Here is a 121,896-nt window from a genome sequence, read left to right as displayed (position 1 = left end):
GGGCAGGGAGGCTAGGGATAACACCACGAGGACCATCAACCTGATTCATAGGGCCAGGACAGATGGTGGATCTCTTATGTTGTTGTCGACGGATGCCGAGAAGGCGTTCGACCGGGTTGGTTGGATGTTTCTTGATGGGGTCCTCGCTTTCCTGGGTCTGGGGGGAAACATGCTAAGTTGGATAGGATCTCTATACAGTGCACCGTCGGCACACATTCGGGTTAATGGAGTGCTTTCAGAAAGATTTCCGATCGCCAATGGCACCCGGCAGGGCTGCCCGCTTTCCCCAATGATATTCATACTCACATTAGAGCCCCTGCTGCGTCACATACGGAAGAACACGAGCATTAAGGGACCGGAGATCGGGGGCGTGACACACAAATTAGTAGCCTTTGCGGATGATTTATTATTTTTTATCACTGACCCTGTCAATTCGCTCCCAGCGCTAATGCAGGAATTTAATCGTTACTCCCTACTCTTTAACTTCAAGATCAACTTGTCTAAATCGGAGGCACTAGGCGTCAACCTCCCCACAGAGGTAGTTTCGCAGCTACGGGGAGCCTCTGATATTCAGTGGGCTCCTCAGTACTTGCGAGACTTGGGACTCAAATTGTCGGCCGATGTGAGCTCCTTATTCCAGTTGAACTTTACCCCTCTTCTCCAAAAAATGAAAGAAGACTGCAAAACTTGGTCAAAAGGCACATTCACATGGTTCGGACGGTCCGCAATTTTTAAGATGAACATCTTCCCGAGACTGTTATACCTCCTTCAGACCCTGCCCATCGGGATCCCAAAGACCTTCTTTAAAGAAGTTGCCTCTATACAAACGAAGTTCCTGTGGGCAAACAAGCCAGCGAGATTGGCGCGGTCGCTGTTATGTAGACCTAGAGCCCGGGGGGGTCTGGGTCTTCTGGACCTCAGGACTTACTATATTGACACTCACGTAGCCAGGGTGGTTGACTGGTGTCGGCACTCCAAGGCCAAACCATGGGTGCAGGTGGAGCAGAGCTTCACTGAAATGCCATTGGCAGGGCTTCCCTGGGCGCTTTCCCCTGTTGGCACAGAACTCAAATCCCATCCTACGATTGGCACCACGTTATCTTGCTGTTCCCAGGAGGCGGTCCGGAGAGCCCTAATGCCTTTACCCTCTCCCCATTCCCCGGTTATCGGCGCCCCGGGCTTCTCGCCAGGTCTTTCCGACCCGGTGTTTCGTCTTTGGATCTCCCAAAACAGATTTTGCGCCCACCACATCGGAGTCGGGGGGCATTGGCCAACAATAGAGGAACTTCGGAACTTCCGGGTCCCCGGACCTCTGGGCCTGTGGAGTTCTTTGCAGCTCCGACACTTTCTTTGTTCTTTACTGGTCCATAGCCAATTTGCTAGACCCCTCACCGACTTTGAGAAGCTGTGTATGGAGAAGTTGACTCTCCGACACTCACTAGCCATCTCACACACCATGCTATGTAAATCTGCAGACCTGTTTCCGCCTAGGTTCCTCTTGCATTGGGAGTCAGACATAGGCCTCACCCTCTCGACTTCACAGAGAAACAAGGTGCTGTCACTTGCTCACAAAACATCAGTCAGCTCCAAACTCCAAGAGGCCAACTTTTTTATGTATCTCTCGTTGGTATAGGGTCCCAACAAAACTCCACAGGATGTTCCCAGGAGTGGACTCTAGCTGTTGGAGATGCGGGGCTGGGGAAGGAAACTTCCTACACATATTTTGGGAATGCCCGGTGTTGCAGCGGTTTTGGGAGGGGGTACGGGGAGTGATCGGGCATGTGACTGGACACACGCAGACCCTGGGTCCGGAACTCTTCTCACTCCAATTGACTGATTCCTCTGTTCGTGCCTATAAAGGGTCTCTGTTAAGCTTCCTGGTGATGGCTGCCAGGACGTGCATCGCCCTGAGATGGAGATCCCCCGTTCCGCCGACATTATCAATGTGGGCAAACAGGGTGAATGAACTGTTGTACATGGAGGACCTGATGTCGTCTCTCCATGACAGACAAGAGGCTTTTCACAAGACGTGGTTTTCCTGGATTGAGTTTAAATTCTCCACGGAATACGGTACCTGGATTCCCCCTGACTGAGGGGGCCCTACTGTTGCCGTGAGACAGAGGTGCCCTGAGATGATGGATGGCTTTGTGGCTGTTTGTTCCCTATTGTCTTACTCCCTCCCCTTCACCCTTTCCTTTTGTGTGCTCCACCCTACTCATTTCTGGTCTAATCTCTCCTGCCCTTCTTGTTTCTCTCTTTTCTTTTTCTTAACTCACCACAGTATCTTTATATTTGAAAACTCCCGGGTAAACATGGAGGAGTCAAAGTGTTGTATTTATCATATGTTACAGGTTGCGAGATAGGTGATAACATACAATGGATGCGAAATGTAATGCTACTGAATTTGATTGATGTTTCCATGTTTTTCTGTTAAATAAAGAATTTAAAAAAAAAAAAAAAAAGAACATATCTGTGCCGCCCCAGTGTTAATCGGGCTGCTGGGATCCGGGATCGTCGTGGCTCGAGGAGTCTGGACCCGGTTTGGCTGACACTCTGATCCGTAAAAGGGGTTATTACCAGGGGAAAAGTTCGTGACGCCATCTACGGGTTGCGGTAATGGGAGTACCGCCACTGCTGGAGAGAGGACCGGGGCAGATTATTATTATTATTTATTATTATAGCGCCATTTATTCCATGACACTTTACAAGTGAGAGAGGGTATACGTACAACAATCATTAACAGTACAAGACAGACTGGTATAGGAGGAGAGAGGACCCTGCCCGCGAGGGCTCACAGTCTACAGGGAATGGGTGATGGTACAATAGGTGAGGATAGAGCTGGTTGCACAGTGGTCTACTGGACTGAGGGCTATTGTAGGTTGTAGGCTTGTTGGAAGAGGTGGATCTTGAGGTTCCTCTTGAAGCTTTCCACGGTAGTGGAGAGTCTGATGTGCTGAGGTAGAGCGTTCCAGAGTATGGGGGATGCACGGGAGAAATCTTGTATGCGATTGTGGGAAGAGGAGATAAGAGAGGAGCAGAGAAGGCAGATGGTGTGAAGCAGCAAGGTGTCAGTCCCTCCACAGGTAGGGAAGGCCCCGGGCTCAGGGGTTGGTAGATTTGGGAGGACAGGGTGCAGGGACCAGGGTACTCACTGCGGGTAGTCGTGGTATTGGATGAGGTGGAGAAAGGAGACACACACACTGTAGGTAATCAAAGTCTCTGAGTACAGCTGCCCCTGCCGGGAGCCCGTCCAAGTACCCGGTCCCACAGGTGTCACTTAGTGATTCAGAGCCTGCCTCCGTGCACAATTTGCTGTCCGTTGATGGTCCCCGTGGCTTGAAGCTGTTGGGGGCCCTGCTCACTGGGCTGGCACTTGGGACCTCAGTGGGTGGCTGTGTCTGGAAAAACCCTGTCCCCCTCGTTGTGCTGATGCCCTCAGTCTTTGAGCATTTAGGGAAGTCCTTGAAAAATCCTCTCCCTCTCAGGTGAATTGTTAGGACGTTGAATCGGCTCCTGACCTAGGGTCCTGTACCCCGTCGTGCTCGGTACCAGTCAGTTCTGTTGGGCCCTTCCCTGTCCATCGTACCTGTAACCAGTCCCTGACTCCTCTGGACCCGGATCACTGCGTACGACCCAATCAGTTTTTCTTAGCTCCCCAGGAGCTATCTTTCCCAGCTCCTTACTCTCTGGAGCTTACTTCTTCACTCTCTCCTTTCAGTCTGCCCAGTTCCCAAGTGGCTGGCCCATTTTCCAGCTAGTCCAACCCCCCTGGTGTGTCTGGCAGTGACTGATGTGAGGTGATTGGGTTTTGTGGTGCAGATGGGAGTGACACCAGTTTCCTTGCTACCTTGAACCAAGGGGGGATAGGCCCTGCACCCTGGGTAAAAGATGCAGTTCCGAGTAGCACCCTGATGTATTCAGAGGCGCTACATATCTATTCTGCTGTAGAAGTTATGGCCTCTCGAATAGTATGTATAATCACGGGCTTTAGGGTGGAGAAGTCTCCAAACATCCACCAGCTGAATGACCAATAGTTTAGACTTTAGTGAGGACAATTGAGAGGATGGTACGGGGGTACCTACCTGAGGAGGTGTCGGTAACATGATCCCACACAAAGTTCATGTTATTTTTGAGTGTGGGAATGTGATCTGACTTAAAATGAGTTTCCTGGAGTAATAATATGCGTACACGTTTCTTATGCATGTGGTATAGGATTTATGATCTTTTTTAGGGAGGTATTAAATCCCCCCCGACATTGATGGAGTACAGAGTTAGGGCCAACAACCCAGCCTGGAGGGGGCAAGAGGATCAGTGGAAAAAATGGATATGTCTCTATGTGTACATCCTTTCATTCATCTGACGGATCTAAGAACTATAGCATTAAACAATACATCACATGTAGCACTACATACGTGGTGCATTTTGCCACATGCACTTGCCCCTTGACCTATGTGGGTCTCACCTCTCATGAGCTCCGCATTAGGGTCAGGGAGCATGTGAGGTACATTGCTGCAGCCAAACTTGACGTGGATGTTACGCTTCTTAAGACACTTTCCAGGCACTTCAGGTCCCACCACTCTTGTGACCCCTCCAAACTGAGGGTCAGAGGTATTGATGTTATAGAAGGGGGATCAGGGGTGATCTCAAGAAGCGCCTGGCACAGAGTGAGGCTAAGTGGATTATGACACTCGACACCTTAGTCCCCAAAGGACTCAATGAGTCCCTAAGTTTTGCCTCATTTCTATAAGACAGGGGTTCTATAATGCTGACCTCTCTTTGTACCTTTTGTATATAACATTTTAAAAAAGATACATGTGGTTCTCGTCTGCTTTTTATGATGCTGTCTTCTCCGTGTTTCCTGTATCCTCTTTTTAATCTTTTATTTTAAATTATCTTGGTCCGTTGTTAACGCTGGGTCTGTTTATTCCAGGTTAAGATGCAGGGTTCGGACAGAATCACACACATGGAGAAAGCCAAACACTGCATTTTTGAACTATGTCTGTCCCTTTTGCTCCTCGATATGATGGTTGGGACTGTTAAAATGCACATTTTTTATGTCTAAAACCTGGTAGTCTTTGTGCGCATGCGCCGACTCCCCTGCTGTCCCACCTGTATGTGACCGGTCATTACATCGGACGCATGCGCGGGAGCCATAGTGACACTTCCTTGCTCCCGCGCATGCTGTAGCTCCGGTTACAGCATGCTCTTGGGGGGCTCCTCTGCGGATTTTACTGGGAACCATGTACTTTCTGTTGTCTTGGATATACTGGGGCTTACTGGTATATATCTCTTCAGCCCAGTTTTCCCTGGCAGCCCCCACCCAAGAGAAATAGCAGAAACCCACAGAAGTTGTACTGTTTATGAAAGTCTAAGAGCGCAGCATGTGTCAGGAGCGAGATACTTTTGTGGACATCTACCAGGAGTATCCTGACGAGGTGGAGTTCATCTTCAAGCCTTAGTTTCCCTAATGTACAACACCTACCGCATTCTTGTTTTGATGAGAAATCGTAGTAGTGAACAGAATAATATTATAGGTAAAGTTTCAGTAACTGCAGCAGTGTGTTATTCTGATCTGTATGAGTCACTTTAAGCGTAGTCAGCTGACCAGAGACGCGTACCACACAACTATACAATGAGAAGGCTGAACTAAGTCCTGGATTGAAAGCTTACTTTAGTTCACTTAGGCGGAAACGCAATATATGTTTGGTCATGAAGAATGATATGTCAGAATCCTAAACACAGCCAAAATGTACACGTTATTCACTTTTCATGGATGGATTTGGGACTTAAAAGCATTTTTGCAACATTTGATGTTTATGCTCTTTTTTTTTTTTATAACCTACTCTCTGCGGGCTGCAAAATAGCCAAGAATCCTTCTGACAGGGAATTTGCAACTTATCTGTCGAAGATGATTTATGACATCAAAATTCAGCTATAAGATGGCACCGGCGGTATAGTTTTGACTTTATACCACATTTCTTTTGCCTCTGCAGACGTGTCACAGTCCAAGTACGAACCACGATGGAAAAACTCTCTGCGGGTTTCCTGACCTCAATGCAACAATCACAGGCATATACAGGACAGTCAAGTTCGGGTTGGGAGACGTGTGGCAGACCCAACAGAAAGATGTGTGAAAAGCAATACATAAATGATCTGCACACCTTTTATTTCAAGTTAGATGTCTTTACTGATGTATCACCCTTGTTATAAACTACTCACAAAAAATTAGGGGTTATTTGGCTTTTGGGTGAAAATACAGGATGCTCCTGAAATGCACTCTAACCTTTTCATGTGAAGTTATTGTGACCTTCTCTAAACTTTTTGAATGCACATGTCCAACTTTTACATGTTTCAGTACTTTCTTGATAACTTGCTGTTCTCTAACAAGTTGCTTAATGGCAAAATTCACAACAGGTGATTGATCCATGAAACACCCAATGAATTTCAGAGTTCAATTAGAATCCATATTTAAAGGGAATTGGTCAGCAGATTTTTGCAATTTCATTTAACAGCAACATAATGTAGGCAGGAGATTCTGAATCTAATGGTGTATCACAGATTACTGGCTGAAACAGTTCTGAAACAAAAATTAATATTCAGGAACACAGCAGAACTGTCATGCCCACCCTAAGCTCTCAATAGCGATTATACATTGACTGTGAGGTGTTAATCACAGCAGGGGGAGTGTCTGTAGGACGAGAAACTCACATCATGGCAGTCAATGTTAATTTCAGGGTAATAAACCCTTTCGTTTACATAAACAATTGCACACACAATGATGATAGAAGTACAGTTGCTTTTTCTTTTAAGCTTTTGCAGCATTTACTCCTCTGCTTACATAGCATAAACCTGCTGACAGAGTCTCTTTAAACAGTCCTCCTCCTAATGCTGTTCACACTTTGACATCATGAGACCAAGATGACATCTAACAGCACCTCGCCATTGTGAGTCTTTATGCAGGATATTCTTAAGATAGAAGTGCCAGTGAGCTTAGAGTGTCAGCAGCAGGTTGCAACAGAAATACAGAGATACTGGCAGCATCAAAGAAAGACAGACGTGGACATCTTTTTGCCACATCCCACACTGATGACCACTTTGTGAACAATGCTCTTCAGAACTGGATGATGAATGCTACACAGCTCCAAGCACATTTGAGGGAGGTGAGAGGCATCAAAGTGTCATGTGAGGCCATTTGAAACAATTTATATCAGTATGGCCTGCGTGCTAGACGACATGCAAGGGTACCTGACTACACCATCAGGGATCATCTATGCTGCTCACTAATGATAGTTGATTTACACCGGGCAGAAATGATGGCCGCCAATGATGTTTGAGATGTCAAGGAGAGACTATGCGTCAACCACTGATGTCACCAGATGAGTCTTTGGTGGTGTTACAGTGTAGGCAGGTGTGTCTAGACAATACAGAACTGCTCTGCACTTTGTGAATGGTACAGTGACAAGCCCCTACTACTTTCATACCAACATTAATTCAGTCATTGTGCCTCTACATGGGCAGCACGGTGGCTCAGTGGTTAGCACTGCAGTCTTGCAGCGCTGGGGTCCTTGGTTCAAATCCCACCAAGGACACTATCTGCAAGGAGTTTGTATGTTCTCTCCGTGTTTGCGTGGGTTTCCTCCGGGTACTTCGGTTTCCTCCCACAATTCAAAAATATACTGATAGGGACCTTAGATTGTGAGCCCCAGTGGGGACAGTATTGCTGATGTATGTAAAGCACTGTGGAATTAATAGCGCTATATAAATGAATAAATTATTATTATATTATTATTCTTTACATGGACAACACAGTTAACACAAACCTAATTTTATCTTCATGGATGACAATGCTCCATCTCATTGAGGTCACATCATTAGGGAAGGGCTGCTGGAGACTGGGGTAGCTCAAATGGAGTGGCCTGGACTTTCTTCAGACCTGATTCCCATAGAAAACCTATGGGTTCATGTAGTGTTGAGGGCTCATAACTCTTAACCCCAGAACCTCAATGACCTGAGAGCATCCTTTCAATAAGAGTGGAATGCCATGCCTCAGCAGACAATAAGACACATTATTGTCAAGCTATAATTGATGCTCAAGACCACCTGAAGTTATTGAGGCAGACGCACTTTTTTGGGGGGTAAACACACCGCTGTTGGCCTTTGTTTCAATAGATTGAGATGTTCATTGCATACTTATTTTATTAAAAAAAGTAGGACATTTATCACTGTATCATGACATTTTTACATTTTCCATAAATTTCACCCGAACGCCAAATATCAATAACTTTCTGTGAGTAGTGTACATTACATATACCTTGGCTGTACAAGTGTCCAATTTATATGCTATAGCAGGAGGTGTCAATGTGACATAGGACATAAGGAACAGAGCTGCAACCTCGCTGACAGCAGAACACAGGCCATTAGGTATAGCGACTCTACAGTAGAAATGTAATAAAGTGTGGGTTGCGTTCCAAACCTTATAATTTACATTATGAGCATTGAGTATTTTGCTATATTTTCGATATGTACCTGGTTTGTATTTATTCACAAAAATGAAAATGTAAACCACAGTCACGTTACATGTCACAAACACGCACTTGTTCAAAAAAATAAAATCGGAACTCTTATTTTATTCACTTACAAATGATTACTATTTTCATTTGCGCTATACAGTTCACTCTTGACTGGAGGATAGACTACACTTTATACACACTAAATACATCAGTCTGTCCAGCACCCACCTACCCCTCCTACAGAAGACTTTTTTTTTAAATTAGTTTTGGGGGTTTTAACTCCATAATAAAAATGTTTCATTTTTAATATTAATTCTCCAGTATTAGAAAGCAGATTTTTTCATGGCGTTATTTTCTCTTTCCAGTGGTTGGAGAAAAGAAAAAAAAAAACCTCTTCTAGAGCCATCAGGGGAGAATTAGATTATCAATGTACCACCTATGTAGTGGAATTAAGTGTGTAGAAAATGAAAACCAGACCACCATTAAGTTTAAACACATTTCTATTTTCAAATACATAAATACTGTTACTAATTTATGAGTAGCAGTGGAAAGTTTAGTGTAGCCACACAAGGGTGTATAGCACTCATCTTCATTTGTGCTTAAACAGTAGAGTGCTTCACTCAAAGTTTACGACAACCCTGATTTCTCAGATAACATGATATAAATAAGACACAATGGTTTTGTTTTTTTGTACCTTTGGCCTCTTCAATACCTGGATAACCTTAGACCCAAAACAGTGGAGGATTACGTAAACATTACTGCACATGGTAGAAATATCAGCCATATTGGCCTCCACTATTCGTATTCCAATAACTTTCGTAATCAGGTTTGGTATTGTCCAGAAGAATTATGGTCATTCAGGTCCAAATCATCACAGAATTTACATAGATTTATTCATGGATACTAATTATCCACATTTTACCCAAAAAAAGTATCAAAGAAATCCAGCAAAAACAACAAGGAAACAATACAAATAACTTAAAGGGGTTGTCTGGTCTAAGCACCAAAATCTGCAATCACGCTGACTGTAAACTGCTGAATTGCAACAGTGTGTGATGTGCACACTGTCACAATTCCCCTGTATGCCCTGTGCAAGCATGTGGACAATTTGCATATTTGCAGTCACACGCTAACTAGTCTAAATCAAGCGTCTCTATTCTATATTGGGAGAAACCAGATGAGATTAACTTGCATGTGATCGCAAGTCGTATACATGCAATCAAGTGACAGCCCACTCAAAAGAGGCATGCAGGTGAATTGTAACTGTGTATCCCGCATATAGTCGTGATTTCACAGTCTGCAGTCACACCGTGCGACTGCAGAGTTTGCTTGTTAGACCAGTTATCCCCTTTAAGGTGAGGAGAAAAAAAAAATTACAGTTTGTGGGAATAAAAACCTCTCCTGCTTATGTTGTCATAAGACGCGTAAGGCCTGCCTGCCCAAACACAAAGCTTATTGGGGTTTTTATCTACTAAAAGCAAAAACACATTGCTCCCAATACCAGCATCGGCAACTCCTAGAACTTTTGCCTTTTATTTATATTATTTTTATTTGTAACGATTTTCCTACACAGAAACTGTTGCCAGTGTTTAGGCCTACTGATAGTTCATAGTGATGGCCGAGCCTTGCACAGTGCTCCTGCCAGTGTTCTTCCAAGTATCTTTTCTAGCCACTTGGAAATATTAAGAATTATGGGGAGTTTGGAAACTGTCTATTAAATGAAGCTACTGGCCACTCTTTTGTGATGGTTTGCAGTTTCCTCTCCCAGTACATTTTCTTTTTGTTCAGGATCTCCATTTTTATTCGGTGTTCGACCTCAGCCATTTCACATTCACGCTCTATCTGTTGTACTTTAGCCACATGCACCTCATTCATCTGAATTAACTGCAGCTGGAGGATAGACATCTGCTGATGGTGCTCCTCCTCATGCATCTTCATCAGAATGCCGTTCTGTGTTGGTTTGCTCCTATAGGTCCTGTTCGTTATTCTTGCACTGGAGCAGGAGGGTGATGCCAGACCTCCTTGGCGATTCTGCATGTTGACTATATTAGACTTTTCAGGTGAATACAGGTCTCGTTCAGGGACGACAAAGGATTCTAGGTAAGAAACAAACACATAAAACGTATGTATTTTTAGTTGCTGAGGAATGAGCTTCATTTTTAACAATAAAAACACAGATTCTGAATAAACGTAAAACACTTGCATGAACATTTGAATGCATAAGATTTTTGTTTTGGAGTTAATTTATTTGTGATAACTGATAAATCCATCTTAAAAACCACCACTCCAGCATGGGAGGTTTCAGCACTGGACTGGTGCTTTAAACCTAATTCTATGCCCCCTGTCTTATATGCACCCTAAGGAGTTTTCATCCTTTATTTGGTGTCGCGCTGGTCCCGCGGTGCTATCTTATGTCTAACTTCTAATTGCCCAGAAGTTAGATCACAAGCTGTCAACGCAAGTCTTGGAGGGCCAGAACAAGGCTCTCAAAATTGCATTGATATGTGACCTCCAGAACACTCCATGTAATACTGGAGCTACCAGCAGTTCACAAATTGCTGGAGACCAAACAAAGATGCTGGAAACAGGTTAAGACAGCAGGAGTCAGTATAAGAGAGGGCAGTGGCCTTAAAAGTTAAAGCACTACTCCAGCGGTGAAAGGAAAAACTCGCTTTAAAGAGAATCTGTAAGTCAATTCATACGGTCCACAAACAACATGTATCAGAACCTGCAGCCAGGTATGTTTTTCTGTGAACGCTTCAGTATTTCAGACAGAACAGTTTAACATTCAGATCAGAGACCAAAGGGAGAGATGAGAATATTTACAACATTTGAATACATTTTTCTCCCTTAATATCTGATTTTACTTGTAATTGGATATTTACCCCCGTCATGGAGCAAATTCAGCATCCTGGCAGCACACCAAAGTCAAACTGGTCTGTTAGGCTATGTGCCCATGCTGCGGAAAATTTGCCGCGATTTTATCGCAGAAATTCCGTGGATTTTTCAAAAATTCGCAGTACAGTGAGTCCCCAGCCATTTCTATGGCATTTTGGAACTGCTGTGCCAATGCTGCGTTTTTTTCCGCAGCAGAAATAATGCGAATTTCCCAGCGAAAAAATCTGCAGCATGTCAATTATTCCTGCAGATTTCTCCACAGGGTCCCATACTTACCTGCCTTGATAGCAGACACTGGTGCAGAGGACGCCAGTGAAGCCAGAAGCAGGAAGGAGGAGATGGGCGGGGCATGCACGAGCTCCGGTCATGTGACAGCCAGAGCTAGTTCAGGCCCGCCCACCTTCTCCTGCACAGTGCAGACGCTGACAGACACAGCCGGAGAGTGTAGTGCTGCGTGATGGAGGTAAGCATGAACTCCACGATCACTGCAGCACTTGTTCTGTATTGAGAATGCAGTGCCGAAGCCATGGTACTGTATCCTCAATGCAGAATACCGCAGCATATCCGCAGGACATTCCGCTGTACATCCGCAGCATGTAAAACAGACAAAAGTTGTGCTGCGGATTTCTGGGAGCTCCTGCGGAATGTCCTGTGGATATATCCGCAGGACACTTTCCCCGTGGGCACACAGCCTTAGGGTATGTGCACATGGGGTCTTTTAGACACCTAGTACCCACATCTCTTTTGTTACTATAGCATGATTTAAAAAAGCACCCGTGGTGTTTTTCCTAAAGCATCTCCTGTGATGTCTTTTGTATGGTTTTCATAACATGGTGGTGGCTTCCAAGCAGAAGCCTCCAGAAGAGCGGTCACTTTTAGCCTTTTTCCAAACCTGAACCTATTTTATAGAGAACATTTGTACATCAAGTCACTTTAATGTTGCTGTGCATGTTTATTCTGTTCGCCATTTTTTGTGCTTTTTTTAGGCCGCTTCCAGGCAAGTTACAACTGAAAAAGATATGCAGGTATCCTTAATATATATCAGCCATGTCTCCTGACAATCACATTATTGTCTGGAGAAGGAAGTACAGTCAGCACTTTCTAATTTGAAAACACAGCGCTCCTTCAGGGTGTTGTACATAGAGATCAGGATCTATATTTTCTCTATTGAAGTCTGTGTCTGACGTGTTTCCAGCTCCTGCATGATATCGTACAGCTGCTTACTATACAGTGATATTTTAGAGCATTATTGCATAATACATGGATAACCCAGATGTTTAGTCTAAGTGGTGAACAAGTCATTAAAGGTGCCCCAAATGCACTCTATCTATATTGTCCAATTCTTACACATTAGACTAAGGTAAACTGAACCCAGAGATCTCATCTGACAGTCAGGTGTGTGGAGTACTCTCCCCTGACAGTTGGCATTGAGGGACAGAAGTATCTGATGTCTAATTTTGGACTGCCGATCGTTTTCATCTTGTTAGGATACGCTGCTGCCAGAGGAGGCTGGCAGCGACTCCTTCTCCACAGGAGTGCTTGGTGCAGAGTGCATTCCTGTTTAAGCAGAAATGAGGAGAGATATTTGAGCTGAGCAATGGTCCAACAGATATTTGAACAGCAGTTATCTATTGTATATGGGACCTCAGATTGTCAAGTCTTAGCTTAAAATGTGTCAGGTTTACTTTAGTGGTTCCTGCCATTTGCTAAATCTGTTATATTTTAATGTCAGGGGTGAGCATGCACATAACTAACTCTCATGGTCACCACTCATACAAACTGGTCTTTTCTAGATTTTGCATCAATATGTAAACAAAACAAAAAATATATGTTTTAATTGAATGGCCCATTTGTAGTTTTGCTGCATATTTTTAGTTATTTCGGTCAGTGGAAAAACTGACATTACAAAAAAAAAAAAAAAAGTAAATAAAAAAAAAAAATACACAACACTTCACTAATTCTTGCTGGAAATAAAAAAATGCAGATTATAAAATGGAGATGGTGGGTGAAGCACCCGTGCTGACATGAAAAGATGAATCAAAAGGTCCCAATATGTGATTTATTCAACACATTTCGGAGACTGGCCCTTCTCTCTCCTCGTCTTGGGACCAAATGAATTAATCAACAGCAAGTGATGCTTCGCTGTAATTAATTTCTCACTTTGTCTGAAGGCGTGGAGATAGAAGTCGGCACTGATTGGATGCAGGCTTGCATGACAGTACGTGAACCTTAAATCAGGAATACCAACAGCGCTGGAACAGAGCCAGAATGGTAAGCAAGTACAGGGATTTTTATTTTAACTGGGGTAAACAAGTGAAATAAGAAGAAGAGGTTGTCCAAGTAGTGGACAACCCCTTTAAAAAAAGGGCAAACCATGGAATTACAGCCAATGTAGAGTCAAGCATTGATTAACGTAGGACAGATTTATATTGAAATCATAATATTCTTACAAAAGAAATTTGAAAAATTAAATTACTAATAAAATTGAATGATACTTGACTATAGATTACAGTACTATTGAGTAGGTAAAGGGAAATTGATTTTCAACTTATCTGATTCTTTGATTTAATTTGTTTGCTTGTTGCTGCAACAGCCTCCATATTTTTTTGCAGTTTCTACATATAGAGTTAAAATACAATTTAAGATGTATTGATCGGTAGCACTCAACATTATAATTGGAACGTTCAGGAAGGAAAAGTCATGCAGTTTTGGAAACCACATGATCAATAGTCATGTTAATGATGTGGAAATAATAAAAACAACATTTTCAAAAAACATCTTGATTTATTCAGTGTCAAATATAAATGTCAAGTGCATAAATACATAAACCTAGAAGTCCATCAATGAGGTTAGGTCAACGTATTAATGGTTGTGTGAGAGATGTCCTGTTACGTGGAATATAATTGGGCACACACACCATCAAGATCCTCTATGGACAGTTCCTTTGCAATTGCAAACCACCGACACAGGTCCGGAGATACTGCAGGACATTGTTTAACAAGCAACTTGGCATGGCATTGTTGAGAGAAAAAACAAAACAAAAACCAAAACCTAGGAGTGGGACCAGTGTGACATTTCCTCATGAATGCCATTTATGGTGTTGCCCATATGGTCTCCTGATGGAGGACATTCTGAATAAATTAAGATGCTTTGAAAATTTGTTTTCCATTTGTCAATATTATGTCTGACTATCCTTTGATTTCCATAATTCCACGAGCATTTCCTTTTTGCTGTTTCAGCAAACTGCATAATATGTATATTTGCAAAATTCAACTGACACATCTGTCAGATTTGGATATAGTTTTTATTCTGTCCCATAATAGGTTTAACAAACAAATGAAGGAAACCAATCATTTTTGCCACATCCATACATACATTTCTGAAAATATTACCCTTTTTTATGCTGTTGGGGGAAGGTCCATCTGCACACACTGAGTCAGTCACAGACACATTCCTTATTGGTTCTGTCTTGATCTTTCCCTGTTCATCAATGAGTATTTCTAGGTCTCCTTTGTGGAAAGCTATAGAATAGTAAATACATGGAAAAATAACTAAAATATTATATGTGCTATCCTAATAATACATGTTCATTATAAATATACATTTTGTTTTTATATTCAGTATACAATTATGAATGTTACAGAAGAAACCTGGGATTTATTGTATAGTCTTTGCCAAAAAATTGTACACATTTTTTCACAAAAAAGGTTGCTGCTCAAGTGGCAAGAGATTGTTAGGGTATGTGCGCACGTTGCTTTTTACCTGCTTTTTACCTGCTTTTTTGCTGCTTTTTCTTCTGCGCTGTTTAATGTCAAAATGGATGTGTTCTTCTATTCAAGCAAAGTCTATGGGAATTTGGGTTTCTTGTTCACACTATGTTGTTCAAAATGCTGCCTTTTTGTGGCAGAACTTTGGTCAAAAACTCAGCTTTGCAGTGCAAAACCCAAATCGCAAAAACAATTGACATGTTGCTTCTTTGAAAAGCTGAGTTTTTGACCAAAGTTCTGCCACAAAAAGGCAGCATTTTGAACAACATAGTGTGAACAAGAAACCCAAATTCCCATAGACTTTGCTTGAATAGAAGAACACATCCATTTTGGCATTAAACAGCGCAGAAGAAAAAGCAGGTAAAAAGCAGGTAAAAAGCAACGTGCGCACATACCCTTAGAGTGATCAAAATTACAAAAAAAAAATTGCAAAGTCACTCCTTGCCATGAAAGTTTACTTAATTACAAAAACTCCACTTCCACTGAATTTCACCCCTTTCACAAAATGGTCCGCTTATATTTCAGTGATCTTTTCGTTAGCTCACAAGAAACCTAACGAGAATAAGAAAGCTCATAGTTCAATAAGCATGACAAAGTGATAAGACCACACTGATTGCTTGAAGTCAATGTCTTCTGGGAACCATGGTTGTATGCAGGGAGTATATATAGAGTGGACTGTAAAGCATTAGGGTTAAGTTAATTTCTCTGATCAACTCCTCCTTCAGATTATCTGGGATATCTAGAAGAATGATTGTCTTAAGAAAAAGGTTTGCACTACTATGAGTCTTGTGTCATGTCAACAGTAAAGCATCCTGAAACAGCAACCGATCATTTGTGGGGGCTTTTTATCCAAAGTAGTAAGCTCATTCAACATTTTGCTCAAGACCATGAATGAAGAACAGTATCTAATTATGCTTCAAGTGAAACTTCTGACCAGGATCCAAGTGCATTTTGGTGAAGAACAATGCTTTTTCCTGCAACATGGAGCACCATGTCACAAGACAAGTGATAACCAAGTGGCTCAAAAGAATAAAATTAAGATGTTGCGTCCACGGCCAAAAGAACTCCACAGATCTCAAATCAGTTTGTGAATATGTGGTCAGTTGTCAAAAAATGGGTGAAAAAGCAAAAAAAAAAAGTTGTGATAAACGCCAAGCACCGATTAGGTAGGAATGGGTTGTCAGTCAAAATTTGGGCTAGAAGCACATAGCCGGCATACCAGGGTGAATTGCAGAAGTCTTGAAAATAAAAAAGGCCAACACTGTAAATATAGAACCTTTTACATAAAACTTGATGTATTTGTCAATAAATGTATTAGAAACCGTAATCGTAGAATTATTTAACTAAAAGATCTAAAAACACTAAAGCAGCAAACTTTGTGAAAACTGAAATTTGTCAGTCTGAAATGTTTTGGTCATGATTTGTACAAATGTACTGGAAAAGCAATTTAGTACAACTTCATTATATATCTATGTACATGAAGTTTGTATGAAAATGCAGTATACACACATACTCCAAAATTCCCCAAATGCTGTCAACTTTCGAGACCAGAGAGTGTACTTTAAAAGTAGCCTTCTGTAATTAATATGAAAAAGGCATACAATAAGCATTAACTGTAGAAGATTGTACGGTGGCATATGGCGTGTGTCCACAGGTCTATAAATTGGATTTTTAGGCTACTCCATACACCATCTTATAAGTCCATGCATACTACATTACAGATAGCATCAACAGAATAACAAAATATACCTTTATTATCAAATACTCTACATTTCGAAAATATATATATATTTTTTTTTTTTTAAATGGTTATGGTTTGTTTTGGCTGGATGTAAAGCTGCACCATACTTGGAGGAGACATTTTAGGCTCAACTAGGTCAATGAACTTTATGGCTTATTTCTATAAGGTCTTTTTTTTTTTTTGGGATACTAAAAAGCAAATAACACAAAACCAAAACAAATACACAGTACCCTCAGTGGCTGTAGTGTGAGGTTATGCGCAAAAGTTGGCATTTGAGACATTCAATAATAATAATTATAATTTTATTCATTTACCGTATTTTTCGGACCATAAGACGCACTTTTTTCCCCCCAAATGTTGGGGGAAAGTGGGGGGTGCGTCTTATGGTCTGACTATAAGGCTGCGGGGAATGAGGGTCATCGGCGGCACGAGCAGGCTGTAACAGCCTGCCGTGACCACGTGGGCTCGCTCATTACATATGCACGCCCATCCTCCCGCCCATCATCTCTCAGCGAAACCGGCGCTGACAGGTGGGCGGGGTGATAGGCGGGGGGAGGGGGTGCGTGCATAATTAGCAGCCGGCCGTGATCACCCCTGGCAACTACAGCCTGGAGTGATCATGTGCGGCTGTATTCACTGCCCCCCGTGCATCATTATCAGCGCGGGGTGCAGTGAATCAGTGTACTCACCCGTCACCGTGTGTGGAGCCGCCCCCCTGCAGCATCGAGTCTTCCTGTCTGTGCCGGCAGTCAGCTGATCTGGACACTAGCGGCGCGCACCGCGATGACGTCATCGCGGTGCGCGCCGCTAGTATCCACCAGAATCGATCAGCTTACCGCCGGCACAGACAGGAAGACGCGATGCTGCAGACACCGGTGACGGCTCCACACAGCGGCGCTGCAGCTGAGACAGAGATCGGTGTTTCAGGGAGTGAGGAAGGGTAAGTATAAACGTTTATTTTTTTTTTTCCTGTGCCACAGGATACACGCCATTTACCAGGATGGATGGGGGCATTTCATGAGCAGGATGGATGGGGGCATTTCATGAGCAGGATGGATGGGGGCATTTCATGAGCAGGATGGATGGGGGCATATCATGAGCAGGATGGATGGGGGCATAACATGAGCAGGATTGATGGGGGTATATCATGAGCAGGATGGATGGGGGGTATATTATTAGCAGGATGGGGGGTATATGAGCAGGATCATATACAAGGCAGGAGGATCCTTATCAGAATGGGGTACCTTAGTAGAGAATTTAGGGACATTACCCCCATAACAGTGTCAGCAGCAGATCCTCGCCCCATAACAGTGTGTCATGACCATATTTTTTGGTTAAAATTTTATTTTCCTATTTTCCTCCTCTAAAACCAGGGTGCGTCTTATGGTCAGGTGCGTCTTATAGTCCGAAAAATACGGTATATAGCGCTATGAATTCCACAGCGCGTTACATACATTGGCAATACTGTCCCCATTGGGGCTCACAATCTAGAGTCCCTATCTGTAGGTCTTTGGAGTGTGGGAGGAAACCGGAGAAACTGGGAGGAAACCCACGCAAGCACAGAGAGAACATACTATCTGCAATGAGTTTGTGTCCTTGGTGGGATTTGAACCCAGGACCATAGTGGTGCAAGACTGCAGTGCTAACCACTGAGCTACCATATCTGCAATGGTGATTATTTGCTGGTATAATTATTTAAGGAAATTTCTATTAAAAGCAGCTTATTACACTAGTAAAACAGCAAAATTGGTTCAGACATGAAAACAGTTGGACTTAACTAATTTTGGGGTGCTGAAAATGTAAATGATGCTTACATTTTGAAATTGGCTCTAGTTTTTATGATACAGGGGAGGTGCGTCAATATTTCTCACAGCCTTTGATACAACGCTAGGCAAGGAATACATCAGTTTTGCACCATCCAACTGACTAATGGATTGCTTCAACCATATTGCATCATCTCCAAATGACTAATGAATTGAGGCATCAGTATTTCATTATCTCTAAATGACCAGTGGTAGATGCCAAAAAAAGATAAATTGTTGCAATCCTAATTACACTTGCATCACACAACGCTATAAAAGGCGCATGTTCTCCCTCCATCACACAGCATTCTCAGCGGTCGACTAATATCGTTCAGCTATTCAGTGAGGCCTCAGACTTGCATTAATAAAGCAGATAATTTCTTCTATATCTGTGGTGAGGTAACTTGAGTCACAAAAGCGAAGCTTGACTCATATGGTTAAGAAAGCATACAACCTTTATTTTGGTTGAAAAATAGGAGATCAGGACAAGGATCAGGATCAGTGCCTCTGTGGTGACTTAAAGGTGGTTGCCCTTGTGCTTGGTCTCCAGGTTGATTACACAAAGTACTGTTTCCTATGTGAATAGGACAGTCGAGCAAGACAAGAACACTACAAGAAAAGAGACTGGCCCCTCAGAAATGCACTGCAGCCGGGAAACTAAAAATGTTCATCCAGCACTTGTCGAACCACACAAAATTCTGTTACCTCCATTGCATATCAAGTTGGGTCTCATGAAGAACTTCGTACAGGCAATAGACAAAAATGCAGAAGCATTCAAGTATTTCATTAGTACATTTTCAAATTTGAGTGAAGCAAAATAAAGGTGGTCCTCAGATTCGTGCGCTTTTGCAAGATGAGGAGTTTCATAGTTTAATGCATGGCAAGGAAAAGGCTACATGGGTAGCATTCCAGTTAGTGGTAACAAATTTCCTTGGAAACACCAAGTGAAACAACTATAAAGAGCTGGTGGAAACTCTTCAGGGGTATCAATCTTGGTTGAAAGATGTCATTAAAGATTGATAGTTTGCATTCGCATCTAGACTTCTTTGCACCAAACTGCGGAGCAGTGAGTGACGAGCAGAGTGAGCGATTTCACCAGGAAATTGCAACTATGGAAAAAGATATCGGGGTAGTTGGACCCCTTCGATGCTTGCAGACTACAGTTGGACAGAGATATAATGCAATGCTTGAATACAAGAGACAAGTAAAAAGGAGCAGAGTATCCAGTGACTAAGGACATATTTTGTACTGTGCAATAATATATATTAATAGTTAAAATTATAAATTGTTCAAAGTGCTTAGACATGTGAATTAATTATATAGTAGGATTTAAATACACTTGAGTTTCCTCTGAATACATCTAATAAAATTTGTTTGACAATACATGTGCAGTTTTATATTTGTAGAAGTAATAACCACGTTATTAACCCCTTCACGACCTTTGACTGATTCATCCGTCATGGTGCCCTGGTACTTAACCCCCTAACGACCCATGACGTACTGAGTACGTCATGGATCGTGTGCCAGTAAGCCCCGCCCCCTGCCGCCGGCAGGCGGCGGCGAGACGCGCACATGTCAGCTGTTATCAACAGCTGACATGTGTGCCTGCTAGCCGCGGGTGGAATCGCTTCCACCCGCAGCCATTAACCCCTTACATTTCACTGCCAAAATCTTGGCAGCGATATGTATATGGGCGCCGCCATGACAGTCACTTACCCCGCCCCCACCGGAAGTCACATGACGTGATCACGTGACTTTCGTCGGTTGCCATGGTAGCACAGGGTCATGTGATGACGCCTGTAGCTAACATGACTCACTTCCTCTCAATGCCGGAATACAGCCGGCATTGAAAGTGAAGCAGCAAATCTGCAGTTCTCAGCTCTGTAGCTGAGATCTGCAGATAGTGCAGAGCGATCGGATTGCTGATCGCTATAGCCCCCTAGAGGGTCTAGTAAAATAAAAAAAAAAAAAGTAAAAAAAAGTAAAAAAAAAAGTTTTAAAAAATAAAAAAAAACAAAAAAACCTAAGTTCAAATCACCCCCCTTTCACCCCATTGAAAATTAAAGGGTTAAAAAAAAAAAAAAAAAAAAAAAAAAAAAAACACACATATTTGGTATCGCCACGTTCAGAAATGCCCGATCTATCAAAATATAAAATCAATGAATCTGATCAGTAAACGGCGTAGCGGCAAAAAAATTCCAAACGCCAAAATTAAGTTTTTTGGTCACCGCAAATTTTGAGCAAAATGCAATAACAGGCGATCAAAACGTAGCATCTGCGCAAAAAATGGTACCGTTAAAAACGTCAGGTTGAGGCGCAAAAAATAAGCCATCACTGAGCCTCAGATCCTGAAAAATGAGAACGCTACGGGTTTTGGAAAATGGCGCAAAACGTGCGCCACGTTTTTTGGACAAGCTTGTGAATTTTTTTAACCCCTTAGATACAAGGAAACCTATACATGTTTGGTGTCTGCAAACTCGCACCGACCTGAGGCATCACATAGATACCTCAGTTTTACCATATAGTGAACACAGTGAATAAAATATCCCAAAAACTATTGCACGATCACACATTTTTTGCAATTTTTCCGCACTTGGAATTTTTTTGCAGTTTTCCAGTACACTATATGGTAAAACTTATGGTTTCATTTAAAAGTACAACTCGTCCCGCAAAAAACAAGCCCTCATATGGCAAGATTGATGGAAAAATAAAAAAAAGTTTCGCCTCTCGGAAGAAGGGGAGCAAAAAACAAAAACGGAAAGTGCCCGGGGGCTGAAGGGGTTAAAGACCCATGACGAATGAATCAGTCATGGCGAAATCGCGGCACCAGAGCCCCGGTGACTGCGATCGGTTCACACAAACCCGCAGATTCGGGAAGGAGGGGGGGGACCTGGGCCTGACCTCAGGAGGGGGGGACCTGGGCCTGACCTCAGGAGGGGGGGGACCTGGGCCTGACCTCAGGAGGGGGGGACCTGGGCCTGACCTCAGGAGGGGGGGACCTGGGCCTGACCTCAGGAGGGGGGGACCTGGGCCTGACCTCAGGAGGGGGGGACCTGGGCCTGACCTCAGGAGGGGGGGACCTGGGCCTGACCTCAGGAGGGGGGGACCTGGGCCTGACCTCAGGAGGGGGGGACCTGGGCCTGACCTCAGGAGGGGGGGACCTGGGCCTGACCTCAGGAGGGGGGGACCTGGGCCTGACCTCAGGAGGGGGGGACCTGGGCCTGACCTCAGGAGGGGGGGACCTGGGCCTGACCTCAGGAGGGGGGGACCTGGGCCTGACCTCAGGAGGGGGGGGACCTGGGCCTGACCTCAGGAGGGGGGGACCTGGGCCTGACCTCAGGAGGGGGGGACCTGGGCCTGACCTCAGGAGGGGGGGACCTGGGCCTGACCTCAGGAGGGGGGGACCTGGGCCTGACCTCAGGAGGGGGGGACCTGGGCCTGACCTCAGGAGGGGGGGACCTGGGCCTGACCTCAGGAGGGGGGGACCTGGGCCTCCTTCCCGGACCTACAAAGGCTGTAATTGGCTGAACGGCGTTCATTAGCCAATCACAGCCACTATGTTTCAGCCATTGAAAATGGTTGGAACATTGAAATCCAGCCATGATCAGTGCAGCTGTAGCACTGGCCATTGGCTGGAGCTGGGTGACCTCACTGGACGCAACAAGAAAAGAAAAGCAACCACACATGTATCAGATGCACACCAGAATGTAGGATAAAAAATTGCCTTTATTGTATACCAATCTTAAAAACATTTAAAAATTGCAAACTTACAAGCCACCAGAGGTGGGGGCAAGTATGCCCTGGGCAAAACAAATCACAACAGCATAACAATAATAATCACATGCATGAATACAACAATCAAAAAAATGCTGTGAAAGAAAGTGCCAATATATAATATTGAATGCCCAACAGTGTTGGATCTGGACAACCAGGGGTAATGGAAGTAACGATTATACGCAGTATTCTGAGAGAGCAATAATGAATATAATAATTCAAAAACCGGGTCACAGAAGCATAAATTACGCAAGTGATGAAAGGATGCAATAATCCAAAGTATACATCATAAGTACGTAAAGAAGGGTAAATCTAAATGGAAGATTACCATGCCGAGTGACCTGATTATACTCCCTAAACCTGTATGAAAAAGTACAGTGCATGTAACCTATATATGTACCAAGGGGTTAGTACTAACAGGAATCTGCACAAAAATCTGGTTAGAAAATACAATACCCCAAATGGTCGATAAAGGTTATGCAGAAAGGCACAGAGATGGCACAAGGGGATGCCCAGGGCAGGCAGGACGACGCGTGTTGCCGCCTAAGCGGCTTCCTCAGGGCAAGTGTGCATCTGATACATGTGCGGTTGCTTTTCTTTTCTTGTTGCGTCCATTTACTCTACCGCACCAGGTAGCACCCTTTTTGCTATCATCCTTTCCTTAGTTCAGAATATTGGTGCGCTCCTACTAAAATTTATACTGGGTGACCTCACTGGATCACCCTCCCCCAGCTCCAGGAGCTCTGATTGGAGAGACCGGCCTTGTGACCGATCTCTCTAATTACCGTGGACCTGTTGCCAGTGACCGCCCCCCTCAGCTCACTTGTCGGTCCTGAGCACGCCAGTACAGTGTATACAGTACAACGGCAGGGCGACAAGCTCCGGTCCCATGCGGTCATGAGACCAGAGCATGGGACCCGGAAGTTGCCACACTGCCATTGTACTGTATCAAACCGGCGAAAAGCCTCCCGATCCGCCGAAGCCCTCCATCTGCCACCGCTCTCCCCGATCTGCTGTCCGCTCTCTCCTCACCTCTCACCCCTGTGATCTGCTGTCCGCTCTCTCCTCACCTCTCACCCCTGTGATCTGCTGTCTGCTCCCTCCTCACCTCTAACCCCTGTGATCTGCTGTCTGCTCTCTCCTCACCTCTAACCCCTGTGATCTGCTGTCTGCTCTCTCCTCACCTCTAACCCCTGTGATCTGTTGTCTGCTCTCTCCTCACCTCTAACCCCTGTGATCCGCTCTCCCACCTTCCCCAATCTGCTGCCTCCATCTTCTCCCTAGATTCATCCTGTAAAAGTTAACTATCCCCAATCTCACCTACCCTTCCCCCCTGTCCCCCCATCCATCCCATTCTCTGCCGCTCCTGCATCCACTGTGCCCTCTCCCATCCGCAGCCACCCTCTCCCAGCCACCGTCATCTCACATCCACCGATGCTCCCTTTATCTGCTACTGCTCCCCCATCTGCTGCCATGTCTCCTGTGATCCTGCTGCTGTTCTGATCCATCCTGCAAGTATTGTTCGTGGTTCTTTTCTAACTATCCCCAATCCCAACTCCCTATTTACACCCAACCCCGCACCACCCACCCGCTTGCCGCCGAGCGCTGATCAGCTACGTGATTGGATGATCAGGTACGTAATTGTTGCTTTTCTTGGGCACCCCAAATAAAAAAAAAAAAAAAAAAAAAGACAAAACTTGAACAATTCGGTACCTGATCAGCAAGCGTCCTACAGCCGTACTCAACTTTGGACAGAACTTTTCCATCCCACCTAGTCCCCCCCTTTTTGCAGCACATCCGTGCGTGCGCCCTGATATTTTTTTATGCCATGAGGGGGGAGCTCGACTGTTTCGGCACCTCAGGGGGTCTCCAAACACAACATGGAATACGCTAATTATTCCAGACATTTTGCGTTTGAAAAGTCAAATGACGCTCCTTGTCTTCCGAGCCCTGCTGTGCGCCCAAACATTTGATTTCCACCACATATGAGGTATCGGTGTACTCAGGAGAAATTGCACAATATGTTTTAATGGTGCATTTTTTCCTGATACCCTTGTGAAAAGAAAAAAAAACAAAACCTGGTCGAAGTAATAATTTCGTGGTAAAGTTTTTTTATTTTATTTTCAAGGCTCAACTTTATTAACTTTTGTGAAGCCCCTAGAGGTTCAAAGTGCTCAAATAACATCTAGATAAATTCCATGCGGGGTCTAGTTTCCAAAATGGGGTCACAAGTGGGGGAGCTCCACTGTTTCAGCACATCAGGGGCTCTCCAAACGCAACATGGTGCGGCTAACGATTCCAGCTAATTTTCTGTTCAAAAAGTCAAATGACGCTCCTTCCAAGTCCTGCCAGTGGTTTTTCGCCACATATGGAGGTATCTGCTTGCTCAGAAGAAATTGCCCAACAAATTTTGGGGGTACATTTAATCCTTAAAATTTTGTTTTAAAAATGAGAAATTGCTCATAAACTTTGATGCCGCACGGCAAGTCGCATGGCAATTTTGGATGATTTGTGACCCTTTTCTTTATTTTTAAACTTTTCAAATAAAGCATGAAGATTTTTATTCATCCATATTGGTGCTGAGTCCCACTCATTTTCTATTATCATAAACTTTGAACCCCTCTAACTTCCTTAATTTTTTTTTTTCCCAAAATTGTGCTGATGTTGGAAATGTTATTAATTATTTTGTGTCATATGTCTCGTTGGTTTCAGAACATAACAATTCAAAGTTTGAAAGTTACAAAATTTTCACGAAATTTCCGTTTTTTCACAAACAACCGCAAAAAATATCGGCCTAAATTTACCACTAATATGAAGCCCAATAGGTCACGAAAAAATCTCAGAATCACCGGGATCCGTTGAAGCGTTCGAGTTATAACCTCATAAAGTGACACTGGTCAAATTGCAAAAAATGGCCTGGTCTTTAGGGTCATAATAGGCTTGGGGCTGAAGGGGTTAATTTAGGTAATAGTTAAACGCAAACTTTTATATTTCATGGAAACTAGCAAAATAACAGTTTTCCTTGTCATATTTGAATTTAGCACATCAAAATCATTAAGAAATGGCTAATTTGATTTCTGAACCAGACAACGTTTGAAATTGTGTTGCCTGGTGTTATTTAACCCCGTAATGCTGAAGTCTGATTTCACCTCCCTGAAAAAGCCCAACTTTTCATATCTGACATGTCACTTTACGTGTAAATATCTTTGGAAAGTTTCTTCCAAACTTAAGGATTCTCAGACTTTTATTTTTTAAATGACATTTTACACTTCACGGTAGTGGCAAATTTAGGTTAAGATTTTGCGCTTATGAAAATATCGGAAATTAGCAATTTTGAAGCTTTGACATTTTTTTTTGAGCTTAAACCTGATATTTGTGTGACATGAGTAACAGGTCTCAAATCCAGTTTATGGTGGCATAATTTAAGCATTCTTTTAATAACTTGACTGGTTCAGGTGATGTTTAGCAAACTGCAGATTGGCAGCAGTGGCTTTCTTCTAATCCTGTCATACCTCATTATTGTGCAGTATCTACATGATGGTGGACTCATGAACATTAGATCATCTTTGGTTCCATTCGGACCTCAAGGACTATTTTACACCTTATTCTTAGATCGATCTTTGTTGATTGACCACTCCTGGGAAGGGTGCAATGGTCTTGAATTTCCTTCATTTGTACAGAAACCCATCTGTGGATTGGAATAGTCCAAGCTGTTTGGAGATGATGTTTATGCTCCTTAGGCTGGAAAAGGGTACAGCAATTCTTTAAAAAGGGGTCAGAACTCTCATGTTGTTCACCCACACCTGTCATCCCAATGTGTAAAAACACAGGAGTCCAATTTAATCTTCAAATTATCTACTAATTACGAGGGGCTGCTGATAAGTCTTTGGCTTTGTGACTTTTTGTTTCTATGGTAATGAATGTTACATCACATGAAAGCGCACTAGGGTCTTAGGGTCACACTTTAGCGATACAGCAGCGATTCCACCAGCGATCTGACCTGGTCAGGATCGCTGCTGCATCGCTACATGGTCGCTGGTGAGCTGTCAAACAGGCAGATCTCACCAGCGACCAGTGACCAGCCCCCAGCCAGCAGCGATGTGGAAGCGACGCTGCGCTTGCACGGAGCCGGTGTCTGGAAGCTGCGGACACTGGTAACTAAGGTAAACATCGGGTATGGTTACCCGATGTTTACCTTAGTTACCAGTGCACACCGCTTAGCGCTGGCTCCCTGCACTCGTAGCCACAGCACACATCGGGTTAATAAGCAAACCTTTGCTTATTTACCCGATGTGTCCTGCCGGCTCGTGTGCAGGGAGCAGGGAGCCGGCACTGGCAGCGTGAGAGCTGCAGATGCTGGTAACGAAGGTAAATATCGGGTAACCACCTTGGTTACCCGATGTTTACAGCTTAGCGCAGGCTGTCAGACGCCGGCTCCTGCACATTCAGGATTGCTGCTCTCTCGCTGCCACACACAGCGATGTGTGCTTATCAGCGGGAGAGCAACAATAAAAAAACGAACCAGGGCTGTGTGTAACGAGCAGCGATCTCACAGCAGGGGCCAGATCGCTGCTCAGTGTCACACACAGCGAGATCGCTAATGAGGTCACTGCTGAGTCACAAAAAACGTGACTCAGCAGCGATCTCGCTGTGTGTGAAGCACCCCTTACCTGGTATGAGGGTAGAAAGAAATAAAGAATATTACACTCACCTGATGAGGTTGTGCCAGTCACAACCCCTTATGATCATTTGAGAGTGTCCGGGTGGTTCACCAGCGGCCCCGTAGAAGTATATAGTTAAAAAAGGAAAAACAGGTTTCATGCCGCGCTAAAAACCAGATGCTGAGTATATTAAAAATTTCTCTTTTATTTCACAGTTCTACGCGTTTCAGAGACATGTCAGTCTCCTTCAAGAAAAAAAAATCTTATGTGTTGACATCGGTGGAGAGTATGTGGAATAAATGTAAAGTTTCATCATCCTATCTGGTTTCTTTCTGGATAAAGCCAAAGACTTATCAGCAGCCCCTTGTATAAGGCCACGTACACACTTTGATTATGTGGTGAGTTCTTACCTCAGTATTTGTAGCCAAAACCAGGAGTGGGACAGAGGAAAAGTATAATAGAAACACAGGCACCACTTCTGTATTTATTACCCATTCCTGCTTTTGGCTACAACTACTGACGTAATAAAACTCAAAACACTCAATGTGTGCACGTGGCCTTTGATCACTTTTTTTTGCCACTTGGACATGTTATATTAAAAATAAAAATGACAGCCTAATATTTTTTACTTTATCTACTTAAGACCAAATCATTTAGTTTTAGGTCAGAATTTTCTAAATTGCCCCATAATTTTTTTTTTTTTTTTGCCACTACTGTACAAATGTATGTTACCTTAAAACTGAACAGGTCTGTAAAAATTAACTAAAAAGAGATATGCATGTAAAAATTCCCGCAAACAATATTTTAAACTGCACCCCACACAATATTAAAAACTGCATTCAGTAAGTTTTTTACCCTTACCTCATTGTGACCAATGAAAAATGTAATTGGGGAAAATGCACTTGAAAATTGACTTGAATACTCACTGGTTCTGATAAGTATTGCCAGAACAGATTAAGGGTATTTTAACATTGCATCTTTTTCTGATGTTTTTGAACGCCTCCGCTCCTAGAAACACCAGAAAGCGCCCACAAAACGCTCAAAAGATTCAACCAATTACTATGAAGAAATGATTTCCTGTTCATATATTTCAGGCTTTTGAGCTCCTTTTAAACACTATGGGCTTTAAAAAAAATGCAAATAAAAGTTTCCTGAATAAGTGTCCACTGGAAAACTAGAAGTTTCTGACTATCCAAGAAAAACTCAGTGTGAACATACCCTTAAACTAACATCAGTTCTGATACATGTGCTGCAGACCCAGTTGTCATTGTTTGATCTCTGCTAACTGCTTTATAGATGTCATGTCAACCGATCAGGTCACAGGGGGTGGGGGCTGATTATGTAAGTGGGACGTTTAGTGGTCAACCATCTACATGCTGCAGTTGATAGAGATCACAGCATATAAAAAGAACTTAACAGCCAAGATCAGTGCTAGCACCAATTTCAGCCTTCCAGAAGGGCATCTGTTATATACACATTGCTGATGGCACTGGTAGAGATTGTGAGCCAGCTCCATCACTGCATTGTACATGTATGGTGCTTTGCTGACCTGGTTCCCCCACTCTGCACTGGCACTGTCGATTTCTAGAAAATATTGGGAATGGCGTCAGTAGCTAAAGCTTTCCTTACACGAGATAGCCATTTGCTACCACCAACTCCACCAGAACTATGAAATGCTTATTTCAATAGAGATAGGAGGAAATTGAGCTCACCGTTCATAATTGTATTTTTAGTTAATTCAATAAATTCATACATACATGCACCTTGGGAAAGTATTCACCCCTTTGCCATTTTTGTTTCAATACCCTAAGAGGGTTTGCATCAGTTCATGTAAAAGAACATGACTACAACTGTGAACATTTGGTTCTTTTTATTGTAAAGCAAACAAATAAGACAAAATATCTGAAAACTTCAGTGTGCATAACTTTTCACCCCCCAAAAGTCAGTACTTTATAGAGCCTCCTTTTGCAACAAATACAGTTGCAAGTGGTTTTGGATAAGTCTCTATGAGCTTTCCACATCTTGCCCCTGGGATTTTTGCCCATTCCTCAAGGCAAAACTGCTTCAGCTCCTTCAAGTTAGATGGTTTCCTCTAGTGAACAGCAATCTTTAAGTCTGACCACAGATTCTCAATTGGATTAAAAAGTCTAGGCCTTGACTAGACTGTTCCAATACAGTTACAAATTCCACCTAAACCACGAGTGTTGCTTAGCAGTATGCTTTGGACCATGGTCTTGTCTGAAGGTGAACATCAGTCCCAGTCTCAAATCACTGACTGAAAAACAACTTTTGCTCAAGAAAAAAAGCTGCATCTCACACCATCCATCTTCCCCTCGAATAGGACCAATTTTCCCTGCTGCTAGAAAACATCCCCACCACCACGTTTCACTGTGAGGATTGTGTTCTTGGTAGTGATGAGCTATGTTGGTTTGGCGTCAGACACAGTTTACTTTGGTGGCTAAAGTTTATTTTTGATCTCATCTGACCACAGAACCTTCCTCCATATATTTGGGGAATCTCCCACATGTCTTGTCAAACTCAAGATGAACCTTCCAATTTTTGGCTCCAAGTAAAGGCTTTGTTCTGCTCACTCTTCCATAAAGACCAGAGCTATGGAGTGTATGGCTTATTGTAGTCATAAGGACATATACTCCAGTCTCTGCTTAGGTATTCTGCAGCTAAATCAGGTTTAACTTTGGTCTGTGTGCTGCCTCTCTGATTAATACACTCCCTGCTTGGGCTGAGGATTTTTGTGGGTGGCCCTCGCTGCAGGTTTGTTGTGGTACCATGTTCTTTCCATTTGATAATGCTCTGAGGGTAAGGAGGGGTGGAATCATCGGAGATTGGAATATATTTTTAGAACCCAACCTTGACTCTTACGGCTCTCCACCTTGGTCTCTGACTTGTTTGGAGATCTCCTTGGTCTTCATGGTGTTGTTTAGTTAGAGGTTCCTCTTGCTTAATTGTGTTACAGCCTCTGTGGCCTTTCAGAAAAAGGTGTGTACCGACTGTCTGTGACACAGTGAAAGGAAGTCCTCGGGTATGCAATCTAAGCATGTAACTGAAGGTAACTGCTTGCAGCAGAAACGTTTAGGCGCTGCATAGCAGAAGGGGTGAATACATGTGCTCATGGAACTTTATTTTATCCATTAAAATTTAGCCTATATAATATATCTCATTTCACCTCACCAACTTAGCCTATTTAGTACTGATGCATCGCACACAAATCTGATTTCAAATTTTTTTTTAAAAAAAAGTTATAATGTAAACAGATAAGAAAAACAAGGGGGTGAAGACTTCTGTAAGGCACAGTCCATCAATTGCCAGAAGAATAGTAAAAGATGAATCATATACAGCCAGTACAATACCATAACATCCCTTCTTCCCCTACAATCTCTGCCCATAAAGTTTTATACAATATTTTCAAACACTCCATTTGTAAAAATATTAAGGTCCAAGTTTCTGTCTCTTGAGCAGCATCTCATTTGCATGTATTTGTAGAAATCTGACTGCTGGAGGCAGAAATGTAACTTCAGTTGTTCAAAGGTTCAAAATAGTCCATCCAAATAAAGATGGTACAGATACTCCTACCTGTGTTCATTAATCTCACTGCCTCGAATTGGTGGATCTCCCATAAAAACAGGAATTATGCCAAATAGGCATACCAGGATGCTCAAAGTATATGCCCATCAGTCTACTGCATAAACAGCTAAGTGGTTTACTGCCGTGAGTCCGCCTTGAATCTTTGAGCCTCTAGTACAATCAACAGGTGCTCTTCTCCACTTCAGTATTGCCACAGCCTATTTTACCCTTCTTGTGACTCATGCAATGCCCATCCCTTAAAACTTGGGAACTCAGGTAGGTGGCAAAGCCAGCCCACCTTGTTCCTTGACCAATTGTATTCTATGCACTATATTTTATGTTCTACAGCCCTGTGCATCCTTTCAAACCAGTATTTGGGCAGCCATATTGATACAATCTGCTGCAGATATAAAAGACATAGCATCAGTTGCTTAGTTACCGGGAAGGGGGGCAGCAGATAAGGATATCAGCAACTCCGGGTGCCCTAACTGTACATACTTAAGCTGTGTGGTAGAGTAGGGAGATATGATCTCTCTGCACAACCGCTCTCCTTTCAATATAGACTGCAGGTCACTTTATGCCTGCGTTCTACAGCATGACAGTGACTCACAACAGAAGGGCTGCCACTGTGACACCTTGCCAGGCATCTAAGCTCAAGCATGTGCACCAGCCAATTTGCAGATTAGGTGAGTGAGTGGTGGTTTTTTTATTTTTACTTATACATGGTGTGACTGAGGGTGCATCATGAAGTAAATAGACACTTAAAGAAGCCTCTGTGGGCATGCTAACATACTAAGAGGGCGAACTAGTCAGGGGAACGAACACCCTTGCAACTAGTCCCTGCGCTCATTACCATATCATAAAGGATCATTAGGAATACATAAAGAGATCTTTAGAAAAAAGTATGCTAGTGTATACAGGGAGTCTTGGGCAGGGATTAGCAATATGCACCCAGAGCTGCTCGTGGTTCTGGGTGCATAGTGCACCTGACAGGTTCCCTTTAATGTGTTTTTGACTATTGCTTTGCTTTTCCTAACCATTCATTTTTTTTGTTGTTGGTTTTCTTTTCTTTCAATATAAAAAAAATAAAATAAAAATAAAAGCCATAATCAGACATTTCAGACTGCCTGATAAACCCAATAAATAAATTATGTTGGAGGAAGAGTCAGGAGCCCCCATACACAGCTATTAATCTGATACTGACAAGGTCAGAAGAACCAGCCAACTGGGGGTCTTTAGACGCACTTTTATGACAGTTACAAGTACATAAAGATAAAAATGCTTTCAGTCTTCATATTACCTTTTTCTACTGAACTGGATGGTGAACCGTCTTCACACAATGAATCTGTTTCAACTACTTTGTTATATGGTTTGGTCTGGATTTTCCCTTGTTCATCAATAAGAAGCTCCAAATCTAAGAGATTCACTCTCTTGCACTCCATGTCTAGATCATATGAAAAATAATTGTATATCAATTAAACTTACAGCCATAAACCTATGTACACCTGCAAAAGGATATAGGGGAAAATCGGCAACATAACTAGTGACAATATTAGCACAGACCTTTCAAAAAAGGAAATGCCCACTTTAAAAGATCTCTGGAATAAAACAATGGCAGATTCTCAGAGATAAACACTATTTGATTAAAAGTCACATTTTTATGTTATTTACATAGATGCTCATCCATAATTCACACAGATAGCTCTGCCTCACAATGCTGCCTGTCCCGTACACCATCAGAACTGAATGGGACAAGCTGCAGCGTCAGTCACATCTACCCTTACATCTGAGGTGCTATGCCTGTGTAAAGAAGGGGCCTAAAGCTGGGGTCACACTAAACGACAGCGACCACGACGTCGCTGTTACGTCACCATTTTCTGTGACGTAGCAGCGACCTTGTAAGTCGCTGTTATGATCGCTGCTTAGCTGTCAAACACAGCAGCCGAAGCAGCGATCATAACGACACGCGTCGCTGTGCTGCAACATCTGCAGGGAGCCGCGCACACTGAGCGCTGGCTCCCTGCTCTCCTAGCTACAGTACACATCGGGTTAATTACACGATGCGTACTGCAGCTACATGTGCAGAGAGCAGGAGCCGGCGCTGGCAGCGTGAGAGCGGCGGAGGCTGGTAAAGAAGGTAAATATCGGGTAACCACCTAGGTTACCCGATGTTTACCTTGGTTACAGCTTACCGCAGCTGCCAGACGCCGGCTCCTGCTCCCTGCTCGCTTCATTTCGTCGCTCTCTCGCTGTCACACACAGCGATCTGTGCGTCACAGCGGGAGAGCGAAGACCAAAAAATGAAGCTGGACATTCAGCAACGAGCGGCGACCTCACAGCAGGGGCCAGCTCGTTGCTGGATGTCACAACACAGCGACGGGACGTCACTGCAACGTCACAGAAAATGGTGACGTAGCAGCGACGTCGTTGTCGCTGTGTGTGACACCACCTTAAGTCATTGTGCTGCTTGGGGAGGAGGACACACACACACACACACACACAGAGCGGTCTTTTGGTTGCAGTAAAGGACAGTAGTTTGGGAAGGGTTTCGTGATGACAGATTCTACATAATACAATATTATACATTCCATATCAATATCCTGCCTTCATTTCTCCTGGCACTGGAGTCTTAGAAGCCTTTACCTGGATTGGAAGAGTCATGATTGTATTGAGATTCCTCCTCAGATGGAGTCTGTACATAGTAGATCTGCTCTGGAATCATACTCGCTACCTTTTCTTTTAGGCTGTTTGAGGCAAGCCCACATCGCATCAATTTTTCTCTTCTTTCGTGGGCCATTATCTTTCTGGTCCTTGCTTTTATATTCTCCCAGCACTTTTTTAGCTGTTTAAAATCTCTCAAAGATACACTAGGTTGAGAGTTGTACTCATGAGCTAATGCTTGCCATGTGCGCTGCTTGAGAGCAATAGTCCGTGCATCACTTTTCTTGCACTCCAATACATATTTATATTTTTCTACCAGAGCCAAGAGGACATTCTTCTCCAGTTCAGAAAAGTACTTGGCCGGTTTCAATACTTCGTTGTTTTGCATTTTCCACGGTACTGTAAACATCTTAAAGAGGAAATACAATTAGTACCAGAATAATGGCAATTAATATTAGTAAGCTTTATAAAATATTGTAAATTAAAATAACTGATAAACTATAGTACACATTTTACATAATAAGCCCCAACGATCTTTCGCAATGTGAAACGTGAGATACGGTAAGTTTAAATTACAGTGTTAGGACACAAACTGGGAATTACACTTTCAACAAACTTTGCATTTATCAATAGTACAGGTATATAAGAAACAATGGTATACACTGGTATGTAAAAGCTTGGTCTCCCCTGGTCAAAATTACTGTTATTGTGAACAGATAAAAGGTGAGAATAAAATCTCTGAAAAAGGCAGAAAGTTGAAATATTTTCTTTGTAGTTTAGGGGAAAAAAGAAAAAGGTACTTTCATCTTTTACATATTAACCCCTTCACCGCCAGGCAATTTTAATTTTCGGTTTTTCCTCCCCGTCTTTCGAGAGCTTTTATTTTTAAGTCAATGTTGCCATATGAGGGCTTGTTTTTTTTGCGGGAAGAGTTGTACTTTTGAATGAAACCATTAGTTGTAACCATATAGGGTACATGAGAATGAGGAAAAAAAAATAAAAAAATCCAAGTTTTGGCGTTTGGTACAGTGTGGCGAGAAAAATATTCCAAACAGATTAACTGATTTTATATTTTGATAGATCGGGCATTTCTGAATGCGCAGATAACAAATGTGTATATTTTTATTTATTTTTTTAAATTGTGTGTTATTTTCAATGGGGCGATTTTAACTTTTGGGTTTTTTCAAGCTTTTTTTTTTCACATTTTTTATTTTATTAGTCCAATTACCTGTGCATTTCTCCTGATCAGAGCAGCAGTGCTCTGATCAGCAGAAATGCTTATCTCTTGTATCAGCGCTCTCTCGGCACTCACAGGTAGTAATGGAAGCATCAGGGGTCATGAGTTGACTCCATGCTACAATGGCAACACATTGGCACCTCATGATCAGGTCACAGGGCTGCCGATGGCTGCAGGGAACAGCGCGATCTCTGCCACAACCATTTAAATAGCTCTGTCAGTGTTTGGCAATGCAGTCTAAAGGGTTAACCGGCGCGGGCGGATCTCCAATCTACCTGCTCCTTTTAGCCCCACGTTTGTTGATCAGCAGAAATGTGTGGGAATTACCACGGACTCGCTGTCAGAACCCATGGTAACGGGAGATCGGCGACCAAGGATGTACAGTTACGTCCTTTGTCGTAAAGGGGTTACAAATTAAAAAACTAAATTGGGCCAATGCAAAAGTTTGGGCTCTGTGTATGGTTAGTACCTAGTAGCACTCCCTTTGCCAAGTATCACAGTTTGTACAGTAAATGCTTTTTGTAGCCAGCCAAGAGTCTCAAATCTTGCTGAAGGGATTTTCATCCATTCTTTCGTGGAGAAGTCTTACAGTTCTGTGAGATACCTGGGTCGTCTTGCATGCACTGCTCTTTTGGAGGTCTAGCCACAGATTTTCAATGATATTGAGTTCAGGGGACTGTGTGCCTTTTGAGATAGTCTAGTGTGGATTATGACATGGTTATGATCATTATCTATTTGTAGACACTTCTCTTTTCAACTTCAGGGGGTTTTTATTTGTTTTTTTTTTACACAGATGTTATGTTTGCATCAAGAATGTTGAAGTTTAATTTAATCCATTCTTCCCTTTACCCATGAAATGTTCCCAATGCCATTAGCTGCACTACAACTCCAGAGCATGATTGATCCATACTCATGTATAATAGTTGGAGAGATGTTCTTTTCCAGAAATTCTGTGCCCTTTTTTCTCCACACATACCTGTGAGCATTCTGGTCAAAGCGTTCTGTTTTAAACCTCATCAGTCCACAGGACTTGTTTCCAAAATGCATACGTACTGTTTAGATGTTCTTTTGCATACTTCTGACGAAGTTTATGGTGAGGACACAGGAGCAGCTTCTTCTGATGACTCCTACATGAAGGCCGTATTTGTGCAGGTGTGTCAGAACAGTAGAACTATATACAAAAACTACAGTCTGCTAAATCTTCCTGAAGGTCTTTTGTAGTCAAGCAGGGATTCTAATTTGCCTCTCTAACAATCCTATAAGGAGCCCTCACAGAAATTTTGCTTAATCTTCCAGACTTTCTTGACCTCCATTGTCCCCATTAACCGTCTTTTCTTAATTACATTTCGAACTGAGGAAAGTGAAACATGAAAACGTGCTAGGCAGCTGCTTAAAAAAAAACCCAGGGCTGCTGTTTTTTGGCACAAGGTTAAAAGGAGGTTGTGGTTTTATAAAGGTTTATAAAGGCCTTTCCTAATGCAAGTGAAGAAGCCATAACCCTAATAGGCTAATTAAAACCTGAAACCTTGGTCAAAGTTATCTGAGCACACTGCACATGCACAGGATAACCCCTGATGAAGCTAATGAAGTAGCGACATGCTTAGGGTAGTAAGTAATACAGAACGCTGGGTACTTTATTTTCTATGGCAGTCAGTGTAACAGTGGCAACTGTTTGTTGATGGCTATTTAAATTATGTACCTGTTAGCTAGTGTCAGGATGATTTAAGCATATTTGCATTTTTCTTAACCATTTATTGTCCCCTCTGTATAGTGTGCTGCCAGGTACTATTGTATAGATATTATTGTCCAGTGTTCGTATATTTTGGTGATATTCATGTAAGATTATTATATCTTGTCCCAATATATTTGGAAATTATTCTTTTCCAACATATTTTTAAATGAAATATTTCTGTTTTTGTCAGTTTGTATGTGTTAATAAAGATCATGCTTTTACATAGTATGATTTGGGTGTGCACTGTTACCGGGCAGGTTTGTGTCCCTTTTTTGCATTAATTTTTGTGTTTGGACTGTGTTAGCACCGCAATCTGTACAGTTATTTGTGATCATTTTTGTGGTGCCCAATGGCCTTTAAGCGGTTCACATTTTTTTACATCATGAGACAATGTGGCCACTAAGCTTAGAGTGTCATCAGCAGGCTGCAACAGAGCTACAGAGAGACTGGAAGAGAGTCACAGAAAGGCATAGAAGTGGACGTCATTTGGCCACATCCCATACCGATAACCATCATTATTATTATTTATTTATAGAGCACCATTGATTCCATGGTGCTGTACATGAGAAGGGGTTACCTACAGAATACATACACAAGTTACGGTAGACAGACTAGTACAGAGGGAAGAGGGCCCTGCCCTTGCGGGCTTACATTCTATAGGATTTTGGGGAGGAGACAGTAGGTGGGGTGTAGGTTGGGCGGCAGCTCCGCACGGTGGTGGGGCGGCAGCTCCGCACGGTGGTGGGGCGGCAGCTCCGCACGGTGGTGGGGCGGCAGCTCCGCACGGTGGTGGGGCGGCAGCTCCGCACGGTGGTGGGGCGGCAGCTCCGCACGGTGGTGGGGCGGCAGCTCCGCACGGTGGTGGGGCGGCAGCTCCGCACGGTGGTGGGGCGGCAGCTCCGCACGGTGGTGGGGCGGCAGCTCCGCACGGTGGTGGGGCGGCAGCTCCGCACGGTGGTGGGGCGGCAGCTCCGCACGGTGGTGGTGGTGAAGCAGTGAGGTCATTGAAGGTTATAGACGTTTCTGAACAGATGAGTTTTCAAGTTCTGTTTTAAGTTTGCAAGTGTAGTAGATAGTCTGACATGTTGAGGCAGCGAGTTCCAGGAGACTGGGGATGCTCGGGAGAAGTCTTTGTGTCGGTTGCGTGAGGAGCGAATGAGAGGGGAGGAGAGAAGGAGATCTTGGGAGGACCGGAGATTACGTTTTGGAGAGTAGTGAGAAATTAGTTCAGAGATATACGGAGGAGATATATTATGGATGGCTTTGTAGGTCAGTTAGTAATTTGAATTGGATACAGTGGAAGATTGGGAGCCAATGGAGGGATTTGCAGAGGAGAAGAAGCGGGGTGGTATTGAGGAGAGAGGTGGATCATTCGAGCAGCAGAAATAAGGATGGACTGGAGAGGGGCGAACATGTAAGCAGGGAGACCACAGAGTAGGATGTTGCACTAGTCGAGGCGGGAGATAAGGGCATGCACTAGCATTTTTGTAGATTGGGAATTGAGGAAAGGGTGGATTCTGGAAACATTTTTGGAGTTGAAGACGGCAGGAGGTGGGGAGGGATTGGATGTGTGGTATAAAGGACAAGGCAGAGTCAAAGGTCACTCCGAGGCACCGAACTTTGTGTGCTGGGGAGAGCGTGATGTTATTTATTGTAATAGATAGATCAGGTAGAGTGTGTAGGTGAGATGGAGGAAAGATGATCAGTTCAGTTTTGGCTACGTTGAGCTTCAGGAAGCGAGAGGAAAAGAAGAAAGATATAGCCAATAGACACTCTGGGATTCTGGACAGCAGAGAAGTGACATCTGGACCAGAGAGGTAGATCTGAGTGTCATCGGCATATAAGTGGTACTGGAAGCCGTGGGACTTTATGAGTTGTCCCAGGCCAAAAGTATAGATGGAAAAGAGTAAGGGTCCCAGGACAGAGCCTTGGAGGGACGCCAACAGAGAGATGGCGGGATGAAGAGGTTGTGTGGGAGTGGGAGACACTAAAAATGCGGTTGTAGAGGTAGGAAGAGATCCAAGAGAGGGCGAGGTCTCTGACACCAAGGGAAGAGAGGATCAGTAGTAGCAGGGAGTGGTTGACAGTGTCAAAGGCTGAGGACAGGTCTAGAAGTAGGAGTATAGACAATGTATGCACAATGTCCTCCGGAACCACATGAATGCCATACAATTCCAGGCACATTTAATCAAATTTTCACGTCAGACTGTTCAAAACAGTTTACATCAGCATAGTCACTGTGCTAGACAACTTGCAAGGATACCTGACCACACCATGCACAGGCGTAATTATCTTATTGGACGAAGGAACAGTGGGCCTCAGATGTTCCCTGATGAAAGTTGATTCACGCTAAGCAGAAATGATTGCCCCAAACGATGTTGAAAACATCAAGGAGAGCGCTATGCATGAGCCACTTGTCAACAGTTGAGCCTTTGGTGGTGACATTAGAGTGTGGGCAGGTGTGTCTAGTCCATACAGAACTGTCCTACACTTTGAGAATGGTACAGTGATATGCCCCTACTACTTAAATAACATTAATCCAGTCATTGTAGCTCTGCATGAGCAACACAGGCCTAAATTTAATCTTCATGGATGACAATGTTCCATCTCTTTGAGGTCACATCATTAGGGAATGACTGCTAGAGACTGGGGTACCTCAAATGGAGTGACCCGCATTATCACAAGAATTAAATCTCATAGAAAACCTATGAGTCACCGTGTAAAGGCTAATAGCTCTGTACTCCAGAACCTCAATAACCTAAGGGCCGCCATTCAATAAAAATGGGACGCCATGCCTCAGACAAGACCACCACTTGTGAACAGCATGAGACATAGTTGTAAAGCTGTTATTGATGCTCAAGGCCAAACAACAAGTTATTGAGACATTTTTTTTGGGGGCGGGGGATTTGTGCTGCCGCAGGAACGAGGAACATCGGACCGTCGCAGCAAGGCAAATATGTTTTCACCGATGATACGATTACGACGCTTTTGCGCTCGTTAAATCGTATCATCTAGGCTTTACACACTACGATGTCGAGAGCGACGCCGGAAGTGCGTCACTTTCGACATGACCCCACCGACATCGCACCTGCGATGTCCTAGTGTGCAAAGTACCCCTAAGGCTAAAGGCCACGTCTCACTAAGCGACATCGCTGCAGAGTCACGGTTTTTGTGGAGCAACAGTGATGTTGCTAGCGATATTGCGGTGTGTAACATCCAGCAACGACCTGGCCACTGCTGTGAGGTCGCCGGTCATTATTCAATGTCCTGGACCATTTTTGGTCGTTGCTCTCCCGCTGTGAAGCACACATCACTGTTTGACAGCGAGAGAGCAACGATCTGAATGTGCAGGGAGCCGGCTTCTGCGGACGCTGGTTACCAAGGTACACATCGGGTAACCAAGCAAAGCGCTTTGCTTGGTTACCCGATATTTACCAGAGTTCGCAGCTTCAAGAAGCTGGCTCCCTGCACACGTAGCCAAGGTACACATCGGGCAACGATAAGCAAAGCGCTTTGCTTAGTAACCCAATGTGTACTATGGTTACCAAGCACAGCGTCGTTACACAGGTCGCTGATCTCTGTGGAGATCTGATTGACAGCTCACCAGCGACCATGTAGCGACGCTCCAGCGATCGATGCCAGGTCAGATAGCTGGAGCGTCGCTAAGTGTGACGGTACCTTAAGTTCACACACTGCGGTTTTTTTACGCTGCGTTTGTGCGGCACAAAAACGCACTTGCGGCAAAAAACGCATGCGTTTGTGTTTTTTCGCTGCGGTTTTGCTCACTGCGTTTTTTTTTATCAGTGAACAATGCCATTAAAGATTGTTGGGGGGGGGGGGGGGGGGGGGGGGGGGAAGTCTGATGTCATTTCCTTCTTCAATATGTTCTTCATTCTCCACTAGTGTATGCAGGAGAGCAGACATCTGCAGAACTCTAAAAGGCTCAGCATGCTCCATCCAGGACTGTATGCAGGAGTTTTTTGCCCTCCCCCCCAACTTTAGAGCGTATTCAAAAAGGTCTTTCCCCACATACATGAAAAACAGACCATTTCTCTTTATATGGAAAGAAAAAAAAAAAAGTGAAAAATGTAATGAGATTGTGGTTACATTTTTTCAACCATAGAGTTGCATTGGTAGTTGATCAAGCATCAGGGTGCTCAGCCAAGTATCGAAGGTCCTCGGATGTTTCACCCGTGAAAAAACAACCCCAACGCACAGGCTTGCTTCATTGCATGATGTGTGCTAGCACTCCAGGGAGAGCCATTAAGGCTGCTTTCACACATCAGTTTTTTGGAATCAGGCACAATCCGGTTTGTGCCTGATGCAACGGATCCATCTCAGATTGTGTAAAAACTGATGCAACGGATCCGGTAAAAAAAAAAAAAAAAAAAAAGATGAGAGAGAGAGAGAGAGAGAGAGAGAGAGAGCCCATCATCCCCGCACAAACACCGGCACTGCCGCACGCATCATCCCCGCACACCCCGGCACTGCCGCACGCATCATCCCTGCACACCCCGGCATTATCCCCGCACGCCACACCCCGACACTCCCGGACTCATCCCCCCACACACACACCACGGCACTAGCTCAGTGACGCTGACAGCGCGACTCCCTTCAGTTGCTCCGAGAAGCGGCGGTGTTCTACTGCCGCTCCTGTCAGCTTCATGTAGCAGAGCTGAAAGCGTAGCGGGACCTCTGGATTACTTCGGACTTGGAGGGGTATTTGGGGATTTTAATAAAGTGGTGAAAGGGTGTTTTTTTGCCTTTTATTTCAAATAAAGTATTTTTTTGGGTGTATGTGTTTATTTACTTTCACTTACAGTTTAATCATTGGGGTGTCTCAGACGCCTGCCATGATGAACCCCTTATTACTCCGATTGCCACCACACCAGGGCAATTCGGGATGAGCCGGGAATTCGGGATTCAGCAAAGGTGAGGCCCAAACTACCGTATTTTTCGGACTATAAGACGCACCAGACTATAAGACGCACCCTTGTTTTAGAGGAGGAAAAAAAAAAAAAAATAGAAAAAAAATAAAATTAAAGTAACAGAATGTGGACATGACACACTTATTTTACTGCTGACAGTGTTACTGAGGTAATAATATCCCCAAATTTTGTCCTCATATCCCCCATTCTGGGTACCTTCCAGGTATATATGTCCCCCCATCATTATATTATGTGTGATCCTCCCATCTGGTGTGTGTGTGTGAGAGATATAATTATATATATATATATATATATATATATGATCCAACTCCATCCAGGTGTACAGTAATGTCTTTATATACTATATTATTTATTGCCTTACTTTTACTGATGTGCTGCTCGCCATGCTTCAGTTTGGTCCTGGCAGTAGAAACAGTCTCCCATATCTCGAGGACCTGCAGTGATGTAATGAAGAGGCGGGGCACTGTGCTGTTTTGTGCTGCTCTGGCCCACCCCTCTGCATTACATCACTGTAGGTCCTTGTCAGTTACGGGAGACTGATCCTTCCTCTGCACTAGAAACAAAGTGAAAGTAATTTGAGCCCTCAGCACACAGACTGCGGCTGTGCTGTGAAGGTACGCCATGCTCTGGCCCAGACACTGCAGTGATCTGCACTTCTTCCGGGCCAGATATGACTGCAGCGGCACCCTGCTCCTGCCTCCTAAACAGCGGACACACAGTCTCCCCAGCCGCTGCAGGAAGCCGGCATCTGGAGAACCCACGTGTGACCGCTGTTTACATTAAACTATTGATTTGCTGCTCCTCACCCCCGCTGACTGCAGAAAGGTGGGCGGGGAGCAGCTAATGAATAGTCACTTACTTTAAGCAGCAGGCACACGTGGTTTCTCCAGCGTCGGCTTCCTGCAGCAGCGACCCTCCCTGCCTCCTGTGATCCCACTGCATACCGCTGACTCCCCACAGCTCCCTACCCCGCAGCTTCAGGCCATAAGACGCACCCCACACTTTCCTCCCAAATTTGGAGGAAAAAAAAGTGCGTCTTATGGTCCGAAAAATACGGTATCTTTATAAAAAAGGATAGGAGGGAGCACTATCTGCAGCCATAAAAACCCTAAAATATCAGCACGACTGATATGGAAAAACCCTGAGGCCACACTACCTCTCCCCCACTAGATCAGCACTCAGATGTTACTGGGATCCAAAAACACTAATATAGATGAGGGACTGAATTAATACCAAGCATGACAAAAGACATTGCAGAATCATGGAGTTAAGTATACAGTCACTTGCAGCAGGGAATGATCCCATTCCACCACGAACTCCACACAGACAAAATAGGAATCATGCATTAGTATCAAAGAAGAAAAGGAACAAGAAAGTGGAAACAATAAACAGAAGCACAAGACTACTTATTTGAGAGGCGTTCTGGTAGTGAGAAGGGCTGATTTCACAATGTCCTTAACACACAGGATATCCATTGAGCACCGGCAAGTAACAAGAGAAAACTACTCAGTTATATAGTCCAATCAGAAATGCCCGATTACCAGTCCTCCACAGGTGTGTGGCTTTCATTCCACAAATCAACTGCACCGCCAGCACTGACCACAAGAGGGAGCCCCAAACTGGAAAATGTATTCCCAACACGTCTCTCTGCACTGACTTTCACCCTCCTGTCCTGCGCCTCCAAACACAGTGCCCTGAGACAGGGGCTGCAGACCAGCAATGGGACTTCTGCCTGCCTGGCTCCCTCTGGGAACCTTCAAAGGGATTGCTGCTTGCCTAGCTCCCTGGTCCTCTGTGGCCACCTTCCAGAGGATTCGTGTGCTGCTTGTAGGCCAAAAGGTGTTTACAGCCACCCTGGCCTTCGGTGTTACTAGTAACACCGGAGGCCAACTAGTAAGTCCTGAAGTATTGTCCTAGCCAAGGGCCAGGACCCCTTTTGCGACCAATCCCTTCTCTTTGAGCTATGAAACGTGACTAAAAGGATATCTGACACTTCCTCCTAATTGGGATTCTTTCTTCCATCTCCTCAGACTTGATCAGGACCCCTGGGGTCCTCTAACCCCTAGTCGGTCTCCTCCCTCCTCCTGACTGACTCACCTAACCGCCAATTTTCAGAACTTAGCTCCACCCTTTTACCTCAGACTGCTCACCCACTAAGCTCCACCCCCTGGATGGTTCTAGAGACAGTGCATGGGGCTTTAGTGCCATAACCAGAATACTGGTCGCTAAGCATTAAAAATGGGACCTGCCCCGGCCCTGATCTAATGTGTGAGCCAACAATTGGGTGTCTGCTGGTTTTTAATGTGTAAACCGATAGATGGCTTCTTTCTGTGTCAGTGTCGATGGGATCCTCAGGAGCGCCACACTATACACAACTCCCCCCAGGTCTACCAGCTAGTCTCCACCATTGCTCCTAGTGTGGCATTGGCTGCAGCACTTGACATGTCCTCAATAGACAGTGAGCTCAGCGGCAATCTACACTGAACAGCTCCGCTCAGAGCCGCTGAGCTCAGCGACTGGCTGCCGCGCTGTGAAGGGGACGTCACCACCTCAGCCAATACCACATTCCCAGAGTGGTGGAAGACGAGAACAGCATTTTTGTTTGTTTTATTTATATAAACAAGATGCAGAGAGGCATGAATATTATAAGATAATCACCCCTTTAAGGCTGCTTTCACACTACTTTTTTTAACATGCGTCATGATTGTTTTTTTAACGCAAAAACGTGCCAGTGCAAATGCGTTTTCATTTCAATGCATTTGCAATGGACTCGTGTCAACATGCGTTCACATGCGTTTGCGTGCGTTATAGTGAGGATCTAGCGACTTGCAGTTTTTTTAACTTGTTTCAAAAACGCTACTTGTAGCGTTGTTTGAGCTGCGTCCAAATACTGCAAATTGCTGGATCCTGACTAAATAGCATGCAAACGCATGTGTACGCTGGGATGCTGATAGACAGGATCCTGCTTGCTCTACTGAACATGCACAGAAATCAGCCTCGCGTGATCAGTCCCAGTCCCTGTCCCCCTCCTCCGCCTGAGAGCTGCAGAGGCTCGTAACCAAGGTAAACATCGGGTAACTTGCTTGGATACCCGATGTTTACCTTGGTTACGTGTGCAGGAAGCCCGGCTCCTAGCAGCTGCAGACGCTCGTAACCAAGGTAAATATCGGGTATCCAAGCAAGTTACCCGATGTTTACCTTGGTAACGAGCCTCCGCAGCTGTCAGATGCCGGCTCCCAGTCTGTCACGTTCAGTTCCCCTCATTCCCGATCACATGACTCCAATGCTCGCCCATAAACTTTAAATGACAGGATCCTGCAAAACAACACTTGCATGCGTTTTTCTTTGTAAAAACAGGATCCACTTTTACAGCAAAAAAACGTTCATGACACATGTTAAAAAAACGTAGTGTGAAAGCAGCCTAAGCCACTGCCCAGGCAAACCGTGACACGTCGCAGTATCACAGGGCAAAGATGCATGTGACCACCATCTAAAAAAATCCCAGGCAAGAAGATAGAAGCAGTTTATTACCACTTCTACTTACTATTCCGCTGGCTACATAGCTCTCAGTGAACACTATATAGTTTACAGAGGATCAGAATTGCTGGGATTTTGCCAGCATAGTAGAGCTACCGTGTTTTTCCAAAAATAAGCCCTCTCCCAAAAATAAGTCCTAGATGTGGATCAATAATGAAGGGTCCATGCAGCTATAAAAAAGTTAGATACTGCAGGACACTTCATTATACACAGCAGGCACCCCGTAATCACACTCACCCAACGCCGAGCGGCAGGACCTGCAGTGATCGCACCCCCGCACACTTCCGATCTCACAAACACGCATCCGGTCTCACACTGACATCGGATCGCGCAAACACAAACACCACATCCAGTGACACCGATCACTTGTCGCCAGCACAATCCTGAGAGGCTGTGCGGAAGGACCTGCCACAACAGGACTTGTCGACACATGTGACTCTCTCCCATCATTCCCTGCGGCCGGCAGCGCTGGATGTGAGGTGTGTGTGCGCGCGTGTGAGTTAGCAGCAGAGGAAGACTGCATGCAGCACCTACCAGAGATCACAGGAGGACCTGGGAGCCACGCATATGTCCGGGTCTGGTAAGTGTGTGTGTGTGTGTGTGTGTGTGTGTGTGTGTGTGTGTGTGTGTGTGTGTGTGTGTGTGTGTGTGTGTGTGTGTGTTCGTTCTGCTTTTTTTTTTTGGGGGGGGGGGGGTAAACTTACCCTCCAACCATGTTTCTCCAAGAATAAGACCTCCTCGAAAAATAAGCCCTAGTGCTTTTTTGGGGGAAAAAAAAAATAAATAAGAGAGTCTTATTTTTGGAAAAACACGGTACTAGGTCTTGTCATAACACACACACACACACACACACAATAAAAAGCAGAGGCAGAAGCAAAAGAAAAAAAAAAATTAATTCAAAGATGGGACAATGATTATGAATTTGTCACCAGGTTTTTACCACCTAGTTTGAAAGCAGGATAACATAGGGGCAGAGACCCCGATTCCAGTAATCACAAAGTCTGAGAATCCTGACTTGCTGTGCACACGCTGCTTCTTTTTGCCATGCAGTTTTTGTTGCTAAAACAAGAAACCGCATGTCCATTGTTTGTGTTTTTTCACCAATTGATTTCAATGGAGTCAGTGACCGTCACACGTTGCTTTTTTTGTATGTTTTATGTGCTTTTTTGATGTCACTGGGGTTCCCTGCAGACATTTTCTCATCTTGTAGTCTTATTCAAGGTACCTTGCTGCAGTGAACTCTGGTGATGACCCAGGCGTCGCTGTGATCACCTTACAGGGACATTAGTAAGCGATTCTTCTCCCTGCATCCTGAGTGCTGCGATTGCATTGATTGCAGCGTATAGGCCATAAAACTGGCGACAGGTTCCCTTTAAGGGGGTTAGGCTCCTTTCAGATTGCGTTTTGCCTTACACGTTCACAGGTCCCGTTGGAGCATTCGTCCAAACCGCCCCTCCCCCACTCTGCAAAGCGTGTTTCGGACGCATGCGCCGGCAGGGCCATTGACTAATGGAGCACACTACGTTATCGTGTGCTCTGTTTTGTACCATTTTTGCACATATATGTTTTCTGCAGATGCACACCCGAACGTAGTCGACTACGTACGGGTGTCCATCTGCAGAAAACATACCGTATGTGCAAAAATGTTACAAAACAGAGCACACGCTAACGTAGTCTGTTCCATTATAGTGAATGGCCCTGCCGGCGCATGCGTCCGAAACACGCTTTGCAGAGTGGGGGAGGGGCGGTTCAGACAGATGCTCCGTCGGGACCTGTGAACGCAAGGCAAAACGCAATCTGAAAGGAGCCTAAAACTGCTGGGAGCGGCACGGGCACCGGCTGTGGGGAGTGAGAGCTGAGTCCCAGCTGTAACATCTGCTGGTGACCTGGCGGCGATCGCAGGGGTACAGCGCAGGAACCCCCCCCACAGTCGCTGTGATTAAAACAAAATGCAAAAAACACCACGCATGGAAAACTGCATGTGAAAAAAAAAAAAACACGCAATGTGCATTTTTTTTTCCGCTGCTTTTTTTTCCCTCCCAAACGTGTTTATACAGATTTTCTGCACATATAAAACACAACATGGCCACATACCCTTACTGGTTAAACCAGCAGTAGGTTACCATTAGGCTATGTGTCCACGGTAGAATGTACCTGCGGATTTTTCTGCATGAAAATCCGCGACTTTCGCGGCAAATCCGCACCTTATTTTTGCCGCGGATTTTTTTTTTTCCCATTCTATACCCAAAATCCGCAACAATAATTGACATGCTGCAGATTTTTCCGGATCAAAATCCGCGGCAAATCCGCCACGGAAAAATCCGCAGCATGGACACAGCATTTCCAAAATGCCATTGAAATGGCTTGGAAGTGCCGCTGCTGCAGATTTTCGGAAAATCCGCTGTAAATCCACAGCGTGGGCACATAGCCTTAGAGGGCTAATAGTAATAATCTTTATTTCTATAGCGCCAACATATTCCGTAGCGCTTTACAATTCAGGAGGATCATATACAAACAAGTAACAGTTATAGAAAATACAATATTTAGAGGGAAAAAAAAAAAAGAAAAACAACCTTGCTCGTGAGAGCTTACAATTGGTGTGCTCTCAGGTAGTCCAGCATATTCATGAGCTCTCTATAACTGCAACAGAGAAAACAGATTTTATGAGAATAAACAGCTCAGTAAGTGACATCGCTGGAATCAGGGTCTCTGTCTCTACATTATGCTGCTCTCAGACAGGGTAGCAAAAACCTGGTGATAGATTCAAGGGATTGTACAGTGATAGCTTGCTGATCGGTGGGTATTCCATAGCTGGGACCCGCACCGATCGGCAGATGAGGGGGGGGGGGGGGGGTTTACCCCCCTTGGAGTTACAGCGCACATGCCTGGCTGCCAGTCCATTCATTGCCTGTGGATGCTGCCAGCACAGTCCCATAATAAAGAACTGGAGCGTGTACAGTGACTGCAGTCTAACAGGGCCAGAGCCAAATAAGTTATCACCAGACAACCCCTTTAAGGCCCAGTCATTTAGGGGTTAAAAGCACTGTTTACTATGCTTTTGTGCTATGATTGTCAGGCAAGGTTCCTAAACACAACTATATATGAACATGGGGATTATTGGGGAGGTATGAGAGGGGCTCTCAGGTGATCAGTCACACAATGCACTACAATTATGGGGGTCCTGGGAGTCAGGGCCAGGGAAATACTCCAGATCACCATAGCAACCACAGCCAGTTTAAGGGATTGATAACCATGACAGTGCAGTGTGGGAGAGGGGCAGCGCCTGAGCCTGGCACACATTACCACACACACGAGTGGCACTAATTGTCTCCTCCAGCTACAGTCACATGCATAGGAATCAATAGATGGGGATGGGATAAATAAGGGAGGAGGGGTGCAATGCCAGAAAAGAGAGGTTAGAGTGGGAGGAGAATGCCCGGGAAAGGGTGGAGGGAAGCGAAAGGGGCCACAAACCATTCACGACAAACGAATATCCACGGTGCAATCTTACCGAGCATCGGGGCTGGCCTGGGCGCTCCCTCCACGGCCGGCGGGCAACAGTGGAAGCCGTGCCCGGACAAAGAGAAAGGCCGCGGTCTGCTCACCGGGGACTGCTCACCATAGGCAGCTCAGCATGAGTGTGCGGGCCTCCTCAGCGCCTGACCCACACGGCCTTTATGGCTGCACCTGAGCAGAACAAAGGACGAGCGCAGCCCTTCCTCCACAGCCTGCCAATTTCCCTGCCATTTGAGGCTCTTCAACCTGAGTGCATGCAAAAGGCCTTCCTCCCGATGCTGCCAGCTGCAGGCTGCACTGTGGAAGAGCCGGACTGGATGACTGGAGGGGACTGCTGCAGCCGAGTGCAGGGATGGAATGTGGAGGGGCACGCGTGGAGTGGGGGCACTAGGTCACTCTGATAGCACACCGTGGAGAACTGCTTAACTGGAAATTCCCACTATTTATCATGTGAGTGGCTGCAGGGGAGATAATGGGCAGGATTGGATCTCAGCCATAAAGGGTCTTTACAGAAAAGAGGCATCACCAGTAGAAAGCGCCCCTCCTGAGGTGTATTTCCATCTCACTGCTGGAGTGGTGCTTGTCTAAGTTTCCTGGCTTCTACTCACCTTTCAGCGTCTCCATCTTATTTACCTAGCAGGGTCCCCAACTCCAGTCCTCGAGGGCCGCCATCAGTTTTCAGGATTTCCTTAGCATTGCATGGGTGTTGGAATCATCAACTGTGCAGGTGATTAAATTATCACCCATGCAATGCTAAGGAAATCCTGAAAGCATGCACTGTTGGCGGCCCTTGAGGACTGGAATTGGGGACCCATGAGTCCTACCGCATCGGTCGGTCTTCACTTCGTGACCTGCACCAGCTCCACTGTTTCATAGGGTGTCGGAGGTCACAACTCAATACAAATCTATGAGAGCCTCGTTTTGGTTCTCATAGACTTGCATTGGGAGCCTGTGACGTAATCTCTTGACTTCCAGCCAAGTCAGAAACAGCGGCCACAAGATAGGGCCCAGGACCGGAACGATGTCTGTAAAGATGAAGACGCCGGAGCGTGAGTATATTACCAGTGGCAGAGACCTTAGATTAAAAACACCAATCTAGCACTGAAAAAAAACCCGCTGGAGCAGTGTACACACCAGTCTTAAAGGGGTTGTCCAGACTTGTGCCTCACTCAATACAAGTGAATCGAATGAGGCCAAACACATCTAGACAGAATGTGGCTGGAGGTATGCAAATCATGTAACTACCTGCTCCCAGATCCAGAGAACCACACATCTGGACAACCCCTTTAATTAGGACATATGTTGGGTAAGATGTGGCAATTCATGGAGCAGCACACAGCACTTAATAAATTAGACGCATCTTATCAGTGGCATGTGTCTTGCCAAAAATACTACTCCAGTCAGTGACTAGAGTAACATTTCTGGTGTAAGTTACTCTACCAATGTGGAGTAATTTTCGATGAATTCAGCAGGTGAACGTCATCCCACCCATACTCTGCCCACCGTAGCAGAGGGGGTTATGACTGACACAAAGGGGTCAGCTGTTTGCAAAATTTTGGGGCAACTTAGCATTGCGCAAAAAATGTTTCTACTTTTCCAAGTGTTTCTCCTTGGAAAACTGGTTTCCCGATAATAGTGCAGTGTAAACTGCCAGTCACTCAATGATCAAGCCAAACGCTCATTCATCGGGTGAAGCGATCTCTTACTTTGCTTAAAATGTAATGATTCTCGGCCGCACATCGTCCTGTGTAAAGGACACATCCATTTCATTAGAATTTCTTCTTTCTTTATTTTCAACATGGTTAAAATAAAGTATTCACTATGGTGAACGCTACCCTAGACTTGAGTCTGACGCATTTCCTGTGCATACAAGCGGCCTTAATATATTGCAATAAAGAATGGGTGAACATTGAAAGAAGTGACCCACCAATCTTAAAGCATTCAAAATCACACACAGATGAAGAAAAAATGCCTTGCCCTCAATGAAGCATTTTGGATACTAACTTTAAAAACAAAATACCCACAAGGTATGAATCATAGAAACAATTTATATTACATTTCTTAAACACATGCAATTTTTTTAAAATATTTTTTGCAGATATTTGACAAGTTTTATGACATCATAGTGCATTATATGTTTTTGCATGTTTGTTACGTTTTTAATCTTTATTATATATAACGCGTGTGTTTTTTATGTTTTTTTTTTCTTCATCTGTGAGTGATTTTTATTGCTTTACTATTGGTGGTTCACTTCTTTAAATGTTCACCCATTCCTTATTGCAATATCCTATGATTAAGGGCACTTGTATGCACCAGAAACACATTAGATCTCAAGTTTGGGGTACAGTTCACCATAGTCAGTACCTAATTTTAACCATGTTGAAATAAAGAAAGAAGAAATTTGGATTATATTTAAATGGATGTGCTGAAAGTTCCTTTTTTCCATGCCATTCTGTGTCTTCCTGGCAGACTTTACTTCGAGCACTCCCAGGATTGTGCATTGATTGGAACGTTTGAAGCTCTCTCACCTGCTTTGGTTGTTGGACTGCTGCATTCAAGAGCTCCGAGGATTCAGGACTACAGACAAGGTTATATTTGTTTTGATTTCTGATGCAAACTCTTTGAAATTACCATATGAGATCCTACATAAAGGTTCTACACTGCACTCTGAAATACAGTTGGGAAAAAAAGTATTTAGTCAGCCACCAATTGTGCAAGTTCTCCCACTTAAAAAGATGATAAAGGCCTGTAATTGACATCATAGGTAGAACACAACTATGAGAGACAAAATGAGAAAACAAATCCAGAAAATCACCTTGTCTGATTTGGCAACATTTTTGTTTGCAAATTATTTTTTTTTTAAACAGATACATTTTTATTTTTCACCAAGTATACAAAACATGTGTTATATTTTCAGCAATAACGAGCAGAACTATAAACTTTCCCTCCCCAACATCCCCTCCCCCTCCCCCCTCAGCGTTCATATTACCCATATCAATATCAAAGATCTTACATTTTAACCCTTCAATAGCATATATTGGAATGTATAGAACTAACTATCTCTGCCCATAGTCCAACATCTCCCAACTCTAATATTTATCCATATTGCAACCACGGATTCCACAATCTATCAAAAAGTGCAAGTTGTTTCCTTTTCCCATATATGCTTCTCTCCATTTGAAAAAAAATGATTAACATATGTGACAAATTCCCCTCTAGTTGGTGGGTCCCCCTGCATCCAGTGTTTGGCAATTACTTTCCTTGCCGCATACAGCAGTCTGGCTATCACTATTTTAAAATTGTTGTCTACTCTAATTTCCTCCACGAAACCTAGAAGACATACCAGGGGTTGTCTGGGAAGTTTACATCTATAAGCTCCTTCTATTCTATTAAGAACAGTTATCCAAAAGGGTGCCAACCTGGGGCACATCCACATAATGTGGAAAATGCCGGCACCTTCTCCATTACATCTAGGACAGTCGGAGTTACTCCTCAATCCCATTTTACACATAATTAGCGGGGATCTATATGCCCTATGAACCACGTAGAGGTGGGATAATTTGGCTGGTTAACTCATTGATAATTTCGGTATGTATTCCAAAACACTATCCCATACCTCATCAGTGATCCCGTCTATCTCTGCCTCCCATTTAGCCCTAGTGTTTATAGGGTGATCAAGAAAATATGTATGCAGTAGGTCCCTATATATAGTAGATATGATTCCTCTTGTGGGTCCACTACTACACACATATTTCAGTACTAGGTCTGCCTGTACCAGCAATGATTGCTTAACCCCCTGAGCCACCACTGCATGCGCCAACCGTTTATGTACTGGTACCAGCCAAGTGGGGATATCCCAAACTCATCCTGTATTTGTGTAAACGATTTCAGACGTCCCTGGCTAAGAATTTGCCCCATATACCTTTTACGTGCCCATTCCTTAATTTTGCCTATCTTGTATATCTCAGAGCAGTTTTCATTGTCTCACAATGGAGAGAATTCAGTTATTGCTGTAATCCCTCTTATTTGCTTGATCTTCCTCCAGATTCTATTCATCAAGCTAAGTGTGGGGATCGTTTTTCCTACTCTCCCAAATGATCCGTCCTCCAGTCCGAACACTAATGGTTTCCGATGCAGAACATGCCCTAACAGTCTGGATGCTGGGTCCACCACCCCTAAATCTGCCCATCCCCTGAAATGTTGACTCTGAACTGCCAGATAATATATTCCCGGATTGGGTAGTGCTAGCCCCCCCTCATCCTTCGGTCTCTGTAGTGTCTTGAGTTTAAGTCTGGCTTGTTTGTTCTTCCATATTAGAGCACGGAACATGGAATCAATCTCCTTAAGGGTATGTGCGCACGTGTGCGTATTACATGCAGTTACGCTGCGTTCTGCACCGCAGCGTAACTGCATGCGTCCTGCGTCCCCTGCACAATCTATGGAGATTGTGCAGGGGCCATGCGCACGTGGCATGTTAGAATGCAGCGATTCGGCTGCTTGCCGAATCGCTGCGTTCTAAGAAGTGACATGTCACTTCTTTCGTGCGCTTTGCATGCTGTCTATAGGGAGAGGCAGCATGCAGAGCGCACGAATCTGCCGGCACCATGCGCTTCAGAACAGAGCTTTTCAGCTGCGCTCTGAAGCGCACATTTTCGGTGCAGTGCAGAGCGCACACGTGCGCACATAGCCTAAAGTGACTCTGAGGGATCCAAACAGGAGAATTGTGCAACACATAGTATATCTTGGGCATAAGCACCATTTTAATAAGATTAATCCGTCCTATTACTGATAAATAAAGCTTATTTCAAGCAGTAATCTTACTTCGCAGTTGCTTCAGCAAAGGGACTAGATTACTAGTGTAGTTCTCAATTGGCAAGGATACCTGAATGCCCATATATCTAAACTGGTCCACAACCCGCAGTCTGTTGACCTTATCACCCAGGATCGACCTATCCACTCCCACCTGAAACAGATTTGATTTGGTCCAATTGATAGTCAGTCCAGAGATCTCCCCGTACCGCTCGATCACCTGCATGGCACAGCTCAACTATGCCCCTGGGTCTCCCAGAAATAATAGCCCTCTATGCATTCTATCTTCTCTTCTAGATGGCCATATACAAATCCCTTTATGTCTCTATTCTGCCGTATAGCAGCCGCCAGTGGCTCCACTGCCAGAGCAAAAAGGAGATTTGTTTGCAAATTATGGTGGAAAATAAGTATTCAGTCCTCTAAAAACATGCAAGATTTCTGTCTCTCACAGACCTGTAACTTCTTCTTTAAGAGGCTCCTCTGTCCTCCACGAATTACCTGTAGTAATGGAACCTGTTTGAACGTATTACCAGTATAAAAGACAGCTGTCCACAACCTCAGTTACACTCCAAACTCCACTATGGTGAAGACCAAAGAGCTGTCGAAGGACACAAGAAACAAAATTGTAGCCCTGCACCAGGCTGGGAAGACTAAATCTGCAATAAGCAAGCAGCTTGGTGTGATGAAATCAACTGTGGGAGCAATAATAAGAAATTGGAAGACATACAAGACCACTGATAATCTCCCTTGATCTAAGGCTCCACGCAAGATCTCACGTCGTGGGTTCAAAATAATCAGAAGAATGGTGGGCAAAAATTCCAGAACAACACGGGGGGACCTAGTGAATGACCTGCATAGAGCTTGGACCACCGTAACAAAGGCAACCATCAGTAACACACTACACCACCAGGGACTCAGATCCTGCAGTGCCAGATGTGTCCCCCAGCTTCAGCCAGTACGTGTCCGATCCCGTCTGAAGTTTGCTAGAGAGCATTTGGATTATCCAGAAGAGTACTGGGAGAATGTCATATAGTCTGATGAAACCAAAGTAGAACGGTTTGGTAGAAAGACAACTCGTCGTGTTTGGAGGGCACAGAATGCTGAGTTGCATCCAAAGAACACCGTACCTACTGTAAAGCATTGGGGTGGCAGCATCATGCTTTGAGGCTGTTTCTCTGCAAAGGGACCGGGACAACTGATCCATGTACATGAAAGAAGGAATGGGGCCATGTATCGTGAGATTTTAAGTCCAAACCTCCTTGCATCAGCAAAGAAGCTGAAGATGAAACATGGCTGGGTCTTTCAGCATAATAATGATCCCAAGCACACCACCAGGGCAACGAATGAGTAGCTTCAGAAGAAGCATATGAAGGTCCTGGAGTGGCTGCTCACTGCTCAAGAGGAAATCTGCACGAAAGTATGGGCCACCATACTACAAACAGTGTATGCCAACCTTGTGAAAACTTACAGAAAACCTTTAACCTCTGTCATTGCTAACAAAGGATAAATAACAAAATATTGATATGAACTTTTGTTATTCACCAAATACTTATTTTCTACCATAATTTGCAAAAAAAACCAAATCTTGCCAAATCAGAAAAGGTGATTTCTGGATTTGTTTTCTCATTTTGTCTCTCATAGTTGTGGTCTACCTATGATGTCAATTACAGGCCTCTCTCACATCTTTTTAAGTAGGAGAACTTGTACAATTGGTGACTGACTAAATACTTTTTTTCCCACTGTATATGTATCTACCACATATTTATCATATATTAACCCCTTCACGACCGCGGGCAGTAAAGTTACGTCCTATTTTAACGTGACTTAACGACCAGGGACGTAACTTTACTGCCTAAAATTCATTTGATTGCAGTGGTCATAGCAACGGCTTTCAAATTATGTCCCCTGCTGTTTCTTACACACAGGGGACCTTTGCTTGACCCCAGAGGGGGTGGCATCGCCACCCCCCCATCGACGATCGTTGTGATTGGCTGTTCAAATCTGAACCGCCAACCACATAGTTCGCACTGATTTCAGCTAAAACAATGCCTAAATCAATGCGATACTGTGAAATCCTGCTATGAAGTGCTGCAGCAGCTGCAGCACATCGTAGCTGGAGCTCTAACATGTCGCCCCCAGCCCCTGCAGCACTGATTGGAGCGATTGCGCGTCATAGCACGATCGCTCCAATCAGTGTGCAGTGGGGCGGTCTGATCTGGAGGTGGCCGCCCTCCCCTGGTCTGTGCTGATCTGCGAGCCCTCTCCCAGCATGTCTGCAGCGTGCACTGGCTGGTACTTGTAGTACCATGCCAACGCTGCTGCCCTGCCGCCGCCGCTGGTGTCACCGCTCCTGCTCCACGTGAGTATTTCTCTCCCCTTGCAGCCCGTGCGCGTTCCCGCGATGTCCCCTGCGCGCTCCCGTGATGGCCCCTGTCCGTGCCCCCCGCCCCCGCGATCTGCCTCCCCACGCCCCGATCTGCCTGCCTCCCCCGTGATCTCTATTCTGCTTCTGCTTCTCCGGTCTGCCTCACCCCCTCCCCCTCTGCTCTCCCCCCGACGTCCTCTTACCTGTCTTCACCGGGTCGTCCGAGGTCTTCACTGGCCTGATCGCATCTGCCTCCATCGCTGGGTCCTTCCTGGGTATTCTGCTGAGCTGTCCAACTTCCTGCCTGCTGCTCCTGTAAGGAGCTGTCCATCTCGCTGCCTTCTGTTCCTCCTGCACTTCCTCTGGTCAGTGATCCTCCTGCTAATCCTCTGGGTAGTGTGAGTATAACTTTTTTTTTTTTTTTTCCCTGTATCCCCTGTCCATTTTTACACCTCGTCTGTCCGTGCGTCCCACCGAGCGCTGATCAGGGATGCAGATAACGGATCTGCATCCGTGGTCAATTTTTAGTGTGACTTTTTTTTTCCGTATCCCCGACGCTTTTTGTATCGCATCTGTCCGTGCTTCCCGCCGAGCGCTGATCAGGGATGCACATAATGGATCGGCATCCCTGCTCAATTTTTGGCGTGACATTTTTTTTTTTTCCGTTTCTCCGACGCTTTTTGTATCTTATCCGACCGTGTGTCCTGCAGTGGCCGATCAGTGCACCGTGTCTGTGCGTTTGAAAAGTCAAATGGCGCTCCTTCTCTTCCGAGATCTGCCGTGTGCCCAACAATTACTTTCCACCAGATATGAGGTATCTGCGTACTCGTGAAAAATTGCACAATACATTTTATGGTGCAAATTTTCCTGGTACCGTTGTAAAAAAAAAAAAAAAAATCTACCTGGTTGAAGCAAAAATTTTGTGGTAAAAAAAAAAAAAAATAATAATTTTCACGGTTCAACGTTATCAACTTCTGTGGAGCCCCTGGGAGTACAAGGGGCTCACCAAACATCTAGATAAATTCCTTGAGGGGTCTAGTTTCCAAAATGGTGTTACATGTGGGGGAGCTCTATTGTTTAGGTACCTCAGGGGGTCTCCAAATGCAACATTACGTCAGCTAATGATTCCAACCAATTTTGCTGTCAAATGGCGCTCCTTCTCTTCTGAGCCCCGCCATGCGCCCAAACAATTATTTTCCACAGAGGTATCGTCGTACTCAGGAAAAAATGCACTATAAATTTTATGTGCATTTTTTTTCTTGATACCCTTGTGAAAAAAAAGCTACCTAGTTGAAGCAATAGTTTTGTGGTAAAAAAAATATTTTTTTTCTTTTCACAGCTCAACGTTATAAACTTCTGTGAAGCCCCAGAGGTTCAAAGTGCTCACCAAACATCTCGAAAAATTATTTACGGGCTCTAGTTTCCAAAATGGGGTCACTTGTGGGGGAGCTCTATTGTTTAGGCACCTCAGGCGGTCTTCAAACCGAAATGGCGTCCGCTAATGAGTGCAGCTAATTTTGCGTTCAAAAATTCAAATGGCGCTCCTTCCCTTCCGACCCCTGCCATGCGCCCAAACAATTGATTTTTACCACATATGGGGTATCAGTGTACTCAAGAGAAAATGCACAATAAATCGTATGGTGCACTTTCTCTTTTCTCCCTTGTGAAAATAAAATTTTATGGCTAAAGTAACATTTTTGTGTTAAAAAGTAAAATTTTAATTTTTTCCTTCCACATTGCTTTGGTTCCTGTGAAGCACCTAAAGGGTTAATAAACTTCTTGGATGTGGTTTTGAGCAGTGTGAGGGGTGCAGTTTTTAGAATGGGGTCACTTTTGAGTATTTTCTGTCACCTAGGCCTCTCAAAGTCACTTCAAATGTGATGTGGTCCCTAAAAAAAATTATTTTGTAAATTTTGTTGGAAAAATGAGAAATTGCGGATGAACTTTGAGCCCTTCTAACATCCTAACGAAAAAAAAATTGTTTCGAAAATTGTGCTGCTGTAAAGTAGACAAGTGGGAAATTTTTATTTAGTAACTATTTTGTGTGACATATCTCTCAGATTTATAAGCATAAATTTTCAAAGTTTGAAAATTGTAAAATTTTCAAAATGTTCGCAAAATTTCCGAAATTTTCACAAACGCAAAAACTATTGGCCTAAATTTACCACTGACATGAAGTAAAATATGTCACGAAAAAACAATGTCAGAATCGCCAGGATCGGTTGAAGCGTTCCAGAGTTATAACCTGTCAAAGTGACACTGGTCAGAATTGCAAAAATTGGCCCGGTCATTAGGGTGTTTTAGTGGCCGGGGTGAAGCGGTTAATTCATACAAATTTGTGATTTTTATTTATTTCTTTTTTTTGGGACAGTCAAATTCAAGTTTTTTTTCTCACATCATGGAACAACGACTCTTTAAGTTATCGCAGGTTTTTAATGATCCAGTGGAATCCAAAGTGGATACATTAGATTAAAAAAATAAATTGCATAACCTAGAAAAAGTCCCCACTCAGAAACTCAGTACCTGGTGGGATTACAATACTCTAATAAAATACTGTTTACATAGAGAGAAATACAATCCCTAGGGGTCTACACATTTAAAATCTCCCACAAGCAGTTTTTCTGATGATCTACAGGAGAACTGGAATTTAATTTTGAGCAAATGCTAATTCAATTTAATGGGTTTAATATGTTCCTATGAGGATAAAAAAATTAAGCAAATTAAAAATGGACATTGATAGTGCGTTTTCTATCATTTCAAGGGAACAAAAAAATTCAGATGAATTGACTTGCTTTAATAAGAGAATGTCTGAAAATCTTGCCTCTATGGAGGAGTCTGTCTGGAAAGTAAATCAAAACAAATTTAAGACAAACCTCTGGGGCTACACTAATGACGAGGTGAATTCTTGGAAATCCTTTGCCATCAATAACATCTATGTTGAGACAAAAATCACCCAAAAAATTCTCCTGAACACGCATCAAAAAGTGTTTCATTCTCCCCATCAGATGTAGATTCCACCGATTTATGGATCAGACACATCTTCACATAATATGGATTCAAACAGAAGACGTTTTTAAAAAAACTAGGAGGGGAGGCAGGTGATTTACAAAACGATCAGCAGAGAAGATATCCCATGACAGAACAGAAGGGAGCCTTTAGTCCAGTCAAAATATGGAAAAAAACAACTTTACCCTGAACAAATTCCAAGAAAGCATTTTATTGTTTTTTTTGTTAGTATTACATGTAGGGAAAAACATACTAAAAGTTTACCAAGATAGGGTTTCCGCAAAGGGTCCAAATGTGACGTCAAAGAATATGGCCGCCAAAGCTGTAAAATGTTAAAGGCGACTCGCCTTTCAGTGTCTATCATATTTCTTTTACAATCATATTTCTATTACCAGAGGAAGTGGAATGTCCGAACATCAGAGGGCCTTGTGGACTCTGTGCCAGTGTCCTCTTCTTACAGTGATTCATTGCAGGGTTTCACTCGCCAGAGCTTTGTCACCAGTGAACAACACGAGGCAAGAACGTCAAGGATGAGAAGAGATCGTGAAGACCTGGAGAAAATTGCAGATATACTCGAGACCTTTTCACCTTTCTCTGATGAAGTGTCTCTTCGCAACATTATCAACGGTGTCAATCCAAATAAGGATGTGAATGTCCATAACCTGTTCACCATTGGCAGAGAAATATTGGCAACAATGGAGGATTAATCACTGTTTTCAGTTAAGTACAAGCGGTCAATAAAAGCCAACACCCTGGCATCCAGTGAGGCAATTGACATTGCTAAGGACAAAACAATAGACCCCGCTCTTTTGTTCCAAAGGTTTCTTGTGGTGTCTCAAACTGCTGATCTGCTGATCTTTCCCTTGATGAGGTGATGGCCTATGAACTTTCACCATACCCACCATCCCATTTTGAGGCAAAACATCTCTTACGCAAACCAAACAAAGCACAACTGATGGCTGCTATAAAAGAACAGAGTTCAGATGACGCAATACTCAAGGATGTACCAGAAGTGGAACATTATGTTCTTGATGGAGGTTCTCTTCTCCATCGACTGAAGTGGTCAGAAGGGAAGACACATTGTTCAATTACTGAAGACTATGCATCTTTCACAGTAAAGCACTATGGTAAAGCTACGATAGTATTTGATGGTTACATTGGAGGACCAAACACTAAGGACATTACCCATCAGCGACGGCGCAAAAATCGAACAAGTAACAAAGTGAACATTGCTGAAGGAACGAAATTTGTCGGGAAAAAGGATGACTTCCTTTCAAATGTGGAGAACAAACAGTCTTATCAATCTCGTTTCATAGCGCATGAATGACAGAGGTTGCCACGTAATACAATCAGAGGGGGATACAGATGTAGAGATTGTTAAGGCAGCAGTGTCAATGTCATCCAACAAAAGTACTAGTCTCATTGGCAAAGATACAGATCTTTTAGTATTGTTACTTCATCACGCGTCAACCAGCGATGGCAACAAGCTATATTTCTACTCGGATAAAGAGAGTCCTGCAACAGTATACGATATTAAGGTTATGACGAACTTCCGGGGAAACCATGTCTGCAGCAGTCTTCTGTTCCTGCATGCATTCACGGGTTGCGATACCACTTCTGCGGTTTTTGGAATCCGAAAAAAACTCGGTCTACACAAGGTTTTGAAGGAAGACTCTGTCTTAAAAAGCTTTGCTAAAATGTTTTGCTAAAATGTTTTCCACACCTAAGAAAAACATAGTAAACAAAGAGGACAAGAAGAAAAAGTGGCACAATGGTTTAATGCAAAAAAGTTGAATTTTATTAACACCAATATTTAAAAATATATAAATCTCAAGATAGTCACAAAATTTGCATACTCAAGTAAGGCAAAGAGGATGGAGTCACAAGGTCGCGGATGGATGAAAATTGTTAATATAGAACACAATTGAAAATAAAGCAATCCAGGCCGCCACTGGGGGGGCCCAGAGAAATATTAAAAGGTGGTAATAAAGCTAGTATATATCAAAGTATGGGCCAAAAGACAACCCCCAGCAGGTAAATACCAGCGTAAAGCCCCTCCACAACTAAATAAAGAGTAGACAAGGCTCAGTTCGCTAATCAGTGATGGAAAAGATGCACCCAGATAGTAAATAACTAGGAGAGGGAAGGAAAGGTGTTATGTCAAGTGCACCAGTGGCAGTCCATAAAGGAAATAGGGTAAGGGTTAAATACGGTCCAGATACATAAACCTGTATAAAACAGGGAATGCCAAAAGGAAAATAGTAAACAGAAATTGATAATTCTGGATAATAAGGACTGCCACTGGTGCACCTGTGCACCAGAAGGGGGAGGGGAGGAAAGGATGGTGGAGGGTGAAAAATAGTCGTGAACAGAGAGGTGCAAGTAGTATAGAAAATTGCAGAAACTAGTCGTGGAGCCGAGAAGGAAGACGCCACTGGCTAGTAATAAGTTAAAAGATAGTCGTGGAGCCGAGACATGCTATGATCAATATTTATAGTTTGGCTACAACTAGACTAGTCATGGAACAGAGAGGTGCAAGTATGAAAGAAAAGGCAAAAAGTGAAAATACGTCAGGCAACGCCCCCCGGCGGTCAGCTGACCGGCAGACGCGCGTGGACACCAAATGTAAAGAAATGAAAACGGAGTGTATGAGAAATATGGTGACATAGGAAAAATATATAACACAAGTAGGTATACATTGAATAGAAGTACAAAATGCTAATGTATATCAATCCAGGCTTCTGCGTTTTCCATGTTGTCCACCAATGGAAGAGGGGTATGAACAGGATAAAAAGGAATACAGGTTCCACAGACAAAGGTGCAATGCCTATACAAAAATCATACACAAAGGAAAATAAGGATTAAAATGAGATCAATATATGCAAGATTAAAAACAATATTAAAAGAAAGACAGTTCATAACATAATACTTAGCCTAAACCTACAGTGGCGTGGATCAAGACTGGTCAAAAAGATTAAGATATCATGGTCCACGCCACTGAATAAGTTAGAAAAAAGGGGGGGAGAGAAAAGGACCAGGACAGCCCGGCCAAGATACACAGCACGAAAGGGTGGCAAAAATGGAAAAGGGGCCTACATAAATGGGGAGTAGCTTACTGTCTCATTTAGACCGTGGGGGACCAAAGTGTTGAGGGAGACAATCCACTTCGACTCCCGCTGGGCGAGAGTCTTACGCAGATTGCCTCCCCGAACACCCCCTTGGACCACGTCTATACCACGTACTCTTAAAGACCTCGCATCACATCCGTGAAATTTGCGGAAGTGGCGGGGAAGGGTTTTCAAAAGAGAAACGTCCTCCACAGAAACAGCAGCACATATGTCCCTGACGTGCTCCCTGACTCGTACGCGTAATTCGCGTGAAGTAAGACCAACGTAAATCAGGGAGCACGGACAGGTAGCATAGTACACCACATGTGTGGATGCACGCGTGATGCGCTGCTCAATGGAGAATGTCCTCTTCCCTTTTAGAACAGACAAAGGATGTGGTACGTAAAATGTTGGGACAGGCCACGCAATGGCCACACGGGAAGCAGCCACGAAGTGGGCCACCAGAACTAAATGGGTTAGGGCGGGGGGGAATGTAGTGACTACTGACGAGAAGATCCCCAAGGTTCCTTGCCCTCCTGGCAGTCATGAGGGGCCTCCTGGGAAGAACATCAGCCAAAATTGGGTCCGTAAAAAGGACCGGCCAATGTCCAGGACCTCCCTCATTGCGTCCCACTGATGGTTAAAAGTACCAATGAATCTAATTTGGTTGTCCATGGTCGGCTGACGTGGTTGATAGTGGAGCAACTGATCCCTAGGGGTATTTTTGGCACGAAGATAACCTCTTTTTATGCATCTGTTGCTGTACCCACGCTCTCTAAACCTGCATCGGAGATCGGACGACTGGGATTCAAAGTTGTAAATAGTGGAGCAGACCCGCTTCATCCTCAGGAACTGTCCGGTCGGGATGGCACGTATGGTGGAAGGAGTGTGGCCCGAGGATGCCAGAAGAAGGGCATTGACGGACGTGTCCTTACGGAAAACGTCTGTCTGAATGCCCCCCTGTGCATCCACCGAAATCCCAATATCCAAAAAGTCCAAATTAGACCGGCTATATCTATATGTCAATTTGATATTGAGGGAATTTCAGTTCAGGCCACACATAAAGGACTCGAGTTGCTCAGAGGAACCCTGCAACAAAATAAAAATGTCGTCAATATAACACAGCCAGCACTTCACATGGGCGCTAGCCTGTGGGAAACCGTCGCCAAACACCAACCTCTCCCAGTAACCTAGAAAGAGGTTGGCGTAAGCCGGTGCGCAGGCCGCGCCCATCGCAGTGCTGCGCTGCTGCAAATAAAAAACATTCTTAAATACAAAAAAATTGTGGGTCAGGATGAAGCTAAGCAACTCGAGTAGAAGATCCACCATGGTGCCATCAAGGAAGTTGTGAGGTAGAAGCGGGCCACCTCCAGACCGTCCTCATGTCCGATGCAGGTGTAGAGAGATTGCACGTCAACGCAGACCAGGAACATATCATCATCCACAAAGATGCCATCAAGACGCCGCAGAACGTCCGTAGTGTCTTTGACATAGGAGGGGAGGCACTCTACCAAAGGTTTCAAATAAAAATCAATAAACTTACAAATGGGTTCACACACCCCTCCTATGCCTGACACTATGGGACGCCCCGAGGGGGTTGAGGGCATCTTTGTGGACTTTTGGTAAAAGATAAAAAGTGGGAACGCGAGGACAGCCAGTGAGCAGGCCCTCGAACATCTTCTCGTCAATAGTTCCCCGTTCGTGAGCACTTATCAGTATCTTCCTGAGTTCCTGGGAAAAGGAGGCTAGCGGACTGCATGAGAGGCGTGAATAAGTGGATTTATCGCGAAGCTGTCGATGAGCCTCTTTCTCATATTTATTGACAGGCCAGATCACGATATTGCCCCCCTTGTCCGCCACCTTGACAACGACATCATCACACAGCTGCAACCGTTTAATAGCCAATCTATGGCGATGGGTAAGATTATTATGATGGCGTTCAGTCAGTAGTTGTTTAAAATCTTCGGTTACAAGCCTAGTGAAGATGTCGATTGCCAGGCAGAGGGACAAGGGGGGGAACCTCGTAGATCTGGGTTTAAGAGAGTCAGGGGACCTACCCGTGGTGGGATTTTGTTCCTCCAGAAGATCCTGGAGGTCCTGTAGGGCGTTCATCTCAGTTTCATCTTGTTTCCCTCAGTGTATGCAAAAACTAGCCATGCATTTTTTGTTTACACTAAGAAAAACATAGCTGAGATTGAAGACGCTGGGTGTAAAGCGATGGTTGCATTGTTCAGGATCAAACCTAGAGACAATTTGTCTGCAATGAGGTATTCTACTCTCTGCAAAAAAGTTGGTTCAGCCAAAATCTTTGTTACACCTGAACGACTGCCACTGACCTCCTCTGCAACGAAGTATCATGCTCTTCGGAGTTACCTCCAAATGATGCTTTGGATGGACAATGGTGAGGCCATGGACACTACTGAATGGGGATGGGAATTAAAGAACAACAGTCTAGTTCCAGTGATGATGGATACTTCACCCGCGCCAGAAACACTTCTGAAAATAATTCACTGCAATTGTTCTTGTCGTTGTAGTACACTTCGGTGCACTTGCAAAAGACACGGACTTACCTGTTCACGGGTATGCGGACCATGTCAAGAAGGGCATTGTGACAATATGAGTGAGGAAGCAGTGTCTGATGATGAAAATAGTGACTATTGATTTGACCCGGTTATTCAGTGATGAAGTAGGTCTTAAAATGCACTGTGTATTAATTCTATAATTTCTAGAAATGTACATGTTTGTCATGACGTCATTGATGACGTCATGACCTCGCCTGTCCATGTAGTTAGTATAAAACCTTGTATAAAAATTGTTATATAGTATAAAAAATGCAAACTCTTCTGTAACCTACAGCTACAGCTTTGAAATAGGGAAATATTCGTTATTTTTAGTGCGATGGCTGTCATCGTCTTATGACGTCATAGTTAGGACCTTTTGTGGTGATCAATTTTTGGAAAACTTTTAATATGTTGTTCCCCACATATAATAGTAATAAAAAAAAAATCATAAAACGCTTTCTTGGAATTTGCTCCGGGTCAAACCTTATTTTGACTGGACTACTTTTAAATAAATGGGACAGTATCTGCATCCTAACTCCTACTATTTTGACAAATACACAGTTGGACATTCTTTCAAAATGATTACATATTGTGCCTTTGACTTATTCAGTACAATCAGAGATGTTAATAAATTTGCTCATTTACTTACTATAAAGAGACATTTTTTGTATTGGGATTCTTCTTTGAATAATGAGGAGATTTCATCAGCTGTAAATAATGACTTTGAAAAGTCCCATCTCCGTGAACAGGCTGCTATTTTGACTCTTGGAGAACTTCGATGTGACATGCAGCCAGCCTTACCCGATTGTGGTGTAAATTTGAATGAAACTAATTCTTCTTTTCCCCTTGAATCTAAGGTGCCCGAATTAGACCTTTTCCAGTCCTTGGTTGAATGAAATGTAATCAAGTTACATCAAAATTTAATTTGTCAACCTCATTTTGGAAAATTAAACAAACATGGATTCAGTGCACTAAAACTAACTTGATTTTTCGCCAGTCAGACAAGAATCGCTGCGTTTTTGTTTTAGATTCCAGCTTGTATTCCTCTCAAGTTCATTTTTATTCTCAATGATCCCCAAACATATGTGCAAATAAATTCCAATCCCACTCTCCGCTTTAAAATGGTTCTTAGTCTGGTGGTAGAGGACAGCATTGCTCTGGGTATTATTTAGTCCAAAGCAAAAATATATCTCTTGTTGGATCACCCAGTGATGCCCATTTTTCACAGGTTTCTGAAAACACATAAGAATATACAGTGCCTACAAGTAGTATTCAACCCCCTGCAGATTTAGCAGGTTTGATAAGATGCAAATAAGTTAGAGCCTGCAAACTTCAAACAAGAGCAGGATTTATTAACAGATGCATAAATCTTACAAACCAACAAGTTATTTTGCTCAGTCAAATTTTAATAAATTTTCAACATAGAAGTGTGGGTCAATTATTATTCAACCCTTAGGTTTAACATTTTGTGGAATAACGCTTGTTTGCAATTACAGCTAATAATCGTCTTTTATAAGACCTGATCAGGCCGGCACAGGTCTCTGGAGTTATCTTGGCCCACTCCTCCATGCAGATCTTCTCCAAGTTATCTAGGTTCTTTGGTTGTCTCATGTGGACTTTAATCTTGAGCTCCTTCCACAAGTTTTCAATTGGGTTAAGGTCAGGAGACTGACTAGGCCACTGTAACACCTTGATTTTTTCCCTCTTGAACCAGGCCTTGGTTTTCTTGGCTGTGTGCTTTGGGTCGTTGTCTTGTTGGAAGATGAAATGACGACCGATCTTAAGATCCTTGATGGAGGAGCGGAGGTTCTTGGCCAAAATCTCCAGGTAGGCCGTGCTATCCATCTTCCCATGGATGCGGACCAGATGGCCAAGCCCCTTGGCTGAGAAACAGCCCCACAGCATGATGCTGCCACCACCATGCTTGACTGTAGGGATGGTATTCTTGGGGTCGTATGCAGTGCCATCCAGTCTCCAAACGTCACGTGTGTGGTTGGCACCAAAGATCTCGATCTTGGTCTCATCAGACCAGAGAACCTTGAACCAGTCTGTCTCAGAGTCCTCCAAGTGATCATGAGCAAACTGTAGACGAGCCTTGACATGACGCTTTGAAAGTAAAGGTATCTTACAGGCTCGTCTGGAACGGAGACCATTGCGGTGGAGTACGTTACTTATGGTATTGACTGAAACCAATGTCCCCACTGCCATGAGATCTTCCCGGAGCTCCTTCTTTGTTGTCCTTGGGTTAGCCTTGACTCTTCGGACAAGCCTGGCCTCGCACGGGTGGAAACTTTCAAAGGCTGTCGAGGCCGTGGAAGGCTAACAGTAGTTCCATAAGCCTTCCACTTCCGGATGATGCTCCCAACAGTGGAGACAGGTAGGCCCAACTCCTTGGAAAGGGTTTTGTACCCCTTGCCAGCCTTGTGACCCTCCACGATCTTGTCTCTGATGGCCTTGGAATGCTCCTTTGTCTTTCCCATGTTGACCAAGTATGAGTGCTGTTCACAAGTTTGGGGAGGGTCTTAATTAGTCAGAAAAGGCTGGAAAAAGAGATAATTAATCCAAACATGTGAAGCTCATTGTTCTTTGTGCTTGAAATACTTCTTAATACTTTAGGGGAACCAAACAGGATTCTGGTGGTTTGAGGGGTTGAATAATAAATGACCCTCTGAATAAACTTTTCACAATTTAAAAAATAAAAAAAGAAATAACATTCTTTTTTGCTGCAGTGCATTTCACACTTCCAGGCTGATCTACAGTCCAAATGTCACAATGCCAAGTTACTTCCGAATGTGTAAACCTGCTAAATCTGCAGGGGGTTGAATACTACTTGTAGGCACTGTATTTCCTCCTCTGCACCCGAGCATAGGTTCTTTAAACGAGGACTTTAGTAAGTGGTTAGACAGTGCGCTTCAACCTATAATTTCCAGAATTCCAGGTTTCTTAAAGGACACCAATATGTTGCTGAAATGCTTTGATATATTTGTTTGGGAAGAACATTACAATTTCTTTTGTCATTGGTTTATATTCCGCTATACCTCACAATGCAGCTAATACTGCTATAAATCACCTTTTTTTGAGAAATAGCGGATATACAATTGATCTTATAGATTTCATTCTGTCAGTTTGTATGTTATTTGCTGGGACATAATTATTTAACTTACGAAAGTTTTTTGTTCAAATAGCAGGTGCCCCTCTGGTAATAACAACAATCCCCTCTTTCAATCCATGATATGGTATGGCCGATATGTCGACGACCTGATCATGATATGGTCGAGTGACATGTCAGCAATGCCTGATTTTTATGTCCTACTTGAATTAAAATTTTTACAACCTGCCCTTTTCTTTTGGTCCATTTGGATAGGAGGTTCCATTTTTAAATGTATTCCTTTCTGGAAATTGCACCACCAAATTTAATAATTTATCCCTTTTTAGAAAAGAGACATTAGGGAACACCCTGATCTTTTCAACCAGCAATCACCCACGACACACAAACTCCATACCATATGGGGAGGTTTTCTGTGCGAGACGCATATGCTTAGATGGAATGTCTTTCAAAGGGGAGAGTGCTCTAAAAACTAGATTATAGCTATGTGCGCACTAGGCGTTTTTTCACACTGCGTTTTTTGTGTGTTTTTGTCCGCAAAAAACGCACCTGCGGTAAAATCGCGGGTGCGTTTTTATCGCGTTTTTTGACTGCGTTTTTGTGCACTGCATTCAATGAGTGAAAAACGCTGTGAAAAGCGCAGTAATAATTGACATGCTGCGTTTTTGTGGTCACCACAAAAACGCAGCTACAAAAAAACACTGTGTGCAGACAGCACTTCTGAAAACCCATAGACACTGCTGGGGAAGCAAGTCACAGCGTTTTCAGCACAAAAAATGCGGTAAAAAACGCTGCAAAAACGTCTAGTGCGCCCAGGGCCTTAGTGTACACGGTTACAATACTGATTTGCTAGATGGTTCTTCACAAAAGGCTGGTAGTCAAACCAGACATTCAGTCCTATATAATGAGGCTGAAAAAAACAAAAGAAAAAAGTAAAAATTTACACAAATTTGACATTTTCCATAGCTTACAGCTCCCAATTCAATAAAGTTAAACAAATAGTTTTGAAATTTACCAGTGGTAAATCAAGATCCGACTCTGAGTAAAGTTATTTCAGGTGGTTGCAGAAGAGGACTTTCGTTACGAAATTCTTTGCCACCCAGTTTATTCCGAAGTGAAAAGCCTAGGCAGAATTATTATCAATGTCAGGTTTTTATAAATGCTTAGGAAGCCGTTGCAGTACTTGCATTTTTGGACAAAATAAAACCTTTTCTGCTCCAAATGATTCCGTTTATAACATTAACTATTTTATAAACTGTGAAACAGATCATATGTTTATTGTATAAAATGTTCACTCTGCAAATCAAGGTATATAGGATACACTACCCGTAAATTTAAAAAAAGCATATTGCAGAAAACATTTCTAACATAAATAACAATAAGTCTTCATAGACTGGAGCATCTAGACATTTTGTATCTGTCCACAAGGGAGATTTATCTTCCTTTTCTTATTTTGCTTAAGGCTAGTTTCACACTTGCGTTAATTACCTTCTGTCGCAATCTGCCCTTTTGGAAAACAGCGGAATCCGTTAACGGATTTCGCTGTTTCCCATAGGCTTGTATGGATGACTGATTGTGACAGAAGTACCTGCGTTGCTTCCGCTGGCCGACACTGCGTTGCTTCCACCGGGCGGAAGGAACGCAGCATATAACTTTTTTTGAGCAGCAGAATCCTTAGGATTTCGCTGCGCATGCGCTCTCTGGCACACGTAACCAGGGTACACATCGGGTTACTAAGCAAAGCACTTTGCTTAGTTACCCGATATTTAGCCTGGCTACGTGTGCAAGGAGCCAGCGCTAAGCGGTGTACGCTGGTAACCAATGTAAATATCGGGTAACCAAGCAAAGTGCTTTGCTTAGTTACCCGATATTTACTCTGGCTACGTGTGCAGGGAGCCCGACACTTCCCCGCTCGGCTCCGCCCCCTTCCACACTCCACTCTGCATGTACACACGCACACACACAGACGCACACGCACGCGCTCACACACACACACACACACTCACCTGTCCCCAGCCGTGCACACACACACACTCACCTGTCCCCAGCCATGCAGTCCCCGGCACTGACGTCCTCAGCGCCATAGCCCCTCTCGGCTCCACCCACCCCACACTCCGCCCCCCGCACACATTCTCGGCGGCCGAACGATCAGCTAATCACCCGGCGGCCGGCTGCTGTGAGCGATCAGCTAATCACCCGGCGGCCGGCTGCTGTGAGCGATCAGCTGATCACCCGGCGGCCGTCTGCTGTGAGCGATCAGCTGATCACCCAGCGGCCGGCTGCTGTGAGTGATCAGCTGATCACCCGTCAGCCGGGTGATCAGCTGATCGTTCACAATAGTCTGCCGCCGGTAAAACTGTAAAGAAAAAAAAAAGCAGATTCCATTGTTTTGTACGATCCGTTGCATCCGTTGTGCCACTATATGCAACACATCCATTGCACCCGTCACACAACGCAATGCAACGGATGCCGTTCAGCACAAGTGTGAAACTAGCCTTAGAGAAAGTTGTTCTACAAGAGGGGGCAGTTAGCAAAAATGCTTTACCCTCAGAGAAGCTTTTTGGATGCTAACTTTAAAAACAAAATACCCACAAGGTATGAATCACAGAAACAACTTATATTACATTAATTAAACATATGCATTTTTTTGCAATATTTTTTGCAGATATTTGACAAATTTTATGACATCATAGTGCATTATATGTTTTTGCATGTCTGTTCCATTTTTAATCTTTATTATATGCGATACATGTGTGTTGTTTTGTTCATCTGTGTGTGATTTTTAATGCTTTAAGATTGGTGGGTCACTTCTTTAAATGTTCACCCATTTTTTATTGCAATATCCCATGATTAAGGGAACTTGTATGCTCCAGAAATGCATTAGAACTCAACTCTGGGGTACAATTCACCTTAGTGACTACCTTCTTTAAACCATGTTGAAATAAAGAAAGAAGAAATAATTAAATGGATGTGCCAAATATTCGTTTATTGCTTGCCATTCTGAGTCTTCCTGGCAGACTTTGCTTTGAATACTCCCAGGATTGAGCAGTGAACTTTTGTTCGGAACGTTTGTAGCTCTCTCACCTGCTTTTGTTAATAAAGATTTACTTTTTCTACTAATGGTATGTGCAGGCTTATTTTGCATCTATCTTTCCTCTTGCATTTGTGTAACTTTTTCATTTTAGTGATTGGCGAGCATCCTATTTACAAGACTCCCACAGTTTGCAACTGTTCTCTCCTTTAGTAATATTGTGCCAGGTGCTAGTATGTGATTTTAGCAAGCAATTTCAAGCTGAATGTACTACCATCGCTGCTAAGGGCAGTGATTGTTTGCAATGGTCACATGTGGTCAGCAAGACAGTTAACAAAGGTGGGACCACGTGAGTATAGAGTGACACGGGGCAGTAGTCATCAGTGAGGGATTGACTCCGATTGCTCCAGTACACTTCCTTGAAAAGCTGGTCCTGGATGGGTTTGGGACTTGTGTCGTGTGGGCTGTAAACCCATGCATGGCTGGCCAGGACCCGATGATGACTTGCACTGACAAGGAGACCAACAGTTCGCTTCAAACAACAACTCTTTACTCAATAGTTCATTCTTCTTTTTTTTTTTAAACCAAAATGTTTTTATTAAAGATTTTATACAAAACAGAAATCAGACAAAATCGGGGTCAACATAACCCCAAAATCCCCATCCCTCCCTCCCCCCAAGTGGAAAAAAAATAATAAAAAAATCACGTATTTGACTGTTCACCACATGTGATGAATAGATGTCATAGTTCTCTTTAGAAAATACAATGTCAAAGGGTATACGAAAGGACCAGGATCATCAACATACTCATCCCGGTTAACATCATGTATGCCAAAAGTTAGACAAAAGCAAGCAATGGGTCCATAGAAGGAAATTACAGTACATGACATAAGAGATGCTGAGACTGTTGTATATACATCAAGAGGAGCTGAGGTACATACATCACAAGAGGGGCTGGGGGCATACACATCACAAGAGGGACTGATGCACAGACACATCACAAGAGGGGCTGAAGCACTGACATCACAAGAGGGGCTGAGGCACAGACATCACAAGAGGGGCTGAGACACAGACATCACAAGAGGGGCTGAGGCACAGACATCATAAGAGGGACTGAGGCACATACATCACTAGAGGAGTTGGGGCATAGACATCATTGGGGGGCACAGACAACACTGGGGAGGCACAGACATCAATGGGGAGACACACACATCAATGAGGAGGCACAGACATCACTGAGGAGAGCACAGACATTACTGGGGGAGCACAGACATCACTGATGGGAGCACAGACATCACTGGGGGAGCACAGACATCACTTGGGGAGGCACACAGCACTGGGGGGGCTGCACACAGCACTTGTGGAGCCCTGACATCACTGGAAGGAGAACACAAAGCTGGGGTGATACACAGCACTGGGGGCACGCACACCGCACTGAGAGTACACAGTGTGTACAACTCTGGGGGGTACACCGAACTGTATGGGGCACACAGCAGCAGATGGCGAGTGCTGGACACACATCAGCGCCAGAGGGCGGGCACATGGCTCCAGAGGGCAGAAAGCGGGCACACGGCTTCAGAGGGCAGATGGCTGGGGCACACGGCTCCAGAGAGCAGAGGGTGAGCACACAGCTCCAAAGGGCAAAAGGTGGGCACACGGCTCCGGAGGGCAGAGGGTGAGCACACAGCTACAGAGGGCAGAGGGTGGGCACACACCGCTGAAAGCTACTGTGGGACGGAAGCGCAGAGCGCTAAACCCACCCACAAAGTAAGTCCTGAGCACGCAGGGACTGGCCAGCGGGAGAGCCCATTTGTACACACAAGCTGCGCATGTGGGGATTTAAAGGCGGCTGGTAAAATCACGGTGGCCGCTCGAACACTGCGGCCCCCAGCAAAGTGCCTGGGGGCCGCAGAAAAGGTCATGTTGGGCCGCATGCGGCCCGCAGGCCGGAGGTTCTCCACCCCTGTATTAGGGTAATAGGTGTAGTATTCATTTGCCTACGAATCACCTTTTGGGTGTAGCTTTAAACACATTCCTCCTGCTGGAACTGCCTTTTGGTGATATTTTCATTTTGAAGTCCAGCCATATTGCTGTTTGTTTGTGCCAGTCAGTGGAACTTCAGCTAGGCTATTTCTCTCCGCTGTTTTTGTTCTCTACTCTGCATCTATCCTATGTTTGTTGCCAGTAAGTAGGCAGCATATTCTTTAGCAATTCTTTAGCATTCACCTTTTCTGGTATTTTGTTATTTGTCTTACTCACTCTGGGATCACGTTCTACTTCATCACACCTTCCCTTTTGTAGGTAAATTGCACTCTGCTCTGCCATCTGTTTTCTTAGAAGGAACATGAAGTGCTCAGTAGCTGATCAGGCAGTGTAGTCCCGAATTGGAATTGCCATTGTTTAGTCTGTGCTCGTGGCTATTCCAAATCCAGCAGTATCCATTAGGGACTGCAGGCTAGGATCTACAGTATAGTCTGAACAGGAACCGGCAGAGTCAGTTGCAGTTTTTAGTGTGTTACCTTTTTCCTTTGTGAGTTGTATGAAATTAACAGCACCTTTAAGGTACCTAGACATACCACAATTCAATGAAGACACCTCGGATATTAATGACAATCTCCAATGAGAAGCTCTGCTTCCTGCATGTGGTTTTAGTTGATGACTGTCCGAGATTTTTGAATACTGGCCTGACTGTTAAAACCTTTAATAATGTGTTTCCTGGGTATCAGCGATGTTACTCTAACGTTCAAAGCGCATTACTAGAGAGATATGCCGTCACGCCTGAAACCTACGGGCTTTACACGCTGCGATCTCGCTAGCATGATCGCAAGCGATCGTACCCGCCCCCGTCGGTTGTGCGACACGGGCAAATCGCTGCCCATCGTGCACAACCTCGCTTACCCCGTCACACGGATTTACCTGTCCTGCGATGTCGCTCTAGCCGGCGAACCGCCACCTTTCTAAGGGGGTGGGTCGTGCGGCGTCACAGTGACGTCACACGGCAGCCGTCCAATAGAAGTGGAGGGGCAAAATGAGCGGGACGTAAACATCCCGCCCACCTCCTTCTTCCGCATTGCCGGTGGAGGCAGGTAAGGAGATGTTCCTCGCTCCTGCGGTGTCACACATAGTGATGTGTGCTGCTGCAGGACCGAGGAACAACATCGCTAATTAGAAGAAAAAGATTTTTTGTTTTAGGAAGACCCCTCCGCGGCAAACGATTTTTGGTCGCACATAAGTGTTACACACTGTTAGGGCCAGGTGGACGGGCAGACCCAGGAGGTGGATCCACTGGGCCGAACTCCTTGATGATGGTAAGGGGTCCGGTAGCTGGAGCACTACAGGTAGCAGGACAGTCCGTGCACACGAGTATAATGGAGAAGTCCCTGGGACCACGGAGTCACTGATGGTAGTCCGGGTGACGGAGCTCAGGTTCGGAAGCCGAGATGATGTCAGGCGGAGTCCGGAACCGTTGGGGCGAGATGACGGGTCACCGCAGGGATCAGAGATGGTACGGACTGTCAGGATGGCAGATAGACAGCGTTCGGGGTTCGGGATTCGGCAGGACCGGATGGCGAGGCAGGATCGGCTCTAGAAGAGAGAGAGGTGAGTATCTCACAGGAACACAAGGAGACCTGACTCCTAGCTTGGGAAACACGAAGAACAGGCCCCGCCCACTTGGACACTAAACCCCTTTATACCCTGTACCTGTGTGCTTCATTTCCTGTCAGTGGGCGCTGGCCCTTTAAGAAAGGGTCAATGACCGCGCGCGCGCCCTAATGCGCATGCGCGCGGCCCGGGTGCCAGAAGCCAGAGCAGGAAGCGGTGAGGAGGAAGCAGCAAAGCCGGGCTGGGGCTGGGAAGCCGACGGGCGCCGGGAGCGGGGACCAGGAGGCCTGGGAAGCGCGGGCAATGGAGGCTGGAGAGCGGGGAGCGTGGCAGGTGAGCCGGGGAGCAGAGCAGGGGACCCGGGGAGCGTGACAGTACCCCCCCCACGCCCCCCTCCCCGCAACCGGGACAGGAAGGCACGGATCAGAGGAGTGCCCACATTCTCCCGGGGCTCCCAGGACCTATCCTCAGGACCATACCCTGCCCAGTCCACCAGGAAGAACTGTCGACCCCGTACGGTCTTCATGGCCACGATATCCCTTACCGCATAGATGTCGTCATCGGCAATAGGAGGAGGAGCCGAACTGGCAGCAGCGGAGAAGGGACCAAGGACAACCGGCTTGAGCAGGGAGACGCGGAAGGAATTGGGTATCCTCATCGTGGCCGGGAGCTGTAGCTTGTAGGAGACCTCATTGATCTTGCTGAGGACTTTAAACGGCCCGATGTAGCGAGGACCCAGCTTGTAGGATGGTAGCTTCAATCGGACGTACTTGGAAGCAAGCCAGACCAGATCTCCTGGAGAGAAACACGGAGGGTCCAGACGTCTCTTGTCTGCGTGTCTCTTCATCCGCAGGGAGGCACGTGCAAGGGACGCCTTAACCGAGTCCCAAATGGTTGTGAAGTCACGGACTACAGCATCAGCAGCAGGGACATCCGAGGAAGAGGATACAGGCAATGGGACGGTAGGCTGAAGTCCGTAAACGACATGGAAGGGAGAGCTGGAGGAGGACTCACTGACGTGGTGGTTATGGGAGAATTCAGCCCAAGGAAGAAGCGTGGACCAGTCGTCATGATGGGCGTTGACGTAGTGACGTAAGAAGGAGGTCAATATCTGATTGACCCATTCCACTTGGCCGTTCGACTGAGGATGGTAGGCTGAAGAAAAGTCCAGAGTCACTCCCAGATGTTTGCAGAGAGCCCTCCAGAAGCGGGAGGTGAACTGAGTTCCTCTGTCGGACACAATGTGTGATGGAAAGCCATGCAAGCGGAAGATGTGATGTATATAGGCGTCCGCGAGTTCCTGGGCAGAGGGCAGTCCAGCCATAGGAACGAAATGAGCCATTTTAGAGAACCGATCCACCACGACCCATATGACTGTGTGTCCGGAGGACAATGGCAAGTCCGTAATAAAGTCCATCGCAATGTGTTGCCACGGAACTGAGGGTATAGGCAGAGGCAGAAGACGGCCATATGGCAGGTGTTTGGGCTTCTTGTTCCTGGCACAAGAGGAGCAAGCAGAGACAAAAGAGGCGACGTCCGTGCAAAGGGATGGCCACCAGTAATGACGTACAATCGCACTCCAAGTTCTCTTCTGACCAGCATGACCGGCTGTTTTCGAGGCATGGCCCCAGTGTAACACTTTTTGCCTGTCAGTCTCAGAGACATAGGTCTTCCCGGGCGGTATCTGGGCCAGGGTGACAGGGGCCACCGGAATGATTTTACTAGGACAGATGATGGGTTGGGATGTCTCCTCCTCCTGCTCCATGGGCATGAAAGACCTGGACAAGGCATCAGCGCGTACATTCTTGTCCGCGGGTCGGAAATGGAGCTGGAAATCGAATCTGGCAAAGAACAAGGACCACCTGGCTTGCCGTGGGTTCAGTCGCTGAGCAGACCGCAGGTATTCCAGGTTCTTGTGGTCCGTGTAAATAATAACGGGGTACACTGCTCCTTCCAGAAGGTAGCGCCATTCTTCCAGAGCCAGTTTGACTGCCAATAGCTCTCGGTTACCGATGATGTAGTTGCGTTCGGGCGCTGAGAAGCTCTTGGAGAAGAAACCGCAAGTCACCATCTTCCCGGAGGATGACTTCTGCATGAGCACTGCTCCGGCTCCCGAGGAGGAGGCATCCACCTCCAAGGTGAACTGGCGGTTTAACTCCGGACGGTGGAGTACAGGAGAGGAGGCAAATGCCCGCTTCAGAGAGCCAAACGCGGCGTCGGCCGCACATGACCAGTCCTTTGGATTAGCCTCCTTCTTGGTCAAGGCGGAGAGAGGAGCAGTCAGAGCAGAGAAGTGAGGGATGAACTGGCGGTAATAGTTGGCGAATCCCAGAAAGCGTTGGATTGCCTTCAGTCCAGAAGGAGGAGGCCAGTTGAGAATGGAGGAGACCTTCTTTGGATCCATCTGCAGTCCGGTATCGGAGATGAGGTGACCCAGGAAGGGGAGAGAAGACTGCTCAAAGACACACTTCTCGTACTTGGCGTACAGACGATTCTCTCTCAGTCTTTGTAGAACCAGCTGCACGTTCTCTCTGTGGGTCTGGAGGTCCGGAGAGAAGACAAGGATATCATCCAGATACACCACCACACAGACGTAGAGAAGGTCCCGGAAAACGTCGTTCACCAATTCTTGAAAGACTGCTGGTGCGTTACACAGGCCGAAGGGCATCACGCAGTATTCATAGTGCCCATCGCGAGTATTGAACTCGGTCTTCCATTCGTCCCCAGAGCGGATGCGGACCAGGTTGTAGGCACCCCGAAGATCCAACTTGGTGAACACACGAGCTCCTCTAAGCCGATCAAACAATTCGGGGATGAGCGGCAGGGGGTACTTGTTTTTCACGGTGATTTGGTTCAATCCCCGGTAGTCTATGCATGGCCGTAAGTCGCCTTCTTTCTTCTTAACGAAGAAGAAGCCTCCTCCAGCAGGAGAGGAGGATCTCCGAATGAATCCCCTTGCCAGGCTCTCTGTGATGTAAGTAGACATGGCCCTTGTTTCGGCTGGAGACAGTGGATATATCCGTCCTCGAGGTGGTGTAGTTCCCGGGAGCAGGTCGATGGCACAATCGTAAGGACGATGTGGCGGAAGTACCTCTGACTCCTTTTTATCAAAGACGTCCGCGAAGGACCAATAGGCCGAGGGCAGTCCCGGTAGGGACTCTGGAACCGGAGGTCGTCGGATGGGTTGTATGGTCTTCAGACAGTTCTCATGGCAAGAAGAGCCCCATCGGGTGATTTCACCAGTGCCCCAGCTGACTGATGGTTCGTGTGTCCGTAACCAGGGAAGTCCCAGCAGGATTTGATGGGACATGTGTGGGAGGACTTAGAGAGCGATGTTCTCGGTGTGCAGAGCACCGATACGCAGTTCGACCGGCCTGGTGATCCAGGAGATGGTGTCAGAGAGGGGTCTCCCATCCACAGAGGCAATCACGAGGGGTTTGTCGAGTGGAGTAACAGGCACCTGGTACTTGTCCACCGTGGTCTGCTGGATGAAATTGCCTGCTGCCCCAGAATCGAGGTACGCCTCAGCCGTGAACCGCGTCTCTCCCGTTGTCACTTGCACAGTCCATGTAACCGGGTCTGAGAGAGTCCCAGCACCTAGGGTGGCCTCTCCTACCAACCCTAGGCTTTGGAGTTTCCCGGCCTCTCTGGACAGGAGCGTAGCAGGTGTGTGCCCTCTCCGCAGTAGAATCAGAGGCCCTTGGCGAGCCGCTCTGCTCGGCGTTGTTCAGACTGCCGCACACGGTCGATCTGCATGGGCTCGTGGATGGAGACACCAGATTCCGTTGACTGGAGTACGGCGGGCTTCTGCGGAGGAGAGGAATGCCGTACCGGACGTCTCTCACGGGACACCTCTTTGGATCGCTCCTGAAAGCAAATGTCCACTCGAGTCGCTAGGGTAATCAGGGCATCCAGGGTGGACGGTACGTCACGACCAGCCAGCTCATCTTTAATTCAACCCGAGAGTCCTTCCACCCGAGTTCCGAAGCCAAGGTGCGAAAACGGATGGCGTATTGACCCACCGTCAGAGTCCCCTGACGTAACCGGAGAAGAGATGAGGCAGACGCGGAGGCGCGTCCGGGCTCGTCAAAGGTGCCACGAAAAGCCTGCAGGAACTCCTGGATGTTCGTGGTCACCGGATCCTCCCTTTCCCACAAGGGATTCATCCACGCCAGTGCCTCACCCTCTAGATGGGACATGATGAAGGCGACCTTGGCTTGGTCGGAGGCAAACAAATGCGGCAGCTGCGTGAAATGGAGGGAGCATTGGTTTATGAATCCCCTGCAGGTCTTGGGATCTCCGGCGTACCGGGGTGGTGAGGCCAACCGAAGTCTGGAAGCATCCGAAGAGGCTGCCACGGGAGCTGTAGCCGTGGATTGACTAGTGGAAGCCCGAGAGGCTGAAGATGTAAGTGACGCTTGTAGCGTGTTCAGGCGGGCGTCCACAGAAGACATGAATTGCAGCATGCGGGTCTGAGTCTCACGCTGGCGTGTGAGTTCCTCCTGCAAGGCTGCTAGTGCTGCAGCGGGATCCATGGCCTGTTCTTACTGTTAGGGCCAGGTGGACGGGCAGACCCAGGAGGTGGATCCACTGGGCCGAACTCCTTGATGATGGTAAGGGGTCCGGTAGCTGGAGCACTACAGGTAGCAGGACAGTCCGTGCACACGAGTATAATGGAGAAGTCCCTGGGACCACGGAGTCACTCATGGTAGTCCAGGTGACGGAGCTCAGGTTCGGAAGCCGAGATGATGTCAGGCGGAGTCCGGAACCGTTGGGGCGAGATGACGGGTCACCGCAGGGATCAGAGATGGTACGGACTGTCAGGATGGCAGATAGACAGCGTTCGGGGTTCGGGATTCGGCAGGACCGGATGGCGAGGCAGGATCGGCTCTAGAAGAGAGAGAGGTGAGTATCTCACAGGAACACAAGGAGACCTGACTCCTAGCTTGGGAAACACGAAGAACAGGCCCCGCCCACTTGGACACTAAACCCCTTTATACCCTGTACCTGTGTGCTTCATTTCCTGTCAGTGGGCGCTGGCCCTTTAAGAAAGGGTCAATGACCGCGCACGCGCCCTAATGCGCATGCGCGCGGCCCGGGTGCCAGAAGCCAGAGCAGGAAGCGGTGAGGAGGAAGCAGCAGAGCCGGGCTGGGGCTGGGAAGCCGACGGGCGCCGGGAGCGGGGACCAGGAGGCCTGGGAAGCGCGGGCAATGGAGGCTGGAGAGCGGGGAGCGTGGCAGGTGAGCCGGGGAGCAGAGCAGGGGACCCGGGGAGCGTGACACACACTGCGATACCGTTAATGACGCTGGATGTGCGTCACAAACAATGTGACCCCGACGATATTGTAGCATGTAAAGCCCGCTTAAGTCTGCCATCTCTACAAAGAGCATAACCTTTAGATATTTGATTACAGAAACTCAGAACACAGAGGGAGTCATTTGTGGCACCTCTAGGGAGCTTCAAAGCCTGAACAAATGGTCCCTGGTGGCTAGGCCTGACATTATTTACTATGGGAAGGGGGGGGGTGCTTGGAAAAACAGGCCATTTAATATGCAATGTACTCACCCCTAAATTAGCCCACAGTCCAGTCACAGACCTGAGATTAGAATATTAAAATCTAGGCTATCCATAGAAACACGAGCCTAAGATCAATCATATAAGAGGCTTGGTCACTAAAAAGAAGCTGTTCACATGTGGGGGTCTGCCTATGCAGGAGTGTGTTCCATATTTCATTTTCTCGTCCCCCAAGGAAGCAGAAGACTTCATGGACTGGAAAGTTAGGTATTTCTGTGATTCCCCCTCCCCCCCTTTTATTTATAACTGTTTTGCTTATTTATCTTTATCTTTTATATCTTTTTATTGTAAGCACTGTATTTTTTTTATATTAAAGCTTAATACTTTAATAAGTTTAATCCTTGTATGATCTAAAGAATCCATAGCATTACAGAGAGTGTGTGACCCTGTTGATTGTCACACAGAAGTATATTTCAGGGATTAATCAGCCTGTGTGTTTGATGAGTGGTGGCAACGTGTTGTGTAGCCGGGGTGTGTGGACTGTGATTTATGGTCACTTGATAACCTATAACATAGGTTGAATGCTGGATTGAGTGAGAGGAGATAAATTAATCTTTGCAGGCACACCCCACATCACATGTTGGTGAGAGTGTATGTGATAGATTGGTGGCAGTGTGGGGCCCCGAGGTTCGGTGTCGGTGCAGCGGTGCATTACCTTCAGGGACTCCACGCGGCTGGATCTTGTCACAGGTAGGAAATCCTCTATTTTGATTGTCGTGACGCCACTCTCAGAATTGCGGTCAGTGGAGACCGCCACTGCAGGTTAGGGGTGCCTGGGGCTGATAGTAGGTGCAGTCAGTTGTAATAGCCTCCTGAGAGTGAGGCATGCCCCAGGGTCCCGTGTAGGTGTGTGGAACTACAAGTCGCAGAATGACTCACACGCACAAGCAGGATGTCTTTCAGGGATTTTACTCACTGATGGTGGCAGGGTGAGTAACCCGGGCGTAGCTGGGATGAACCAGGCTGGAACCAGGTGTCCTTCAGGCTGACTGATGAGGGTGGCTACCAACTCGCCTTCCTTAGCCCGTTGTGTTTTGGGGTAACCCCTGCTTGAAGCCCTGCTGGGGTCGCCCAGGGAAGTTGCTGGTGCCTCTCTCCCCTTCTTTTGGCCCGTTTGCTTGTAGCCTGGACCAGGTCACTCCGGCTGCTTGCCTCCTGTGAGCTATGGGCCCTAACTTTGGCTACGTGGCTGCGGACTCTGTGGTGTTGTCTTGGGGGTGTAAAGTGCCCCCTCATGCAGGTTTGGCAAAGGAAAGGTGGATCTATCCCTGCACTGGGACCTGTTACCCGTTTGGGCCTGGTATCTCCCTGACAGTCTCCTTACTTTCCACTCCGTTGCTCTCTCTTTAGCCGTGTGTGGATTTTGGGCAGCACTACCAGGTGACCGTTCTCCCCCGTCGGTAGTCACTGCGCGTACGTTGTCAGAATTGTGTAGAGCTACAGGGTCTGCTTCTGCCCTCCCTGAACTTCACCACTCAACTGTCCTCGGCTCACTCTTCCCTCCTCTCCTGTTCTTGCCTACGTCACCTAGCAACCAGGCTCTCTACCACACCCCTCGAGTGGAGATGGAGGCTTCGCCCCCTCCTGGGATCCCCAGGGGTCCTCTCAAAGGTAAATGTGTGAGACCTGATCACTATGCGCCTGTGTAGTCACACCTCGGTCAGCCTTCTGGATTACCTGTTTTGTACTGTCCCCAGCATGGGTGCAGTACTCAGTGGTGCCTGACCAGGTCAGGGGCGCCACAGCAGCACTGGGATAGAGTTTACTTCTATCAAAGTAGAGGTCTCAAATTTGGCTGGGTATATGGGCCGCACATAGATGTTTTATTTGGGGGGGCCACATTCATTGCAGAGCAAAGTAACACCTTTGGATCACTTTTTTTAAAAATTTTCGACCATTTTTTTAATATTTTAAATGGCATTCATAGTATGGGTTTATAGTATGGTTTTATAGCTTGAATCATTACAGATGTGGCGATAACATGCACTTTTTTGGTTTATTTTAGTTTATTTTAGTTGATATATAAAAAAGCATTTTGGGGGCGTGGCTTGCTGATGGCCGAGTGAGCTGCACTTGCTGGGAGCTCTGTCCTGAACTTCCCCCATTAGCCTCTATTAGAGCACATTAACATCTCCCTGCTTATGGGCAGATCCAGGAAAGTCACCCGACACCGAGGTGAGATAAAGGAGACAGTGAGCAGCATGGATCGTTTCCTCAGCCAGAGCACCTCAGCAGCCGTCAGGAACACTAGATCAATGATGGCGTCTGCCTCCCTCATGGAAAACTCACAGCCCCGGGAAAGTCAAACACAGACACAGCAGGAGCCGGGGAAATCACAGCAGGACTTCTCCAGCGAGGAGGACAATGAGGGAGATCTGCCTAATCTACATGAGATAAGTAAATCTATCAAGGCTTTGCCTACAAAAAAAGATTTGGACAGATTTGCTAGCAGGCTTGAGAATACTTATAAGAAAGAGCTGCAGGCACTGAAATCTGAATTCACATACAGGGTAGAGGAGGTGGAGAAGTCCCAGGAAGCCATCACTGCTGAGTTGTCCCTACAAAGGAAAATATTACTTAGCCACTCAGCAAAGATTGATGAGCTCACTTCAGGGCAAGAGGACTTAGAGAACCGCAATCGGCGAAATAATGTCCGTATCCATGGCATCCCTGAAAGTATTGGCACGCCTGAACTGGAGGCCATGGCACAGAAGCTCTTTGCTCAAATTCTGGGAGAACAAAGCTCTGGGCCGATTGAGTTAGACCGCATACATAGGGCCCTGGGTCCCAAATCCCCTCCAGATTCACGTCCAAGGGACATAATATGTAGAGTCCACTTTTATAAGGTAAAGGACTCCATCATGTCCGCGGTGCGGCAGGCAGGATCCATCAACTACCAGGGGTCCCAGGTCCAGATATTACCGGATCTGGCTAGACGCACTCTGCAGCTGCGAAGAGCATTAAAACCCCTGCTCCAACACCTCCAGGACAGAAACATTCCATATAGATGGGGTTTCCCCTTCCAGCTGACAGCGCATAAGGATGGGAAATCAGCAATCTTTCGCAAACTCGGAGATCTGGCTAAGTTCTTAGGGACTTTCGAGCTTCCTATGGTAGCACTGCCGGATTGGCCCTCAGGCCCCCAACTCCCTGTGGAACCCCCAGTATGGCAGCCAGTCCGTCGCCATGGGAGACAAAGAGGTCCTGACAAGAGCAATCCGACAGGGTAGCGGTCCTGTGTAGCACCCCTGTTTCCTACTGGGGATAACCTTCATGGGCCCTTCTGGCATGATAGCCAATTATCCCTGGAGCCGCAGGGGAGGGCTGTGAGGTAAATCCGGAGATATGACGATAAATCATGACATTCAAGTCATGTCAGGAAGCCCTCTCCTGGTGTCACTACCCCCTTTCCTTCACACAACTGGTTTAGCAACAAACTCCATGGCCATGTCCTGTGATATGGAAATTAGGTGGCTTTAGGACAAAGGACACAGGATGACTCCCTGCCGTCACCCTGTAACAAGAGTTGTATCTCATTAGCAAGGCTATGGAACTAGCAGACAGAACGACTCCAGTAAAAAATGGTTCATATCTCGCAAGCCATATTTCCGATAAATATGGCAACCATAAAAATGGTGTCTCCGCATGCGGACGATGCCGGCACACCCTTTTTATGGGAGCAGGACATTGGGAAATGCCCCAGGCGTGATATCAGCCAATGGGGAACTGGCAGACAGGTCATGAGTCCCCTCGTTCTGTAGCTAAATTCATAACTGTCACAATGAGAGCATTGGCAGTCCGCCTACGACGCTCCCAGGCAAAGTTATGGCCCATATTCCATGTTGGGATATTGTCCATAACTCAAGCCAGGGGTGGAGCAGTGCTCCCTGTGAGGTCACGAAGGTAGGAGGGGACCTGGATCTGCCCAGGTTGATAACCCTACTTCGGCCATTTTCCAGGGTTCTTCTCGCTGGGGGCACGTGTAGGAAACATCTGTGGGAGTTCCTGGAAACCTGGTCTACAGCGCCCCCCTGTGGCCAGACGCACAAGGTAACTGATTGAATTGCATACCTGTTTGTAAAACATGCTTTATCTGTAACTGTACTCTGACATATGTATATTCTGTAGATTCCCTATTGTATATATTGTAGTTCTAGTGTGCTTTAGGCTGATTAAATTATATAATTAATCTTGGGCTGTTCTGTTATCTCGATCTTGAATCCCACGTCTGTGTGTTCGGCTAATAGTTACCGTGAAGCGGTTGGTGGCAGCGAGTTGTGCCAAGGATTATTGTGGGGAGGCCAGTGAGATTCGGGAAGATATTATATATTCCGCCCGCGGAGGTCGGGGGAATATATACCCTACTCTCACCGGGGACCCTTCAATAATCGGCATAAGTAGTATAGCGGCCTCCTTGCTTATTGTCGGGCAATTCCATAATTGGCCTGACTATAAGAGGGGCGCTAGAGAGCGCGTCACGTGCTCTGTCGGTCGGTCGGGAGGTATAAAGGAGGGGTGACTCCCACTTGTTACCCCCCGATTGTGACGTACTGGTAGCCAGCGCGGGGGATTTCTGAGTGACCCCCCCGGTGGTTTGTGACATATTGGTGGCAAGCGGTGGGATCGAGATAATAGTGTGTGTGAGTGTGAGACCCATACTCCCAGACACTAAAGACTGCCTGCAGCAGCTGTGGCTGCTGGGGTCTTCAGACTAGCTCAACACTAGAGTGTCAGAGTGCAGATACTGTAAGGTGTGTGGAGGCATCAGGTGTCAGTTCTGTGTCAGTGACCAAAGTCTGCAACAATGGCTGAGAGCACCAGGAGCAAAGCCAAAGGAATGGCCGATGCTCAGGCCAGAGACGATGAGGAGGTTGTCCACGAGTCCTCCAGGAGCCCGACGCCAGAAAACAGCTCTGCAGAGGACATTGCACAACCGGGCACTGCTGGACAAGATGAGGAGCAGCTCGCCCAAGGGTCCTCAACGAGCCAGACGCCAGCCCTCCGCTCTGCAATGGACAGTGAAGCACCAGGCTCCGCAGCGGGCCGCAGATCACCACGTGCCATTCCACCGAGCCTGGGAGGCTCGGATAGCCTTCTTCAAATGGCTATGGCCCTACGCCAGGCTGGAGACCGGGAGGGCTACAAGGAACTCATGGCCGAGCGTGAGCGGCAAGCAGCGCGTGAAGAGCGCCAGGCAGAGCGTAACTACCAGCTGCAGCTAGCTCAGCTCCGGCCCTCATCAGCCACCCGTGACCTTCCAGACACCAAACTTCCAAAGGTCCGTGTTGAGGACTTCCCAGTGCTGGAGAAGGATGGAGACTTGGACTCTTTCTTGACTGCTTTTGAACGGACTTGCTTGCAGCATCATCTGAACAAGGACCAGTGGGCCAAATACCTGACCCCCCGTTTAAGGGGTAAGGCCCTGGATATCCTTGGGGACTTGCCTGCTGAGGCGGATCAGGGCTACGACACCATCAAGCGGGCCCTGATCCAACAGTACAACCTCACCCCGGAGTCCTACCGCAAGAAGTTCCGGACGCTGCAGAAGGGACCAAAGGACTCCTGGGCTGACCACCGGCGGGCACTTGCCCGAGCTGCCGACCACTGGACCCAAGGCCTGCAGCTTTCCACCGGACCGGAATTCCTGGACTTGTTCATCACGGAGCAACTCTTGTGGAACTGCCCTGAGGATCTCCGCCAGTTCATCCGAGACCAGAAGCCAAAGGGATCCACGGCTACAGCTGCCCTGGCAGATGACTACACCAACAATCGGGCTCCTGAAGCCAGGAGAGCAGCCACCAGCAGCACCTGGAGAGGGGGTAAGATGAACTCTGCGACTGCCCCACCTGCCCCTAGACTGCAGGGGGTGTCCCCCTCAACTCCCCTCTCCAGGCCCGTGGCAGAACCAAGACGGTGCCACCAGTGCAACCTACCTGGACACTTCAAGGCCATGTGCCCTCAGCGTCCCAAGGCCCCGGCTCCGTCCCCGTCCCAAGGGCCGCCCAAGGTGTATTGTGTGGGTGGGGGTGGTGGTAGGTCCCTGGACAGCTTCCAACCTGTCACCGTCGGCCGGTCTGTGACCATAGGACTGCGAGACAGCGCCTCGGAGGTGACTCTGGTGCGGCCTGAGATGGTGTCCCCCCAAGACTTGATCCCTGGAAAAACCCTCGCTGTCTCCGGGATTGGAGGCACTGACCCGGCGCTGCCTGTTGCTAACATTTATGTGGACTGGGGCGCAGGGCGAGGGGTGAGGGAGGTGGGGGTAACTGATCGGATCCCTGCAAACGTGCTACTTGGGACAGATTTGGGGCAAATAACCTCCCAGTTTGGCCCCGCCCCAAAGGCTGAACCTTCAGCCAGTGCTGACATGACTCCTGACAATGTTAATGTGTTATCTATGAATGATGTAAGGGAGGAGGGAGTGAACTCTGATATTTCTGCTTGCACAGACACCATAGACACACACACAGCTGCAGCTGTGACAGGGGAGGGGGTCAGAGAAAGGTGTGACAATGCCTCTACAAGTAACCAGCCTGTGAGCTGGGATCTGTTGCCCTCTGCAGGGATAAGCAGAGAGCAGGGTGCTGCAGGGGGAGGACCAGTGTGTGGGGTGGGGGCTACCACAGCAAATGTGGGGTCCCCAGAGATTTCACAGCGGGGTTCTGTTGCTGCAGGAGGGGAACAGGCAGGTGAGATTGGGGCCGGTCCAGGAGCGGAAGTGCTCCCAGGTAAGATCTCGGTGCATGGTTCCCCCACAACCGGGGTGTCAGGAAGCCAGGTAGGTCTGCCTGAACCGGCGACTTGGTCAGGAACGGAGGAGGAGCAGGCACGACCCACGGTCGCAGCGGCTGTGGCCGCTGTCACCCGCAGTGGGAGTGCTGGAAGCCAAGGGGCCTCCCGGAGGTCCGATAGCTCTTCCCCTTCTGACCAAGTGGCAGCCGAGTCAGGTGGAGGCCAGGACACAGGTCCCGGGGTACTGACTGAAGATGTGACAGTCTCGTCGATTCTGGCCACATCTAGTCAGGGGTTTCAGGCAGCGTTAGAAGCTGACGACAGCCTGAAAGCTCTAAAGGAGCAGGCGGCACAGCCTCCCTCGGACTCGGACCCGGAGCGAGTGGTCTGGGACCAAGGACGGCTGTACCGGGCCACGGTCCAGCAGGGTTCACCGGAGGCGTGGCCCAGGGACCGACAGTTGGTGGTACCCTATCCGTTCCGGACGGAGTTGTTGCGGATCGCACATGAGATTCCGATGGCCGGACACCTAGGGATCGCTAAGACCAAGGCCAGGTTAAACCAGCATTTCTACTGGCCGAAAATGGGGGCCGATGTGGCTGCCTACTGCCGTTCGTGTGAAACCTGTCAGAGAGTGGGGAAGGCGGGGCCACACCCCAAAGCCCCACTAGTATCTCTGCCAATCATCGATGAGCCTTTCAGGAGGGTGGCTGTGGATCTGGTCGGCCCGCTGGCCATCCCCAGCAGCTCCGGGAAACGCTTCATACTGACGGTAGTGGACTATGCCACCCGGTACCCAGAAGCAGTGGCCTTGTCGTCCATTCGGGCTGACAAGGTGGCCACCGCATTGCTGGAGATTTTCTCCCGAGTGGGTTTTCCCCAGGAAATGCTCACTGACCGGGGGACCCAATTCATGTCCCAGCTGATGGAGGCCCTCTGTAAGCAAGTCCAGGTGCGACATCTGGTGGCCAGCCCGTACCATCCACAGTCTAATGGCCTGTGCGAGCGGTTCAATGGCACCTTAAAGCAGATGCTTAAGATGTTGGTCGACTCCCATGGGCGTGACTGGGAGCGGTATCTCCCACACCTGTTATTTGCTTACCGGGAGGTTCCACAGGCCTCAACAGGATTCTCACCGTTTGAGCTCCTGTACGGGCGACGTGTGCGGGGCCCCCTGGCTCTGGTGAAAGAGGCTTGGGAAGGGGATTTGGCCACCCCTGGAGTGTCGGTTATCGAGTATGTCATGCGCTTCCGGGACAAAATGCAGGCCTTGACGCAACTGGTACACGACAATATGGCTCAAGCCCAGGCCGATCAGAAGCGTTGGTACGACCAGAACGCTTGTGAGAGGACCTACCAAGTGGGTCAAGAGGTGTGGGTACTGGTCCCCGTACCACAGGACAAGCTTCAGGCAGCCTGGGAAGGCCCATACCTCGTGTACCAGCAGCTCAACCCTGTGACGTACCTGGTCACCCTGGACCCTGCCCGTGGAAGGCGGAAGCCCTTCCATGTGAACATGATGAAGGCACATCATGAGCGGGAGGCATGTGCGCTCCCCGTGTGCAACCTGCCCGAGGAGGGAGAAGCGGAAACCCTCTTGGATATGCTAGCCCAGGTTAGGGCAGGCGGATCCATTGAGGATGTGGAGGTTGGCCACCAGCTCTTGGAGGACCAACGGTCCCAGCTGTGGGCCACCCTACACCCCTTCCGGGGGTTGTTTACCAACCAGCCCGGAAGGACTGACTTGGCTGTCCATCACGTGGACACTGGGGATCATCCCCCGATCCGGCGTTCAGCATATCGGGTCTCCCTGGAGGTGCAGCAACACATGCGCCAGGAGATTGACGAGATGCTGAAGCTGGGGGTGATCCAGGCATCCAACAGCGCTTGGGCCTCGCCTGTAGTCCTCGTCCCTAAGAAGGACCGAACCACTCGGTTCTGCGTGGACTACAGGGGGCTCAATGCGGTCACGGTCGCCGATGCGTACCCAATGCCACGCATCGATGACCTGCTCGATCAGTTGGCCGGGGCTCAGTACCTGACCATCATGGATCTGAGCCGGGGATATTGGCAGATCCCCCTGACTCGCAAGGCCAGGGAACGCTCTGCCTTTATTACCCCATTTGGACTGTACGAGTCCACGGTGATGCCATTCGGGATGAGGAATGCCCCTGCCACTTTCCAGCGGATGGTCAACACCCTGCTCAAGGGACTTGAAGGGTACGCGGCCGCGTACCTGGATGACATTGCCGTCTTCAGTCCCACCTGGGAGGACCACCTAGAGCATCTAGCACAGGTGCTCAGGCGGATCCACCGGGCAGGTTTGACCATCAAGCCGGGAAAGTGTCAGCTGGCCATGAGCGAGGTCCAGTACCTCGGTCACCGGGTAGGTGGGAGAACACTGAAGCCCGAGCCTGAGAAAGTGGAAGCCATCGCATCCTGGCCCACCCCCAGGACCAAGAAGCAGGTGATGTCCTTCTTGGGGACTGCTGGGTACTATAGGAGGTTTGTTCCATGCTATAGTAGCCTGGCAAAGCCCTTGACGGACCTCACCAAGAAGAAGCTGCCCTCTGCAGTCGATTGGACAATGGACTGCGAGACAGCCTTCCGGGCCCTAAAGGACGCCCTGTCCAGCCCGCCCGTGCTACAGGCAGCCGACTTCACGCGGCCGTTTGTAGTACAGACCGACGCCAGTGACTTCGGCCTCGGTGCGGTGCTCAGCCAGGTGGACTCTGCGAGCCAAGAGCACCCAGTCTTGTACCTGAGCAGGAAGCTGTTACCAAGGGAAGTTGCCTATTCCACGATGGAGAAGGAGTGCCTGGCCATAGTGTGGGCCCTGCAGCGTCTGCAACCCTATCTATACGGGCGCCACTTCATCGTGGAGACGGACCACAATCCCCTCAGCTGGTTGCACACCGTCTCTGGGACGAATGGGCGATTGTTGCGATGGAGCCTTGCGCTCCAGCAATACAACTTCACCATTCGCCACAAAAGGGGCCGTGACCACGGTAACGCAGACGGGCTGTCCCGACAAGGAGAGGTCGCGGACGGGCGCACGGGGGAACACCGGAGTGTGCTGCCCCCTAGCGCCCTCAAAAGGGGGGAGGTGTGAGGTAAATCCGGAGATATGACGATAAATCATGACATTCAAGTCATGTCAGGAAGCCCTCTCCTGGTGTCACTACCCCCTTTCCTTCACACAACTGGTTTAGCAACAAACTCCATGGCCATGTCCTGTGATATGGAAATTAGGTGGCTTTAGGACAAAGGACACAGGATGACTCCCTGCCGTCACCCTGTAACAAGAGTTGTATCTCATTAGCAAGGCTATGGAACTAGCAGACAGAACGACTCCAGTAAAAAATGGTTCATATCTCGCAAGCCATATTTCCGATAAATATGGCAACCATAAAAATGGTGTCTCCGCATGCGGACGATGCCGGCACACCCTTTTTATGGGAGCAGGACATTGGGAAATGCCCCAGGCGTGATATCAGCCAATGGGGAACTGGCAGACAGGTCATGAGTCCCCTCGTTCTGTAGCTAAATTCATAACTGTCACAATGAGAGCATTGGCGTCCGCCTACGACGCTCCCAGGCAAAGTTATGGCCCATATTCCATGTTGGGATATTGTCCATAACTCAAGCCAGGGGTGGAGCAGTGCTCCCTGTGAGGTCACGAAGGTAGGAGGGGACCTGGATCTGCCCAGGTTGATAACCCTACTTCGGCCATTTTCCAGGGTTCTTCTCGCTGGGGGCACGTGTAGGAAACATCTGTGGGAGTTCCTGGAAACCTGGTCTACAGCGCCCCCCTGTGGCCAGACGCACAAGGTAACTGATTGAATTGCATACCTGTTTGTAAAACATGCTTTATCTGTAACTGTACTCTGACATATGTATATTCTGTAGATTCCCTATTGTATATATTGTAGTTCTAGTGTGCTTTAGGCTGATTAAATTATATAATTAATCTTGGGCTGTTCTGTTATCTCGATCTTGAATCCCACGTCTGTGTGTTCGGCTAATAGTTACCGTGAAGCGGTTGGTGGCAGCGAGTTGTGCCAAGGATTATTGTGGGGAGGCCAGTGAGATTCGGGAAGATATTATATATTCCGCCCGCGGAGGTCGGGGGAATATATACCCTACTCTCACCGGGGACCCTTCAATAATCGGCATAAGTAGTATAGCGGCCTCCTTGCTTATTGTCGGGCAATTCCATAATTGGCCTGACTATAAGAGGGGCGCTAGAGAGCGCGTCACGTGCTCTGTCGGTCGGTCGGGAGGTATAAAGGAGGGGTGACTCCCACTTGTTACCCCCCGATTGTGACGTACTGGTAGCCAGCGCGGGGGATTTCTGAGTGACCCCCCCGGTGGTTTGTGACAAGGGCCTTTCCATGAAACTGCATCAAAGGCATCGTTGCAAGTTACTGTGATTTGTTGAAAGTCTTTCTCCTGTCACCTAATATTGCTTCTTTCCAGACTAGCATTGTGTTATTTCACAGGTGTTATCAGAGGTTCTGACATTGGGTCAAGTACCACTTAAACCTCATAGGAGGAAGCAGTAAACTGTTTGTGTTATAGATCCACTTGGATCCTCCACCTGGTGGACCTGGTTGGTAGTGTCGTCCCCTAGCCTTTACTGACTGGACCCTGTGGGGCTGGACCGTCTAGAGGCGAAGATCTGGGCCTTTTGAGAAATAAGCCCGGGAGACTCATGTGATTTTCTTGTTTTTTACAATTACTAGAATCTTGTCCCTGATCTGAACACTTTGCTTACCTACCGGGAATGCTGATTGGGGTCAATGCCTAGAATAATAGCCTGTTATGATGTTTACTTTTCTTTAGATGATAAAGTTTTAGCGGGAGCATATAGTTAGTGCGCTTTATAATGATATATCATATTGTATTAGAGGCGGGGGGTAAGGAACGGACCCGCTGCCGTTCTTGGCTTCCTCTAACCCCCCTTAGTGCAAATGGCAATCCATTGCCATGGAAATTTTGCACCACTTAATACTAGGGTTCCTTACCCACCTTTTAGGTCCCTTGACCTAAACCTTGCTCTTTCTTTTCTCTGTCTTTCTTTCTTCTCTATCCTTCCCTCTCACCTGACTGGACCAGCCCCCAGATACCACATCATGCTTCCAGCTGACCTGCATTATGGATAGTGTCAAGTTTTGCTCCTTCAACGTTAAAGGTTTGAATGTCCCTGAAAAAAGAAAACAGATAGCATATTCCTGTCATAAGCAACGGGTGGCCATCTTGATGCTTCAGGAAACTCACTTTAGGTCAGATGCAATTCCTAAGTGTTCCTCGGCTTACTACCCGATTTGGCACCATAGCTCGAATCCTGATGCTAAGTCTAAGGGGGTTTCCGTGGCATTTCATAGGTCCTTCATACCAGAGGTGTTAGACTCCTGTATCGACCCCAAGGGAAGATATATTTTCTTAAAGCTTTCTTGGAAAACCAATATCTTTGTTACTGCTAACATGTACTTTCCTAACCAGGGGCAGGACAGATTCTGTGCAGACGGGAGGAAAATTCTGGAAGATTTTGCGGACTCCTCTCCGGTGATATTAGGAGGCGATTTTAATCTACCAATGAACCCGGCCCTCGATGTGTCCTCGGGTAAGTCGTCCTATCCGGCCTCAGTCATACAAAGGGTCAAAAAGCACATGCATGGTCTGAGATTGGTGGACATATGGAGGATTCTTCATCCGGACACCAAAGATTACAGCTTCTATTCCTCGGTCCATTCTGTCTATAGCAGAATTGACTCCTTCCACATTTCTCATGCCCTCCTAGACATGACAGTAGAAGCGACCATAAGTAATATAATATGGTCAGACCACGCTCCCATTTACGTATCGATTCAGTTAGGGCCTCGTGTCAAATCAAATTTCACCTGGCGACTGAATGAAAACCTATTACAGGATCAGTTATGCAAAGCGGACATTACCCAGTCAATTCATAACTTTATTAGAGATCATGAATGTGATACCACTTCTCCTGCAATCCAGTGGGAATCACTGAAATGTGTATTAAGGGGCATTTTGATCTCACATGGTACCCGCCTGAAAAAAGAAAGAGCCATTGAAATAACGCAGTTATCTAACCAGATTGCCTCACTAGAAAGCAAACACAAACGGGACTCATCTCCTACAACCTACGCACAACTCTCTACAACCAGACATAAATTACTAGAGGTATTAGACCAGAAATCCAGGGGCTTAAGAGAACATCTCAAAAGCCGCTTTTATCAACTGGGCAATAGAAGTGGGAAGCTTCTTGCAAGGGCCCTCCATCCCCGCTCCATGAATACTTACATCCCTTTCATAAAAGACCCAGGAAGTGATGGTCATTTGCATAGCAACCAGGACATTTTAGCAGGCTTCCGCACATACTACAAGGCGCTTTATGATATTAGGGGACAATCGGGACACATAGCGCCATATGGGACTCAAGATGATGTTAAAGCTTACCTGAAATCCCATAATCTCCCTTCCATCTCAAATGATACCTTACTGGAGCTGGAAGAGGACTTCTCCCTGGAGGAGGTCAATGCGGTAGTCTCAGATTTGAAGTCAGGGAAAAGCCCAGGTCCAGACGGGTTCTCAGCGGGTTTCTATAAACAATTTTCAGAACTTCTAAATCCTCTGTTCCTATCGGTCTGTAGATATATATCTGCAGGGGGTGCGTTCCCTCCCCAGGCGTTGATGGCCCTCATCACAGTTATACCAAAACCAGGGAAGGACGCATCTCTTTGCTGCAACTATAGACCGATCTCGCTCATAAATCTAGATATCAAGCTTTATTCTAAAATGATATCAAATAGGTTACGAGACCTTCTTCCCAGACTGGTAAATCCAGACCAGGTGGGTTTCGTGCCCAGAAGAGAAGCCAGGGACAACACCCTGAGGACCATCTCCCTGATTGACGGCGCAAGACGTCACGGGATCCCCATGTGCATCCTGTCGGTAGATGCAGAGAAGGCGTTTGACAGGGTGCACTGGGGTTTCATGTTTCAGGTCCTTAAAAACATAGGGTTGGGAGAGCACATGATGAACAGAGTTACAGCACTCTACTCTTCGCCCACAGCACAAATCAAAATAAATGGCTCCCTCTCAGATTCCTTTACAATATGTAATGGAACAAGACAAGGGTGCCCCCTTTCCCCATTATTATATATTCTGACCATGGAACATCTGGCGGTGGCATTGAGGAGCAATATATCAATTAAAGGGGTTACATTTCACAAACAGGACCATAAATTAGCTTTATTCGCAGATGATCTGCTCCTGTACGTTACCTCTCCACTCATTAGTCTACCCAACATAATGGCTGAATTGCGGAGGTTCGGATCTCTGAGTAATTTTAAAATAAATACTCATAAATCCGAAATACTGAATATATCTCTTCCTCCAATGCTGGTGACTCAGCTCAAAGCCTCTCTCCCCTTCAAATGGCAGGTGGATTCATTGACATACCTAGGAATTAAACTGACGGCAGATCCCCTTGACCTCTTTAAATCAAATCACCGCCACATTTCCAGGAAGTTAGAATTAGACCTCAATAACTGGAACAAACTCCAGCTTTCATGGTTTGGGAGGATAAATGCGATCAAAATGGACCTGTTACCGAAGCTCCTTTATTACTTCCAAACCATCCCCTTAGTATTGCCGGCCTCTTTTTTCTCACGTCTGAAATCTAGCATAACCAAATTTGTCTGGGCACATAAACGCCCACGTATTTCCCACAAAATATTGAGTAGATCAAGGGATATGGGAGGAACTGGACTCCCTAATCTCCTTTTGTATAGCTACGCCTCTTTAGGGACATGCGTTCTGGATCTATTTAACTCAGGTGAAACGAAAAGATGGGTGGAAGCCGAAAGCGCGCAATCTGATGTTGATCCGAAGGTAGTTATTTGGACCAGAGCACCACCCAGCTCCAGCTCTATCACAGTACCCTTTATCACAAAGCAATTGCGGAATTTTATGTCCCGAGGTAATAAATATCTTGACTTGTCCTCCATTCCAGGCCCATTGACACCGGTCCATAGTAATTCAGATTTTCAGGCGGGTTTCCATAGATCAACATTCCTCCATAAAAGGAAGAGTGACCATCCTATTATTCGTGACTTTATCTCAGACACAGGTATTAAACCCCTAGATAATTACTCTTCAGATATCAACAAATCTCAAGATATGTGGTTCTTCTTCGAACAGCTGAAAAGTTTTATAGTGTCTATGGCTAGGAGGGTAGACATCTATAGGGCACTCACACCCTTTGAGGCCCTTTGCCTAGCGAAGGATCCTCCAGGCCATACCATTTCGACCTTGTATGACTTGTTTCTCAGATGCAGAGGTGCGAGGGACGGCTTGCCTGGGTACTTTGGGAAATGGGAGAGAGAGTGGGGGAGGTCATTCTCGGCTGAGGAGCAGACCAAAATCCTTCTCTTTATTGGTAAAACTTCGCTGAATGTGATATCACAGGAGAGGTGCTACAAGATCCTATCTAGGTGGTATAGGTGTCCTGTGAGTATCCATGCTGCCTTTCCATCAGCCTCTGATGTGTGCTGGAGATGCCAAAAGGAGAGGGGAACCCTCACTCATATCTGGTGGTCATGTCCCCCGGTGAGATCATTCTGGGAGAGCATTTTCCAGTTACTCAATAAACTTTCCTTGAGGCAGATCCGGCCCACAAAAGAGTTAGCTCTCCTGTCCCTCGGGAATGTTTCTGCTTCAGGGTTTAGGAAAGGTTTATTAAGACATTTTTTAACAGCTGCCAGAAACCTAATTCCAAGATATTGGAAGCAAACTAGAATCCCATCACGGGATGAATTCATAGCAGAGTGCAACGAGATCTTCAGGATGGAGACCTTGATAGGTCGGACACTCGGCAACAAGGACAAAGTTGATGCTACGTGGGCCCCGTGGATCATGTTCAGGGACTCACCGGATATGGGTCTATGGATTCACGGGGGGGCAGGTATGTAGGTAATTTTCCATTCTCTTATTTCTGTACCTAGAAGGTTAGCCTTGAAAATGTGGTTTTGATGTAGGAGGGCGCGTCCACTCGGGTGGGAACTCTTTGTACCCTTCCCCTTTCATCTTACTTTCCCACGTTTCTGTTGTCTTTACTGTCTCTAAATTCTTCTTCCACCTCCTCTTTATCTCTTTTTTTTCAACTTGTTCTTCCTATTTCAAACACATACGAATTGTACTTGTTATTTTTGGTCGCCAGTGGCGCAGGTGTAGTCAAAGAACTGTTGTGTTTTTAGCAGCTAGCTTGGATATATACCCTCTGCCTGCGCGCTGTGCAATTGTTTGATTATCTTCTTCTATTCTAATAAACTTTGATTTGAACAAAAAAGCATTTTGGTAAAAAAACATTTCCATGCTTTATTTAGAATTGTTTTTTACATTTTATCCCCTTCTTGTAAGTAATATTGTTTTACAATTAGCACCATATAGTAATGTTGGCTAACATCTTGTAGTAATTTTCCCATGGGGTCATCATCTTGTAGTAATTTGCCCATCCTGGTCCTCAACCTGTAGTAATGTCCCCATCTTGGTCCCCTTCATGCAATATTGTGCCCCATCCTGGTTCCATTTTTGTAGTAATGTCCCCATCCTGTAGCAATGTACCCATCCTTATCCCCATCCATCCAGTAGTAATGTGCCCATCCTGTTCCCCTTCTTGTAATAATGTGCCCATGCTTGTCCCCTAGCTGTAGTAATGTCCCTATCCTGTAGTAATGTGCTCCAACCTTGTTCCCATCCTGTAGTAATGTGCCCATCCTTGTCCCCTTGTAATAATGTGCTGATCCTTGTTCCCATCCTGTAATAATATGCCCATCCTTGTCCCCCTCCTGTAGTAAATTTCCCACCCTGATCCCCTTCATGTAATAATGTGCCCAATCCTGGTCCCCTTCTTGTATTAATGTGCCCAATCCTGGTCCCCTTCTTGTAGTATTGTGCTCATCCTGGTCCCCTTGTAGTAATATGCCCATCATTGTCCCCTTCCTGTAGTAATGTGCCCATCCTGGTCCCCTTCATGTAATAATGTGCCCCTTCCTGGTCCCCTTGTTGTAGTAATGTCCCCATCCTGATCTCCTTGTAGTAATGTGTCCATGCTTGTCCATATGTGAAAGTAATGTCCATCCTGTAGTAATTTCCCCTTAAATGTCATTCTTCATATACAAAAAAAAGGTTTCTTCTCACCTGTCCTCCGTTCCCTTGGTGTCCTCTTTTCTGCTTCTTGCAACCCACATGTCCATGAACCCGTGACGATCACAGCCAGTGCCGATGCCCCCAGTAGTCACCGCTTTATTTAATTTGAATGAACTGCTGGCGATGCACAGAGCTCTCTGCAGCCCTAAATCAATGGCAGCCGCTGGCCAATCAGGGTTCAGCGCTTGACGTCATATCACTACATCAGCTGCTGGCCTGTGATTGGCCGGCAGCTGCCGTAGGTATTGTTCATCAGAGAGCTCTGTGCAGCGCCAGCAGTTTATTGAAATTAAATAAAGTGCTGACTACTGTGGGCACAGGCACTGACTGTGATGATCACTGGATTCACTGGCCTGCTGGCCACAAGAAGATGCCTGAGGGGTGTGTGTCGCCCAGGGCTATGGGGTACTCGGTCACGTGCCGTTTATGTACAGGGATGCTGTGTCACGATTGTATAATGGCCGATGCCCGGTTCCGTGATCTGGGGATGCTTTTAATGGGGAATATATACAGGCGAGTGAAAGAGTTTGCATTGTGACGCCACTTGCGGGTTGCGGTTATGGTGATGGGACCACCGTTGCACAGTCTGTTACCTCTGGGGCTGATGGTGGTGGCAGCCGGGATGGTAGGCCCTCCGCAAGTAGGGCTGGGCCCCAGAGAGTGAATGGAGGAGTCTGTCACAGAAAGAAGGGAGACCACACGATGGGGATGCAGTGCAACTTCTGTTTACTCACAGTGTTGTTGAGCTGTGGCCATGAAGACAACTGGTTCAGACCCCTGGTCCCTTTTGTCCCAGTGTCGGTGTGGTGACCTTGTAGTCTCTTTCCCCGCAACCTCTCACTTGTTGGTGGAACCCTGTAGCCTGGAAGGTTTGTGGGTCCCTTACTGTCTTTTGATAGTCTTTCGTCCGTACAGCGGTCATTGTGAACCCTGTAGGGTCGGTGTTCTGTTTCATTCCCTGGCCCAATCTTTACTGCTGGTGCCCCATGGATTCTTGGGTCAGTGAGGTCCGTGAAGGTCCCCTCACTGTGAAAGTATTTGTCAGGTTGCCTGAAGCTGTCGCCTGACCTAGGGCCCTGTGCCCCGTCGGTGCTCTGTTTCCAGAGGTAACTGGCTATACTGTCCCTGGCAACCACTCTCCTTGCCACCTAGGTCACTGTTACACGACCCCGTCTGGAGACACGTCCGTCCCCTTCAACTGTCACTACCAGACTCTCCTGTATGACTGAGTGTCTGTGTCTGTTTGTTCCCTCCCACCGGGCTGCCTTCTAATGGACTGGAGTAGCTCCACCTCTGGGTGGCCATCCATTGGGTCCCTGACTGGTCAGTCATCCTTAATGGGGAGTGGCAAACTGGGGATGTTTTGTGTTTTGGTGGTACTAGCACAGGGCTTCCAGGTCCCTTGTGGTAGGCCCTGTATCTTGGTCAGGATGCAGTGCCTAGTAGTGCCCTAAGGAGTTTAGAGGTGCTATATTCCCCCCTGGTTAAATACAGCACGTCCTCGGGCTGCAAAAGGGTAATAACGGTTTAACACACACATTTTTTTTTCAATGGATTAAAACATTAACATTCTTCCCATGCAGGGGAGGCATTTCTTGAACCGTTGCAAACTTGAGTACTCCACCCGTCACCCACCACCCAAAGGTCCTGGTTCCCAAAACCCCTAGGAGAAAGGATGGGTCGGGCTGGGGTGTGAGGGGCCTACCAAGAAAATTGACTCTAGGGGCCCACTGTTACGGTTGCTGTGGCACTGGAGTCTATGTCCAGATTTCTTGCTACTGCACATGTGCGAGCACTGGAGACTATGTCCAGATTTCTTGCTACTGCACATGTGCAAGCACTGGAGACTAAGTCCTATCTTGGAGCCATTGCACATGTGCGGGTGACATCATCGCTGACACGAGGTCACATGTCTCTGACACCTTCTATGCCGATTGGCCGCTGGTCATGTGCTTGTGACACGTGGTCACATGTCTCTGACACCTTCTATGCCGATTGGTCGCTGGTCATGTGCTTGTGACGCTTTGCTCGGTGATAGGCCAGCGTGACGTCATTCCTGTCATTCTGGCAGCGGATTGGCTCTGGTGTCCTCCATCTTGGATGAGGCACAGAGTCTATATAAGACCCTGACGCACGCCACACGGCGCTCAGTCCTCTTGGTTCATGCATGAGAGTAGACACTCTGTGCACGTTCCTCTAGGCATCTCTCTGTCTATGCTTGGTGAGCGCTATCGGCAGGGTAGCGTTCTTATACCTTACAGCTTCGGCTGCAGTCCATATCCTTACCTCTTAGGGGAGCGGACATAGGCAGGTGCCTGAGGCACATGGTCCGGCTGGGCCTTGTGATTCTACTCGTAGGTGGACGTTGCCGCTAGGGTAACGTTCCTTATACTGCGTCTGGCAGTTGTTCGTATCCTCGCACACTAGGGGAGCGAACAGAGGTAGGAGCTTTGTGCGGCTTATGCTGCTGTCCGTCTCTTTTGCACCACTAGAAGAGCGGACCTAGGCAGGTGCGATATCTAGTGGTTCGTGTCCTCGCACACTAGGGGAGCGAACGCAGGTAGGAGCTTTGTGCGGCTTACGCTGCTGTTCGTCTCTTTTGCACCACTAGAAGAGCGGACCTAGGCAGGTGCCATATCTAGTGGTTCGTGTCCTCGCACACTAGTGGAGCGAACGCAGGTAGGAGCTTTGTGCGGCTTACGCTGCTGTCCGTCTCCTGGCACCACTAGAGGAACGGACCTAGGTAGGTGCCATTTCACACTCACTGCCTTTGTCTCTGTGATTATTAACAGAGACCATTCCACACACCCTCCAAGTAAGGGAGGAATTGCCTTATTTACTAATTATATTCCTCTGTGAGTTTAACAGAGGTATTGCACTCTGCCATAGTCTGCAGCAGAGTCTTTTCACGGTGGACCCTGACTGTCTGATACTCCTTTAGGTTTTATTATCAGACAGCCCCCTGTAACACCCACACTATAGCTGCCATAAACGTTTTCATTATTATTATTATTTATTATTATTGCGACATCAATTCCATGGCGCTTTACATGTGAAAGGGGTATACATAATAGGGACAAGTACAATAATCATAAACAATACAAGACACAGACTAGTACAGGAGGATAGAGGTCCCTGCCCGCGAGGGCTCACAGTCTACAAGATCATTTTTGGCTTCTCTCAGTATAATGTGAGTCTATTCGCAAACTCTACAGTGCGCAGAAGAGACCTGTATTGTGCACTGCATGTATCACAGGATTTCTTGTAGCCTCTTATTTATTGTAGTTAATAATGGAATCTATTTACAGTCAGTCGCAGTTTTTCTTACACACGGATATTCCTTGTCCTTGGTATAAACCACCGAATCCATCAGCCAAACAATATTCAAAGAGAAGCAGAATGTTATCCAGTATCTTCAGAGGGAAAAGATTACTAAAATGAATCCCCCTATGCCGCCATCTATCCACCATATAGGGAAATCCCCTATAAGGTTACGTACCCATGATCAGTGTTTGCAGAGTTTTGGATGTAGCATGCTTCAGCTGCGTCCAAAACGCTGCATTGTACAGTACAAGCACAGTGGATGGATTTCTAGAAATCCTGTGCCCACTGTGCTTTTTTCCGCAGCCTAACCTGACCTGCGGTACGTCTTTCCAGACCGCTGCATGTCAGTTATTTGCTGCGTAATCGCATGCATCCTCCGTAGGGAGAACACAAGCAGAAGACCACAGCGTACTGAATCCTGATCACGAGCATGGCCCACTGTGGTTTCCTGTGGAGGAGACTCGCAGCCCCGCAAGTCAGGATTCACTGTGTGAAGGACACAGTGAGTCCTGATCATGGGCACATACCCTAAGAGTCAGCATGTGGAGGTGTGACGCATTACCACTCCATTACACTTTTGCAGTTGGAGACTCTGGTGAATATTTCTCTTCTCTTTCCACCTTCACACATTACATAATTATCAGGTAATGATCGACCCCCAGTGTCTGTACTGGATGTGAACAGTCATTTTGTGGGGACAGAGGACCTATAACAGCATCACTATAGTTTACACATTAGTTTTACATGTTGGATAAACCCTTTACTAGTCCTGTGTATTCTGACAATACTGTTCTATTGGCAGAGCAGGCTTATTTTTTTTTTTTTTACATATACAGCATTTATACTGAGGCCCCTTCTGTACTATCATCACATATAGAGTATAGAGAACCCCCTGATGAGTAATTACATATAACCTAAGGTAATAACACTGATACTCGGTGTACAGGATAATAACACTGACACCGGGGGTACAGGATAATAACAATGACATTGGGGGTACAGGATAATGACACTGCCACTGAGGGAACAAAATAAGGACACTGACACTGGGGGTACAGGATAATGACACTGACACTGGGGGTACAGGATAATGACACTGATACTGGAGTTACAGGATAATGACACAGACACTCGGGGTACAAGATAATGACACTGACACTGGAGGTACAGGATAATGACACAGACACTGGGAGTACAGGATAATGACACAGACACTGTGGGTACAGGATAATGACAATTACACTGGGGATATAGAATAATGACACTGACACTGGGGGTACAGGATAATGACACTGACATTGGGGGTACAGGATCATGATACTGACACTGGGGGTACAGTATACTGACGCTTGATTCTCTGTAAAGGATAAGACACTTGGGGTACAGGATAATTACACTCGGTTCTTTTCCCCAGCACACAGTTTTTCTATATTCTGATTGCCATCTTGTCTTCAGCATCCAGCTTTCCCATGATATGGGAAAGCTGGGAGCTGGGGAGCGGAGGACAAGATGGATATCAGAACATAGAAAGGCTGGGTGACTAGGAAAAGAGCCTCTTTCTCTCAGCTCTGCACCCAGCTTTCCCAATCCCATCCCATGCTCTGACTGCTGCTATCCCTCTTTCCCTAATCCCTACTGATATATGGTTATTGTGTGGACTTTACCCCACGTCACGCAGCTAGGACTGGTGCACACATCCTGCACCCCCAAATCACACACACTCAGCACCCCAAAATCACACTCATCCTGCACCCCCAAATCACACACACCCAGCACCCCCAAATCACACACATCCTGCATCCCCAAATCACACACACTCAGCACCCTCATATCCTGCATATCTCACACAGCCTGGCTGTACCCCAAATTACCCCTCTCTCAAACACACTGAAACCCCATGTACCACACACACAATATCCCTTAACACCCCTCTGTCACAGTCTGGATTCCTTCATGTCCCTCACCTCTCCTTCCCATGCCCTACTCATTCTTGACTGGGTACATCTTCCTTGGGCCCATCTTCCTCGGTATCTCCTGCCCGGCTCCTCCCACATGGTCACATGGGCATGACATCACCGCAGGTCCTGCTGATCCACCACTGAATGCATCTTCTACTTCTCGGATGCAGCTTCTGCTCTGGCCTTCCCGCGCTGCAGCTCATAAGCTCCGGGTGCCTCCAGGTCAGGAGCGCCCCCCTCCCCCCTGTAGCTACTGGTGCTGTCATAATATGGCATACAGTGTCATCACCTGCAGTGGCGGCCCGACGGTCTAAGGAGCCACAGCTGCAGGTGATGTTAATACACCAGGCGGGGGCCCCTGCAGGCTGCCGGAGACAGATTAGTTTGAAAAGGCCAGGTCCTACTGGGGGTTTACCCGCTACCCCAGCATGCCAGACTGACGCTGGAGAAAGGTCACTGGTTTCCATGGTGACCGGGTCACGGCCGACTCTACCGCAGACCCTTCCTGCGACCTTTTCCTCTCCTGTTGGTGATGTTATTGGATCCTTGTGGCAGGGTTGTACTCTGGTATTGGCACAATTGGTGCAACTATTTACAAGGTAAGTTCTTGTCACACCAGTCCTTTGACTGTGGTCCATTTTTATATTAACTAGGCAGGGTTATGCAAACATTTTTCCCATTTTCAACAACAACAACAAAACTGGGTAGCCTGGTGTGGAGACCCGAGGGTCAGTAGGTGCTCTCGTCCGCTGGCCCGACCGCCTTTAGAAAGACAGCATGGCCCAGGACTCATCCCAACTGAACGCCTGACCTCCTTAACCGTGGGTGGAACACTACTCAGACAACACGGGGTGAGGGAATCACAATATTAAGACGTTATTGGATCCCCAAACAATTAATGGCACATAGCACATAACCAGCAACACACACAAATGTAACAGGCAATAGAGTCTCACCCTTCCGCTGGCTCACCAGGGATTAGAAGGTCCGTGCCTCAGAGCTTCCAGGGCTACTTACTCCAATCCAGCAGCACCCTGCTTTCGGCGGGCACCCACCGAGATTGGAATAACGCCAGATTTAGGAAGCTGGCTGAGGTCTGCAATATCTGTAGTCAGGTGACTGAATTGTTCCAACCTGGGTTTCTTCCTTAATAAGTCTCTGGTATGATGATATAATCCTGGCAGCTGGATTCGAAATTCCTAGACTGTGGTATGGTCTCCAATCGGAATCGGAGTCCCTAGATTGAAGCCATGTAGCCAAGTGATCCTCTAGTCGGAGCCAAAGTCCCTAGACCGAGTCCACAAGGCATCCTGGTTCTGATCCCCTAGCCAGCTCCTAAGAGCTTAGACTGGATCATGCAACATCCATCAACAACCTGGTGACTCCAAGAAGTCACCTTTTATAGCCATAACCTTCCCTTAGGATAAACTGTGCCCTTATCGGATTGGTTGTACAAGGTTGCTTCTCTTATTGGATGAATTTCAAGCTGTATTCAAATATCCAGAGACAAGGGTGAGACAGGTAAATTACATCACCTCTAGCAATTCACTTAGTAATACAATGGGAAGTTCGCATAATTGAGTTATCTGGGTGTCTGGCCTTCAGTGGCCAAAACAATTACAAGAGTCAATAAAAACTTCAATACTAAACTCCCAAGAGTCTTGTAGAACAATGAGGGATTATCTCCCATCTATAAACAAACTGTCTTCATGTCTGGCTGAATGTTAAGAAATCTCAAAAAGTATATTATAGACCCCAGATTTAAAAAAATTATCCTTTATTATACCAAAGCTAAAATAGACTCACAGACATAAATACATTCAATGTCTCAACTGGGTTCAACCAGTTAGGGGGTAGATACATAACAGTGTACAATTAATTTTTCTTTTCACAGACCGATAAACACTTATCCTCCTCAAAAGGTAAATACTTCAGAGGGACAAAGAAAGAAAAAAATCCAAATATTACAAATATTAAAGGGTTTGTGTACAATTCATACTGATATTTATATTCTTAACCCTCCAAACCCCTACTGAGCTCACTGCCAATCAATGGTATAGGAGCTGACTATAGAGACAAAAAGATATTTCGTCTCTATGTCCAGTTCCAACCCCTACCCAGTTAGAGACCATATATATGACCACAGATATCCAAATATAACCCCTGGTAACCCCTATTGATGTTTTTTATGACCGCTATTCAACATCCATATCACACCCTTAGCCGATCAAAAAGGCAGAGGAAAAAACAGGGATAACTTTCAAAATAGGCGCATCCTGGAATACCCACAGGTTATTCCCAACAGAACCAACACCCAACATGTAGTATAAACCCATCCACTGAACTGTTGATTTAGATACCGTGCACCCTATAGAATGCCAAAAGGTCACTCCCTGCAGAACAGAGACTTAATATCGGCCCAAAACCATCATCTGAACTGTTAGAAAAAAGATTTTTTCAGCAAAGCAAACAAACACATATACAGTTAGGTCCAGAAATATTTGGACAGTGACATAATTTTCGCGAGTTGGGCTCTGCATGCCACCACATTGGATTTGAAATGAAACCTCTACAACAGAATTCAAGTGCAGATTGTAACGTTTAATTTGAAGGTTTGAACAAAAATATCTGATAGAAATTGTAGGAATTGTACACATTTCTTTACAAACACTCCACATTTTAGGAGGTCAAAAGTAATTGGACAAATAAACCAAACCCAAACAAAATATTTTTATTTTCAATATTTTGTTGCGAATCCTTTGGAGGCAATCACTGCCTTAAGTCTGGAACCCATGGACATCACCAAACGCTGGGTTTCCTCCTTCTTAATGCTTTGCCAGGCCTTTACAGCCGCAGCCTTCAGGTCTTGCTTGTTTGTGGGTCTTTCCATCTTAAGTCTGGATTTGAGCAAGTGAAAGGCATGCTCAATTGGGTTAAGATCTGGTGATTGACTTGGCCATTGCAGAATGTTCCACTTATTGGCACTCATGAACTCCTGGGTAGCTTTGGCTGTATGCTTGGGGTCATTGTCCATCTGTACTATGAAGCGCCGTCCGATCAACTTTGCGCCATTTGGCTGAATCTGGGCTGAAAGTATATCCTGTACACTTCAGAATTCATCCGGCTACTCTTGTCTGCTGTTATGTCATCAATAAACACAAGTGACCCAGTGCCATTGAAAGCCATGCATGCCCATGCCATCACGTTGCCTCCACCATGTTTTACAGAGGATGTGGTGTGCCTTGGATCATGTGCCGTTCCCTTTCTTCTCCAAACTTTTTTCTTCCCATCATTCTGGTACAGGTTGATCTTTGTCTCATCTGTCCATAGAATACTTTTCCAGAACTGAGCTGGCTTCATGAGGTGTTTTTCAGCAAATTTAACTCTGGCCTGTCTATTTTTGGAATTGATGAATGGTTTGCATCTAGATGTGAACCCTTTGTATTTACTTTCATGGAGTCTTCTCTTTACTGTGGACTTAGAGACAGATACACCTACTTCACTGAGAGTGTTCTGGACTTCAGTTGATGTTGTGAACGGGTTCTTCTTCACCAAAGAAAGTATGCGGCGATCATCCACCACTGTTGTCATCCGTGGACGCCCAGGCCTTTTTGAGTTCCCAAGCTCACCAGTCACTTCATTTTTTCTCAGAATGTACCCGACTGTTGATTTTGCTACTCCAAGCATGTCTGCTATCTCTCTGATGGATTTTTTCTTTTTTTTCAGCCTCAGGACGTTCTGCTTCACCTCAATAGAGAGTTCCTTAGACCGCATGTTGTCTGGTCACAGCAACAGCTTCCAAATGCAAAACCACAAACCTGTAATCAACCCCAGACCTTTTAACTACTTCATTGATTACAGGTTAATGAGGGAGACGCCTTCAGAGTTAATTGCAGCCCTTAGAGTCCCTTGTCCAATTACTTTTGGTCCCTTGAAAAAGAGGAGGCTATGCATTACAGAGCTATGATTCCTAAACCCTTTCCCCGATTTGGATGTGAAAACTCTCATATTGCAGCTGGGAGTGTGCACTTTCAGCCCATATTACATATATAATTGTATTTCTGAACATGTTTTTGTAAACAGCTAAAATAACAAAACTTGTGTCACTGTCCAAATATTTCTGGACCTAACTGTATGCCATAGATAGTGCAGAAATAGAGAGTCCAATAACCATAATTTGTTCCTTAATAGGATTCTTGATAGATGAAATATTCATCACATATCCACTGGAGATTATTCTGAAGGGAAATATTTTATAAATATCCTTCACAGAGGTAGTTGATTTCAAAAACGTGATATGTCGCAGGTTCCTTTTGGTAATGGTTAGACACACTGTGCTTGATAGCTTCACACTCTTAGGATACAATTTACACCTTACACCTCGACGCGTTTCCCCCCTTGTATGATAAAACCAAAGGGTTCATCAGGAGGTTTTATTGATCCATGAGTTTAATATCAATATTCAATATGGATCTACAAGAGGGAGAGAGAAATATATACAGTCTCTCAGTATAGATGAAATACACTTCTTAACATATACATAAGAAGACTAAACCATCAGGGTCTTAATCCATATAAGGCTACAAAATAGTCCCATCAGATATCGTAATTACCCCATTCCATACATATAATCACTTCACCGATACAAGTCTACTCCATACAAATAAAAAAGGAGAGCACAGATATACATATATACATACCACCAACCCCCCAAAGACCATATAAGTTAGATCAGTCAGCTGATTCTAAATACACGATAGATATAACCAATGTCACCCCAAACACCTCAGATAAAGCATGGTATGCCGGACAGGACCACTACATCAATAGTTTAGGGGTCCAAGTAACATAAGACAGTATGAACTGGCAAAACGCCATGATAACACCCGTCACGGAAGATCCCGGAATAAGGATACCAGCACGCCAGCCAGCGGCCACTCGGCAGCCTTTTAAATGAGAGCGGGAGCCATTCCATTTCCGGTCCAAGCCGCCCCCTACCATCCGTCAGGACCGCGCAAGCGCGCAACCGCGTCACTCGCACCGTCCCATGGACAGATCTAATACCACTCCCACATGCCTCATTGAGGCCACCGCGCATGCGCAGTACTGCGCCATCCACACAGCCGCCCATATTCTCCAAGCGGCAAAACGTAGGTTCCCACAGCGCAGCACCGCGCATGCGCCCAAGGCATTAGATACACATAGATCAAAGTCAGGAGATGTCTATATAAGGCAAGATTCAGAATAGACCGAGGGGCCATACAGGGGGGTTTATTTATTAACTGACTGAAAAATAAGATATAAACATAGGGGCTAAATATATACAACTAGATCCGTTGGCACTCAAATATGATTTAAGAGGCCTGTATGTATATATATTTAAATTAACTATTAAAGGGGCCAATTTACTACTCCCAAGAATTGGGGACATTTCCACCCTAACAAACATTAGTAATACCCCTTCCATTATAAATTATTGACCTTTAGCTTACTATTACTTTCGATGAAAACCAAAACCCAATAGCGGGTGTTTATATTATAGGAAGTTACCATTCAATCTAACCTCCTCTAGTCTTCCCAATATCACCGGACCATACACTAAAAACAGTAAGAAAAGGAAATATCCTCCCCCTGAATGTTAAGAAACTTTAACCCATGCGAGGCACTCAGAGACCATGTCGTCACACCTGGTTCAGCTACTACAGTGTAGGAAAGCGACCATCTGGATCAACAAACCTCCTGGGATCAGCACTCTGGGTTTGGTTGCACATTCAGCCTTGTCATCGGCAACTCCTCTGTCGGTTGTCAGTTCTTCCAGGACTGTATCTGGTGACACAGCCTGGTCTGGTCGAGCTTGGTCTTTCTTCTCTGGAGAAGGTGATGTGGCTTGGTTCGATGTGGCTGTGGACGGATGCGTTGCGGCCTGGTCCGCAGCCGGGGAAAGAGCTGGTGGCACTTGGATCCTTCTACTCTGGAGAAGGTGATGCAGCTGGGTCTGGTCTGGCCATGGACGGAAGCATTGCAGTCTGGTCCACAGTGGGGGAAGGAGCTGGTAGCGCTGCCTGATCAGCATCCGGCAATGGAATGGCACTGGTTCCGCTGCCGAGGGGACTGATGGGGCCAGGGAGATTTCAGTTCCTACCTGCTCCTGGCGCCGCTCCTTGTGCAAGGCCTGTTCCTCTTGGGCTCGCATGCTCTCCACCATCCCCTGCATCTCTGCACGCCAGTCCTCGGTCTGCTGGATGAGTTGTAACCCCATCTGAAGTCACAGCCGATCCACTTCTCTCTCTAGCCAGGCAGCGGTCCTGCTGCTGACCTGATCGGTCTCCGATCTCTTGGGGCAGTCATCTCGCCTTTCCCTGGTTTGCTGGGCTGGCGATCCAGAGCTGCCATTCCCCTAGCAGACCAGGGAGCATTCTGCAGCAGGCTCTTCTGGCCTCCTGCAGTTAGTTTTGGTTTTACATGTTGCAAACTCCCAGGGGGCGGAGTCACTTTTTCGCGTGCTTTCACCAGAGTGATGGCGCAGTTGTCTTTTCAAAAAAATAAAAATGGCGGTAGGTTGCACACAAAACAGTCCATAAGGCGCACGTAACCTGTGTTAACGGATCCAGTCCATATCATGTTCGTGATGCCAGGAAAAAGCTGTGTCGCCCAGGGCTATGGGGTAGTCGGCCCTGGGCCATATATCTACGGGGATGCTGTGTCACGGTTGTATAATGGCCGATGCCCGGTTCCTTTATCCTGGGGATGCTTTTTAATGGGGAATATATACAGGGGAGTGAAAGAATTTGTATTGTGACGCTACTTGCGGGTTGCGGTTATGGTGATGGAACTGCCGCTGCACAGTCTGTTACCTCTGGGGCTGATGGTGGTGGCAGCTGAGATGGTAGGCCCTCTGCAAGTAGGGCTGAGCCCCAGAGAGTGAATGGAGGGGTCCATCGCAGAAAGAAGGGAGACCACACGATGGGGATGCAGTGCAACTTCTGTTTACTCACAGTGTTGTTGAGCTGTGGTCATGAGGCCAGCTGGTTCAGACCCCTGGTCCCTTTTGTCCCAGTGCGGGTATGGTGACCTGGTAGTCTCTTTCTTCGGCACCTCTCACTTGTTGGTGGGACCCCGTAGCTTGTGGGTCCCTTACTGTCTTTTGGCAGCCTCTCATCCGCACAGCGGGCAGTGCGAACACTGTAGGCTTTGCCTTTCAACCCTGGAGTTAAATACTGTCCCCATTGATCACAGGGTAGGTTGTATTGCCTGCTGGTTTTTTCGAACTTCCGAAAAAAAGTATCTAAGTCTCCATCCTTTTCCATCACAGGGAAGTTTTCCAACTTTGGATTTATATCCTTTGAACTGGGTACTTTGAGGATTGTAACCCCTTTGTACTTGGGTCATCTGAAGCTGGAAATTTCTCTCAACGTTCTGCAGCCCATCTCTCAGCCCTGGCAGCCTCTCTCTCAGCCCGGCAATCTGCAACCTGTTGGTACTGTGAAATAAACTGCAGGCGCATAATGGCATCACTTGATCTGTAAGTCCATTTGGAAAGAAAAGTCCCTGCGCTCCTCAGAACTGGCAGTGTTGGTACCTCCAGAAGTTTTTTCCGGGACAAGGTCCATTACTTCGCTTCCCTGAGTTGGGCGTTCTCGTTGTCCAAGTCCACAGTACATTGCTCTGAGTCCTGCTCCATCAATGCACTAATTAGCAGATACTTGGATTTGTCTGCGGTCTCTATTCCTCTCTGCCCATAGAGGTTGATTAGAACCTCCTTGCTTTGCTTCTTGTACAAGGCTGCCATATTGGTGAACAGCCTTTCGCCAATAAAAGATAGAAAACAAAAACAGGGAAGGGGAAACTGTTTGCAAATGTGTCTAAGCACCGAATTGAACCTTGTAGAACTGGCTTACTCCTCGCAAGGTTCTTTAGTATAGGGAATAATAGCTTAAACCGTGCACTAATTCTCTAATACTGGAGTCTCAAGCATGCACCTGTAGCGCCCCTGAACACCTCAGGGCACTACTAGGTACTGCATCCTGACCAAGATGCAGGGCCTACCCCCAGGGACCTGGAAGCCCAGTGCTAGTACCACCAAAACACATAACATCCACAGTTTCCCACTCTCCATTAGGGCTGACTGACTAGTCAGGGACCCAATGGATGGCCACCCAGAGATGAAGCTCATCCAGTCAACTAGAAGGCAGCCCGGTGGGAGGGGACAAACAGACACAGACACTCAGTCATACAGGAGAGACCGGTAGTGACAGTTGATGGGGACGGACGTGTCTCCAGACGGGGTCATGTAACAGTGACCTAGGTGGCAAGGAGAGTGGTTGCCAGGGACAGTACAGCCAGGTACCTCTGGAACCAGAGTACTGAAGGGGCACAGAGCCTTAGGTCAGGCGACAGCTTCAGGCAACCTGACAAATACTTGCACAGTGAGGGGACCTTCACGGACCTCACTGACCCAAGAATCCGGGGGCTCCAGCAATAAAGATTGAACCAGGGAACGGAACAGAACACCGACCCTTGGAAGATTTAGCTGACTTTACCACAGAGCTTGACAGGGACTATGATGCAATAAAAGAGGCCTTGATCAGGAAATACAACCTCACCCCAGAAGTGTATAGGAGAAAGTTCCGGAATGTATAGCGTGGATTAAATGACAGCTCTGCGGATGTCATGAGTAACCTGAGGACTACGTTCTGTCAATGGATCCGAGGACTGTCTGTTACCAGCTTTGAGGAACTAGAGGATCTTATGGTCAAGGATCAATTCCCCCACATATGTCCCATGGATGTACTACAATTTGTGTACAATCAAGAGGCAGCAACTGTGGATTAGGCTGCAAAGATTGCAGACTGTTATGCGGCTAACAGGATGACAGAGATTTGGTAACCATCAGGATTCGTTGAGAAGGGAGGTAAGCCAGTCGTGCATTCCCCTCCTTCTGCCAGATGATCACCAGTGCTGTCTAAACTACTTTCTCTAGGGCCCCTGGGACAGACATTCTTCTGCTGATTCACGTTGATACTTTATATGTAACAAGGTGGGACATGTTAATGTTGTTTGTCTCCACAGGGAAAAGTGTCCAACTATGACCACAAAGCTTTGTGGGCCCTTACCTTCTTTTTTTTGTGGCTGGCACTGAAGTGAGGAATAATGAGAACTATTAAGTTGTCACTGTGGGCAACCAAGTTACCTTTGGCCTCAGAGACTCCAGAGAAGAAGTAACCTTAGTGCATCCACAAATGGTGACCCCCCCTGCCGATATAATTCCAGGAAAGACAATTGTCGCGGGTGGAGGAGGGGACGCTGCGCTCTCCCACTGCTCGGGTCCGGCCGCTGCTGCGGCTGCTGCTGCTCGGTGGTGGCTCGAGCGGTGGGCCGGATCCCGGGGACTCGAGCGGCGTTCCTCGCCCGTGAGTGAAAAGGGTGGGGATTGATTGTGGGGATTTGAGATTGTCCGTGACGCCACCCACGGTTGTGGTGAGGTTGTGACACCACCGCTGCTCTGGACGGGGATCCCTGGAGCGATGACAGGGAGAAGTCTGGGTGTTAGTTCTCCCCTCCGTGGGTAGGGGGTTGGTTGTCCCGGGGCCCGGTGATGGGGTAGGGATAGATTGCAGGCGGGTTACGGGGCCTGGCGAGGTGCAGGGTCGCGGGGGCAGCGCTGTGCCGCACGGCACGGTGGTACTCACTCAGCCAATGATGTACACAGAGTCTCCGGTAAAACAAACGGCTGGATGGACGGGTCCCACAGACGGCTGCGGTGTTTCTCCTCCCGGCAGGTTGATGGTGACTGCCTTTCCCTGCACCTGTGTAGTGTGTACGGTTCCAATGGGTTCCCACCGGTAACCCGCTCCCCAGCTTGAAGGATGCTGAAGGAGCCCTTTTTGCCCGCAGACTCTGGTCCTGGGAACTTTAGCCTTGGCGGTGACTATGTTTCCCTCTCTCGGTTGGACTGTTGCCTTCTGTCGGGACTTGGCTGCTGGGAAACCCAGGAGGTTCCCTTTGCTAACGGATTTGGCAAATTCCCGGTGACTCCTAGCCTTGCCGGGGTCCGTAAGCCCCTGCCGGATGGTGCTGGCTTCTCTTTGCGTACCGGTCCGGTACCACTGGGCCACCGCCCGTCCACGGTCCTTACGGCTGGCTCCAATAAGCCTCTCCTGCAGACGGTCACCACCGTCTGCCAACCTTGCTGATCCATCCGGGCCACACACCCGGACCAACTTCAGTCTGCTCCTCTACCACTTTCCTTCCTCTCACTTTTCACTTCCAAACTGAACTCTCAACTGAACTGCTTTTCCCGCCTCCAGGACTGTGAACTCCTCGGTGGGCGGGACCAACCGCCTGGCCCACCCCCTGGTGTGAACATCAGCCCCTGGAGGAAGGCAACAAGGGTTTTTATCTGACTTCGGTGTGCCTGACCGGGAGTGTGGGGTGTGTTGGTGTTGTTCTTGTGACGTCCTGGCTTGTCCAGGGCGCCACACAATGTCTGTAACCGGAGTTAGGGGGTAAGCCCTGCCATGCCCATGGCCTGTGTGTATCTGGACTGATGATCAAGGAAAAGATTGAGAGAAGTGGGAGTATCGGACACTTTTCCTACCAATGTGTTGCTAAGCACCGACCTAGGTAGGATGGTGTTCCACTATGTCCCTGCCTTGCCAGGAAATGCCACAGGGACAGTAGAAGCCAGTAACCCACCCAAGATCCTGTGTGATGCGGAGAAATGTACCCATGTGCAGGAATGTAGTTATGTGCCAGCTTTAACACGCAGTCAGGCTGCTGCTCAGAGTCAACTCCAAGAATTAGAGGAAGAGTCTCAGAAAGAACTGCCAGAAATGGAAGGCCCTACTACAACCCAGAATTCTACCCACAGGAAAGACCTACTGGAGTCCCTGATCCTAGACATTGCAGACTCAGCATCAGAGCAGAGGCTGGAGTTCCCACTAGGCTGTGGCCTACAGCCTAATATTCAAAGCTTCCAGAAAGCCTTGCTAACAGATGCCAGCCTGGAGAACCTGAGATTCCTTGCAGACCAACCCCCTACTGATCCTGACAAGGAGAAAATATACTGGGACCAGGGAAGACTGTTCAAAGAGACCCTCCCCATGACACAACAGAGTTTTGGGACTGTGAGAAGCGTCTGGTTGTCCCCTATCCATTCAGGGAACAGTTATTAAGAGTTGCTCATGAAATCGCTCTGGCCGGGCACCTTGGAGTACAAAAGAGTAAAGCCTGTTTGACGCATAATTTTTATTGGCTCTATATGGGCACGGACACAGTCAATTACTGTCAATCCTGCACAATTTGTCAAAGAAATTGATAGACTGGGAACATGCAAAAAAGCACCTCTGATACCGCTACCAGTGATTGATGAGCCATCGGGTGGTTGTGGATATCATAGGGCCACTCACAATGCAGCTCTGGCAAAGGTTTAATTCTCACTATTGTTGACTATGCTATGCAATATCCAGAAGCAGTAGTATTGTCCTCCATATAGGTTGATAAAGTAGGTGATACACTACTGACTGTTTTCTCGTGTGGGGATCCCCACGGAGATGTTAACTGACCAGGTGACCTAATTCATGTCCAATCTGATGGAAAGTCTCTGCAAGAAAATACAAGTGCAGCATCTTGTAGCCAACCCCTATCATCCTCAGACCAACAGGCTATGTGAACATTTTAATGGAACTCTAAAACAAATGCTCAAGATGCTGGTGGAGATAGAAGGAATAGACTGGGAACGTTACCTGCCTCATCTCTTGATCATGAGGTACCTCAGGACTTTACAGGATTCCCCCCCTTTGAGCTTATTTATAGGAGAAAGGTCAGGGGACCTCTTGATTTGATTAAGGACTGTTGGGAGGGTAACTTTGAAACTCCAGGAGTCTCCGTGGTCGAATATGTACTGCGACTCAGGAAGCTAATGCAAAATCTGAGCGACCTGGCACATGAGAATGTGACTCAGGCCCAAATCAACCAGAACGTCTGATATGATCGTAATACCAAACTGAGAGCCTATAAGGAGGGGCATAAGGTTTGCATGTTGGTCTCCAAGTTGTATAACAAATTACAAATAAGAAAGCCGCGGAGACACCATCACGTGTTTCTCAACGCTGCCAGGAAACTAGCCAGGTCTTTCACCGGGAAGGTACAACCACGGGAAGGGCAGTCTCCAGTCAAGGAGACCACCTATACCACACATGGTATCCATCCACAGACAGCCGTTTCGGGGTATTTGACCCTCATCAGTGTGGAGTAGGAATCTGGCTAGTGGGGGCAATGCCTAGTAAAAGACTACTTAAGCAAGCATAGTTGACCTTAGGGAGATCAACATTCCCAGGGGGCGTTGCTCTAGAATCACTGCGTTGAGAAACACGTGATGGTGTCTCCGCAGTGGATATGTTGATCTCCCTAGGGTCAACAATGCTTGCTTAAGTATAACAAATTACAGGCTGCATGGGAGGGACTGTACACTGTATATAGATTTTAAGTGATGTTAACTATGTTGCGAACCTGGGTGAACATACAAAGCATCAGAAAATGTTTCACGTAAATATGTCGGAAGCTCATCATGACAGGGAGGCCTGTGTCTTGCCTGTCTGCAGTATACAGGAGGAGGGGGAGGCTAACCTGTTGTTGGCCCTGGGGGCTGGGATTTAGTGTATGGAGTCTGTGGAGTCAGCAAAGCTTAACCCCCAAACCATCCCACCATTAGAAGTCAGAGCTACTTGTAATGCTTAGGGAACTCCGTCTTGAAAGGGAAACCTGGGAGGACTCATTTAGCAAGTCACCATGTAGGAACCGGTAGTTATTCCCCTGTGAGGCAGTCTGTATACTGGATATCAGCAGAGGTGAAAGTAAACATGAAGGGACAGATACAGGAGATGCTGGGACATGGTATAATACAAAAATCCCAGAGTGCCTGGGCCTCACCTGTGGTTCTTCTCCCAAAAAAAGATTGTACCTCCTGGTTTTGTGTAGACTATAGGAAATTAAATTTACTTACGACATTTGATGCCTACCCCATGCCAGGGATAGAGGAGTTGACAGCTGTCTAATGCATCGTACCTAACCATTATGGACTTAGGTAGGGAATATTGGCAGATACCCATGACCAAAGAAGCTCATGAGAGGTTTGCCTTTATAACACCATTTTTGCTGTTTAATTTTCTGGTGATGCCATTTGGTATGAAAAATGCCCCTGCTACCTTCCAGCAGTTGGTTAATAAACTCTTGGAAGGATTTGATGGCTATCTTGATGATATAACCATTTTCAGTAATTCCTGGGAGGAAAACCTTGTGCATCTGTCTCAGGTGCTGCAGAGGCTTAAAGGTAAGGTGTCATTTTTTTTATTTTTGTATTAACAATAGTGATTATGGAATCAAGTATTAATACAAAATTAAATTCACTATTTAGTTTTTATTTAATTCTAGTTCTACTGAAACACTGGGGGCTGCCATTTTGGATTTGCTGCATGTAACGATAGTTACTCACCTCAAATACGACAACCCCTGTGCATAAGAGACAGTTGTTGGACTCTGACCCTATAGTTAAGGGCATGCTTACACGAGCGTGAAAAACAGACGAGTGCAATGCGAGAAAATCTCGCATTGCACTCTGACCAATGTTAGTCAATGAGTGAGAGCAGTTGGTCAGCTTTTCTCGCATTCAGAATCTGGATGCGAGAAAAGTCGCAACATGCTGCGATTGGATCTAGAATACGTCGTAGACTCGCCAATAAAAGTCAATGGGTACTAGAAAAAACGGACGTCACATGGACGGCACACGGACCATCCTAGTGACATCCGTTTTTATGGATACAATTATATCTTGTAGCACAGAACACTATAAATGACCCTGTACAGGACTGTAAATTGTCCTGTAAATGACTGTAAATGACTAATAGCTGCTGAGAAAAAAACGGATTGCACAAGGACAGCACACTGAGAGCACACAGATGACAAGTGAGAAAAAATCATCCTACTCTCCTAGATGAGAATGAGACCATTTTTTTCATACGTTCATGTGAGTCCAGCCTAACACAGAGACTGCTTCTTCTGTGAGCTGGACACGCCTCCTGGGCTGTTCAGATCACAGCAGAGGGAGGAGATCGCTGCCATCTTTGTGGAGCCCACAGCGTATGCTGTGTGCTGCACTTTCCCCCTGTCACTTGCTTGGGATGTGTAAGTACCGGCGCCTGGCCTCCACTACCCTCTCTACCCCCCGCCGCTACCCTCTCTCTCCCCAACGCCGCCACTATTCCCCTCACCCCCGCTGCCACTTCCCTCCCGCTGCCGCTCTCCCCACCGCCGCCACTCTCCCCCAGCTCTTGTTTTCTCACCTTGGGCCTTCGCTCCTAGCAGCTCAGTGGGGCACAGTATACTGAGGAGTGCAGTATACAGTGGAGCGCGGTACACTGAGGAGCACAGTATACAGCAGAGTGCGGAACACAGCGGAGCATGGTATACAGCAGAGCACAGTATACTGAGGAGCGCAGTATACAGCGGAGCACAGAATACAGTAGAGCACAGAATACAGCGGAGCGCGGTATACTGTGGAGCGTGGTATACAGCGGGCACAGTATACAGCAGTGCGCGGAATACAGCAGATCACGGAATGCAGGGGGGTGCGGTATAGTGTGAGGGGCGCGGTATAGAGTGGAGCGCAGTATACAGTGGAACACTATGCCAGCAATCCTCGGTGATACTTTAGACATTAGAATCACTTTGCGGTCACCAACAAAATGGCTCTGTACTGTGATCCTAAACTTCATTCTCTCTTAGGCCCAGTGCCCACACTGTGTTGTTTTGGTGCGTATTTTCAGAAATCTGCAGCAAAATCTGCATGTCCATTGTGAAGCCAGCAAAGTCTATCAGAATTCAGAAGTGCTGTTCCCACGTTGCTTATTTTTCCCTTGTATATTTGGTGCAGATTTGGTACAGAAAAAAAGAAATCTGCACCAAATACGCAAGGGAAAAATACACAACGTGGGCACAGCACTTCTGAATTCTCATAGTGTCATGAAAATATAATAAGCAGATATGTTTTCAGGGTCTCTGGCTCAGGAGTGACCACCCCTCCCTCCAGAGCCCTGCCAAATTAACAGCCAGGACAAGATTTCCTTGTCCAGAGATGGAACAGATACATTTGAATTAGCTTATCACACCTTCCCCCAGTTCTTCAAAGACCCCCTGCGTAGCCAGAGATGCTCCATCTGGAATCTGTATACACAGGGGTGGAGTACAAGTTTTCTACAGGAATATAGCTTTGCTGAACAAAGGGCTGGAGCAGCCGTATTGTCTCCGTTGGGGAAGTATTAATATTGAGAGATACATACGTATGTCCCCCAGATATGGTGGGCATACCGCTGATCTCGAAATGCCATAACGTACATCTCACATATTTCAGCTTAATCGTAGGACATATACGGAAGAGCCATAAATTAATATCTGCCACCCAGAACATACCAAATCTACCTTGAGTGGTATCTACCTTCTGCTAAAATCATAATATAAAAAATGAAGGTAATATCGTCCACGTGGGACGCTCCCACACAGAGATATGAGGACCAGGAGGATTTCATAATTGTGGAAAAGGGGAAAAACCCCTCCCTTACATGATGTTAGCAGAGGTGGGGCTGCTGGTGGGGAAGAGGTTGATAAAAGCGAGTGTCTGATTACACACTGGGTCAATGCCAGAGGATATGCATTCTGTGCATAGGATTGTCCAGTTCCCAGGGGCTGCCTCTCCCTCTATAGCTGAGCCATAATCTGTGACCAGGTGTGGTAGTATTTCATTTCTTTCCTTTTTAATTTATGTAATTGTATATTAAATGTGTATTGTTCCCTTTTGTAAATTCTTGTATATTTTTATAAACACTGCCTTCTATTTTGGATTAAATATAAAATTTAATAGTTTCTTTCCTCATGCTCTGTATTTATGAATCCACAACCCGAAGGGCCTTATGCTATCTGAAACAGGTCCCCAGCTCCATGTAGAAAGTCTGGGTGGTGGCAGCATAATTATTACTGCATAGAATTATTGGAGTGCAATCATTAAGGATACCGAGGTATATATATACTCCATTAGCGGGAATTGGTTATATATACATTTACCCTTGCTGTGAGACCTCCAATATTTGGCATTATTAGCTCAGCAGCCTCATTTACTTATTGTCCGGCAGTTCCGAAATTGACCTGACACTAAGGGGCTGCTAGAGAGTAGTCATGTTTGTGTGAAATCAGCAAACAGCTGCGGGATATCTGAGTGGCTCCCCCGGCTGTTCTTGACACATAGACTTTGCTTGCTTCACAATGGACATGCAGATTTTCCTGCAGATTTCTGAAAATCTGCGCAAAAATCTGCGTCAAAATATGCAGCGTGGTCACAGGGCCTTATCCTTTCGGAAACACCTACCATGGGAGGGGGAGGATGGGTGTTTCCAAAAGGATAAGAGAGAATTAAGATCACACACACAGGAGAGCAGATTCCACCCACTTTTACTGCAGTTGTAATGTGAGCTAGTTCTACAGTAGGATTTCAGCAGCTGCTCCTCCTTGTGTTTATACAGAGGAAAATATCAAACTTTTAATTTTTATTTTTTTTATATTTTGCTCAATTGAAAGCAAATAATAATATTTAAACATAACATTAAAACATTATTACTTCACAGTTTTTCACTTATTGATTTTTGTTTTTTTTTACGACACCTTCCCTTTTATAGGGAACCTGTCACCAGATTTGGTGACTATAAGCTGTTGCACCAGTGGCCTCTTATATACAGCATTCTAACATGCTGTATATAGCATAAAAATGATGTTATAATACCTAAAAGGTCTGTGCAGTGCAGATGGGTCAGATGGGTGCCTCTGCTCTCCTGGTGCAGCGCCTCCTTTGTCCTCCTTCTTCTGAACCCTGGGTGCATGATGCGTCCTATGTCATGCACACAGGTGGCCATTGCGGCTCTGCCCAGGCGTACTTTGATGTGCCCTGAGCAGGGCAGATGAAAGTATTGTAGTGCGCATGAGCGGGACCTCAATACCGAAGGAAGAGTCATCCACCTCCAGGATAAACTGCTTGCTAGTGTCGGGTCTGTGTAGTTCCGGAGCAGAAGCAAAGGTCCATTTGATCAACAAGAAGGAGTCTTCAGCCTCCGAGGTCCATCTCTTCGGATTCTCCCCTTTGCGGGTCAGAGACGAGATGGGATGCACCAGAGAAGAGGAGTGCGGGATGAATTGCCTGCAGTAATTGTCGAATCCCAGAAACTGCTGTAAAGCTTCAGCCCATCTCGGCCACTTCAGTACGGCCGACACCGTGTCCGGGTCCATCTCAGACCAGTATACCAGGAAGGGCAATGATATTTGCTCGAACAGACACTTCTCGAGTTTTGCATAGAGGCGGTTCTCCCTCAACCTCTGAAAAACCAGACAAGCATTCCTGCGGTGGGTGAGCAGATTTGAAGAAATGATGAGGATGTCGTCTAGGTATATAACCACGCAGGTGTAAAAAAAGTCACGGAATATATTGTTCACAAATTCCTGGAAAACTGCCGGGGCATTACTAAGCCCGAAGAGTATCACTTGATATTCATAGTGTCCGTTACGAGTGTTGAACGCTGTCTTCCATCCGTCCCCTGACCGGATCCGGACTAGATTGTATGCTCACCGGAGATCAAGTTTAGAGAATATACTGGAGCCTTGAAGTCAGTCAAATAGTTCAGGAATAAAAGGCAGCGGGTACTTATTCTTCACTGTGATCTTGTTCAGCCCCAATAGTCGATACAAGGCCAAAGAGACCTGCCTTTTTTTAACAAAGAAAAAGCCCGCTCCAGTGTTTGGATGAAGCCTCGGGTCAGTACTTGTAGTGCCACTTGTTTGTATTATAGTTAATTTGGTCTAGCTACCTACATATCCCATCCATGGTGTTTGGCGTGTGTCTGACAGGACACATAGTGTTTAAAGGAGTCTGTTGTTTGGCACATGGCAGACTGTGTGGAGTCTGAAGAGGCTGTGTGTGAGAGGCCTCTGACAGACTGCAGCCAGCAGGGATTGTGTTGGGCTATTGAAGGAGCCCCTGGGAGGGATCCTGTGTGAGGAAGCTGCCAGGCTTCCATGAAGAAACCTCATGGAGAGGTATGTGGACTATAATTAGTGAATGTGTGGAGATACCACTAATCTCTGAGAGTAGGAGCCTATGGATGGAACACAGCTGAGGGAAGTCAGCCAGTGTTGAGAGTCTGGCAGGAGCCAGACTGAGAGAGACTGCCAGGAGGCAGAGTGTTTGTGAAAAGCAACCTGTGTGGAGAGGCTGCTCCAGTGCACGGAGGTATTGAGGCCTCTCTGGATACCACTGAGAAAAGTGGATCAAAACCTGTGCAGGCGAACCACTGATGGCCAGTAAGCCGTGTGTCCCTTTTATGAAGAAAGAAATTTTTGTTTGTTATGTTCCTGGAGTGCGGTATATGTCTTGTTTAATAAACTGCTGGACTTTATTTGAACTGTGTGTTCTCCTATGCTACCTTGCATCGCAACTAAAGCAAGTAAAACCCCCATGTTGCGGTGTGTGAACTGGGTGAAATCTCTCAGGATAGATACACCCTCGAGGAGGGGACGAACCAGGGAGGAGATCGATGAGACAGTCATAGAGCCTATGTGGCGGTAGCGTCTCAGCCTCTTTTTTGTCAAAGACGTCGGCATAGGCCCAGTTGGTGGATTTGTGACCTGGGAGATTAGCCGGCGCTGTTGGCGGGTGAGTGGGACAAACCGGAACCAGAAACTTGTCGTAGCAGTACACTCCCTACCGGAGTATATCTCCTGAATCCCAGTCCAGTACCAGCTTATGTGACTGAAGCCAATGTTACCCCAGCTTCAGGGCATGAGCTATCCCAGGCAGTATGTGAAAGGTAATCTTATCAGAATGCAGAGATCCCACTAACAGTTCTATAGTCTCAGTTACAAACCGGATAGGCTCGAAAAGGGGTCTCCCATCCACGGAGGAGATAGGGAAGGGATTGGAAAGGCATACAGATGGGTGTCTACGGATGCCATGTATTCGGACAAGCATCTCTGTGCTTCATGCTGGCGGGAGAGCTCCTTCTGCATCTTGACATGTATGCCACGAACTTTGCCTGGGTATCACATTGGCGAATGAGCTCTTGATGCATGTCTGCAGGTGGACAGACTTGGTCCTGGTGGGGTCCATGGCCTGAGCAAACTGTTACGGTCACCGAGGGGTGGGGAGCATCCAGGAGTGGACCCACTAGGCCGTACACCAGACTCCCCTGAAGGAGCTAACATAGAGGTAACCCCTATACAAGAACTATCAGGCACAGTCCCAGAGGACCTAAATACACGACAACCAGGACCAGTGGGGTCAGCTCTGACAGACTAATCACAGACTCTGATGTAGCAGCATGGAGTTGGAGGCCCAGACGTGGCAGCATGGAGATAGTAGCTCGGACGTGGCAGCACGAATGTAGTGGCTCAGACGTGGCAACACGGAGCTAGTGGCTCAGACATGGCAGCATGGCGATAGTGGCATGAACAGAGCAGCACAGAGGTAAAGGCTTGGACATGGCAGCACGAAGGTAGAGATGGCAGCCAGCTCTGGAAAGAGACACAAGTTAGCAGGAAAGAGTTACTGGTACAAAACAAATCTTGTCGCAACAACTTAAGGCTGACAATCTGGAGAATCGGCTCCAAAGGAACAACATACGGGTGATAGAGGTGCCCGAAAAAAATGCAGGAAACACCCCCACCGAGTTCTTTGAGGACTGGATCTGTTCTCTTTTTGGCCCTGAAACCCCCTCTCGTCTATATTCGGTAGAGAGGGCACACAGGATTCCCACTAGGCCGCTTCCACCTGGCTCTCCCCTGAGACCTGTCCTGGTCAAGCTGCTTTATTATAGGGACAGGGATGCCATTCTGAAAACTGCTCAACACAAGGGCACATGGTCAGACACCATAACGCGTATGGGACCTGAGCACTAGCAACGCACTAATTATAGGGAAGGCGCCTGAGCAACGTTGCCTAAGGGGAGGCAGGCTTAAATATCTTCAGAGTCATAGTTGACCTTAGGGATCACTTCTGGGTAATGGGACACCAGCCCTTTAAGAGAGGGGGC

At 46.5% G+C, this 121,896-nt stretch overlaps 1 protein-coding gene across 4 annotated transcripts; it reads right to left on the bottom strand.

Annotated features, from left to right (window-relative positions):
• Positions 1–8,194: 8,194 nt before the first annotated feature.
• On the bottom strand, positions 8,195–48,677 carry MSANTD3 (Myb/SANT DNA binding domain containing 3). Of its 4 annotated transcripts, none has more exons than XM_075314900.1 (6): positions 48,363–48,675; positions 47,425–47,491; positions 33,379–33,805; positions 32,036–32,179; positions 14,801–14,929; positions 8,196–10,606 (listed from the first exon to the last, which is right to left on the bottom strand). In XM_075314900.1, the coding sequence occupies exons 3-6, from the start codon at positions 33,803–33,805 to the stop codon at positions 10,200–10,202; spliced, it is 1,107 nt and encodes a 368-aa protein (XP_075171015.1). In that variant the 5' UTR covers positions 47,425–47,491; positions 48,363–48,675; the 3' UTR covers positions 8,196–10,199. The 4 variants fall into 4 exon arrangements, with proteins under 4 accessions (XP_075171018.1, XP_075171015.1, XP_075171017.1 ...); XM_075314902.1 differs by having other exon boundaries at positions 47,444–47,491; XM_075314903.1 differs by lacking the exon at positions 14,801–14,929 and having other exon boundaries at positions 8,195–10,606; positions 48,363–48,677.
• Between the last annotated feature and the right edge of the window lie 73,219 nt (positions 48,678–121,896).

The sequence above is a fragment of the Anomaloglossus baeobatrachus genome, chromosome 6, assembly GCF_048569485.1.
Source record: "Anomaloglossus baeobatrachus isolate aAnoBae1 chromosome 6, aAnoBae1.hap1, whole genome shotgun sequence".
NCBI classification, from domain to species: Eukaryota; Metazoa; Chordata; class Amphibia; order Anura; family Aromobatidae; genus Anomaloglossus; species Anomaloglossus baeobatrachus.
The sequence above is the reverse complement of the archived record's forward strand: the minus strand, read 5'-3'. Positions and strand labels throughout refer to the sequence as shown.

What these genes read in the sequence shown, in the direction of transcription:
- MSANTD3 (XM_075314900.1), bottom strand. Translation starts at nt 33,805, where the DNA reads ATGTTTACAGTACCGTGGAAAATGCAAAACAACGAAGTATTGAAACCG. An exon ending in ATCCAGTTCAGTAGAAAAAG is followed by an intron (nt 14,930 to 32,035) that starts GTAATATGAAGA and finishes ACTATTCTATAG; the next exon opens with CTTTCCACAAAGGAGACCTA. An exon ending in CCCCAACAGCATAAAAAAGG is followed by an intron (nt 10,607 to 14,800) that starts GTAATATTTTCA and finishes TTTCTTACCTAG; the next exon opens with AATCCTTTGTCGTCCCTGAA.